This window comes from Opisthocomus hoazin, chromosome 8 (genome assembly GCF_030867145.1).
Source record: "Opisthocomus hoazin isolate bOpiHoa1 chromosome 8, bOpiHoa1.hap1, whole genome shotgun sequence".
Taxonomy (NCBI): domain Eukaryota; kingdom Metazoa; phylum Chordata; class Aves; order Opisthocomiformes; family Opisthocomidae; genus Opisthocomus; species Opisthocomus hoazin.
The window spans coordinates 7,235,906-7,375,787 of NC_134421.1; positions in this window are offsets into that span (position 1 = coordinate 7,235,906).

A 139,882-nucleotide genomic window follows, 5' to 3' on the forward strand; every position below is an offset into this window, starting at 1 on the left:
TTGCCAGCTTGTCTTGCCACCTCAAACGTGTATTTGGGCTTCGGTGCCGGGCGCCTCCGGCATCCCTGCTCCCAAAGTGTGAACGTCTGCAGATAGCTCGCAGCCAGAAAGAGCTAGCCTGCAAAGCTGTTGCTCAGCCTCATCTGCCCATGGCAGGGCTCGCACAGAGGCACAGAGACTGGGGCTGCTTGCTTGTCTTGCCACCTCAAACGTTTATTTGGTGTATCGGTGCCGTGGGCCTGCGGCAGCCCTGCTCCCATAATGGGAACGTCTGCAGATAGATATCAACCAGAAAGAGCTAGCCTGCAAAGCTGTTGCTCAGCCTCATCTGCCCATGGCAGGGCTCGCACAGAGTCACAGAGACTGGGTCTGCTTGCTTGTCTTGCCACCACAAACTTCAAAAGTACATTTGGACTACTGTGTCAGGCGCCTCCAGCAGCCCTGCTTCCGAAATGCGAACGTCTGCAGATAGCTCGTAGCCAGATATAGTTAGCCTGGAAAGCTGTTGCTCAGCCTCATCTGCCCATGGCAGGGCTCGCACAGAGGCACAGAGACTGGGTCTGCCTGCTTGTCTTGCCACCTCAATATTCAAGCGTGTATTTGGGCTTTGGTGCCGGGCGCCTCCGGCGTCCCTGCTCCCAAAATGCGGATGTCTGCAGATAGATCGCAGCCAGAAAGAGCTAGCGTGGAAAGCTGTTTGTCAGCCTGATCTGCCCATGGCAGTGCTCGCGCAGAGGCACAGAGACTGGGGCTGCTTGCTTTTCTTGCCACCACAAACTTCAAACGTACATATGGGCGTCGGTGCCGGGCGCCTCTGGCAGCCCTGCTTCCGAAATGCGAAAGTCTGCAGATAACTCGTAGCCAGATAGACCTAGCCTGGAAAGCTGTTGCTCAGCCTCATGTGCCCATGGCACTGCTCGCACAGAGGCACAGAGACTGGGGCTGCTTTCTTGTGTTGCCACCTCAAACTGCAAACATTGCAGTAAGTGTCCGTGCTGGGCGCCTCTGGTAGCCCTGCTTCCGAAAGGCGCACATCTGCAGATAGCTCGCAGGCAGAAAGATGTAACCTGGAAAGCTGTTGCTCAGCCTCATCTGGCCGTGGCACTGCTCACACAGAGGCACAGAGACTGGGTCTGCTTGCTTGCCTTGCCACCTCAAACTTCAAACGTAGCTTTGGGGGACCGTGTCGGGCGCCTGCGGCATGCCTGCTCCCAAAATGCGAACGTCTGGAGATAGCTCTCAACCAAAAGAGCTAGCCTGCAAATCTGTTGCTCAGCCTCATCTGCCCATGGCAGGGCTCGCACAGAGGCACAGAGACTGGGGCTGCTTGCTTGTCTTGCCACCTCAGACTTCAAACGTAGCTTTGCGGGTTCGTGCCGGGCGCCTGCGGCAGCACTGCTACTAAAATGCAAACGTCTGCAGATAGCTCGCAGGCAGAAATAGCTAGCCTGGAAAGTTGTTGCTCAGCCTCATCTGCCCATGGCACTGCTAGCACAGAGGCACAGAGACTGGGGCTGCTTGCTTGTCTTGCCACCTGAACCTTCAAACGTATCTTTTTGGGTCTGTGCTGGGTGCCTGCGTCAGCCCTGCTCCCATAATGGGAACGTCTGCAGATAGGTGTCAAACAGAAAGAGCTAGCCTGCAAAGCTGTTGCTCAGCCTCATCTGCCCATGGCACTGCTCGCACAGAGGCACAGACACTGGGACTGCCTGATTGTCTTGCCACCTCAAACTTCCAACGTAGCTTTGGGTGTCCGTACCGGGCGCCTCTGCGGCAGCCCTGCTACCGAAATGCGCACATCTGCAGATAGCTCGTAGCCAGATAGAGCTAGCCTGGAAAGCTGTTGCTCAGCCTCATCTGCCCATGGCAGGGCTCGCACAGAGGCACAGAGACTGGGGCTGCTTGCTTGTCTTGCCACCACAAACTTCAAACGTACATGTGGGCGTCGGTGCCGGGCGCCTCTGGCAGACCTGCTTCTGAAATGCGAAAGTCTGCAGATAGTTCGTAGCCAGAAAGAGCTAGCCTGGAAAGCTGTTGCTCAACCTCATCTGCCCATGGCACTGCTCGCACAGAGGCACAGAGCCTGGGGCTGCTTGCTTGTCTTGCCACCACAAACTTCAAATGTACATTTGGGCTACTGTGTCAGGCGCCTCCGGCAGCCCTGCTTCCGAAATGCGAACGTCTGCAGATAGCTCTTAGCCAGATATAGCTAGCCTGGAAAGCTGTTGCTCAGCCTCATCTGCCCATGGCACTGCTCGCACAGAGTCACAGAGACTGGGGCTGCTTGCTTGTCTTGCCGCCTCAAAATTCAAACATAGCATTAAGGGTCCGTACTGGGCGCCTCCGGCATGCCTGCTCCCAAAATGCGAACGTCTGCAGATAGCTCTCAACCAGAAAGTGCGAGCCTGTAAATCTGTTGCTGAGCCTCATCTGGCAGTGGCACTGCTCGCACAGAGGCACAGAGACTGGGGCTGCCTGCTTGTCTTCCCACCTCAAAATTTAAACTTGTATTTGGGCTTCGGTGCCGGGCGCCTCCGGCATCCCTGCTCCCAAAATGTGAATGTCTGCAGATAGCTCGCAGCCAGAAAGAGCTAGCCTGGAAAGCTGTTGCTCAGCCTCATCTGCCCATGGCAGGGCTCGCGCAAAGGCACAGAGCCTGGGGCTGCTTGCTTGTCTTGCCACCTGAAACTTCAAACGTATATTTGGGCTTCGGTGTGAGGCGCCTCCGGTAGCTTTGCTTCCGAAATGCGAACGTCTGCAGACAACTCGTAGCCAGAAAGAGCTAGTCTGCAAAGCTGCTGCTCAGCCTCATCTGCCCATGGCAATGCTCGCACAGAGGCACAGAGACTGGGGCTGCTTTCTTGTCTTGCCACCTCAAGCTGCAAACATTGCAGTAAGTGTCCGTGCTGGGCGCCTCTGGTAGCCCTGCTCCAGAAAGGCGCACATCTGCAGATAGCTCGCAGGCAGAAAGATGTAACCTGGAAAGCTGTTGCTCAGCCTCATCTGGCCGTGGCACTGCTCGCACAGAGGCACAGAGACTGGGGCTGCTTGCTTGTCATGCCGCCTCAAAATTCAAACATAGCATTAAGGTTCCTTGCTGGGCGCCTCCGGCATCCCTGCTCCCAAAATGCGAATGTCTGCAGATAGCTCTCAGCCAGAAAGATCTAGCATGGAAAGCTGTTGTCAGCCTCATCTGCCCATGGCAGGGCTCGCACAGAGGCACAGAGACTGGGGCTGCCTGCTTGTCTTGCCTCCTCAAACTTCAAACGTGTATTTGGGCTTCGGTGCCGGGCGCCTCCGGCATCCCTGCTCCCAAAATGCGAATGTCTGCAGATAGCTCTCAGCCAGAAAGAGCGAGCATGGAAAGCTGTTGTCAGCCTCATCTGCCCATGGCAGGGCTCGCGCAGAGGCACAGAGACTGGGGCTGCTTGCTTGTCTTGCCACCTGAAAATTGAAACGTAGATTTAGGGTCTGTGCCGTGCGCCTCTGTTAGCGCTGCTCCCAAAATGTGAATGTCTGGACATAGCTCGCAGCCCGAAAGAGCTAACCTGGAAAGCTGTTCCTCAGCCTCATCTGCCCATGGCACTGCACGCACAGAGGCACAGAGACTGGGACTGCCTGATTGTCTTGCCACCTCAAACTTCCAACGTAGCTTTGGGTGTCCGTACCGGGCTCCTCTGTGGCAGCCCTGCTCCCGAAAGGCGCACGTCTACAGATAGCTCGTAGCCAGATAGAGCTAGCCTGGAAAGCTGTTGCTCAGCCTCATGTGCCCATGGCAGGGCTCGCACAGAGGCACAGAGACTGGGGCTGCTTGCTTGTCTTGCCACCTCAAACTTTAAATGTAGCTTTGGGGGCCCGTGCCGGGCGCCTCCGGCTTGCCTGCTACTGAAATGCGCACGTCTGCAGATAGATCTTAACCAGAAAGAGCTAGCCCGGAAAGCTGTTGCTCAGCCTCATCTGCCCATGGCACTGCTCGCACAGAGGCACAGAGACTGGGGCTGCTTTCTTGTCTTGCCACCTCAAACTGCAAACATTGCACTAAGTGTCCGTGCTGGGCGCCTCAGGTAGCCCTGTTTCCGAAAGGCGCACATCTGCAGATAGCTCGCAGGCAGAAAGATGTAACCTGGTAAGCTGTTGCTCAGCCTCATCTGGCCGTGGCACTGCTCGCACAGAGGCACAGAGACTGGGTCTGCTTGCTTGTCTTGCCACCTCAAACTTTAAACGTAGCTTTGGGGGACCGTGTCGGGCGCCTCCGGCATGCCTGCTCGCAAAATGCGAACGTCTGCAGATAGCTGTCAACCAGAAAGAGGTAGCCTGCAAATCTGTTGCTCAGCCTCATCTGCCCAGGGCAGGGCTCGCATAGAGGCACAGAGACTGAGGCTGCCTGCTTGTCTTGCCACCTCAAACGTGTATTTGGGCTTCGGTGCCGGGCGCCACCGGTATCCCTGCTCCCAAAATGCGAACGTCTGCAGATAGCTCGCTGGCATAAAGAGCTATCCTGCAAAGCTGTTGCTCAGCCTCATCTGCCCATGGCAGGGCTCGCACAGAGGCACAGAGACTGGGGCTGCTTGCTTGTCTTGCCACCTCAAACTTCCAACGTAGCTTTGCGGGTCCGTGCCGGGTGCCTGCGGCAGCGCTGCTCCTAAAATGCGAATGTCTGGAGATAGCTCGCAGCCAGAAAGAGCTAACCTGGAAAGCTGTTGCTCAGCCTTGTCTGCCCATGGCACTGCTCGCACAGAGGCACAGAGACTGGGGCTGCTTGCTTGTCTTGCTACCTGAACCTTCAAATGTATCTTTTGGGGTCTGTGCCGGATGCCAGCGGCATGCCTGCTCCCATAATGGGAACGTCTGCAGATAGGTGTCAACCAGAAAGAGCTAGCCTGCAAAGCTATTGCTCAGCCTCATCTGCCCATGGCAGGGCTCGCACAGAGGCACAGATGCTGGGGCTGCTTGCTTGTCTTGCCAGCTGAAAATTCAAACGTACATTTAGGGTCTGTGCCATGCGCCTCTGTTAGCCCTGCTCCCAAAATGCGAATGTCTGGAGATAGCTCGCAGGCAGAAAGAGGTAACCTGGAAAGCTGTTGCTCAGCCTCATCTGCCCATGGCACTGCTCGCACAGAGGCACAGAGACTGGGGCTGCTTTCTTGTCTTGCCACCTCAAACTGCAAACATTGCAGTAAGTGTCCGTGCTGGGCGCCTCTGGTAGCCCTGTTTCCGAAGTGCGCACATCTGGAGATAACTCGCAGGCAGAAAGATGTAACCTGGAAAGCTGTTGCTCAGCCTCATCTGGCCGTGGCACTGCTCGCACAGAGGCACAGAGACTGGGGCTGCTTGCTTGTCTTGCCTCCTCAAACTTCAAACGTAGCTTTGGGGGACCGTGTTGGGCGCCTCCGGCATGCCTGCTACTGAAATGCGAATGTCTGCAGATAGCTCTCAACCAGAAAGAGCTTGCCTGCAAATCTGTTGCTCAGCCTCATGTGCCCATGGCAGGGCTCGTGCAGAGGCACAGAGACTGGGGCTGTCTGCTTGTCTTGACACCTGAAAATTCAAACGTAGATTTAGGGTCTGTGCCGTGCGCCTCTGTTAGCCATGCTCCCAAAATGCGAACGTCTGGAGATAGCTCGCAGCCAGAAAGAGCTAACCTGGAAAGCTGTTGCTCAGCCTCATCTGCCCATGGCACTGCTCGCACAGAGGCACAGAGACTGGGACTGCCTGATTTTCTTGCCACCTCAAACTTCCAACGTAGCTTTGGGTGTCCGTACCGTGCGCCTCTGCGGCAGCCCAGCTCCCGAAAGGCGCACGTCTACGGATAGCTCGTAGCCAGATAGAGCTAGCATGGAAAGCTGTTGCTCAGCCTCATGTGCCCATGGCAGGGCTCGCACAGAGGCACAGAGACTGGGGCTGCTTGCTTGTCTTGCCACCTCAAAATTCAAATGTAGCTTTGGGGGCCCGTGCCGGGCGCCTCCGGCATGCCTGCTACTGAAATGCGCACGTCTGCAGATAGATCTCAACCAGAAAGAGCTAGCCTGGAAAGCTGTTGCTCAGCCTCATCTGCCCATGGCACTGCTCGCACAGAGGCACAGAGACTGGGGCTGCTTGCTTGTCTTGCCACCTGAAACTTCAAACATATATTTGGGCTTCGGTGTGAGGCGCCTCCGGCAGCTTTGCTTCCGAAATGCGAACGTCTGCAGACAACTCGCAGCCAGAAAGAGCTAGTCTGCAAAGCTGCTGCTCAGCCTCATCTGCCCATGGCACTGCTCGCACAGAGGCACAGAGACTGGGGCTGCTTTCTTGTCTTGCCACCTCAAGCTGCAAACATTGCAGTAAGTATCCGTGCTGGGCGCCTCTGGTAGCCCTGCTCCCGAAAGGCGCACATCTGCAGATAGCTCGCAGCCAGAAAGATGTAACCTGGAAAGCTGTTGCTCAGCCTCATCTGGCCGTGGCACTGCTCGCACAGAGGCACAGAGACTGGGGTTGCCAGCTTGTCTTGCCACCTCAAACGTGTATTTGGGCTTCGGTGCCGGGCGCCTCCGGCATCCCTGCTCCCAAAGTGTGAACGTCTGCAGATAGCTCGCAGCCAGAAAGAGCTAGCCTGCAAAGCTGTTGCTCAGCCTCATCTGCCCATGGCAGGGCTCGCACAGAGGCACAGAGACTGGGGCTGCTTGCTTGTCTTGCCACCTCAAACGTTTATTTGGTGTATCGGTGCCGTGGGCCTGCGGCAGCCCTGCTCCCATAATGGGAACGTCTGCAGATAGATATCAACCAGAAAGAGCTAGCCTGCAAAGCTGTTGCTCAGCCTCATCTGCCCATGGCAGGGCTCGCACAGAGTCACAGAGACTGGGTCTGCTTGCTTGTCTTGCCACCACAAACTTCAAAAGTACATTTGGACTACTGTGTCAGGCGCCTCCAGCAGCCCTGCTTCCGAAATGCGAACGTCTGCAGATAGCTCGTAGCCAGATATAGTTAGCCTGGAAAGCTGTTGCTCAGCCTCATCTGCCCATGGCAGGGCTCGCACAGAGGCACAGAGACTGGGTCTGCCTGCTTGTCTTGCCACCTCAATATTCAAGCGTGTATTTGGGCTTTGGTGCCGGGCGCCTCCGGCGTCCCTGCTCCCAAAATGCGGATGTCTGCAGATAGCTCGCAGCCAGAAAGAGCTAGCGTGGAAAGCTGTTTGTCAGCCTCATCTGCCCATGGCAGTGCTCGCGCAGAGGCACAGAGACTGGGGCTGCTTGCTTTTCTTGCCACCACAAACTTCAAACGTACATATGGGCGTCGGTGCCGGGCGCCTCTGGCAGCCCTGCTTCCGAAATGCGAAAGTCTGCAGATAACTCGTAGCCAGATAGACCTAGCCTGGAAAGCTGTTGCTCAGCCTCATGTGCCCATGGCACTGCTCGCACAGAGGCACAGAGACTGGGGCTGCTTTCTTGTGTTGCCACCTCAAACTGCAAACATTGCAGTAAGGGTCCGTGCTGGGCGCCTCTGGTAGCCCTGCTTCCGAAAGGCGCACATCTGCAGATAGCTCGCAGGCAGAAAGATGTAACCTGGAAAGCTGTTGCTCAGCCTCATCTGGCCGTGGCACTGCTCACACAGAGGCACAGAGACTGGGTCTGCTTGCTTGCCTTGCCACCTCAAACTTCAAACGTAGCTTTGGGGGACCGTGTCGGGCGCCTGCGGCATGCCTGCTCCCAAAATGCGAACGTCTGGAGATAGCTCTCAACCAAAAGAGCTAGCCTGCAAATCTGTTGCTCAGCCTCATCTGCCCATGGCAGGGCTCGCACAGAGGCACAGAGACTGGGGCTGCTTGCTTGTCTTGCCACCTCAGACTTCAAACGTAGCTTTGCGGGTTCGTGCCGGGCGCCTGCGGCAGCACTGCTCCTAAAATGCAAACGTCTGCAGATAGCTCGCAGGCAGAAATAGCTAGCCTGGAAAGTTGTTGCTCAGCCTCATCTGCCCATGGCACTGCTAGCACAGAGGCACAGAGACTGGGGCTGCTTGCTTGTCTTGCCACCTGAACCTTCAAACGTATCTTTTTGGGTCTGTGCCGGGTGCCTGCGGCAGCCCTGCTCCCATAATGGGAACGTCTGCAGATAGGTGTCAAACAGAAAGAGCTAGCCTGCAAAGCTGTTGCTCAGCCTCATCTGCCCATGGCACTGCTCGCACAGAGGCACAGACACTGGGACTGCCTGATTGTCTTGCCACCTCAAACTTCCAACGTAGCTTTGGGTGTCCGTACCGGGCGCCTCTGCGGCAGCCCTGCTACCGAAATGCGCACATCTGCAGATAGCTCGTAGCCAGATAGAGCTAGCCTGGAAAGCTGTTGCTCAGCCTCATCTGCCCATGGCAGGGCTCGCACAGAGGCACAGAGACTGGGGCTGCTTGCTTGTCTTGCCACCACAAACTTCAAACGTACATGTGGGCGTCGGTGCCGGGCGCCTCTGGCAGACCTGCTTCTGAAATGCGAAAGTCTGCAGATAGTTCGTAGCCAGAAAGAGCTAGCCTGGAAAGCTGTTGCTCAACCTCATCTGCCCATGGCACTGCTCGCACAGAGGCACAGAGCCTGGGGCTGCTTGCTTGTCTTGCCACCACAAACTTCAAATGTACATTTGGGCTACTGTGTCAGGCGCCTCCGGCAGCCCTGCTTCCGAAATGCGAACGTCTGCAGATAGCTCTCAACCAGAAAGTGCGAGCCTGTAAATCTGTTGCTGAGCCTCATCTGGCAGTGGCACTGCTCGCACAGAGGCACAGAGACTGGGGCTGCCTGCTTGTCTTCCCACCTCAAAATTTAAACTTGTATTTGGGCTTCGGTGCCGGGCGCCTCCGGCATCCCTGCTCCCAAAATGTGAATGTCTGCAGATAGCTCGCAGCCAGAAAGAGCTAGCCTGGAAAGCTGTTGCTCAGCCTCATCTGCCCATGGCAGGGCTCGCGCAAAGGCACAGAGCCTGGGGCTGCTTGCTTGTCTTGCCACCTGAAACTTCAAACGTATATTTGGGCTTCGGTGTGAGGCGCCTCCGGTAGCTTTGCTTCCGAAATGTGAACGTCTGCAGACAACTCGTAGCCAGAAAGAGCTAGTCTGCAAAGCTGCTGCTCAGCCTCATCTGCCCATGGCAATGCTCGCACAGAGGCACAGAGACTGGGGCTGCTTTCTTGTCTTGCCACCTCAAGCTGCAAACATTGCAGTAAGTGTCCGTGCTGGGCGCCTCTGGTAGCCCTGCTCCAGAAAGGCGCACATCTGCAGATAGCTCGCAGGCAGAAAGATGTAACCTGGAAAGCTGTTGCTCAGCCTCATCTGGCCGTGGCACTGCTCGCACAGAGGCACAGAGACTGGGGCTGCTTGCTTGTCATGCCGCCTCAAAATTCAAACATAGCATTAAGGTTCCTTGCTGGGCGCCTCCGGCATCCCTGCTCCCAAAATGCGAATGTCTGCAGATAGCTCTCAGCCAGAAAGATCTAGCATGGAAAGCTGTTGTCAGCCTCATCTGCCCATGGCAGGGCTCGCACAGAGGCACAGAGACTGGGGCTGCCTGCTTGTCTTGCCTCCTCAAACTTCAAACGTGTATTTGGGCTTCGGTGCCGGGCGCCTCCGGCATCCCTGCTCCCAAAATGCGAATGTCTGCAGATAGCTCTCAGCCAGAAAGAGCGAGCATGGAAAGCTGTTGTCAGCCTCATCTGCCCATGGCAGGGCTCGCGCAGAGGCACAGAGACTGGGGCTGCTTGCTTGTCTTGCCACCTGAAAATTGAAACGTAGATTTAGGGTCTGTGCCGTGCGCCTCTGTTAGCGCTGCTCCCAAAATGTGAATGTCTGGACATAGCTCGCAGCCCGAAAGAGCTAACCTGGAAAGCTGTTCCTCAGCCTCATCTGCCCATGGCACTGCACGCACAGAGGCACAGAGACTGGGACTGCCTGATTGTCTTGCCACCTCAAACTTCCAACGTAGCTTTGGGTGTCCGTACCGGGCTCTTCTGTGGCAGCCCTGCTCCCGAAAGGCGCACGTCTACAGATAGCTCGTAGCCAGATAGAGCTAGCCTGGAAAGCTGTTGCTCAGCCTCATGTGCCCATGGCAGGGCTCGCACAGAGGCACAGAGACTGGGGCTGCTTGCTTGTCTTGCCACCTCAAACTTCAAATGTAGCTTTGGGGGCCCCATGCCGGGCGCCTCCGTCTTGCCTGCTACTGAAATGCGCACGTCTGCAGATAGATCTTAACCAGAAAGAGCTAGCCCGGAAAGCTGTTGCTCAGCCTCATCTGCCCATGGCACTGCTCGCACAGAGGCACAGAGACTGGGGCTGCTTTCTTGTCTTGCCACCTCAAACTGCAAACATTGCACTAAGTGTCCGTGCTGGGCGCCTCAGGTAGCCCTGTTTCCGAAAGGCGCACATCTGCAGATAGCTCGCAGGCAGAAAGATGTAACCTGGTAAGCTGTTGCTCAGCCTCATCTGGCCGTGGCATTGCTCACACAGAGGCACAGAGACTGGGGCTGCTTGCTTGTCTTGCCACCTCAAACTTTAAACGTAGCTTTGGGGGACCGTGTCGGGCGCCTCCGGCATGCCTGCTCGCAAAATGCGAACGTCTGCAGATAGCTGTCAACCAGAAAGAGGTAGCCTGCAAATCTGTTGCTCAGCCTCATCTGCCCAGGGCAGGGCTCGCATAGAGGCACAGAGACTGAGGCTGCCTGCTTGTCTTGCCACCTCAAACGTGTATTTGGGCTTCGGTGCCGGGCGCCACCGGTATCCCTGCTCCCAAAATGCGAACGTCTGCAGATAGCTCGCTGGCATAAAGAGCTATCCTGCAAAGCTGTTGCTCAGCCTCATCTGCCCATGGCAGGGCTCGCACAGAGGCACAGAGACTGGGGCTGCTTGCTTGTCTTGCCACCTCAAACTTCCAACGTAGCTTTGCGGGTCCGTGCCGGGTGCCTGCGGCAGCGCTGCTCCTAAAATGCGAATGTCTGGAGATAGCTCGCAGCCAGAAAGAGCTAACCTGGAAAGCTGTTGCTCAGCCTCATCTGCCCATGGCACTGCTCGCACAGAGGCACAGAGACTGGGGCTGCTTGCTTGTCTTGCTACCTGAACCTTCAAATGTATCTTTTGGGGTCTGTGCCGGATGCCAGCGGCATGCCTGCTCCCATAATGGGAACGTCTGCAGATAGGTGTCAACCAGAAAGAGCTAGCCTGCAAAGCTGTTGCTCAGCCTCATCTGCCCATGGCAGGGCTCGCACAGAGGCACAGATGCTGGGGCTGCTTGCTTGTCTTGCCACCTGAAAATTCAAACGTACATTTAGGGTCTGTGCCGTGCGCCTCTGTTAGCCCTGCTCCCAAAATGCGAATGTCTGGAGATAGCTCGCAGGCAGAAAGAGGTAACCTGGAAAGCTGTTGCTCAGCCTCATCTGCCCATGGCACTGCTCGCACAGAGGCACAGAGACTGGGGCTGCTTTCTTGTCTTGCCACCTCAAACTGCAAACATTGCAGTAAGTGTCCGTGCTGGGCGCCTCTGGTAGCCCTGTTTCCGAAGTGCGCACATCTGGAGATAACTCGCAGGCAGAAAGATGTAACCTGGAAAGCTGTTGCTCAGCCTCATCTGGCCGTGGCACTGCTCGTACAGAGGCACAGAGACTGGGGCTGCTTGCTTGTCTTGCCTCCTCAAACTTCAAACGTAGCTTTGGGGGACCGTGTTGGGCGCCTCCGGCATGCCTGCTCCCAAAATGCGAATGTCTGCAGATAGCTCTCAACCACAAAGAGCTTGCCTGCAAATCTGTTGCTCAGCCTCATGTGCCCATGGCAGGGCTCGTGCAGAGGCACAGAGACTGGGGCTGTCTGCTTGTCTTGACACCTGAAAATTCAAACGTAGATTTAGGGTCTGTGCCGTGCGCCTCTGTTAGCCATGCTCCCAAAATGCGAACGTCTGGAGATAGAGCGCAGCCAGAAAGAGCTAGCCTGGAAAGCTGTTGCTCAGCCTCATCTGCCCATGGCACTGCTCGCACAGAGTCACAGAGACTGGGACTGCCTGATTGTCTTGCCACCTCAAACTTCCAACGTAGCTTTGGGTGTCCGTACCGTGCGCCTCTGCGGCAGCCCAGCTCCCGAAAGGCGCACGTCTACAGATAGCTCGTAGCCAGATAGAGCTAGCATGGAAAGCTGTTGCTCAGCCTCATGTGCCCATGGCAGGGCTCGCACAGAGGCACAGAGACTGGGGCTGCTTGCTTGTCTTGCCACCTCAAAATTCAAATGTAGCTTTGGGGGCCCGTGCCGGGCGCCTCCGGCATCCCTGCTCCCAAAATGCGAACGTCTGCAGATAGCTCTCAACCAGAAAGAGCTAGCCTGCAAATCTGTTGCTCAGCCTCATCTGCCCATGGCAGGGCTCGCATAGAGGCACAGAGACTGGGGCTGCCTGCTTGTCTTGCCACCTCAAACGTGTATTTGGGCTTCGGTGCCGGGCGCCACCGGCATCCCTGCTCCCAAAATGCGAATGTCTGCAGATAGCTCGCAGCCAGAAAGAGCTAGCCTGAAAAGCTGTTGCTCAGCCTCATCTGCCCCTGGCAGGGCTCGCACAGAGGCACAGAGACTGGGGCTTCTTGCTTGTCTAGCCACCACAAACTTCAAACGTACCTTTGGCCTACTGTGTCAGGCGCCTCCGGCAGCCCTGTTTCCGAAAAGCGAACGTCTGCAGATAGCTCGTAGCCAGATAGAGCTAGCCTGGAAAGCTGTTGCTCAGCCTCGTCTGCCCATGGCAGGGCTTGCACAGAGGCACAGAGACTGGGGCTGTTTTCTTGTCTTACCACCAAAAACATCAAACGAAGTTTGGTGTGTCGGTGCCGTGGGCCTGTGGCAGCCCTGCTCCCATAATGGGAACGTCTGCAGATAGCTGTCAACCATAAAGAGCTAGGTTGCAAAGCTATTGCTCAGCCTCATTTGCCCATGGCACTGCTCGCACAGAGGCACACAGACTTGGGCTGCTTGCTTGTCTTGCCACCTCAAACTTCAAACATTGCATTAAGGGACCGTGCTGGGCGCCTCTGGTAGCCCTGCTCTCCAAAGGCGCAAGTCTGCAGATAGATCGCAGGCAGAAAGAGGTAACCTGGAAAGCTGTTGCTTAGCCTCATCTGCCCATGGCACTGCTCGCACAGAGGCACAGAGACTGGGGGTGCTTTCTTGTCTTGCCACCTCAAACTGCAAACATTTCAGTAAGGGTTCGTGCTGGGCGCCTCTGGTAGCTCTGCTCCCGAAAGGCGCACATCTGCAGATAGCTCTCAACCAGAAAGATGTAACCTGGAAAGCTGTTGCTCAACCTCATCTGCCCATGGCACTGCTCGCACAGAGGCACAGAGACTGGGTCTGCTTGCTTGTCTTGCTGCCTCAAAATTCAAACATAGCATTAAGGGTCCGTGCTGGGCGCCTCCGGCATGCCTGCTCCCAAAATGCGAACGTCTGCAGATAGCTCTCAACCAGAAAGAGCTAGCCTGCAATTCTGTTGCTCAGCCTCATCTGCCCAGGGCAGGGCTCGCATAGAGGCACAGAGACTGTTGCTGCCTGCTTGTCTTGCCACCTCAAACGTGTATTTGGGCTTCGGTGCCGGGCGCCACCGGCATCCCTGCTCCCAAAATGCGAACGTCTGCAGATAGCTCGCAGCCAGAAAGAGCTAGCCTGCAAAGCTGTTGCTCAGCCTCATCTGTCCATGGCAGGGCTCGCACAGAGGCACAGAGACTGGGGCTGCTTGCTTGTCTTGCCACCTCAAACTTCCAACGTAGCTTTGCGGGTCCGTGCCGGGGGCCTCCGGCAGCTTTGCTTCCAAAATGCGAACGTCTGCAGACAACTCGCAGCCAGAAAGAGCTAGTCTGCAAAGCTGTTGTTAGCCTCATCTGCCCATGGCACTGCTCGCACAGAGGCACAGAGACTGGGGCTGCTTGCTTGTCTTGCCACCTCAAACTTCAAACGTATCTTTGCGGGACCGTGTTGTGCCCCTCCGGCATGCCTGCTCCCAAAATGCGAATGTCTGCAGATAGCTCGCAGCCAGAAAGAGCTAGCCTAGAAAGCTGTTGCTCAGCCTCATCTGCCCATGGCAGGGCTCGCACAGAGGCACAGAGACTGGGGCCGCTTGCTTGTCTTGCCACCTCAAATTTCAAAAGTAGCTTTGCGGGTCCGTGCCAGGCGCCTGCGGTAGCTCTGCTCCTAAAATGCCAACGTCTGCAGATAGCTCGCAGGCAGAAAGAGCTTGTCTGCAAATCTGTTGCTCAGCCTCATCTGCCCATGGCAGGGTTTGCACAGAGGCACAGAGACTGGGTCTGCTTTCTTGTCTTACCACCAAAAACATCAAACGTAGTTTGGTGTGTCGGTGCCGAGCGCCTGCGGCAGCCGTGCTCCCATAATGGGAACGTCTGCAGATAGATCTCAACCAGAAAGAGCTAGCCTGCAAAGCTGTTGCTCAGCCTCATCTGCCCATGGCAGGGCTCGCACAGAGGCATAGACACTGGGTCTGCTTGCTTGTCTTGCCACCTCAAACTTCAAATGTACATTTGGGCTACTGTGTCATGCGCCTCCGGCAGCCCTGCTTCCGAAATGTAAACGTTTTCAGATAGCTCATAGCCAGATATAGCTAGCCTGGAAAGCTGTTGCTCAGCCTCATCTGCCCATGGCACTGCTCGCACAGAGGCACAGAGACTGGGGCTGCTTTCTTGTCTTGCCACCTCAAACTGCAAACATTTCAGTAAGGGTTCGTGCTGGGCGCCTCTGGTAGCCCTGCTCCCGAAAGGCGCACATCTGCAGATAGCTCGCAGCCAGAAAGAGCTAGCCTGCAAATCTGTTGCTCTACCTCATGTGCCCATGGCAGGGCTCACACAGAGGCACAGAGACTGGGACTGCCTGATTGTCTTGCCACCTCAAACTTCCAACGTAGCTTTGGGGGTCCTTGCCGGGCGCCTCCGGCATGCCTGCTTCCGAAATGCGCATATCTGCAGATAGCTCTCAACCAGAAAGTGCTAGCCCGGAAAGCTGTTGCTCAACCTCATGTGCCCATGGCACTGCTCGCACAGAGGCACAGAGCCTGGGGCTGCCTGCTTGTCTTGCCACCTGAAACTGCAAACATTGCAGTAAGGGTCCGTGCTGGGCGCCTCTGGTAGCCCTGCTCCCCAAAGGCGCAAGTCTGCCGATAGCTCGCAGCCAGAAAGAGGTAACATGGAAAGCTGTTGCTCAGCCTCATCTGCCCATGGCACTGCTCGCACAGAGGCACAGAGACTGGGGCTGCTTGCTTGTCTTGCCACCTCAAACTTCAAACGTAGTTTTGGGGGACCGTGTTGGGCGCCTCCGGCATGCCTGCTCCCAAATTGCGAATGTCTGCAGATAGCTCGCAGCCAGAAAGAGCTAGCCTGCAAATCTGTTGCTCAGCCTCATCTGCCCATGGCAGGGCTCGCGCAGAGGCACAGAGACTGGGGCTGCTTGCTTGTCTTGCCACCTGAAAATTCAAACGTACATTTAGGGTCTGTGCCGTGCGCCTCTGTTAGACCTGCTCCCAAAATGCGAATGTCTGGAGATAGCTCTCAACCAGAAAGAGCTTGCCTGCAAATCTGTTGCTCAGCCTCATGTGCCCATGGCAGGCCTTGCGCAGAGGCACAGAGACTGGGGCTGCTTGCTTGTCTTGACACCTGAAAATTCAAACGTAGATTTAGGGTCTGTGCCGTGCGCCTCTGTTAGCCCTGCTCCCAAAATGCGAACGTCTGGAGATAGCGCGCAGCCAGAAAGAGCTAGCCTGGAAAGCTGTTGCTCAGCCTCATCTGCCCATGGCAGGGCTCACACAGAGGCACAGAGACTGGGCCTTCTTGCTTATCTTGCCACCTGAATCTTCAAATGCAGATTTCTGGGGTCCGTGCTGGGCGGCTCGGCAGCCCTGCTCCCAAAATGCGAACGTCTGGAGATAGCTCGCAGACAGAAAGAGCTAGCCTGGAAAGCTGTTGTCAGACTCATCTGCCCATGGAAGGGCTCGCGCAGAGGCACATAGACTGGGGCTGCCTGCTTGTCTTGCCACCTCAAACTTCCAACGTAGTTTTGGGGGTCCGTGCCGGGCGCCTCTGCGGCAGCCCTGCTCCCGAAAGGCTCTCGTCTGCAGATAGCTCGCAGGCAGAAATAGCTAGCCTGCAAAGCTGTTGCTCAGCCTCATGTGCCCATGGCAGGGCTCGCACAGAGGCACAGAGACTGGGGCTGCTTGCTTGTCTTGCCACCACAAAATTCAAACGTACATTTGGGCTACTGTGTCAGGCGCCTCCGGCAGCCCTGCTTCCGAAATGAGAACGTCTGCAGATAGATCGTAGCCAGATAGAGCTAGCCTGGAAAGCTGTTGCTCAGCCTCATCTGCCCATGGCACTGCTCGCACAGAGGCACAGAGACTGGGGCTGCTTTCTTGTCTTGCCACCTCAAACTGCAAACATTGCAGTAAGTGTTCGTGCTGGGCGCCTCTGGTAGCCCTGCTCCCGAAAGGTGCACATCTGCAGATAGCTCGCAGGCAGAAAGATGTAACCTGGAAAGCTGTTGCTCAGCCTCCTCTGCCCATGGCACTGCTCGCACGGAGGCACAGAGACTGGGGCTGCTTGCTTGTCTTGCCACCTCAAACTTCAAACGTAGCTTTGGGGGACCGTGTTGGGCGCCTCCGGCATGCCTGCTCCCAAAATGTGAACGTCTGCAGATAGCTCTCAACCAGAAAGAGCTTGCCTGCAAATCTGTTGCTCAGCCTCATGTGCCCATGGCAGGGCTCGCGCAGAGGCACAGAGACTGGGGCTGCTTGCTTGTCTTGACACCTGAAAATTCAAACGTAGATTTAGGGTCTGTGCCGTGCGCCTCTGTTAGCCCTGCTCCCAAAATGCGAACGTCCGGAGATAGCGTGCAGCCAGAAAGAGCTAGCCTGGAAAGCTGTTGCTCAGCCTCATCTGCCCATGGCAGGGCTCACACAGAGGCACAGAGACTGGGGCTTCTTGCTTATCTTGCCACCTGAAACTTCAAACTTAGCTTTCTGGGGTCCGTGCTGGGCGGCTCGGCAGCCCTGCTCCCAAAATGCGAACGTCTGGAGATAGCTCGCAGCCAGAAAGAGCTAGCCTGGAAAGCTGTTGTCAGACTCATCTGCCCATGGAAGGGCTCGCGCAGAGGCACATAGACTGGGGCTGCCTGCTTGTCTTGCCACTTAAAACTTCCAACGTAGATTTGGGTGTCCGTGCCGGGCGCCTCTGCGGCAGCCCTGCTCCCGAAAGGCGCTCGTCTGCAGATAGCTCGCAGACAGAAAAAGCTAGCCTGCAAATCTGTTGCTCAGCCTCATCTGCCCATGGCAGGGCTCGCACAGAGGCACAGAGACTGGGGCTGCTTGCTTGTCTTGCCACCTCAAACTGCAAACATTGCAGTAAGTGTCCGTGCTGGGCACCTCTGGTAGCCCTGCTCCCGAAAGGCGCACATCTGCAGATAGCTCGCAGGCAGAAAGATGTAACCTGGAAAGCTGTTGCTCAGCCTCATCTGCCCATGGCACTGCTCGCACAGAGGCACAGAGACTGGGGCTGCTTGCTTGTCTTGCCACCTCAAACTTCAAACGTAACTTTGGGGGACCGTGTTGGGCGCCTCCGGCATGCCTGCTCCCAAAATGCGAACGTCTGCAGATAGATCTCAACCAGAAAGAGCTTGCCTGCAAATCTGTTGCTCAGCCTCATGTGCCCATGGCAGGGCTCGCGCAGAGGCACAGAGACTGGGGCTGCTTGCTTGTCTTGACACCTGAAAATTCAAACGTAGATTTAGGGTCTGTGCCGTGCGCCTCTGTTAGCCCTGCTCCCAAAATGCGAACGTCTGGAGATAGCGCGCAGCCAGAAAGAGCTAGCCTGGAAAGCTGTTGCTCAGCCTCATCTGCCCATGCCAGGGCTCACACAGAGGCACAGAGACTGGGGCTTCTTGCTTATCTTGCCACCTCAAACTTCAAACTTAGGTTTCTGGGGTCCGTGCTGGGCGGCTCGGCAGCCCTGCTCCCAAAATGCGAACGTCTGGAGATAGCTCGCAGCCAGAAAGAGCTAGCCTGGAAAGCTGTTGTCAGACTCATCTACCCATGGAAGGGCTCGCGCAGAGGCACATAGACTGGGGCTGCCTGCTTGTCTTGCCTCTTCAAACTTCCAACGTAGATTTGGGGGTCCGTGCAGGGCGCCTCTGCGGCAGCCCTGCTCCCGAAAGGCGCTCGTCTGCAGATAGCTCGCAGGCAGAAAAAGCTAGCCTGCAAATCTGTTGCTCAGCCTCATCTACCCATGGCAGGGCTCGCACAGAGGCACAGAGACTGGGGCTGCTTGCTTGTCTTGCCACCACAAACTTCAAACGTACGTTCGGGCTACTGTGTCAGGCGCCTCCGGCAGCCCTGCTTCCGAAATGAGAACGTCTGCAGATAGCTCGTAGCCAGAGAGAGCTAGCCTGGAAAGCTGTTGCTCAGCCTCATCTGCCCATGGCACTGCTCGCACAGAGGCACAGAGACTGGGGCTGCTTTCTTGTCTTGCCACCTGAAACTGCAAACATTGCAGTAAGGGTCCGTGCTGGGCGCCTCTGGTAGCCCTGCTCCCGAAAGGCGCACATCTGCAGATAGCTCGCAGGCAGAAAGATGTAACCTGGAAAGCTGTTCCTCAGCCTCATCTGGCCGTGGCACTGCTCGCACAGAGGCACAGAGACTGGGGCTGCTTGCTTGTCTTGCCACCTCAAACTTCAACGTAGCTTTGGGGGACCGTGTCGGGCGCCTCTGGTAGCCCTGCTCCCGAAAGGCGCACATCTGCAGATAGCTCGCAGCCAGAAAGAGCTAGCCTGCAAATCTGTTGCTTAGCCTAATGTGCCCTTGGCAGGGCTCGCACAGAGGCACAGAGACTGGGGCTGCTTGCTTGTCTTGCCACCTCAAACGTGTATTTGGGCTTCGGTGCCCGGCGCCTCCGGCATTCCTGCTCCCAAAATGCGAACGTCTGCAGTTAGCTCGCAGCCAGAAAGAGCTAGCCTGCAAAGCTGTTGCTCAGCCTCATCTGCCCATGGCAGGGCTCACACAGAGGCACAGAGACTGGGGCTGCTTGCTTGTCTTGCCACCTGAACCTTCAAACGTATCTTTTGGAGTCTGTGCCGGGTGCCTGCGGCAGCCGTGCTCCCAAAATGGGAACGTCTGCAGATAGCTGTCAACCACAAAAAAGCTAGCCTGCAAAGCTGTTGCTCAGCCTCATCTGCCCATGGCAGGGCTCGCACAGAGGCACAGATGCTGGGGCTCCTTGCTTGTCTTGCCACCACAAACTTCAAACGTAGCTTTGCGGGTCCGTTTCGGGCGCCTGCGGCAGCTCTGCTCCTAAAATGCGAACGTCTGCAGATAGCTCGCAGGCAGAAAGAGCTAGCCTGCAAAGCTGTTGCTCAGCCTCATGTGCCCATGGCAGGGCTTGCACAGAGGCACAGAGACTGGGTCTGCTTTCTTGTCTTACCTCCAAACACATCAAACGTAGCTTTGGTGTATCGGTGCCGTGGGCCTGCGGCAGCCCTGCTCCCATAATGGGAACGTCTGAAGATAGCTGTCAACCAGAAAGAGCTAGCCTGCAAAGCTGTTGCTCAGCCTCATCTGCCCATGGCACTCCTCGCACAGAGGCACAGAGACTGGGGCGGCTTGCTTGTCTTGCCACCTCAAACATTGCATTAAGGGTCCGTGTTGGGCGCCTCTGGTAGCCCTGCTGTCCAAAGGCGCAAGTCTGCAGATAGCTCGCAGCCAGAAAGAGGTAACCTGGAAAGCTGTTGCTCAGCCTCATCTGCCCATGGCACTGCTCGCACAGAGGCACAGAGACTGGGGCTGCTTTCTTGTCTTGCCACCTCAAACTGCAAACATTGCAGTAAGTGTCAGTGCTGGGCGCCTCTGGTAGCCCTGCTCCCGAAAGGCGCACATCTGCAGATAGCTCGCAGACAGAAAGATGTAACCTGGAAAGCTGTTGCTCAGCCTCATGTGGCCGTGGCACTGCTCGCACAGAAGCACAGAGACTGGGGCTGCTTGCTTGTCTTGCCACCTCAAACTTCCAACGTAGCTTTGGGGGACCGTGTCGGGCGCCTCCGGCATGCCTGCTTCCAAAATGCGAACGTCTGCAGATAGCTCTCAACCAGAAAGAGCTTGCCTGCAAATCTGTTGCTCAGCCTCATCTGCCCAGGGCAGGGCTCGCACCGAGGCACAGAGACTGGGGCTGCCTGCTTGTGTTGCCACCTCAAACGTGTATTTGGGCTTCGGTGCCGGGCGCCTCTGGCATCCCTGCACCCAAAATGCGAACGTCTGCAGATAGCTCGCAGCCAGAAAAAGCTAGCCTGCAAAGCTGTTGCTCAGCCTCATCTGCCCATGGCAGGGCTCGCACAGAGGCACAGAGACTGGGGCTGCCTGCTTGTCTTGCCACCTCAAACGTGTATTTGGGCTTCGGTGCCCGGCGCCTCCGGCATCCCTGCTCCCAAAATGCGAACGTCTGCAGATAGCTCGCAGACAGAAAGAGGTAGCCTGCAAAGCTGTTGCTCAGCCTCATCTGCCCATGGCAGGGCTCGCACAGAGGCACAGAGACTGGGGCTGCTTGCTTGTCTTGCCACCACAAACTTCAAACGTAGCTTTGTGGGTCCGTGCCGGGCGCCTGCGGCAGCTCTGCTCCTAAAATGCGAACGTCTGCAGATAGCTCTCAGGCAGAAAGAGCTAACCTGGAAAGCTGTTGCTCAGCCTCATCTGCCCATGGCAGGGCTTGCACAGAGGCACAGAGACTGGGTCTGCTTTCTTGTCTTACCACCAATAACATCAAACGTAGTTTGGTGTGTCGGTGCCATGGGCCTGTGGCAGCCCTGCTCCCATAATGGGAACGTCTGAAGATAGCTGTCAACCAGAAAGAGCTAGCCTGCAAAGCTGTTGCTCAGCCTCATCTGCCCATGGCAGGGCTCGCACAGAGGCACAGAGACTGGGGCTGCTTGCTTGTCTTGCCACCTCAAACTTCAAACGTATTTTTTGGGGTCTGTGCCGGGTGCCTGCGGCAGCCGTGCTCCCATAATGGGAACGTCTGCACATAGCTGTCAACCAGAAAGGGCTAGCCTGCAAAGTTGTTGCTCAGCCTCATCTGCCCATGGCAGGGCTCGCACACAGGCACAGATGCTGGGGCTGCTTGCTTGTCTTGCCACCACAAACTTCAAATGTAGATTTGGACTTCGGTGCCGTGCGCCTCTGTTAGCCCTGCTCCCAAAATGCGAACGTCTGCAGACAACTCGCAGCCAGAAAGAGCTAGTCTGCAAAGCTGTTGCTCAGCCTCATCTGCCCATGGCACTGCTCGCACAGAGGCACAGAGACTGGGGCTGCTTGCTTGTCTTGCCACCACAAACTTCAAACGTACGTTCGGGCTACTGTGTCAGGCGCCTCCGGCAGCCCTGCTTCCGAAATGAGAACGTCTGCAGATAGCTCGTAGCCAGAGAGAGCTAGCCTGGAAAGCTGTTGCTCAGCCTCATCTGCCCATGGCACTGCTCGCACAGAGGCACAGAGACTGGGGCTGCTTTCTTGTCTTGCCACCTGAAACTGCAAACATTGCAGTAAGGGTCCGTGCTGGGCGCCTCTGGTAGCCCTGCTCCCGAAAGGCGCACATCTGCAGATAGCTCGCAGGCAGAAAGATGTAACCTGGAAAGCTGTTCCTCAGCCTCATCTGGCCGTGGCACTGCTCGCACAGAGGCACAGAGACTGGGGCTGCTTGCTTGTCTTGCCACCTCAAACTTCAACGTAGCTTTGGGGGACCGTGTCGGGCGCCTCTGGTAGCCCTGCTCCCGAAAGGCGCACATCTGCAGATAGCTCGCAGCCAGAAAGAGCTAGCCTGCAAATCTGTTGCTTAGCCTAATGAGCCCTTGGCAGGGCTCGCACAGAGGCACAGAGACTGGGGCTGCTTGCTTGTCTTGCCACCTCAAACGTGTATTTGGGCTTCGGTGCCCGGCGCCTCCGGCATTCCTGCTCCCAAAATGCGAACGTCTGCAGATAGCTCGCAGCCAGAAAGAGCTAGCCTGCAAAGCTGTTGCTCAGCCTCATCTGCCCATGGCAGGGCTCACACAGAGGCACAGAGACTGGGGCTGCTTGCTTGTCTTGCCACCTGAACCTTCAAACGTGTCTTTTGGAGTCTGTGCCGGGTGCCTGCGGCAGCCGTGCTCCCAAAATGGGAACGTCTGCAGATAGCTGTCAACCACAAAAAAGCTAGCCTGCAAAGCTGTTGCTCAGCCTCATCTGCCCATGGCAGGGCTCGCACAGAGGCACAGATGCTGGGGCTCCTTGCTTGTCTTGCCACCACAAACTTCAAACGTAGCTTTGCGGGTCCGTTTCGGGCGCCTGCGGCAGCTCTGCTCCTAAAATGCGAACGTCTGCAGATAGCTCGCAGGCAGAAAGAGCTAGCCTGCAAAGCTGTTGCTCAGCCTCATGTGCCCATGGCAGGGCTTGCACAGAGGCACAGAGACTGGGTCTGCTTTCTTGTCTTACCTCCAAACACATCAAACGTAGCTTTGGTGTATCGGTGCCGTGGGCCTGCGGCAGCCCTGCTCCCATAATGGGAACGTCTGCAGATAGCTGTCAACCAGAAAGAGCTAGCCTGCAAAGCTGTTGCTCAGCCTCATCTGCCCATGGCACTCCTCGCACAGAGGCACAGAGACTGGGGCGGCTTGCTTGTCTTGCCACCTCAAACATTGCATTAAGGGTCCGTGTTGGGCGCCTCTGGTAGCCCTGCTGTCCAAAGGCGCAAGTCTGCAGATAGCTCGCAGCCAGAAAGAGGTAACCTGGAAAGCTGTTGCTCAGCCTCATCTGCCCATGGCACTGCTCGCACAGAGGCACAGAGACTGGGGCTGCTTTCTTGTCTTGCCACCTCAAACTGCAAACATTGCAGTAAGTGTCAGTGCTGGGCGCCTCTGGTAGCCCTGCTCCCGAAAGGCGCACATCTGCAGATAGCTCGCAGACAGAAAGATGTAACCTGGAAAGCTGTTGCTCAGCCTCATCTGGCCGTGGCACTGCTCGCACAGAAGCACAGAGACTGGGGCTGCTTGCTTGTCTTGCCACCTCAAACTTCCAACGTAGCTTTGGGGGACCGTGTCGGGCGCCTCCGGCATGCCTGCTTCCAAAATGCGAACGTCTGCAGATAGCTCTCAACCAGAAAGAGCTTGCCTGCAAATCTGTTGCTCAGCCTCATCTGCCCAGGGCAGGGCTCGCACCGAGGCACAGAGACTGGGGCTGCCTGCTTGTGTTGCCACCTCAAACGTGTATTTGGGCTTCGGTGCCGGGCGCCTCTGGCATCCCTGCACCCAAAATGCGAACGTCTGCAGATAGCTCGCAGCCAGAAAGAGCTAGCCTGCAAAGCTGTTGCTCAGCCTCATCTGCCCATGGCAGGGCTCGCACAGAGGCACAGAGACTGGGGCTGCCTGCTTGTCTTGCCACCTCAAACGTGTATTTGGGCTTCGGTGCCCGGCGCCTCCGGCATCCCTTCTCCCAAAATGCGAACGTCTGCAGATAGCTCGCAGACAGAAAGAGGTAGCCTGCAAAGCTGTTGCTCAGCCTCATCTGCCCATGGCAGGGCTCGCACAGAGGCACAGAGACTGGGGCTGCTTGCTTGTCTTGCCACCACAAACTTCAAACGTAGCTTTGTGGGTCCGTGCCGGGCGCCTGCGGCAGCTCTGCTCCTAAAATGCGAACGTCTGCAGATAGCTCTCAGGCAGAAAGAGCTAACCTGGAAAGCTGTTGCTCAGCCTCATCTGCCCATGGCAGGGCTTGCACAGAGGCACAGAGACTGGGTCTGCTTTCTTGTCTTACCACCAATAACATCAAACGTAGTTTGGTGTGTCGGTGCCATGGGCCTGTGGCAGCCCTGCTCCCATAATGGGAACGTCTGAAGATAGCTGTCAACCAGAAAGAGCTAGCCTGCAAAGCTGTTGCTCAGCCTCATCTGCCCATGGCAGGGCTCGCACAGAGGCACAGAGACTGGGGCTGCTTGCTTGTCTTGCCACCTCAAACTTCAAACGTATTTTTTGGGGTCTGTGCCGGGTGCCTGCGGCAGCCGTGCTCCCATAATGGGAACGTCTGCACATAGCTGTCAACCAGAAAGGGCTAGCCTGCAAAGTTGTTGCTCAGCCTCATCTGCCCATGGCAGGGCTCGCACACAGGCACAGATGCTGGGGCTGCTTGCTTGTCTTGCCACCACAAACTTCAAATGTAGATTTGGACTTCGGTGCCGTGCGCCTCTGTTAGCCCTGCTCCCAAAATGCGAACGTCTGCAGACAACTCGCAGCCAGAAAGAGCTAGTCTGCAAAGCTGTTGCTCAGCCTCATCTGCCCATGGCACTGCTCGCACAGAGGCACAGAGACTGGGTCTGCTTGCTTGTCTTGCCACCTCAAACTTCAAACATTGCATTAAGGGTCCGTGCTGGGCGCCTCTGGTAGCCCTGCTCTCCAAAGGCGCAAGTCTGCAGATAGCTCGCAGGCAGAAAGAGATAACCTGGAAAGCTGTTGCTCTGCCTCATCTGCCCATGGCACTGCTCACTCAGAGGCACAGAGACTGGGGCTGCTTTCTTGTCTTGCCACCTCAAACTGCAAACATTGCACTAAGTGTTCGTGCTGGGCGTCTCTGGTAGCCCTGCTCCCGAAAGGCGCACATCTGCAGATAGCTCGCAGGCAGAAAGATGTAACCTGGAAAGCTGTTGCTCAGCCTCATCTGGCCGTGGCACTGCTCGCACAGAGGCACAGAGACTGGGGCTGCTTGCTTGTCTTGACACCTCAAACTTCAAACGTAGCTTTGGGGGACCGTGTCGGGCGCCTCCGGCATGCCTGCTCCCGAAAGGCGCACATCTGCAGATAGATCGCAGCCAGAAAGAGCTAGCCTGCAAATCTGTTGCTCAGCCTCATGAGTCCATGGCAGGGCTCGCACAGAGGCACAGAGACTGGGGCTGCCTGCTTGTCTTGCCACCTCAAACGTGTATTTGGGCTTCGGTGCCCGGCGACTCCGGCATCCCTGCTCCCAAAATGCGAACGTCTGCATATAGTTCGCAGCCAGAAAGAGCTAGCCTGCAAAGCTGTTGCTCAGCCTCATCTGCCCATGGCAGGGCTCGCACAGAGGCACAGAGACTGGGGCTGCTTGCTTGTCTTGCCACCTGAACCTTCAAACGTATCTTTTGGGGTCTGTGCCGGGTGCCTGCGGCAGCCATGCTCCCAAAATGGGAACGTCTGCAGATAGCTGTCAACCAGAAAGAGCTAGCCTGCAAAGCTGTTGCTCAGCCTCATCTGCCCATGGCAGGGCTCGCACAGAGGCACAGATGCTGGGGCTGCTTGCTTGTCTTGCCACCACAAACTTCAAACGTAGCTTTGCGGGTCCGTGCCGGGCGCCTGCGGCAGCTCTGCTCCTAAAATGCGAACGTCTGCAGATAGCTCTCAACCAGAAAGAGCTAGCCTGCAAAGCTGTTGCTCAGCCTCATCTGCCCATGGCAGGGCTTGCACAGAGGCACAGAGACTGGGTCTGCTTTCTTGTCTTGCCACCAAACACATCAAACGTAGCTTTGGTGTGTCGGTGCCGTGGGCCTGCGGCATGCCTGCTCCCATAATGGGAACGTCTGCAGATAGCTGTCAACCAGAAAGAGATAGCCTGCAAAGCTGTTGCTCAGCCTCATCTGCCCATGGCACTCCTCGCACAGAGGCACAGAGACTGGGTCTGCTTGCTTGTCTTGCCACCTCAAACTTCAAACATTGCATTAAGGGTCCGTGCTGGGCGTCTCTGGTAGCCCTGCTCCCCAAAGGCGCAAGTCTGCAGATAGCTCGCAGCCAGAAAAAGGTAACCTGGAAAGCTGTTGCTCAGCCTCATCTGCCCATGGCAGTGCTCGCACAGAGGCACAGAGACTGGGGCTGCTTGCTTGTCTTGCCACCACAAACTTCAAACGTACATTTGGGCTACTGTGTCAGGCGCCTCCGGCAGCCCTGCTTCCGAAATGCGAACGTCTGCAGATAGCTCGTAGCCAGATGGAGGTAGCCTGTAAAGCTGTTGCTCAGCCTCATCTGCCCATGGCACTGCTCGCACAGAGGCACAGAGACTGGGGCTGCTTTCTTGTCTTGCCACCTCAAACTGCAAACATTGCAGTAAGTGTCCGTGCTGGGCGCCTGTGGTAGCCCTGCTCCCGAAAGGCGCACATCTGCAGATAGCTCGCAGGCAGAAAGATGTAACCTGGAAAGCTATTGCTCAGCCTCATCTGGCCGTGGCACTGCTCGCACAGAGGCACAGAGACTGGGGCTGCTTTCTTGTCTTGCCACCTCAAACTGCAAACATTGCAGTAAGTGTCCGTGCTGGGCGCCTCTGGTAGCCCTGCTCCCAAAAGGCGCACATCTGCAGATAGTTCGCAGCCAGAAAATGCTAGCCTGCAAATCTGTTGCTCAGCCTCATGAGCCCACGGCAGGGCTCCCACAGAGGCACAGAGACTGGGGCTGCCTGCTTGTCTTGCCACCTCAGACGTGTATTTGGGCTTCGGTGCCCGGCGCCTTCGGCATCCCTGCTCCCAAAATGCGAACGTCTGCAGATAGCTGTCAACCAGAAAGAGCTAGCCTGCAAAGCTGTTGCTCAGCCTCATCTGCCCATGGCACTCCTCGCACAGAGGCACAGAGACTGGGGCTGCTTGCTTGTCTTGCCACCTCAAACTTCAAACATTGCATTAAGGGTCCGTGCTGGGCGCCTCTTGTAGCCCTGCTACCCAAAGGCGCAAGTCTGCAGATAGCTCGCAGCCAGAAAGAGCTAGTCTGCAAAGCTGTTGCTCAGCCTCATCTGCCCATGGCACTGCTCGCACAGAGGCACAGAGACTGGGTCTGCTTGCTTGTCTTGCCACCTCAAACTACAAACATTGCATTAAGGGTCCGTGTTGGGCGCCTCTGGTAGCCCTGCTCCCGAAAGGCGCACATCTGCAGATAGCTCGCAGACAGAAAGATGTAACCTGGAAAGCTGTTGCTCAGCCTCATCTGGCCGTGGCACTGCTCGCACAGAAGCACAGAGACTGGGGCTGCTTGCTTGTCTTGCCACCTCAAACTTCCAACGTAGCTTTGGGGGACCGTGTCCGGCGCCTCCGGCATGCCTGCTTCCAAAATGCGAACGTCTGCAGATAGCTCTCAACCAGAAAGAGCTAGCCTGCAAATCTGTTGCTCAGCCTCATCTGCCCAGGGCAGGGCTCGCACCGAGGCACAGAGACTGGGGCTGCCTGCTTGTCTTGCCACCTCAAACGTGTATTTGGGCTTCGGTGCCGGGCGCCTCTGGCATCCCTGCTCCCAAAATGCGAACGTCTGCAGATAGCTCGCAGCCAGAAAGAGCTAGCCTGCAAAGCTGTTGCTCAGCCTCATCTGCCCATGGCAGGGCTCGCACAGAGACACAGAGACTGGGGCTGCCTGCTTGTCTTGCCACCTCAAACGTGTATTTGGGCTTCGGTGCCCGGCGCCTCCGGCATCCCTGCTCCCAAAATGCGAACGTCTGCAGATAGCTCGCAGACAGAAAGAGGTAGCCTGCAAAGCTGTTGCTCAGCCTCATCTGCCCATTGCAGGGCTCGCACAGAGGCACAGAGACTGGGGCTGCTTGCTTGTCTTGCCACCACAAACTTCAAACGTAGCTTTGTGGGTCCGTGCCGGGCGCCTGCGGCAGCTCTGCTCCTAAAATGCGAACGTCTGCAGATAGCTCTCAGGCAGAAAGAGCTAACCTGGAAAGCTGTTGCTCAGCCTCATCTGCCCATGGCAGGGCTTGCACAGAGGCACAGAGACTGGGTCTGCTTTCTTGTCTTACCACCAAAAACATCAAACGTAGTTTGGTGTGTCGGTGCCATGGGCCTGTGGCAGCCCTGCTCCCATAATGGGAACGTCTGAAGATAGCTGTCAACCAGAAAGAGCTAGCCTGCAAAGCTGTTGCTCAGCCTCATCTGCCCATGGCAGGGCTCGCACAGAGGCACAGAGACTGGGGCTGCTTGCTTGTCTTGCCACCTCAAACTTCAAACGTATCTTTTGGGGTCTGTGCCGGGTGCCTGCGGCAGCCGTGCTCCCATAATGGGAACGTCTGCACATAGCTGTCAACCAGAAAGGGCTAGCCTGCAAAGCTGTTGCTCAGCCTCATCTGCCCATGGCAGGGCTCGCACAGAGGCACAGATGCTGGGGCTGCTTGCTTGTCTTGCCACCACAAACTTCAAATGTAGATTTGGACTTCGGTGCCGTGCGCCTCTGTTAGCCCTGCTCCCAAAATGCGAACGTCTGCAGACAACTCGCAGCCAGAAAGAGCTAGTCTGCAAAGCTGTTGCTCAGCCTCATCTGCCCATGGCACTGCTCGCACAGAGGCACAGAGACTGGGTCTGCTTGCTTGTCTTGCCACCTCAAACTTCGAACATTGCATTAAGGGTCCGTGCTGGGCGCCTCTGGTAGCCCTGCTCCCCAAAGGCGCAAGTCTGCAGATAGCTCGCAGGCAGAAAGAGGTAACCTGGAAAGCTGTTGCTCTGCCTCATCTGCCCATGGCACTGCTCACTCAGAGGCACAGAGACTGGGGCTGCTTTCTTGTCTTGCCACCTCAAACTGCAAACATTGCACTAAGTGTTCGTGCTGGGCGTCTCTGGTAGCCCTGCTCCCGAAAGGCGCACATCTGCAGATAGCTCGCAGGCAGAAAGATGTAACCTGGAAAGCTGTTGCTCAGCCTCATCTGCCCATGGCAGTGCTCGCACAGAGGCACAGAGACTGGGGCTGCTTGCTTGTCTTGCCACCACAAACTTCAAACGTACATTTGGGCTACTGTGTCAGGCGCCTCCGGCAGCCCTGCTTCCGAAATGCGAACGTCTGCAGATAGCTCGTAGCCAGATGGAGGTAGCCTGTAAAGCTGTTGCTCAGCCTCATCTGCCCATGGCACTGCTCGCACAGAGGCACAGAGACTGGGGCTGCTTTCTTGTCTTGCCACCTCAAACTGCAAACATTGCAGTAAGTGTCCGTGCTGGGCGCCTCTGGTAGCCCTGCTCCCGAAAGGCGCACATCTGCAGATAGCTCGCAGGCAGAAAGAGGTAACCTGGAAAGCTATTGTTCAGCCTCATCTGGCCGTGGCACTGCTCGCACAGAGGCACAGAGACTGGGGCTGCTTTCTTGTCTTGCCACCTCAAACTGCAAACATTGCAGTAAGTGTCCGTGCTGGGCGCCTCTGGTAGCCCTGCTCCCAAAAGGCGCACATCTGCAGATAGTTCGCAGCCAGAAAATGCTAGCCTGCAAATCTGTTGCTCAGCCTCATGAGCCCACGGCAGGGCTCGCACAGAGGCACAGAGACTGGGGCTGCCTGCTTGTCTTGCCACCTCAGACGTGTATTTGGGCTTCGGTGCCCGGCGCCTTCGGCATCCCTGCTCCCAAAATGCGAACGTCTGCAGATAGCTGTCAACCAGAAAGAGCTAGCCTGCAAAGCTGTTGCTCAGCCTCATCTGCCCATGGCACTCCTCGCACAGAGGCACAGAGACTGGGGCTGCTTGCTTGTCTTGCCACCTCAAACTTCAAACATTGCATTAAGGGTCCGTGCTGGGCGCCTCTTGTAGCCCTGCTCCCGAAAGGTGCACATCTGCAGATAGCTCGCAGGCAGAAAGAGGTAACCTGGAAAGCTGTTGCTCAGCCTCATCTGGCCGTGGCACTGCTCGCACAGAGGCACAGAGACTGGGGCTGCTTGATTGTCTTGCCACCTCAAACTTCAAACGTAGCTTTGGGGGACCGTGTTGGGCGCCTCTGGCATGCCTGCTCCCAAAATGAGAACGTCTGCAGATAGCTGTTTCGGTTTCGGCTGCCGCCGGCAACAAAAGCGCCACGCGGCCGCCCCTCCCCCCGCCGGCGTGCGGAGGAGAATGGAAAGAAACAGGCAGAAAACTGGTGGGTCGGGATAAGGGCAGTTTAACAGAACAGCAAACAGAGGGAAAACAGGAACAACAACGATACAGATAAGGAGAAAACACAACCACGAACCGTACACAGCCGCTCTCCCGAAACCGGACCGGCGCTGCGCCCGCCCAAGCCGCGAGTGCCTTCCCGCCACACCGCCCCCCCCCCACCGGAACCCAGCGTGACGTCACATGGTATGGAATACCGGGCTCTGTTTGGCCAGGTGGGGTCAGCCCCCACCCCCCGGCTGTGCCCCTTCCTGGAGTCCGGTGAAAATTAACCCTGTTCTGGCCAAACCCAGGACATTATCCACCCCTTATTCCATACCATCTACGTCATGCCCAGGTCCCCCACTGTCCGGTTGATCACCACCACTTCTCCTGTCTCCAGATATCATTCCTTTAGTCTATGGATCATCACTCTAAAGTGTCCATTGAGTTCATTTAATCCATGACTGCAGGCTCCATCTGTCATAATGGTCTTCTGTGGCAGGGGAGGTGATGTGTGGTGATGGGTGGTCACTTGCTGCATCCGGAGCTCACGGCTGATGTATCTGGTGCGGCCCGTGCCCACAGTCTGCAGGAGATGTTGATCTTGATGAAGTTGCTGGATGCCAGTTGTTGAAAACCACGTCCAGTTCCATCATCGCTGTGCTCTGCTAGGTTTTCATCGAAAAAGTCCATCCTTCTTTAATCTGGACGATTCTTACTATGCTACTACTGGTACAAAATATAACAATTATAACAGTGATAACAGACAGTGACAGGGTTATTTAACAACTAACTTTATACAATTTATTTATGGACTATTCTCGCCCAAAATTAAATCTCCATGAGGTACACATCGGACTTCCCCATCCTTCCGCATTACCCACCAGGTACACCCAGGTCCTTGAGCAAAAGCAATCCCCCGGACGGGCTTGCCTTTGCCCGAGGCAGGACTAACCCAAACTGTCTTCCCTAACATGTTCCGCATGTGCACTACAGGGACTTTATCCCCTTCTACTGGGCGCTGAGGTTTTGACTGGGCAGGACCAGCCCGGTTGGTGGACCCTCTGGTGTTAACCAACCAGGTGGCCTTTGCTAAATGGGTATCCCAATTTTTGAAAGTCCCACCCCCCATTGCCCTCAAAGTGGTTTTTAGCAGCCCATTGTAACGTTCGATCTTTCCAGAGGCTGGTGCATGGTAGGGGATGTGATACACCCACTCAATACCGTGTTCTTTGGCCCAGGTGTCTATGAGGCTGTTGCGAAAGTGAGTCCCGTTGTCCGACTCGATTCTTTCGGGAGTGCCATGTCGCCACAGGACTTGTTTTTCCAGGCCCAGGATGGTATTCCGGGCGGTGGCATGGGGCACAGGGTAGGTTTCCAGCCATCCGGTGGTGGCCTCCACCATTGTGAGCACATAGCGCTTGCCTTGGCGGGTTTGTGGCAGTGTGATGTAGTCAATCTGCCAAGCCTCCCCATATTTATATTTTAGCCATCGTCCTCCATACCACTGAGGCTTTACCCGCTTGGCTTGCTTGATTGCAGCGCATGTCTCACATTCATGGATAACCTGTGCAATAGTGTCCATGGTCAAGTCCACCCCTCGGTCACGAGCCCATCGGTATGTCGCGTCTCTTCCTTGGTGGCCCGAGGTGTCATGGGCCCACCGAGCTATAAGCAGTTCACCCTTATGTTGCCAGTCCAGATCCACCTGAGCCACTTCAATCTTAGCAGCCTGATCTACCTGGTGGTTGTTTTGATGTTCTTCAGTGGCCCGACTCTTAGGGACGTGGGCGTCCACGTGACGGACTTTTACAGCCAACTGCTCTAGCCGGGCAGCAATATCTTGCCACAATGGGGCAGCCCAGATAGGTTTGCCTCTGCGCTGCCAGTTGTTCTTCTTCCATTGCTGCAGCCACCCCCACAAGGCATTGGCCACCATCCAAGAGTCGGTGTAAAGATAGAGCACTGGCCACTTCTCTCGACTGGCAATGTCTAAAGCCAGCTGGATGGCTTTCACCTCTGCAAACTGGCTGGACTCACCTTCTCCCTCAGCAGTTTCCGCGACTTGTCGTGTAGGGCTCCATACAGCAGCCTTCCACCTCCGCTGCTTCCCCACAATGCGACAGGACCCATCCATGAACAGGGCATACTGTTTCTTATCTTCTGGCAGCTGGTTATACAGTGGGGCCTCTTCAGCACGTGTCACCTCCTCCTCTGGCGATGCTCCAAAATCTTTGCCTTCTGGCCAGTCCATGATTACCTCCAGAATTCCTGGGCGACTGGGGTTTCCCATTCGAGCACGCTGGGTGATCAGAGCGACCCACTTACTCCACGTAGCATCGGTGGCATGATGCGTAGAGGGGACTCTTTCTTTGAACATCCAGCCCAGGACCGGCAATCGTGGAGCTAGGAGGAGCTGTGCTTCAGTGCCGACCGCTTCTGAAGCAGCTCGAACGCCTTCATATGCTGCCAGAATCTCTTTTTCAGTGGGAGTATAGCGGGCCTCGGATCCTTTGTATCCCCGGCTCCAGAACCCCAGGGGTCGACCTCGAGTCTCCCCTGGTGCTTTCTGCCAGAGACTCCAGGTTGGGCCATTCTCCCCGGCTGCGGTGTAGAGCACGTTTTTAACATCTTGCCCTGACCGGACTGGACCAAGGGCTACGGCATGAACTATCTCCCGTTTAATCTGTTCAAATGCCTGTCGTTGCTCAGGGCCCCATTCAAAATCATTCTTCTTCCGGGTCACGTGGTACAGAGGACTTATAATCTGGCTATAATTTGGGATGTGCATCCTCCAAAAACCCACAACACCCAGGAAGGCCTGTGCTTCCTTTTTGCTGGTTGGTGGAGACATAGCTGCTATTTTGTTGATGACATCCATTGGGATTTGACGGCGCCCATCCTGCCATTTTATTCCCAAAAACTGGATCTCTTGCGCAGGTCCCTTGACTTTACTTCGCTTAATGGCGAAACCGGCTTTCAGAAGGATCTGAACTATTTTCTCCCCTTTCTCGAAAACCTCCTCCGCTGTGTCGCCCCATATAATGATGTCATCGATGTACTGCAGATGTTCTGGGGCTTCACCCTTTTCCAGTGCAGTCTGGATTAGTCCATGGCAAATGGTGGGACTGTGTTTCCACCCCTGGGGCAGTCGATTCCAGGTGTACTGGATGCCCCTCCAGGTGAAAGCAAACTGTGGCCTGCACTCTGCTGCCAAAGGGATGGAGAAGAATGCATTAGCGATGTCAATTGTAGCGTACCACTTGGCTGCCTTTGACTCCAGCTGATATTGAAGTTCTAGCATGTCTGGCACGGCAGCACTCAGTGGTGGTGTGACTTCATTCAGGCCATGGTAGTCTATTGTCAGTCTCCACTCTCCAGTAGATTTTCTCACTGGCCATATGGGACTATTAAAGGGTGAGCGAGTTTTGCTGATCACTCCTTGACTCTCCAGCTGGCGGATCAGCTGATGAATGGGGAGAAGGGAGTCTCGGTTGGTACGATACTGTCGCCGGTGCACCGTTGTGGTCGCGATGGGTACCTGTTGTTCTTCAACCCTCAGCAACCCCACAACGGAAGGATCCTCCGAGAGACCAGGCAAAATGGACAGCTGTTTAATTTCTTCCGTCTCCACAGCAGCTATGCCAAAAGCCCACCGATACCCCTTTGGGTCCTTGAAATAGCCTCTCCTAAGATAGTCTATCCCAAGGATGCACGGAGCCTCGGGGCCAGTTACAATGGGGTGCTTCTGCCAGTCCTGCCCAGTGAGGCTCACTTCAGCCTCCAGTAGACTCAGCTCTTGGGACCCCCCTGTCACTCCAGAAATGCAAATGGACTCTGACCCTTTGAACTCTGATGGCATTAAAGTACACTGTGCACCAGTGTCCACTAGAGCTTTATACTCTTGTGGATCTGACGTGCCAGGCCACCGAATCCACACCGTCCAATAAACACGGTTGTCCCTTTCCTCCACCTGGCTGGAGGCAGGGCCCCTCTAATCCTCGTCAGAGAAATTGCTGCTCACCTGCTGTAAAAATGACTTGGAGGTCCCCTCCAGAGGATCGGAATCAAGGTCAAACTGTCTACCTGGTCTGGAGAGCTGGCTTTTGGAAACTGGAGCGGCATTTTTCCTAACAGAGTCCCCTTTTGTGATTGTTTTACCTCGCAACTCACGTACTCGGGCCTCTAGACTTGAGGTGGGTTTTCCATCCCACTTCCTCATGTCCTCTCCGTGGTCACGCAGGTAAAACCACAGGGTGCCCCGTGGTGTGTAGCCTCTGTATTCCCTCTCCTGAGCAGGGAAACGCTTGCCCCTAATAGCTGAGATGATGGCCCGTACAGGTGGGGAGTAGGACCTACTCTCTTTCATTTGTCGGACCTCCCGGGCCAGTTTCTCCACAGCTGAGACAAGGGAGGAAGAGAGACTTTCCTCATATTGGCGGAGTCTGACAGCCACCTCGTCCACTGTTGGTGCGTCTTTACCTTTCCAGTTTACAACTGCCAGTGAGTTGGCATGCGAGGAGGGTGCGCTCCGCACAAACTTCCTCCACATGGATTGTGAGCACTGGAGTTCATCTGGGTCTGTGGGTACCTGCTCATCGTCTGTGTCACAGTAAACCAGCTCCCGCACAGCTAATTCCCTCAAGTACTGAATACCCCTTTCCATATTGGTCCACTTGCCAGGATAGCATACAAAATCGTCACTGAAGGGGTATCTCTCCCTCACGCCTGACAGAAGTCTCCTCCAGAGGCTGAGGACTTGTTCCTTTTTCCCAATGGCCTTGTCAATGCCCCCATCCCTGGCCAGGGATCCCAGCTGCTTGGCTTCCTTGCCCTCTAATTCCAAGCTGCTAGCCCCATTATCCCAGCACCGCAGCAGCCAGGTGGCAATGTGCTCGCCTGGGTGGCGGCTGAAGTCTTTCCGCATGTCTCGCAGCTCGCCCAGGGACAGGGACCGGGTGATGATCTCTGTCTCTATCTCCCGTGATGACCCTGGCTCATCGTCATCCCTCCCGGAGCGATCTGCTCTCTTTGCATCTTTCTTTAGTTTTACGGGGGCGACTGCTACCTGCACAGGTTGGTCATTGGGCTCAGTCACTGTGCCTGTGGCTGGAGCTGGGGCTGGAGCAGCTGCTGTGTCCGCTGGGGAAACCGAGGCAGACCCTGCAGCTGTGGCTGCAGCAGCGGTGGTGCCTGTCGGGGGGGCTGGGACTGCCTGCTGGGCTGGAGGGGCTGCAGGGCCGGCTGGGGGGCAGCGCCAGTTGCAGCGCCTGCCGCTTCGCTTCCCCCCCTTTCCCCTTTAAGGCACTGAACAGTGTTGAACAGGGCTCGGTAGGCATGGGCCAGACCCCAGCACATTGTGGTGATCTGTGTCTCTCTGGAATTCCCAGGGTGGCAGCACACTTTTTTCAGATATTTTACCAGATTGTCCGGATTCTGTATTTGTTCAGGGGTGAGTTTAAAACACACCGCAGGTGCCCACTGCTCTAGACATCTGCCCATGCTGTCCCACACACCCAGCCACTCACAGCTATCCAGCCCCGGGGCAGGTCTCTGCACGATGTTCTTAACGACTTGCTTAACCCTAAACAAAACCTGCAACCCATTCAGGAGGCATAACAAAAGGAGAGTGCTGCCCTGAGCATCCCACAGGTACTCGAAATTCTCAAAAGCAGTTAGGACCAGCCTGAGGGAGAGAGGGGGGGGGGGCGAAAGAGTGGGGGAAGGTATCCCCTTCGGTTTTCCCCACAGACTGGGTTTGATTATTAACAAAATCTAAGACATAGGATCCGAGGTACGGAAATGACCGCAGTGCCGCATGCAAATAAAAGACTAATTTCATGCACAGTGATGTTATCATATCATAAGTCGATATCGTACAGTACAGCAAAATCATCATCCTGATCTTCTTTCCCGAGGTAACAAACAGCACGGCGGCAAACACATACAGCAAGTAAGGATTTACGTAGCAGAGATATTTGATCAAAGTCAGAAACATTTTTACCGGCGACTATTTTAACACAGAAAAATGCGTATAACAAAATTTAACAAAATGTAAGAAAGCAGTTTTAACACCCGCTGCTCAGCCCTGCCGTTATCCCCGCCCCACGTCTGGGCGCCAATTTAATGTTTCGGTTTCGGCTGCCGCCGGCAACAAAAGCGCCACGCGGCCGCCCCTCCCCCCGCCGGCGTGCGGAGGAGAATGGAAAGAAACAGGCAGAAAACTGGTGGGTCGGGATAAGGGCAGTTTAACAGAACAGCAAACAGAGGGAAAACAGGAACAACAACGATACAGATAAGGAGAAAACACAACCACGAACCGTACACAGCCGCTCTCCCGAAACCGGACCGGCGCTGCGCCCGCCCAAGCCGCGAGTGCCTTCCCGCCACACCGCCCCCCCCCCACCGGAACCCAGCGTGACGTCACATGGTATGGAATACCGAGCTCTGTTTGGCCAGGTGGGGTCAGCCCCCACCCCCCGGCTGTGCCCCTTCCTGGAGTCCGGTGAAAATTAACCCTGTTCTGGCCAAACCCAGGACAATAGCTCTCAACCAGAAAGAGCTAGCCTGCATATATGTTGCTCAGCCTCATCTGCCCATGGCACTGCTCGCACAGAGGCACAGAGACTGGGGCTGCTTTCTTGTCTTGGCACCTCAAACTGCAAACATTGCAGTAAGGGTTCGTGCTGGGCGCCCCGGCAGCCCTGCTCCCAAAATGCGAACGTCTGCAGATAGCTCGTAGCCAGATAGAGCTAGCCTGGAAAGCTGTTGCTCAGCCTCATCTGCCCATGACAGGGCTCGCACAGAGGCACAGAGACTGGGGCTGCTTGCTTGTCTTGCCACCTCAAACTTCAAACGTAGCTTTGGGGGTCCGTGCCGGGCGCCTCCGGCATGCCTGCTACCGAAATGCGCACATCTGCAGATAGCTCTCAACCAGAAAGAGCTAGCCCGGAAAGCTGTTGCTCAGCCTCATCTGCCCATGGCACTGCTCGCACAGAGGCACAGAGCCTGGGGCTGCTTGCTTGTCTTGCCACCTCAAACTTCAAACGTATATTTGGGCTTCGGAGTCAGGCGCCTCCGGCAGCTTTGCTTCCGAAATGCGAACGTCTGCAGACAACTCGCAGCCAGAAAGAACTAGTCTGCAAAGCTGTTGCTCAGCCTCATCTGCCCATGGCACTCCTCGCACAGAGGCACAGAGACTGGGTCTGCTTGCTTGTCTTGCCACCTCAAACTTCAAACATTGCATTAAGGGTCCGTGTTGGGCGCCTCTGGTAGCCCTGCTCCCCAAAGGCGCAAGTCTGCAGATAGCTCGCAGGCAGAAAGAGGTAACCTGGAAAGCTGTTGCTCAGCCTCATCTGCCCATGGCACTGCTCGCACAGAGGCACAGAGACTGGGGCTGCTTGCTTGTCTTGCCACCTGAAACTTCAAACGTGTATTTGAGCTTCGGTTCCGGGCGCCTCCGGCATCCCTGCTCCCAAAATGCGAACGTCTGCAGATAGCTCGCAGCCAGAAAGAGCTAGCCTGGAAAGCTGTTGTCAGCCTCATCTGCCCATGGCAGGGCTCGCACACAGGCACAGAGACTGGGGCTGCTTGCTTGTCTTGCCACCTGAAAATTCAAACGTAGATTTAGGGTCTGTGCCATGCGCCTCTGTTAGCCCTGCTTCCAAAATGCGAACGTCTGGAGATAGCGCGCAGCCAGAAAGAGCTAGCCTGGAAAGCTGTTGCTCAGCCTCATCTGCCCATGGCAGGGCTCACACAGAGGCACAGAGACTGGGGCTGCTTGCTTATCTTGCCACCTCAAACATCAAACTTAGCTTTCTGGGGTCCGTGCTGAGCGGCTCGGCAGCCTTACTCCCAAAATGCGAACGTCTGCAGATAGCTCGCAGCCAGAAAGAACTAGCCTGGAAAGCTGTTGCTCAGCCTCTTCTGCCCATGGCACTGCTCGCACAGACGCACAGAGACTGGGGCTGCCTGCTTGTCTTGCCACCTCAAACTTCAAACGTGTATTTGGGCTTCGGTGCCGGGCGCCCCGGCAGCCCTGCTCCCAAAATGCGAACGTCTGCAGATAGCTCGTAGCCAGATAGAGCTAGCCTGGAAAGCTGTTGTCAGCCTCATCTGCCCATGACAGGGCTCGCACAGAGGCACAGAGACTGGGGATGCTTGCTTGTCTTGCCACCTCAAACTTCAAACGTAGCTTTGGGGGTCCGTGCCGGGCGCCTCCGGCATGCCTGCTACCGAAATGCGCACATCTGCAGATAGCTCTCAACCAGAAAGATCTAGCCCGGAAAGCTGTTGCTCAGCCTCATCTGCCCATGGCACTGCTCTCACAGAGGCACAGAGCCTGGGGCTGCTTGCTTGTCTTGCCACCTGAAACTTCAAACGTATATTTGGGCTTCGGAGTCAGGCGCCTCCGGCAGCTTTGCTTCCGAAATGCGAACGTCTGCAGACAACTCGCAGCCAGAAAGAGCTAGTCTGCAAAGCTGTTGCTCAGCCTCATCTGCCCATGGCACTCCTCACACAGAGGCACAGAGACTGGGTCTGCTTGCTTGTCTTGCCACCTCAAACTTCAAACATTGCATTAAGGGTCCGTGTTGGGCGCCTCTGGTAGCCCTGCTCCCCAAAGGCGCAAGTCTGCAGATAGCTCGCAGGCAGAAAGAGGTAACCTGGAAAGCTGTTGCTCAGCCTCATCTGCCCATGGCACTGCTCGCACAGAGGCACAGAGACTGGGGCTGCTTTCTTGTCTTGCCACCTCAAACTGCAAACATTGCAGTAAGTGTCCGTGCTGGGCGCCTCTGGTAGCCCTGTTTCCGAAAGGCGCACATCTGCAGATAGTTCGCAGGCAGAAAGATGTAACCTGGAAAGCTGTTGCTCAGCCTCATCTGGCCGTGGCACTGCTCGCACAGAGGCACAGAGACTGGGGCTGATTGCTTATCTTGCCACCTCAAACATCAAACTTAGCTTTCTGGGGCCCGTGCTGAGCGGCTCGGCAGACTTGCTCCCAAAATGCGAACGTCTGCAGATAGCTCGCAGCCAGAAAGAACTAGCCTGGAAAGCTGTTGCTCAGCCTCTTCTGCCCATGGCACTGCTCGCACAGACGCACAGAGACTGGGGCTGCCTGCTTGTCTTGCCACCTCAAACTTCAAACGTGTATTTGGGCTTCGGTGCCGGGCGCCCCGGCAGCCCTGCTCCCAAAATGCGAACGTCTGCAGATAGCTCGTAGCCAGATAGAGCTAGCCTGGAAAGCTGTTGCTCAGCCTCATCTGCCCATGTCAGGGCTCGCACAGAGGCACAGAGACTGGGGCTGCTTGCTTGTCTTGCCACCTCAAACTTCAAACGTAGCTTTGGGGGTCCGTGCCGGGCGCCTCCGTCATGCCTGCTACCGAAATGCGCACATCTGCAGATAGCTATCAACCAGAAAGAGCTAGCCCGGAAAGCTGTTGCTCAGCCTCATCTGCCCATGGCACTGCTCGCACAGAGGCACAGAGCCTGGGTCTGCTTGCTTGTCTTGCCACCTCAAACTTCAAAAGTATATTTGGGCTTCGGTGTCAGGCGCCTCCGGCAGTTTTGCTTCCGAAATGCGAACGTCTGCAGACAACTCGCAGCCAGAAAGAGCTAGTCTGCAAAGCTGTTGCTCAGCCTCATCTGCCCATGGCACTCCTCGCACAGAGGCACAGAGACAGGGGCTGCTTGCTTGTCTTGCCACCTCAAACTTCAAACATTGCATTAAGGGTCCGTGTTGGGCGCGTCTGGTAGCCCTGCTCCCCAAAGGCGCAAGTCTGCAGATAGCTCGCAGCCAGAAAGAGGTAACCTGGAAAGCTGTTGCTCAGCCTCATCTGGCCGTGGCACTGCTCGCACAGAGGCACAGAGACTGGGGCTGCTTGCTTGTCTTGCCACCTCAAACTTCAAACGTAGCTTTGGGGGACCGTGTTGGGCGCCTCCGGCATGCCTGCTCCCAAAATGCGAACGTCTGCAGATAGCTCTCAACCAGAAAGAGCTAGCCTGCAAATCTGTTGCTCAGCCTCATCTGCCCAGGGCAGGGCTCGCACAGAGGCACAGAGACTGGGGCTGCTTGCTTGTCTTGCCACCTGAACCTTCAAACGTATCTTTTGGGGTCTGTGCCGGGTGCCTGCGACAGCCCTGCTCCCATAATGTGAACGTCTGCAGAGAGCTGTCAATAAGAAAGAGCTAGCCTGCAAAGCTGTTGCTCAGCCTCATCTGCCCATGGCAGGGCTCGCACAGAGGCACAGATGATGGGGCTGCTTGCTTGTCTTGCTACCACAAACTTCAAACGTAGCTTTGCGGGTCCGTGCCGGGCGCCTGCGGCAGCTTTGCTCCTAAAATGCGAACGTCTGCAGATAGCTCACAGGCAGAAAGAGCTAGTCTGCAAAGCTGTTGCTCAGCCTCATCTGCCCATGGCAGGGCTTGCACAGAGGCACAGAGACTGGGTCTGCTTTCTTGTCTTACCACCAAAAAACATCAAACGTAGTTTGGTGTTTCGGTGCCGTGGTCCTGCGGTAGCCCTGCTCCCGAAATGGGAACGTCTGCAGATAGCTGTCAACCAGAAAGAGCTAGCCTGCAAAGCTGTTGCTCAGCCTCATCTGCCCATGGCAGAGCTCACACAGAGGCACAGAGACTGGGGCTGCTTGCTTGTCTTGCCACCTCAAACTTCAAACTTGTATTTGGCCTTAGGTGCCGGGCACCTCCCGCATCCCTGCTCCCAAAATGCGAACGTCTGCATATAGCTCGCAGCCAGAAAGAGCTAGCCCGGAAAGCTATTGTCAGCTTCATCTGCCCATGGCAGGGCTCGCGCAGAGGCACAGAGACTGGGGCTGCTTGCTTGTCTTGACACCTGAAAATTCAAACGTAGATTTAGGGTCTGTGCCGTGCGCCTCTGTTAGCCCTGCTTCCGAAATGCGAACGTCTGGAGATAGCTCGCAGGCATAAAGAGCTAGAATGGAAAGCTGTTGCTCAGCCTCATCTGCCCATGGCACTGCTCGCACAGAGGCACAGAGACCGGGGCTGCTTTCTTCTCTTGGCACCTCAAACTGCAAACATTGCAGTAATTGTCCGTGCTGGGCGCCTCTGGTAGCCCTGTTTCCGAAAGGCGCACATCTGCAGATAGGTCGCAGGCAGAAAGATGTAACCTGAAAAGCTGTTGCTCAGCCTCATCTACCCATGGCACTGCTCGCACAGAGGCACAGAGACTGGGGCTGCTTGCTTGTCTTGCCACCTCAAACTTCAAACGTAGCTTTGGGGGACCGTGTTGGGCGCCTGCGGCATGCCTGCTCCCAAAATGCGAACGTCTGCAGATAGCTCTTAACCAGAAAGAGCTAGCCTGCAAATCTGTTGCTCAGACTCATGTGCCCATGGCAGGGCTCGCACAGAGGCAGAGATGCTGGGGCTGCTTGCTTGTCTTGCCACCAAAAACATCAAACGTAGTTTGGTGTGTCGGTGCCGTGGTCCTGCGGCAGCCCTGCTCCCAAAATGGGAACGTCTGCAGATAGCTGTCAACCAGAAAGAGCTAGCCTGCAAAGCTGTTGCTCAGCCTCATCTGCCCATGGCAGAGCTCACACAGAGGCACAGAGAATGGGGCTGCCCGATTGTCTTGCCACCTCAAACTTTAAATGTAGATTTGGACTTCGGTGCCGTGCGCCTCTGTTAGCCCTGCTCCCAAAATGCGAACGTCTCCAGACAACTCGCAGCCAGAAAGAGGTAGTCTGCAAAGCTGTTGCTCAGCCTCATCTGCCCATGGCAGGGCTCGCACAGATGCACAGAGACCAAGGCGGCTTGCTTGTCTTGCCACCTTTAACTGCAAACATTGCACTAAGTGTCCGTGCTGGGCGCCTCTGGTAGCCCTGTTTCCGAGAGGCGCACATCTGCAGATAGCTCGCAGCCAGAAAGATGTAAACTGGAAAGCTGTTGCTCAGCCTCATCTGGCCGTGGCACTGCTCGCACAGAGGCACAGAGACTGGGGCTGCCTGCTTGTCTTGCCACGTCAAACTTCAAACTTGTATTTGGGCTTCGGTGCCCGGCGCTTCCGGCATCCCAGCTCCCAAAATGCGAACGTCTGCAGATAGCTCACAGCCAGAAAGAGCTAGCCTGCAAAGCTGTTGCTCAGCCTCATCTGCCCATGGCAGGGCTCGCACAGAGGCACAGAGACTGGGGCTGCTTGATTGTCTTGCCACCTGAACCTTCAAACGTATCTTTTGGGGTCTGTGCCCGGTGCCTGCGGCAGCCCTGCTCCTATAATGGGAACGTCTGCAGATAGGTGTCAACCAGAAAGAGCTAGCCTGGAAAGTAGTTGCTCAGCCTCATCTGCCCATGGCAGGGCTCGCACAGAGGCACAGAGACTGGGGCTGCTTGCTTGTCTTGCCACCACAAACTTCAAACGTAGCTTTGCGGGTCCGTGCAGGGCGCCTGCGGCAGATCTGCTCCTAAAATGCGAACGTCTGCAGATAGATCGCAGGCAGAAAGAGCTAGCCTGCAAAGCTGTTGCTCAGACTCATCTGCCCATGGCAGGGCTTGCACAGAGGCACAGAGACTGGGGCTGCTTTCTTGTCTTGCCATCTCAAACTGCAAACATTGTATTAAGGGTCCGTGCTGGGCGCCTCTGGTAGCCCTGTTCCCGAAAGGCGCACATCTGCAGATAGCTCGCAGGCAGAAAGATGTAACCTGGAAAGCTGTTGCACAGCCTCATATGGCCGTGGCACTGCTCGCACAGAGGCACAGAGACTAGGGCTGCTTGCTTGTCTTGCCACCTCAAACTTCAAACGTAGCTTTGGGGGACCGTGTTGGGCGCCTCCGTCATGCCTGCTCTCAAAATGCGAACGTCTGCAAATAGCTCGCAGGCAGAAAGAGCTAGCCTGCAAAGCTGTTGCTCAGACTCATCTGCCCATGGCACTGCTCGCACAGAGGCACAGAGACTGGGGCTGCTTGCTTGTCTTGCCACCTGAACCTTCAAACGTATCTTTTGGGGTCTGTGCCGGGTGCCTGCGGCAGCCCTGCTCCCGTAATGGGAACGCCTGCAGATAGCTGTCAACCAGAAAGAGCTAGCCTGCAAAGCTGTTGCTCAGCCTCATCTGCCCATGGCAGGGCTCGCACAGAGGCACAGGTGCTGTGTCTGCTTGCTTGTCTTGCCACCACAAACTTCAAACGTAGCTTTGCGGGTCCGTGCAGGGCGCCTGCGGCAGATCTGCTCCTAAAATGCGAACGTCTGCAGATAGATCGCAGGCAGAAAGAGCTAGCCTGCAAAGCTGTTGCTCAGCCTCATCTGCCCATGGCAGGGCTTGCACAGAGGCACAGAGACTGGGGCTGCTTTCTTGTCTTGCCATCTCAAACTGCAAACATTGTATTAAGGGTCCGTGCTGGGCGCCTCTGGTAGCCCTGTTCCCGAAAGGCGCACATCTGCAGATAGCTCGCAGGCAGAAAGATGTAACCTGGAAAGCTGTTGCACAGCCTCATATGGCCGTGGCACTGCTCGCACAGAGGCACAGAGACTAGGGCTGCTTGCTTGTCTTGCCACCTCAAACTTCAAACGTAGCTTTGGGGGACCGTGTTGGGCGCCTCCGTCATGCCTGCTCTCAAAATGCGAACGTCTGCAAATAGCTCGCAGGCAGAAAGAGCTAGCCTGCAAAGCTGTTGCTCAGACTCATCTGCCCATGGCACTGCTCGCACAGAGGCACAGAGACTGGGGCTGCTTGCTTGTCTTGCCACCTGAACCTTCAAACGTATCTTTTGGGGTCTGTGCCGGGTGCCTGCGGCAGCCCTGCTCCCGTAATGGGAACGCCTGCAGATAGCTGTCAACCAGAAAGAGCTAGCCTGCAAAGCTGTTGCTCAGCCTCATCTGCCCATGGCAGGGCTCGCACAGAGGCACAGGTGCTGTGTCTGCTTGCTTGTCTTGCCACCACAAACTTCAAACGTAGCTTTGCGGGTCCGTGCCGGGCGCCTGCGGCAGCTCTGCTCCTAAAATGCGAACGTCTGCAGATAGCTCGCAGGCAGAAAGAGCTAGCCTGCAAAGCTGTTGCTCAGCCTCATCTGCCCATGGCAGGGCTTGCACAGAGGCACAGAGACTGTGGCTGCTTGCTTGTCTTGCCACCTCAAACGTGTATTTGATCTTCGGTGCCGGGCGCCTCCTGCATCCCTGCTCCCATAATGGGAACGTCTGCAGATAGCTCGCAGCCAGAAAGAGCTAGCCTGCAAAGCTGTTGCTCAGCCTCATCTGCCCATGGCAGGGCTCGCACAGAGGCACAGAGACTGGGGCTGCTTTCTTGTCTTGCCATCTCAAACTGCAAACATTGTATTAAGGGTCCGTGCTGGGCGCCTCAGGTAGCCCTGTTCCCGAAAGGCGCACATCTGCAGATAGCTCGCAGGCAGAAAGATGTAACCTGGAAAGCTGTTGCACAGCCTCATATGGCCGTGGCACTGCTCGCACAGAGGCACAGAGACTAGGGCTGCTTGCTTGTCTTGCCACCTCAAACTTCAAACGTAGCTTTGGGGGACCGTGTTGGGCGCCTCCGTCATGCCTGCTCTCAAAATGCGAACGTCTGCAAATAGCTCGCAGGCAGAAAGAGCTAGCCTGCAAAGCTGTTGCTCAGACTCATCTGCCCATGGCACTGCTCGCACAGAGGCACAGAGACTGGGGCTGCTTGCTTGTCTTGCCACCTGAACCTTCAAACGTATCTTTTGGGGTCTATGCCGGGTGCCTGCGGCAGCCCTGCTCCCGTAATGGGAACGCCTGCAGATAGCTGTCAACCAGAAAGAGCTAGCCTGCAAAGCTGTTGCTCAGCCTCATCTGCCCATGGCAGGGCTCGCACAGAGGCACAGGTGCTGTGTCTGCTTGCTTGTCTTGCCACCACAAACTTCAAACGTAGCTTTGCGGGTCCGTGCAGGGCGCCTGCGGCAGATCTGCTCCTAAAATGCGAACGTCTGCAGATAGATCGCAGGCAGAAAGAGCTAGCCTGCAAAGCTGTTGCTCAGACTCATCTGCCCATGGCAGGGCTTGCACAGAGGCACAGAGACTGGGGCTGCTTTCTTGTCTTGCCATCTCAAACTGCAAACATTGTATTAAGGGTCCGTGCTGGGCGCCTCTGGTAGCCCTGTTCCCGAAAGGCGCACATCTGCAGATAGCTCGCAGGCAGAAAGATGTAACCTGGAAAGCTGTTGCACAGCCTCATATGGCCGTGGCACTGCTCGCACAGAGGCACAGAGACTAGGGCTGCTTGCTTGTCTTGCCACCTCAAACTTCAAACGTAGCTTTGGGGGACCGTGTTGGGCGCCTCCGTCATGCCTGCTCTCAAAATGCGAACGTCTGCAAATAGCTCGCAGGCAGAAAGAGCTAGCCTGCAAAGCTGTTGCTCAGACTCATCTGCCCATGGCACTGCTCGCACAGAGGCACAGAGACTGGGGCTGCTTGCTTGTCTTGCCACCTGAACCTTCAAACGTATCTTTTGGGGTCTGTGCCGGGTGCCTGCGGCAGCCCTGCTCCCGTAATGGGAACGCCTGCAGATAGCTGTCAACCAGAAAGAGCTAGCCTGCAAAGCTGTTGCTCAGCCTCATCTGCCCATGGCAGGGCTCGCACAGAGGCACAGGTGCTGTGTCTGCTTGCTTGTCTTGCCACCACAAACTTCAAACGTAGCTTTGCGGGTCCGTGCCGGGCGCCTGCGGCAGCTCTGCTCCTAAAATGCGAACGTCTGCAGATAGCTCGCAGGCAGAAAGAGCTCGCCTGCAAAGCTGTTGCTCAGCCTCATCTGCCCATGGCAGGGCTCGCACAGAGGCACAGAGACTGGGGCTGCTTGCTTGTCTTGCCACCTCAAACTTCAAACGTAGCTTTGGGGGTCCGTGCCGGGCGCCTCCGTCATGCCTGCTACCGAAATGCGCACATCTGCAGATAGCTATCAACCAGAAAGAGCTAGCCCGGAAAGCTGTTGCTCAGCCTCATCTGCCCATGGCACTGCTCGCACAGAGGCACAGAGCCTGGGTCTGCTTGCTTGTCTTGCCACCTCAAACTTCAAAAGTATATTTGGGCTTCGGTGTCAGGCGCCTCCGGCAGTTTTGCTTCCGAAATGCGAACGTCTGCAGACAACTCGCAGCCAGAAAGAGCTAGTCTGCAAAGCTGTTGCTCAGCCTCATCTGCCCATGGCACTCCTCGCACAGAGGCACAGAGACAGGGGCTGCTTGCTTGTCTTGCCACCTCAAACTTCAAACATTGCATTAAGGGTCCGTGTTGGGCGCGTCTGGTAGCCCTGCTCCCCAAAGGCGCAAGTCTGCAGATAGCTCGCAGCCAGAAAGAGGTAACCTGGAAAGCTGTTGCTCAGCCTCATCTGGCCGTGGCACTGCTCGCACAGAGGCACAGAGACTGGGGCTGCTTGCTTGTCTTGCCACCTCAAACTTCAAACGTAGCTTTGGGGGACCGTGTTGGGCGCCTCCGGCATGCCTGCTCCCAAAATGCGAACGTCTGCAGATAGCTCTCAACCAGAAAGAGCTAGCCTGCAAATCTGTTGCTCAGCCTCATCTGCCCAGGGCAGGGCTCGCACAGAGGCACAGAGACTGGGGCTGCTTGCTTGTCTTGCCACCTGAACCTTCAAACGTATCTTTTGGGGTCTGTGCCGGGTGCCTGCGACAGCCCTGCTCCCATAATGTGAACGTCTGCAGAGAGCTGTCAATAAGAAAGAGCTAGCCTGCAAAGCTGTTGCTCAGCCTCATCTGCCCATGGCAGGGCTCGCACAGAGGCACAGATGATGGGGCTGCTTGCTTGTCTTGCTACCACAAACTTCAAACGTAGCTTTGCGGGTCCGTGCCGGGCGCCTGCGGCAGCTTTGCTCCTAAAATGCGAACGTCTGCAGATAGCTCACAGGCAGAAAGAGCTAGTCTGCAAAGCTGTTGCTCAGCCTCATCTGCCCATGGCAGGGCTTGCACAGAGGCACAGAGACTGGGTCTGCTTTCTTGTCTTACCACCAAAAAACATCAAACGTAGTTTGGTGTTTCGGTGCCGTGGTCCTGCGGTAGCCCTGCTCCCGAAATGGGAACGTCTGCAGATAGCTGTCAACCAGAAAGAGCTAGCCTGCAAAGCTGTTGCTCAGCCTCATCTGCCCATGGCAGAGCTCACACAGAGGCACAGAGACTGGGGCTGCTTGCTTGTCTTGCCACCTCAAACTTCAAACTTGTATTTGGGCTTAGGTGCCGGGCACCTCCCGCATCCCTGCTCCCAAAATGCGAACGTCTGCATATAGCTCGCAGCCAGAAAGAGCTAGCCCGGAAAGCTATTGTCAGCTTCATCTGCCCATGGCAGGGCTCGCGCAGAGGCACAGAGACTGGGGCTGCTTGCTTGTCTTGACACCTGAAAATTCAAACGTAGATTTAGGGTCTGTGCCGTGCGCCTCTGTTAGCCCTGCTTCCGAAATGCGAACGTCTGGAGATAGCTCGCAGGCATAAAGAGCTAGAATGGAAAGCTGTTGCTCAGCCTCATCTGCCCATGGCACTGCTCGCACAGAGGCACAGAGACCGGGGCTGCTTTCTTCTCTTGGCACCTCAAACTGCAAACATTGCAGTAATTGTCCGTGCTGGGCGCCTCTGGTAGCCCTGTTTCCGAAAGGCGCACATCTGCAGATAGGTCGCAGGCAGAAAGATGTAACCTGAAAAGCTGTTGCTCAGCCTCATCTACCCATGGCACTGCTCGCACAGAGGCACAGAGACTGGGGCTGCTTGCTTGTCTTGCCACCTCAAACTTCAAACGTAGCTTTGGGGGACCGTGTTGGGCGCCTGCGGCATGCCTGCTCCCAAAATGCGAACGTCTGCAGATAGCTCTTAACCAGAAAGAGCTAGCCTGCAAATCTGTTGCTCAGACTCATGTGCCCATGGCAGGGCTCGCACAGAGGCAGAGATGCTGGGGCTGCTTGCTTGTCTTGCCACCAAAAACATCAAACGTAGTTTGGTGTGTCGGTGCCGTGGTCCTGCGGCAGCCCTGCTCCCAAAATGGGAACGTCTGCAGATAGATGTCAACCAGAAAGAGCTAGCCTGCAAAGCTGTTGCTCAGCCTCATCTGCCCATGGCACTGCTTCCACAGACGCACAGAGAATGGGGCTGCCCGATTGTCTTGCCACCTCAAACTTTAAATGTAGATTTGGACTTCGGTGCCGTGCGCCTCTGTTAGCCCTGCTCCCAAAATGCGAACGTCTCCAGACAACTCGCAGCCAGAAAGAGGTAGTCTGCAAAGCTGTTGCTCAGCCTCATCTGCCCATGGCAGGGCTCGCACAGATGCACAGAGACCAAGGCGGCTTGCTTGTCTTGCCACCTCTAACTGCAAACATTGCACTAAGTGTCCGTGCTGGGCGCCTCTGGTAGCCCTGTTTCCGAGAGGCGCACATCTGCAGATAGCTCGCAGCCAGAAAGATGTAAACTGGAAAGCTGTTGCTCAGCCTCATCTGGCCGTGGCACTGCTCGCACAGAGGCACAGAGACTGGGGCTGCCTGCTTGTCTTGCCACGTCAAACTTCAAACTTGTATTTGGGCTTCGGTGCCCGGCGCTTCCGGCATCCCAGCTCCCAAAATGCGAACGTCTGCAGATAGCTCACAGCCAGAAAGAGCTAGCCTGCAAAGCTGTTGCTCAGCCTCATCTGCCCATGGCAGGGCTCGCACAGAGGCACAGAGACTGGGGCTGCTTGATTGTCTTGCCACCTGAACCTTCAAACGTATCTTTTGGGGTCTGTGCCCGGTGCCTGCGGCAGCCCTGCTCCTATAATGGGAACGTCTGCAGATAGGTGTCAACCAGAAAGAGCTAGCCTGCAAAGCTGTTGCTCAGCCTCATCTGCCCATGGCAGGGCTCGCACAGAGGCACAGAGACTGGGGCTGCTTGCTTGTCTTGCCACCACAAACTTCAAACGTAGCTTTGCGGGTCCGTGCAGGGCGCCTGCGGCAGATCTGCTCCTAAAATGCGAACGTCTGCAGATAGATCGCAGGCAGAAAGAGCTAGCCTGCAAAGCTGTTGCTCAGACTCATCTGCCCATGGCAGGGCTTGCACAGAGGCACAGAGACTGGGGCTGCTTTCTTGTCTTGCCATCTCAAACTGCAAACATTGTATTAAGGGTCCGTGCTGGGCGCCTCTGGTAGCCCTGTTCCCGAAAGGCGCACATCTGCAGATAGCTCGCAGGCAGAAAGATGTAACCTGGAAAGCTGTTGCACAGCCTCATATGGCCGTGGCACTGCTCGCACAGAGGCACAGAGACTAGGGCTGCTTGCTTGTCTTGCCACCTCAAACTTCAAACGTAGCTTTGGGGGACCGTGTTGGGCGCCTCCGTCATGCCTGCTCTCAAAATGCGAACGTCTGCAAATAGCTCGCAGGCAGAAAGAGCTAGCCTGCAAAGCTGTTGCTCAGACTCATCTGCCCATGGCACTGCTCGCACAGAGGCACAGAGACTGGGGCTGCTTGCTTGTCTTGCCACCTGAACCTTCAAACGTATCTTTTGGGGTCTGTGCCGGGTGCCTGCGGCAGCCCTGCTCCCGTAATGGGAACGCCTGCAGATAGCTGTCAACCAGAAAGAGCTAGCCTGCAAAGCTGTTGCTCAGCCTCATCTGCCCATGGCAGGGCTCGCACAGAGGCACAGGTGCTGTGTCTGCTTGCTTGTCTTGCCACCACAAACTTCAAACGTAGCTTTGCGGGTCCGTGCAGGGCGCCTGCGGCAGATCTGCTCCTAAAATGCGAACGTCTGCAGATAGATCGCAGGCAGAAAGAGCTAGCCTGCAAAGCTGTTGCTCAGACTCATCTGCCCATGGCAGGGCTTGCACAGAGGCACAGAGACTGGGGCTGCTTTCTTGTCTTGCCATCTCAAACTGCAAACATTGTATTAAGGGTCCGTGCTGGGCGCCTCTGGTAGCCCTGTTCCCGAAAGGCGCACATCTGCAGATAGCTCGCAGGCAGAAAGATGTAACCTGGAAAGCTGTTGCACAGCCTCATATGGCCGTGGCACTGCTCGCACAGAGGCACAGAGACTAGGGCTGCTTGCTTGTCTTGCCACCTCAAACTTCAAACGTAGCTTTGGGGGACCGTGTTGGGCGCCTCCGTCATGCCTGCTCTCAAAATGCGAACGTCTGCAAATAGCTCGCAGGCAGAAAGAGCTAGCCTGCAAAGCTGTTGCTCAGACTCATCTGCCCATGGCACTGCTCGCACAGAGGCACAGAGACTGGGGCTGCTTGCTTGTCTTGCCACCTGAACCTTCAAACGTATCTTTTGGGGTCTGTGCCGGGTGCCTGCGGCAGCCCTGCTCCCGTAATGGGAACGCCTGCAGATAGCTGTCAACCAGAAAGAGCTAGCCTGCAAAGCTGTTGCTCAGCCTCATCTGCCCATGGCAGGGCTCGCACAGAGGCACAGGTGCTGTGTCTGCTTGCTTGTCTTGCCACCACAAACTTCAAACGTAGCTTTGCGGGTCCGTGCAGGGCGCCTGCGGCAGATCTGCTCCTAAAATGCGAACGTCTGCAGATAGATCGCAGGCAGAAAGAGCTAGCCTGCAAAGCTGTTGCTCAGCCTCATCTGCCCATGGCACTGCTCGCACAGAGGCACAGAGACTGGGGCTGCTTGCTTGTCTTGCCACCTCAAACTTCAAACGTAGCTTTGGGGGACCGTGTTGGGCGCCTCCGGCATGCCTGCTCCCAAAATGCGAACGTCTGCAGATAGCTCTCAACCAGAAAGAGCTTGCCTGCAAATCTGTTGACCAGCCTTCATGTGCCCATGGCAGGGCTCGCACAGAGGCACAGAGATTGGGGCTGCCTGCTTGTCTTGCCACCTCAAACTTCAAACTTGTATTTGGGTTTCGGTGCCGGGCGCCTCCGGCATCCCTGCTCCCAAAATGCGAGCGTCTGCAGATAGCTCGCAGCCAGAAAGAGCTAGCCTGGAAAGCTGTTGTCAGCCTCATCTGCCCATGGCAGGGCTCGCGCAGAGGCACAGAGACTGGGGCTGCTTGCTTGTCTTGACACCTGAAAATTCAAACGTAGATTTAGGGTCTGTGCCGTGCGCCTCTGTTAGCCCTGCTCCCAAAATGCGAACGTCTGGAGATAGCGCGCAGCCAGAAAGAGCTAGCCTGGAAAGCTGTTGCTCAGCCTCATCTGCCCATGGCAGGGCTCACACAGAGGCACAGAGACTGGGGCTGCTTGCTTATCTTGCCACCTCAAACATCAAACTTAGCTTTCTGGGGTCCGTGCTGGGCGGCTTGGCAGCCCTGCTCCCAAAATGCGAACGTCTGGAGATAGCTCTCAACCAGAAAGAGCTAGCCTGGAAAGCTGTTGCTCAGCCTCTTCTACCCATGGCACTGCTCGCACAGACGCACAGAGACTGGGGCTGCCTGCTTGTCTTGCCACCTCAAACTTCAAACGTGTATTTGAACTTCGGCCCCGGGCGACCCGGCAGCCCTGCTCCCAAAATGCGAACTTCTGCAGATAGCTCGCAGCCAGAAAGAGCTAGCCTGGAAAGGTGTTTCTCAGCCTCATCTGCCCATGGCAGGGCTCACACAGAGGCACAGAGACTGGGTCTGCTTGCTTATCTTGCCACCTCAAACATCAAACTTAGCTTTCTGGTGTCCGTGCTGGGCGGCTCGGCAGCCCTGCTCCCAAAATACGAACGTCTGCAGATAGCTCGCTGGCAGAAATAACTAGCCTACAAAGCTGTTGCTCAACCTCTTCTGCCCATGGCACTGCTCGCACAGACGCACAGAGACTGGGGCTGCTTGCTTGTCTTGCCACCTCAAACTTCAAACGTGTATTTGGGCTTCGGTGCTGGGCGCCCCGGGATACCTGCTCCCAAAATGCGAACGTCTGCAGATAGCTCGCAGCCAGAAAGAGATAGCCTGGAAAGCTGTTGTCAGCCTCATCTGCCCATGGCAGGGCTCGCGCAGAGGCACAGAGACTGGGGCTGCTTGCTTGTCTTGATACCTGAAAATTCAAACGTAGATTTAGGGTCTGTGCCGTGCGCCTCTGTTAGCCCTGCTCCCAAAATGCGAACGTCTGAAGATAGCGCGCAGCGAGAAAGAGCTAGCCTGGAAAGCTGTTGCTCAGCCTCATCTGCCCATGGCAGGGCTCGCACAGAGGCACAGAGACTGGGGCTGCTTGCTTGTCTTGCCACCTCAAACTTCAAACGTAGCTTTCTGGGGTCCGTGCCGGGCGCCTCCGTCATGCCTGCTACCGAAATGCGCACATCTGCAAGTAGCTCTCAACCAGAAAGAGCTAGCCCGGAAAGCTGTTGCTCAGCCTCATCTGCCCATGGCACTGCTTACACAGAGGCACAGAGACTGGGTCTGCTTGCTTGTCTTGCCACCTCAAACTTCAAACATTGCATTAAGGGTCCGTGCTGAGCGCCTCTGGTAGCCCTGCTCCCCAAAGGCACAAGTCTGCAGATAGCTCGCAGGCAGAAAGAGGTAACCTGGAAAGCTGTTGCTCAGCCTCATCTGCCCATGGCACTGCTCGCACAGAGGCACAGAGACTGGGGCTGCTTGCTTGTCTTGCCACCTCAAACTTCAAACGTAGCTTTGGGGGACCGTGTTGGGCGCCTCCGGCATGCCTGCTCCCAAAATGCGAACGTCTGCAGATAGCTCTCAACCAGAAAGAGCTTGCCTGCAAATCTGTTGACCAGCCTTCATGTGCCCATGGCAGGGCTCGCACAGAGGCACAGAGATTGGGGCTGCCTGCTTGTCTTGCCACCTCAAACTTCAAACTTGTATTTGGGTTTCGGTGCCGGGCGCCTCCGGCATCCCTGCTCCCAAAATGCGAGCGTCTGCAGATAGCTCGCAGCCAGAAAGAGCTAGCCTGGAAAGCTGTTGTCAGCCTCATCTGCCCATGGCAGGGCTCGCGCAGAGGCACAGAGACTGGGGCTGCTTGCTTGTCTTGACACCTGAAAATTCAAACGTAGATTTAGGGTCTGTGCCGTGCGCCTCTGTTAGCCCTGCTCCCAAAATGCGAACGTCTGGAGATAGCGCGCAGCCAGAAAGAGCTAGCCTGGAAAGCTGTTGCTCAGCCTCATCTGCCCATGGCAGGGCTCACACAGAGGCACAGAGACTGGGGCTGCTTGCTTATCTTGCCACCTCAAACATCAAACTTAGCTTTCTGGGGTCCGTGCTGGGCGGCTTGGCAGCCCTGCTCCCAAAATGCGAACGTCTGGAGATAGCTCTCAACCAGAAAGAGCTAGCCTGGAAAGCTGTTGCTCAGCCTCTTCTACCCATGGCACTGCTCGCACAGACGCACAGAGACTGGGGCTGCCTGCTTGTCTTGCCACCTCAAACTTCAAACGTGTATTTGAACTTCGGCCCCGGGCGACCCGGCAGCCCTGCTCCCAAAATGCGAACTTCTGCAGATAGCTCGCAGCCAGAAAGAGCTAGCCTGGAAAGGTGTTTCTCAGCCTCATCTGCCCATGGCAGGGCTCACACAGAGGCACAGAGACTGGGTCTGCTTGCTTATCTTGCCAACTCAAACATCAAACTTAAATTTCTGGGGTCCGTGCTGGGCGGCTTGGCAGCCTTACTCCCAAAATGCGAACATCTGGAGATAGCTCTCAACCAGAAAGAGCTAGCCTGGAAAGCTGTTGCTCAGCCTCTTCTACCCATGGCACTGCTCGCTCAGACGCACAGAGACTGGGGCTGCCTGCTTGTCTTGCCACCTCAAACTTCAAACGTGTATTTGAACTTCGGCGCCGGGTGCCTATGGCAGCCCTGCTTCCGAAATGCGAAAGTCTGCAGATAGCTCGTAGCCAGATAGACCTAGCCTGGAAAGCTGTTGCTCAGCCTCATCTGCCCATTGCAGGGCTCGCGCAGAGGCACAGAGACTGGGGCTGCCTGCTTGTCTTGCCACCTCAAACTTCCAACGTACCTTTGCGGGTCCATGCCGGGCGCCTGCGGCAGCACTGCTCCTAAAATGCGGACTTCTGCAGATAGCTCGCAGGCAGAAAGAGCTAGCCTGGAAAGGTGTTTCTCAGCCTCATCTGCCCATGGCAGGGCTCACACAGAGGCACAGAGACTGGGGCTGCTTGCTTGTCTTGCCACCTGAAAATTCAAACGTAGATTTAGGGTCTGTGCCGTGCGCCTCTGTTAGCCCTGCTCCCAAAATGCGAACGTCTGCAGATAGCTCTCAACCAGAAAGAGCTAGCCTGCAAAGCTGTTGCTCAGCCTCATCTGCCCATGGCAGGGCTCGCACAGAGGCACAGAGACTGGGTCTGCTTGCTTGTCTTGCCACCTCAAACTTCAAACTTGTATTTGGGCTTCGGTGTCGGGCGCCTCCGGCATCCCTGCTCCCAAAATGCGAGCGTCTGCAGATAGCTCGCAGGCAGAAAGAGCTAGCCTGGACAGCTGTTGTCAGCCTCATCTGCCCATGGCAGGGCTCGCGCAGAGGCACAGAGACTGGGGCTGCTTGCTTGTCTTGATACCTGAAAATACAGACGTAGATTTAGGGTCTGTGCCGTGCGCCTCTGTTAGCCCTGCTCCCAAAATGCGAACGTCTGGAGATAGCGCGCAGCCAGAAAGAGCTAGCCTGGAAAGCTGTTGCTCAGCCTCATCTGCCCATGGAAGGGCTCACACAGAGGCACAGAGACTGGGGCTGCTTGCTTGTCTTGCCACCTCAAACTTCAAACGTAGCTTTCTGGGGTCCGTGCCGGGCGCCTCCGGCATGCCTGCTACCGAAATGCGCACATCTGCAGATAGCTCTCAACCAGAAAGAGCTAGCCCGGAAAGCTGTTGCTCAGCCTCATCTGCCCATGGCACTGCTCGCACAGAGGCACAGAGACTGGGGCTGCTTGCTTGTCTTGCCACCTGAAACTTCAAACGTATTTTTGAGCTTCGCTGTCAGGCGCCTATGGCAGCTTTGCTTCCGAAATGTGAACGTCTGCAGACAACTCGCAGCCAGAAAGAGCTAGTCTGCAAAGCTGTTGCTCAGCCTCATCTGCCCATGGCACTGCTCGCACAGAGGCACAGAGACTGGGGCTGCTTGCTTGTCTTGCCACCTCAAACTTCAAACTTGTATTTGGGCTTCGGTGCCGGGCGCCTCCGGCATCCCTGCTCCCAAAATGCGAGCGTCTGCAGATAGCTCGCAGCCAGAAAGTGCTAGCCTGGAAAGCTGTTGTCAGCCTCATCTGCCCATGGCAGGGCTCGCGCAGAGGCACAGAGACTGGGGCTGCTTGCTTGTCTTGATACCTGAAAATTCAAACGTAGATTTAGGGTCTGTGTCGTGCGCCTCTGTTAGCCCTGCTCCCAAAATGCAAACGTCTGGAGATAGCGCGCAGCCAGAAAGAGCTAGCCTGGAAAGCTGTTGCTCAGCCTCATCTGCCCATGGCAGGGCTCACACAGAGGCACAGAGACTGGGGCTGCTTGCTTGTCTTGCCACCTCAAACTTCAAACGTAGCTTTGGGTGTCCGTGCCGGGCTCCTCCGGCATGCCTGCTACCGAAATGCGCACATCTGCAGAGAGCTCTCAACCAGAAAGAGCTAGCCTGGAAAGCTGTTGCTCAGCCTCATCTGCCCATGGCACTGCTCGCACAGAGGCACAGAGACTGGGGCTGCTTGCTTGTCTTGCCACCTGAAACTTCAAACGTATATTTGAGCTTCGGTGTCAGGCGCCTCCGGCAGCTTTGGTTCCGAAATGTGAACGTCTGCAGACAACTCGCAGCCAGAAAGAGCTAGTCTGCAAAGCTGTTGCTCAGCCTCATCTGCCCATGGCACTGCTCGCACAGAGGCACAGAGACTGGGTCTGCTTGCTTGTCTTGCCACCTCAAACTTCAAACATAGCTTTGGGGGACCGTGTTGGGCGCCTCTGGTAGCCCTGCTCCCCAAAGGCGCAAGTCTGCAGATAGCTCGTAGCCAGAAAGAGGTAACCTGGAAAGCTGTTGCTCAGCCTCATCTGCCCATGGCACTGCTCGCACAGAGGCACAGAGACTGGGTCTGCTTGCTTGTCTTGCCACCTCAAACTTCAAACATAGCTTTGGGGGACCGTGTTGGGCGCCTCCGGCATGCCTGCTCCCAAAATGCGAACGTCTGCAGATAGCTCTCAACCAGAAAGACCTAGCCTGCAAATCTGTTGACCAGCCTTCATGTGCCCATGGCAGGGCTCGCACAGAGGCACAGAGATTGGGGCTGCCTGCTTGTCTTGCCACCTCAAACGTCAAACTTGTATTTGGGCTTCGGTGCCGGGCGCCTCCGGCATCCCTGCTCCCAAAATGCGAGCGTCTGCAGATAGCTCGCAGCCAGAAAGAGCTAGCCTGGAAAGCTGTTGTCAGCCTCATCTGCCCATGGCAGGGCTCGCGCAGAGGCACAGAGTCTGGGGCTGCTTTCTTGTGTTGACACCTGAAAATTCAAACGTAGATTTAGGGTCTGTGCCGTGCGCGTCTGTTAGCCCTGCTCCCAAAATGCGAACGTCTGGAGATAGCGCGCAGCCAGAAAGAGCTAGCCTGGAAAGCTGTTGCTCAGCCTCATCTGCCCATGGCAGGCCTCGCACAGAGGCACAGAGACTGGGGCTGCTTGCTTATCTTGCCACCTCAAACATCAAACTTAGCTTTCTGGTGTCCGTGCTGGGTGGCTCGGCAGCCCTGCTCCCAAAATGCGAACGTCTGCAGATAGCTCGTAGCCAGATAGACCTAGCCTGGAAAGCTGTTGCTCAGTCTCTTCTGCCCATGACAGGGCTCGCACAGACGCACAGAGACTGGGGCTGCCTGCTTGTCTTGCCACCTCAAACTTCAAACGTGTATTTGGGCTTCGGTGCCGGGCGCCTCCGTCATGCCTGCTACTGAAATGCGCACGTCTGCAGAGAGCTCTCAACCAGAAAGAGGTAGCCTGGAAAGCTGTTGCTCAGCCTCATCTGCCCATGGCACTGCTCGCACAGAGGCACAGAGACTGGGGCTGCTTGCTTGTCTTGCCACCTGAAACTTCAAACGTATATTTGGGCTTCGGTGTCAGGCGCCTCCGGCAGCTTTGCTTCCGAAATGCGAACGTCTGCAGACAACTCGCAGCCAGAAAGAGCTAGTCTGCAAAGCTGTTGCTCAGCCTCATCTGCCCATGGCAATGCTCGCACAGAGGCACAGAGACTGGGTCTGCTTGCTTGTCTTGCCACCACAAACTTCAAACGTACATATGGGCGTCGGTGCCGGGCGCCTATGGCAGCCCTGCTTCCGAAATGCGAAAGTCTGCAGATAGCTCGTAGCCAGATAGACCTATCCTGGAAAGCTGTTGCTCAGCCTCATCTGCCCATGGCAGGGCTCGCGCAGAGGCACAGAGACTGGGGCTGCCTGCTTGTCTTGCCACCTCAAACTTCCAACGTAGCTTTGCGGGTCCGTGCCGGGCGCCTGCGGCAGCACTGCTCCTAAAATGCGGACTTCTGCAGATAGCTCGCAGGCAGAAAGAGCTAGCCTGCAAAGTTGTTGCTCAGCCTCATCTGCCCATGGCACTGCTCGCACAGAGGCACAGAGACTGGGGCTGCTTGCTTGTCTTGCCACCTGAACCTTCAAACGTATCTTTTGGGGTCTGTGCCGTGTGCCTGAGGAAGTCCTGCTCCCAAAATGCGAACGTCTGCAGATAGCTCTCAACCAGAAAGAGCTAGCCTGCAAAGCTGTTGCTCAGCCTCATCTGCCCATGGCAGGGCTCGCACAGAGGCACAGAGACTGGGTCTGCTTGCTTGTCTTGCCATCTGAAACTTCAAACGTATATTTGAGCTTCGGTGTCAGGCGCCTATGGCAGCTTTGCTTCCGAAATGTGAACGTGTGCAGACAACTCGCAGCCAGAAAGAGCTAGTCTGCAAAGCTGTTGCTCAGCCTCATCTGCCCATGGCAGGGCTCGCACAGAGGCACAGAGACTGGGTCTGCTTGCTTGTCTTGCCACCTCAAACTTCAAACTTGTATTTGGGCTTCGGTGCCGGGCGCCTCCGGCATCCCTGCTCCCAAAATGCGAGCGTCTGCAGATAGCTCGCAGCCAGAAAGTGCTAGCCTGGAAAGCTGTTGTCAGCCTCATCTGCCCATGGCAGGGCTCGCGCAGAGGCACAGAGACTGGGGCTGCTTGCTTGTCTTGATACCTGAAAATTCAAACGTAGATTTAGGGTCTGTGCCGTGCGCCTCTGTTAGCCCTGCTCCCAAAATGCGAACGTCTGCAGATAGCTCGCAGCCAGAAAGAGCTAGCCTGCAAATCTGTTGCTCAGCCTCATCTGCCCATGGCAGGGCTCGCACAGAGTCACAGAGACTGGGACTGCCTGCTTGTCTTGCCACCTCAAACGTGTATTTGGGCTTCGGTGCCTTGCGCCTCCGGCATCCCTGCTCCCAAAATGCGAACGTCTGCAGATAGCTCGCTGGCAGAAAGAGCTAGCCTGCAAATCTGTTACTCAGCCTCATCTGCCCATGGCAGGGCTTGCACAGAGGCACAGAGACTGGGTCTGCTTGCTTGTCTTACCACCAGAAATATCAAACGTAGTTTGGTGTGTCGGTGCCGTGGGCCTGCGGCAGCCCTGCTCCCATAATGGGAACGCTGGCAGATAGCTGTCAACCAGAAAGAGCTAGCCTGCAAAGCTGTTGCTCAGCCTCATCTGCCCATGGCAGGGCTCGCACAGAGGCACAGACACTGGGGCTGCTTGCTTGTCTTGCCACCACAAACTTCAAACGTACATATGGGCGTCGGTGCCGGGCGCCTATGGCAGCCCTGCTTCCGAAATGCGAAAGTCTGCAGATAGCTCGTAGCCAGATAGACCTAGCCTGGAAAGCTGTTGCTCAGCCTCATCTGCCCATGGCAGGGCTCGCGCAGAGGCACAGAGACTGGGGATGCCTGCTTGTCTTGCCACCTCAAACTTCCAACGTATCTTTGCGGGTCCGTGCCGGGCGCCTGCGGCAGCACTGCTCCTAAAATGCGGACTTCTGCAGATAGCTCGCAGGCAGAAAGAGCTAGCCTGCAAAGTTGTTGCTCAGCCTCATCTGCCCATGGCACTACTCGCACAGAGGCACAGAGACTGGGGCTGCTTGCTTGTCTTGCCACCTGAACCTTCAAACGTATCTTTTGGGGTCTGTGCCGGGTGCCTGCGGAAGCCCTGCTCCCAAAATGCGAACGTCTGCAGATAGCTCTCAACCAGAAAGAGCTAGCCTGCAAAGCTGTTGCTCAGCCTCATCTGCCCATGGCAGGGCTCGCACAGAGGCACAGAGACTGGGTCTGCTTGCTTGTCTTGCCACCTCAAACTTCAAACGTGTATTTGGGCTTCGGTGCTGGGCGCCCCGGGATACCTGCTCCCAAAATGCGAACGTCTGCAGATAGCTCGCAGCCAGAAAGAGATAGCCTGGAAAGCTGTTGTCAGCCTCATCTGCCCATGGCAGGGCTCGCGCAGAGGCACAGAGACTGGGGCTGCTTGCTTGTCTTGATACCTGAAAATTCAAACGTAGATTTAGGGTCTGTGCCGTGCGCCTCTGTTAGCCCTGCTCCCAAAATGCGAACGTCTGAAGATAGCGCGCAGCGAGAAAGAGCTAGCCTGGAAAGCTGTTGCTCAGCCTCATCTGCCCATGGCAGGGCTCGCACAGAGGCACAGAGACTGGGGCTGCTTGCTTGTCTTGCCACCTCAAACTTCAAACGTAGCTTTCTGGGGTCCGTGCCGGGCGCCTCCGTCATGCCTGCTACCGAAATGCGCACATCTGCAAGTAGCTCTCAACCAGAAAGTGCTAGCCCGGAAAGCTGTTGCTCAGCCTCATCTGCCCATGGCACTGCTTACACAGAGGCACAGAGACTGGGGCTGCTTGCTTGTCTTGCCACCTCAAACTTCAAACATTGCATTAAGGGTCCGTGCTGAGCGCCTCTGGTAGCCCTGCTCCCCAAAGGCACAAGTCTGCAGATAGCTCGCAGGCAGAAAGAGGTAACCTGGAAAGCTGTTGCTCAGCCTCATCTGCCCATGGCACTGCTCGCACAGAGGCACAGAGACTGGGGCTGCTTGCTTGTCTTGCCACCTCAAACTTCAAACGTAGCTTTGGGGGACCGTGTTGGGCGCCTCCGGCATGCCTGCTCCCAAAATGCGAACGTCTGCAGATAGCTCTCAACCAGAAAGAGCTTGCCTGCAAATCTGTTGACCAGCCTTCATGTGCCCATGGCAGGGCTCGCACAGAGGCACAGAGATTGGGGCTGCCTGCTTGTCTTGCCACCTCAAACTTCAAACTTGTATTTGGGTTTCGGTGCCGGGCGCCTCCGGCATCCCTGCTCCCAAAATGCGAGCGTCTGCAGATAGCTCGCAGCCAGAAAGAGCTAGCCTGGAAAGCTGTTGTCAGCCTCATCTGCCCATGGCAGGGCTCGCGCAGAGGCACAGAGACTGGGGCTGCTTGCTTGTCTTGACACCTGAAAATTCAAACGTAGATTTAGGGTCTGTGCCGTGCGCCTCTGTTAGCCCTGCTCCCAAAATGCGAACGTCTGGAGATAGCGCGCAGCCAGAAAGAGCTAGCCTGGAAAGCTGTTGCTCAGCCTCATCTGCCCATGGCAGGGCTCACACAGAGGCACAGAGACTGGGGCTGCTTGCTTATCTTGCCACCTCAAACATCAAACTTAGCTTTCTGGGGTCCGTGCTGGGCGGCTTGGCAGCCCTGCTCCCAAAATGCGAACGTCTGGAGATAGCTCTCAACCAGAAAGAGCTAGCCTGGAAAGCTGTTGCTCAGCCTCTTCTACCCATGGCACTGCTCGCACAGACGCACAGAGACTGGGGCTGCCTGCTTGTCTTGCCACCTCAAACTTCAAACGTGTATTTGAACTTCGGCCCCGGGCGACCCGGCAGCCCTGCTCCCAAAATGCGAACGTCTGCAGATAGCTCGCAGCCAGAAAGAGCTAGCCTGGAAAGGTGTTTCTCAGCCTCATCTGCCCATGGCAGGGCTCACACAGAGGCACAGAGACTGGGTCTGCTTGCTTATCTTGCCAACTCAAACATCAAACTTAAATTTCTGGGGTCCGTGCTGGGCGGCTTGGCAGCCTTACTCCCAAAATGCGAACATCTGGAGATAGCTCTCAACCAGAAAGAGCTAGCCTGGAAAGCTGTTGCTCAGCCTCTTCTACCCATGGCACTGCTCGCTCAGACGCACAGAGACTGGGGCTGCCTGCTTGTCTTGCCACCTCAAACTTCAAACGTGTATTTGAACTTCGGCGCCGGGCGCCTATGGCAGCCCTGCTTCCGAAATGCGAAAGTCTGCAGATAGCTCGTAGCCAGATAGACCTAGCCTGGAAAGCTGTTGCTCAGCCTCATCTGCCCATTGCAGGGCTCGCGCAGAGGCACAGAGACTGGGGCTGCCTGCTTGTCTTGCCACCTCAAACTTCCAACGTACCTTTGCGGGTCCATGCCGGGCGCCTGCGGCAGCACTGCTCCTAAAATGCGGACTTCTGCAGATAGCTCGCAGGCAGAAAGAGCTAGCCTGGAAAGGTGTTTCTCAGCCTCATCTGCCCATGGCAGGGCTCACACAGAGGCACAGAGACTGGGGCTGCTTGCTTGTCTTGCCACCTGAAAATTCAAACGTAGATTTAGGGTCTGTGCCGTGCGCCTCTGTTAGCCCTGCTCCCAAAATGCGAACGTCTGCAGATAGCTCTCAACCAGAAAGAGCTAGCCTGCAAAGCTGTTGCTCAGCCTCATCTGCCCATGGCAGGGCTCGCACAGAGGCACAGAGACTGGGTCTGCTTGCTTGTCTTGCCACCTCAAACTTCAAACTTGTATTTGGGCTTCGGTGTCGGGCGCCTCCGGCATCCCTGCTCCCAAAATGCGAGCGTCTGCAGATAGCTCGCAGGCAGAAAGAGCTAGCCTGGACAGCTGTTGTCAGCCTCATCTGCCCATGGCAGGGCTCGCGCAGAGGCACAGAGACTGGGGCTGCTTGCTTGTCTTGATACCTGAAAATACAGACGTAGATTTAGGGTCTGTGCCGTGCGCCTCTGTTAGCCCTGCTCCCAAAATGCGAACGTCTGGAGATAGCGCGCAGCCAGAAAGAGCTAGCCTGGAAAGCTGTTGCTCAGCCTCATCTGCCCATGGAAGGGCTCACACAGAGGCACAGAGACTGGGGCTGCTTGCTTGTCTTGCCACCTCAAACTTCAAACGTAGCTTTCTGGGGTCCGTGCCGGGCGCCTCCGGCATGCCTGCTACCGAAATGCGCACATCTGCAGATAGCTCTCAACCAGAAAGAGCTAGCCCGGAAAGCTGTTGCTCAGCCTCATCTGCCCATGGCACTGCTCGCACAGAGGCACAGAGACTGGGGCTGCTTGCTTGTCTTGCCACCTGAAACTTCAAACGTATTTTTGAGCTTCGCTGTCAGGCGCCTATGGCAGCTTTGCTTCCGAAATGTGAACGTCTGCAGACAACTCGCAGCCAGAAAGAGCTAGTCTGCAAAGCTGTTGCTCAGCCTCATCTGCCCATGGCACTGCTCGCACAGAGGCACAGAGACTGGGTCTGCTTGCTTGTCTTGCCACCTCAAACTTCAAACTTGTATTTGGGCTTCGGTGCCGGGCGCCTCCGGCATCCCTGCTCCCAAAATGCGAGCGTCTGCAGATAGCTCGCAGCCAGAAAGTGCTAGCCTGGAAAGCTGTTGTCAGCCTCATCTGCCCATGGCAGGGCTCGCGCAGAGGCACAGAGACTGGGGCTGCTTGCTTGTCTTGATACCTGAAAATTCAAACGTAGATTTAGGGTCTGTGTCGTGCGCCTCTGTTAGCCCTGCTCCCAAAATGCAAACGTCTGGAGATAGCGCGCAGCCAGAAAGAGCTAGCCTGGAAAGCTGTTGCTCAGCCTCATCTGCCCATGGCAGGGCTCACACAGAGGCACAGAGACTGGGGCTGCTTGCTTGTCTTGCCACCTCAAACTTCAAACGTAGCTTTGGGTGTCCGTGCCGGGCTCCTCCGGCATGCCTGCTACCGAAATGCGCACATCTGCAGAGAGCTCTCAACCAGAAAGAGCTAGCCTGGAAAGCTGTTGCTCAGCCTCATCTGCCCATGGCACTGCTCGCACAGAGGCACAGAGACTGGGGCTGCTTGCTTGTCTTGCCACCTGAAACTTCAAACGTATATTTGAGCTTCGGTGTCAGGCGCCTCCGGCAGCTTTGGTTCCGAAATGTGAACGTCTGCAGACAACTCGCAGCCAGAAAGAGCTAGTCTGCAAAGCTGTTGCTCAGCCTCATCTGCCCATGGCACTGCTCGCACAGAGGCACAGAGACTGGGTCTGCTTGCTTGTCTTGCCACCTCAAACTTCAAACATAGCTTTGGGGGACCGTGTTGGGCGCCTCTGGTAGCCCTGCTCCCCAAAGGCGCAAGTCTGCAGATAGCTCGTAGCCAGAAAGAGGTAACCTGGAAAGCTGTTGCTCAGCCTCATCTGCCCATGGCACTGCTCGCACAGAGGCACAGAGACTGGGTCTGCTTGCTTGTCTTGCCACCTCAAACTTCAAACATAGCTTTGGGGGACCGTGTTGGGCGCCTCCGGCATGCCTGCTCCCAAAATGCGAACGTCTGCAGATAGCTCTCAACCAGAAAGACCTAGCCTGCAAATCTGTTGACCAGCCTTCATGTGCCCATGGCAGGGCTCGCACAGAGGCACAGAGATTGGGGCTGCCTGCTTGTCTTGCCACCTCAAACGTCAAACTTGTATTTGGGCTTCGGTGCCGGGCGCCTCCGGCATCCCTGCTCCCAAAATGCGAGCGTCTGCAGATAGCTCGCAGCCAGAAAGAGCTAGCCTGGAAAGCTGTTGTCAGCCTCATCTGCCCATGGCAGGGCTCGCGCAGAGGCACAGAGTCTGGGGCTGCTTTCTTGTGTTGACACCTGAAAATTCAAACGTAGATTTAGGGTCTGTGCCGTGCGCGTCTGTTAGCCCTGCTCCCAAAATGCGAACGTCTGGAGATAGCGCGCAGCCAGAAAGAGCTAGCCTGGAAAGCTGTTGCTCAGCCTCATCTGCCCATGGCAGGCCTCGCACAGAGGCACAGAGACTGGGGCTGCTTGCTTATCTTGCCACCTCAAACATCAAACTTAGCTTTCTGGTGTCCGTGCTGGGTGGCTCGGCAGCCCTGCTCCCAAAATGCGAACGTCTGCAGATAGCTCGTAGCCAGATAGACCTAGCCTGGAAAGCTGTTGCTCAGTCTCTTCTGCCCATGACAGGGCTCGCACAGACGCACAGAGACTGGGGCTGCCTGCTTGTCTTGCCACCTCAAACTTCAAACGTGTATTTGGGCTTCGGTGCCGGGCGCCTCCGTCATGCCTGCTACTGAAATGCGCACGTCTGCAGAGAGCTCTCAACCAGAAAGAGGTAGCCTGGAAAGCTGTTGCTCAGCCTCATCTGCCCATGGCACTGCTCGCACAGAGGCACAGAGACTGGGGCTGCTTGCTTGTCTTGCCACCTGAAACTTCAAACGTATATTTGGGCTTCGGTGTCAGGCGCCTCCGGCAGCTTTGCTTCCGAAATGCGAACGTCTGCAGACAACTCGCAGCCAGAAAGAGCTAGTCTGCAAAGCTGTTGCTCAGCCTCATCTGCCCATGGCAATGCTCGCACAGAGGCACAGAGACTGGGTCTGCTTGCTTGTCTTGCCACCACAAACTTCAAACGTACATATGGGCGTCGGTGCCGGGCGCCTATGGCAGCCCTGCTTCCGAAATGCGAAAGTCTGCAGATAGCTCGTAGCCAGATAGACCTATCCTGGAAAGCTGTTGCTCAGCCTCATCTGCCCATGGCAGGGCTCGCGCAGAGGCACAGAGACTGGGGCTGCCTGCTTGTCTTGCCACCTCAAACTTCCAACGTAGCTTTGCGGGTCCGTGCCGGGCGCCTGCGGCAGCACTGCTCCTAAAATGCGGACTTCTGCAGATAGCTCGCAGGCAGAAAGAGCTAGCCTGCAAAGTTGTTGCTCAGCCTCATCTGCCCATGGCACTGCTCGCACAGAGGCACAGAGACTGGGGCTGCTTGCTTGTCTTGCCACCTGAACCTTCAAACGTATCTTTTGGGGTCTGTGCCGTGTGCCTGAGGAAGTCCTGCTCCCAAAATGCGAACGTCTGCAGATAGCTCTCAACCAGAAAGAGCTAGCCTGCAAAGCTGTTTCTCAGCCTCATCTGCCCATGGCAGGGCTCGCACAGAGGCACAGAGACTGGGTCTGCTTGCTTGTCTTGCCATCTGAAACTTCAAACGTATATTTGAGCTTCGGTGTCAGGCGCCTATGGCAGCTTTGCTTCCGAAATGTGAACGTGTGCAGACAACTCGCAGCCAGAAAGAGCTAGTCTGCAAAGCTGTTGCTCAGCCTCATCTGCCCATGGCAGGGCTCGCACAGAGGCACAGAGACTGGGTCTGCTTGCTTGTCTTGCCACCTCAAACTTCAAACTTGTATTTGGGCTTCGGTGCCGGGCGCCTCCGGCATCCCTGCTCCCAAAATGCGAGCGTCTGCAGATAGCTCGCAGCCAGAAAGTGCTAGCCTGGAAAGCTGTTGTCAGCCTCATCTGCCCATGGCAGGGCTCGCGCAGAGGCACAGAGACTGGGGCTGCTTGCTTGTCTTGATACCTGAAAATTCAAACGTAGATTTAGGGTCTGTGCCGTGCGCCTCTGTTAGCCCTGCTCCCAAAATGCGAACGTCTGCAGATAGCTCGCAGCCAGAAAGAGCTAGCCTGCAAATCTGTTGCTCAGCCTCATCTGCCCATGGCAGGGCTCGCACAGAGTCACAGAGACTGGGACTGCCTGCTTGTCTTGCCACCTCAAACGTGTATTTGGGCTTCGGTGCCTTGCGCCTCCGGCATCCCTGCTCCCAAAATGCGAACGTCTGCAGATAGCTCGCTGGCAGAAAGAGCTAGCCTGCAAATCTGTTACTCAGCCTCATCTGCCCATGGCAGGGCTTGCACAGAGGCACAGAGACTGGGTCTGCTTGCTTGTCTTACCACCAGAAATATCAAACGTAGTTTGGTGTGTCGGTGCCGTGGGCCTGCGGCAGCCCTGCTCCCATAATGGGAACGCTGGCAGATAGCTGTCAACCAGAAAGAGCTAGCCTGCAAAGCTGTTGCTCAGCCTCATCTGCCCATGGCAGGGCTCGCACAGAGGCACAGACACTGGGGCTGCTTGCTTGTCTTGCCACCACAAACTTCAAACGTACATATGGGCGTCGGTGCCGGGCGCCTATGGCAGCCCTGCTTCCGAAATGCGAAAGTCTGCAGATAGCTCGTAGCCAGATAGACCTAGCCTGGAAAGCTGTTGCTCAGCCTCATCTGCCCATGGCAGGGCTCGCGCAGAGGCACAGAGACTGGGGATGCCTGCTTGTCTTGCCACCTCAAACTTCCAACGTATCTTTGCGGGTCCGTGCCGGGCGCCTGCGGCAGCACTGCTCCTAAAATGCGGACTTCTGCAGATAGCTCGCAGGCAGAAAGAGCTAGCCTGCAAAGTTGTTGCTCAGCCTCATCTGCCCATGGCACTACTCGCACAGAGGCACAGAGACTGGGGCTGCTTGCTTGTCTTGCCACCTGAACCTTCAAACGTATCTTTTGGGGTCTGTGCCGGGTGCCTGCGGAAGCCCTGCTCCCAAAATGCGAACGTCTGCAGATAGCTCTCAACCAGAAAGAGCTAGCCTGCAAAGCTGTTGCTCAGCCTCATCTGCCCATGGCAGGGCTCGCACAGAGGCACAGAGACTGGGTCTGCTTGCTTGTCTTGCCACCTCAAACTTCAAACTTGTATTTGGGCTTCAGTGCCGGGCGCCTCCGGCATCCTTGCTCCCAAAATGCGAGCGTCTGCAGATAGCTCGCAGGCAGAAAGAGCTAGCCTGGACAGCTGTTGTCAGCCTCATCTGCCCGTGGCAGGGCTCGCGCAGAGGCACAGAGACTGGGGCTGCTTGCTTATCTTGATACCTGAAAATACAGACGTAGATTTAGGGTCTGTGCCGTGCGCCTCTGTTAGCCCTGCTCCAAAAATGCGAACGTCTGGAGATAGCGCGCAGCCAGAAAGAGCTAGCCTGGAAAGCTGTTGCTCAACCTCATCTGCCCATGGCAGGGCTCACAGAGAGGCACAGAGACTCGGGCTGCCTGCTTGTCTTGCCACCTCAAACTTCCAACGTAGCTTTCTGGGGTCCGTGCCGGGCGCCTCCGTCATGCCTGCTACCGAAATGCGCACATCTGCAGAGAGCTCTCAACCAGAAAGAGCTAGCCTGGAAAGCTGTTGCTCACCCTCATCTGCCCATGGCACTGCTCGCACAGAGGCACAGAGCCTGGGGCTGCTTGCTTGTCTTGCCACCTGAAACTTCAAACGTATATTTGGGCTTCGGTGTCAGGCGCCTCCGGCAGCTTTGCTTCCGAAATGCGAACGTCTGCAGACAACTCGCAGCCAGAAAGAGCTAGTCTGCAAAGCTGTTGCTCAGCCTCATCTGGCCGTGGCACTGCTCGCACAGAGGCACAGAGACTGGGGCTGCTTGCTTGTCTTGCCACCTCAAACTTCAAACGTAGCTTTGGGGGACCGTGTTGGGCGCCTCCGGCATGCCTGCTCCCAAAATGCTAACGTCTGCAGATAGCTCTCAACCAGAAAGAGCTAGCCTGGAAAGCTGTTGCTCAGCCTCATCTGCCCATGGCACTGCTCGCACAGAGGCACAGAGACTGGGGCTGCTTGCTTGTCTTGCCACCTGAAACTTCAAACGTATATTTGAGCTTCGGTGTCAGGCGCCTATGGCAGCTTTGCTTCCGAAATGTGAACGTCTGCAGACAACTCGCAGCCAGAAAGAGCTAGTCTGCAGAGCTGTTGCTCAGCCTCATCTGCCCATGGCAGGGCTCGCACAGAGGCACAGAGACTGGGTCTGCTTGCTTGTCTTGCCACCTCAAACTTCAAACTTGTATTTGGGCTTCGGTGCCGGGCGCCTCCGGCATCCCTGCTCCCAAAATGCGAGCGTCTGCAGATAGCTCGCAGCCAGAAAGTGCTAGCCTGGAAAGCTGTTGTCAGCCTCATCTGCCCATGGCAGGGCTCGCGCAGAGGCACAGAGACTGGGGCTGCTTGCTTGTCTTGATACCTGAAAATTCAAACGTAGATTTAGGGTCTGTGCCGTGCGCCTCTGTTAGCCCTGCTCCCAAAATGCGAACGTCTGCAGATAGCTCGCAGCCAGAAAGAGCTAGCCTGCAAATCTGTTGCTCAGCCTCATCTGCCCAGGGCAGGGCTCGCACAGAGGCACAGAGACTGGGGCTGCCTGCTTGTCTTGCCACCTCAAACGTGTATTTGGGCTTCGGTGCCTTGCGCCTCCGGCATCCCTGCTCCCAAAATGCGAACGTCTGCAGATAGCTCGCTGGCAGAAAGAGCTAGCCTGCAAATCTGTTACTCAGCCTCATCTGCCCATGGCAGGGCTTGCACAGAGGCACAGAGACTGGGTCTGCTTGCTTGTCTTACCACCAGAAATATCAAACGTAGTTTGGTGTGTCGGTGCCGTGGGCCTGCGGCAGCCCTGCTCCCATAATGGGAACGCTGGCAGATAGCTGTCAACCAGAAAGAGCTAGCCTGCAAAGCTGTTGCTCAGCCTCATCTGCCCATGGCAGGGCTCGCACAGAGGCACAGACACTGGGGCTGATTGCTTGTCTTGCCACCACAAACTTCAAACGTACATATGGGCGTCGGTGCCGGGCGCCTATGGCAGCCCTGCTTCCGAAATGCGAAAGTCTGCGGATAGCTCGTAGCCAGATAGACCTAGCCTGGAAAGCTGTTGCTCAGCCTCATCTGCCCATGGCAGGGCTCGCGCAGAGGCACAGAGACTGGGGATGCCTGCTTGTCTTGCCACCTCAAACTTCCAACGTATCTTTGCGGGTCCGTGCCGGGCGCCTGCGGCAGCACTGCTCCTAAAATGCGGACTTCTGCAGATAGCTCGCAGGCAGAAAGAGCTAGCCTGCAAAGTTGTTGCTCAGCCTCATCTGCCCATGGCACTACTCGCACAGAGGCACAGAGACTGGGGCTGCTTGCTTGTCTTGCCACCTGAACCTTCAAACGTATCTTTTGGGGTCTGTGCCGGGTGCCTGCGGAAGCCCTGCTCCCAAAATGCGAACGTCTGCAGATAGCTCTCAACCAGAAAGAGCTAGCCTGCAAAGCTGTTGCTCAGCCTCATCTGCCCATGGCAGGGCTCGCACAGAGGCACAGAGACTGGGTCTGCTTGCTTGTCTTGCCACCTCAAACTTCAAACTTGTATTTGGGCTTCGGTGCCGGGCGCCTCCGGCATCCTTGCTCCCAAAATGCGAGCGTCTGCAGATAGCTCGCAGGCAGAAAGAGCTAGCCTGGACAGCTGTTGTCAGCCTCATCTGCCCGTGGCAGGGCTCGCGCAGAGGCACAGAGACTGGGGCTGCTTGCTTATCTTGATACCTGAAAATACAGACGTAGATTTAGGGTCTGTGCCGTGCGCCTCTGTTAGCCCTGCTCCAAAAATGCGAACGTCTGGAGATAGCGCGCAGCCAGAAAGAGCTAGCCTGGAAAGCTGTTGCTCAACCTCATCTGCCCATGGCAGGGCTCACAGAGAGGCACAGAGACTCGGGCTGCCTGCTTGTCTTGCCACCTCAAACTTCAAACGTAGCTTTCTGGGGTCCGTGCCGGGCGCCTCCGTCATGCCTGCTACCGAAATGCTCACATCTGCAGAGAGCTCTCAACCAGAAAGAGCTAGCCTGGAAAGCTGTTGCTCAGCCTCATCTGCCCATGGCACTGCTCGCACAGAGGCACAGAGCCTGGGGCTGCTTGCTTGTCTTGCCACCTGAAACTTCAAACGTATATTTGGGCTTCGGTGTCAGGCGCCTCCGGCAGCTTTGCTTCCGAAATGCGAACGTCTGCAGACAACTCGCAGCCAGAAAGAGCTAGTCTGCAAAGCTGTTGCTCAGCCTCATCTGGCCGTGGCACTGCTCGCACAGAGGCACAGAGACTGGGGCTGCTTGCTTGTCTTGCCACCTCAAACTTCAAACGTAGCTTTGGGGGACCGTGTTGGGCGCCTCCGGCATGCCTGCTCCCAAAATGCTAACGTCTGCAGATAGCTCTCAACCAGAAAGAGCTAGCCTGGAAAGCTGTTACTCAGCCTCATCTGCCCATGGCACTGCTCGCACAGACGCACAGAGACTGGGGCTGCCTGATTGTCTTGCCACCTCAAACTTCAAATGTAGATTTGGACTTCGGTGCCGTGCCCCTCAGTTAGCCCTGCTCCCAAAATGCGAACGTCTGCAGATAGCTCGCAGCCAGAAAGAGCTAGCCTGCAAAGCTGTTGCTCAGCCTCATTTGTTCAGGGCAGGGCTCGCACAGAGGCACAGAGACTGGGTCTGCTTGCTTGTCTTACCACCAAAAATATCAAACGTAGTTTGGTGTGTTGGTGCCGTGGGCCTGCGGCAGCCCTGCTCCCATAATGGGAACGTCTGCAGATAGCTGTCAACCAGAAAGAGCTAGCCTGCAAAGCTGTTGCTCAGCCTCATCTGCCCATGGCAGGGCTCACACAGAGGCACAGAGACTGGGGCTGCCTGCTTGTCTTGCCACCTCAAACTTCCAACGTAGCTTTGCGGGTCCGTGCCGGGCGCCTGCGGCAGCACTGCTCCTAAAATGCGGACTTCTGCAGATAGCTCGCAGGCAGAAAGAGCTAGCCTGCAAAGTTGTTGCTCAGCCTCATCTGCCCATGGCACTGCTCGCACAGAGGCACAGAGACTGGGGCTGCTTGCTTGTCTTGCCACCTGAACCTTCAAACGTATCTTTTGGGGTCTGTGCCGTGTGCCTGCAGAAGCCCTGCTCCCAAAATGCGAACGTCTGCAGATAGCTCTCAACCAGAAAGAGCTAGCCTGCAAAGCTGTTGCTCAGCCTCATCTGCCCATGGCAGGGCTCGCACAGAGGCACAGAGACTGGGGCTACTTGCTTGTCTTAATACCTGAAAATACAGACGTAGATTTAGGGTCTGTGCCGTGCGCCTCTGTTAGCCCTGCTCCCAAAATGCGAACGTCTGGAGATAGCGCGCAGCCAGAAAGAGCTAGCCTGGAAAGCTGTTGCTCAGCCTCATCTGCCCATGGAAGGGCTCACACAGAGCCACAGAGACTGGGGCTGCTTGCTTGTCTTGCCACCTCAAACTTCAAACGTAGCTTTCTGGGGTCCATGCCGGGCGCCTCCGGCATGCCTGCTACCGAAATGCGCACATCTGCAGATAGCTCTCAACCAGAAAGAGCTAGCCCGGAAAGCTGTTGCTCAGCCTCATCTGCCCATGGCACTGCTTGCACAGAGGCACAGAGACTGGGGCTGCTTGCTTGTCTTGCCATCTGAAACTTCAAACGTATATTTGAGCTTCGGTGTCAGGCGCCTATGGCAGCTTTGCTTCCGAAATGTGAACGTCTGCAGACAACTCGCAGCCAGAAAGAGCTAGTCTGCAGAGCTGTTGCTCAGCCTCATCTGCCCATGGCAGGGCTCGCACAGAGGCACAGAGACTGGGTCTGCTTGCTTGTCTTGCCACCTCAAACTTCAAACTTGTATTTGGGCTTCGGTGCCGGGCGCCTCCGGCATCCCTGCTCCCAAAATGCGAGCGTCTGCAGATAGCTCGCAGCCAGAAAGTGCTAGCCTGGAAAGCTGTTGTCAGCCTCATCTGCCCATGGCAGGGCTCGCGCAGAGGCACAGAGACTGGGGCTGCTTGCTTGTCTTGATACCTGAAAATTCAAACGTAGATTTAGGGTCTGTGCCGTGCGCCTCTGTTAGCCCTGCTCCCAAAATGCGAACGTCTGCAGATAGCTCGCAGCCAGAAAGAGCTAGCCTGCAAATCTGTTGCTCAGCCTCATCTGCCCAGGGCAGGGCTCGCACAGAGGCACAGAGACTGGGGCTGCCTGCTTGTCTTGCCACCTCAAACGTGTATTTGGGCTTCGGTGCCTTGCGCCTCCGGCATCCCTGCTCCCAAAATGCGAACGTCTGCAGATAGCTCGCTGGCAGAAAGAGCTAGCCTGCAAATCTGTTACTCAGCCTCATCTGCCCATGGCAGGGCTTGCACAGAGGCACAGAGACTGGGTCTGCTTGCTTGTCTTACCACCAGAAATATCAAACGTAGTTTGGTGTGTCGGTGCCTTGGGCCTGCGGCAGCCCTGCTCCCATAATGGGAACGCTGGCAGATAGCTGTCAACCAGAAAGAGCTAGCCTGCAAAGCTGTTGCTCAGCCTCATCTGCCCATGGCAGGGCTCGCACAGAGGCAGAGAGACTGGGGCTGCTTGCTTGTCTTGCCACCACAAACTTCAAACGTACATATGGGCGTCGGTGCCGGGCGCCTATGGCAGCCCTGCTTCCGAAATGCGAAAGTCTGCAGATAGCTCGTAGCCAGATCGACCTCACCTGGAAAGCTGTTGCTCAGCCTCATCTGCTCATGGCGCTGCTCGCACAGAGGCACAGAGACTGGGGCTGCCTGATTGTCTTGCCACCTCAAACTTCAAATGTAGATTTGGACTTCGGTGCCGTGCGCCTCTGTTAGCCCTGCTCCCAAAATGCGAATGTCTGCAGATAGCTCGCTGGCAGAAAGAGCTAGCCTGCAAATCTGTTGCTCAGCCTCATCTGCCCAGGGCAGGGCTCGCACAGAGTCACAGAGACTGGGGCTGCCTGCTTGTCTTGCCACCTCAAACGTGTATTTGGGCTTCGGTGCCGGGCGCCTCCGGCATCCCTGCTCCCAAAATGCGAACGTCTGCAGATAGCTCGCAGCCAGAAAGAGCTAGCCTGCAAAGCTTTTGCTCAGCCTCATCTGCCCATGGCAGGTCTCGCACAGAGGCACAGAGATTGGGGCTGCCTGCTTGTCTTGCCACCTCAAACTTCAAACTTGTATTTGGGCTTCGGTGCCGGGCGCCTCCGGCATCCCTGCTCCCAAAATGCGAGCGTCTGCAGATAGCTCGCAGCCAGAAAGAGCTAGCCTGGAAAGCTGTTGTCAGCCTCATCTGCCCATGGCAGGGCTCGTGCAGAGGCACAGAGACTGGGGCTGCTTGCTTGTCTTGACACCTAAAAATTCAAATGTAGATTTTGGGTCTGTGCCGTGCGCCTCTGTTAGCCCTGCTCCCAAAATGCGAATGTCTGCAGATAGCTCGCTGGCAGAAAGAGCTAGCCTGCAAATCTGTTGCTCAGCCTCATCTGCCCAGGGCAGGGCTCGCACAGAGTCACAGAGACTGGGGCTGCCTGCTTGTCTTGCCACCTCAAACGTGTATTTGGGCTTCGGTGCCGGGCGCCTCCGGCATCCCTGCTCCCAAAATGCGAACGTCTGCAGATAGCTCGCAGCCAGAAAGAGCTAGCCTGGAAAGCTGTTGCTCAGCCTCTTCTGCCCATGACAGGGCTCGCACAGACGCACAGAGACTGGGGCTGCCTGCTTCTCTTGCCACCTCAAACTTCAAACGTGTATTTGGTCTTCGGTGCCGGGCGCCCCGGCAGCCCTGCTCCCAAAATGCGAACGTCTGCAGATAGCTCGCAGCCAGAAAGAGCTAGCCTGCAAAGCTGTTGCTCAGCCTCATCTGCCCATGGCAGGGCTCGCGCAGAGGCACAGAGACTGGGTCTGCTTGCTTGTCTTGCCACCTGAAACTTCAAACGTATATTTGGGCTTCGGTGTCAGGCGCCTCCGGCAGCTTTGCTTCCGAACTGCGAACGTCTGCAGACAACTCGCAGCCAGAAAGAGCTAGTCTGCAAAGCTGTTGCTCAGCCTCATCTGCCCATGGCACTGCTCGCACAGAGGCACAGAGACTGGGTCTGCTTGCTTGTCTTGCCACCTCTAACTTCAACCGTGGCTTTTGTGGTCTGTGCCGGGCGCCTGCGGCAGCCCTGCTTCCCAAAGGCGAAAGTCTGCAGATAGCTTGCAGGCAGAAAGAGGTAACCTGGAAAGCTGTTGCTCAGCCTCATCTGGCCGTGGCACTGCTCGCACAGAGGCACAGAGACTGGGGCTGCTTGCTTGTCTTACCACCTGAAACTTCAAACGTAGCTTTGGGGGACCGTGTCGGGCGCCTCCGGCATGCCTGCTCCCAAAATGCGAACGTCTGCAGATAGCTCTCAACCAGAAAGAGGCAGCCTGCAAATCTGTTGCTCAGCCTCATCTGCCCATGGCACTGCTCGCACAGAGGCACAGAGACTGGGGCTGCCTGATTGTCTTGCCACCTCAAACTTCAAATGTAGATTTGGACTTCAGTGCCGTGCGCCTCTGTTAGTCCTGCTCCCAAAATGCGAACGTCTGCAGATAGCTCGCTGGCAGAAAGAGCTCGCCTGCAAATCTGTTGCTCAGCCTCATCTGCCCATGGCAGGGCTCGCACAGAGGCACAGAGACTGGGGCTGCCTGCTTGTCTTGCCACCTCAAACGTGTATTTGGGCTTCGGTGCCGGGCGCCTCCGTCATCCCTGCTCCCAAAATGCGAGCGTCTGCAGATAGCTCGCAGCCAGAAAGAGCTAGCCTGGAAAGCTGTTGCTCAGCCTCTTCTGCCCATGACAGGGCTCGCACAGACGCACAGAGACTGGGGCTGCTTACTTGTCTTGCCACCTCAAACTTCAAACGTGTATTTGGGCTTCGGTGCCGGGCGCCTCCGGCATGCCTGCTACTGAAATGCGCACGGCTGCAGAGAGCTCTCAACCAGAAAGAGCTAGCCTGGAAAGCTGTTGCTCAGCCTCATCTGCCCATGGCACTGCTCGCACAGAGGCACAGAGACTGGGTCTGCTTGCTTGTCTTGCCACCTCAAACTTCAAACATAGCTTTGGGGGACCGTGTTGGGCGCCTGTGGTAGCCCTGCTCCCCAAAGGCGCAAGTCTGCAGATAGTTCGCAGGCAAAAAGAGGTAACCTGGAAAGCTGTTGCTCAGCCTCATCTGCCCATGGCGCTGCTCGCACAGAGGCACAGAGACTGGGGCTGCTTTCTTGTCTTGCCACCTCAAACTGCAAACATTGCAGTAAGTGTCCGTGCTGGGCGTCTCTGGTAGCCCTGCTCCCGAAAGGCGCACATCTGCAGATAGCTCGCAGGCAGAAAGATGTAACCTGGAAAGCTGTTGCTCAGCCTCATCTGGCCGTGGCACTGCTCGCACAGAGGCACAGAGACTGGGGCTGCTTGCTTGTCTTGAAACCTCAAACTTCAAACGTAGCTTTGGGGGACCGTGTCGGGCGCCTCCGGCATGCCTGCTCCCAAAATGCGAACGTCTGCAGATAGCTCTCAACCAGAAAGAGGTAGCCTGCAAATCTGTTGCTCAGCCTCATCTGCCCATGGCACTGCTCGCACAGACGCACAGAGACTGGGGCTGTCTGCTTGTCTTGCCACCTCAAACTTCAAATGTAGATTTGGACTTCGGTGCCGTGCGCCTCTGTTAGCCCTGCTCCCAAAATGCGAACGTCTGCAGATAGCTCGCTGGCAGAAAGAGCTCGCCTGCAAATCTGTTGCTCAGCCTCATCTGCCCAGGGCAGGGCTCGCACAGAGGCACAGAGACTGGGGCTGTCTGCTTGTCTTGCCACCTCAAACGTGTATTTGGGCTACGGTGCCGGGCGCCTCCGGCATCCCTGCTCCCAAAATGCGAACGTCTGCAGATAGCTCGCAGCCAGAAAGAGCTAGCCTGCAAAGCTGTTGCTCAGCCTCATCTGCCCATGGCAGGGCTCGCACAGAGGCACAGACACTGGGGCTGCTTGCTTGTCTTGCCACCTGAACCTTCAAACGTATCTTTTGGGGTCTGTGCCGGGTGCCTGCGGCAGCCCTGCTCCCATAATGGGAACGTCTGCAGATAGCTGTCAACCAGAAAGAGCTAGTCTGCAAAGCTGTTGCTCAGCCTCATCTGCCCATGGCACTGCTCGCACAGAGGCACAGAGACTGGGTCTGCTTGCTTGTCTTGCCACCTCAAACTGCAAACATTGCAGTAAGTGTCCGTGCTGGGGGCCTCTGGTAGCCCTGCTCCCCAAAGGCGCAAGTCTGCAGATAGCTCGCAGGCAGAAAGAGGTAACCTGGAAAGCTGTTGCTCAGCCTCATCTGGCCGTGGCACTGCTCGCACAGAGGCACAGAGACTGGGGCTGCTTGCTTGTCTTGCCACCTCAAACTTCAAACGTAGTTTGGGGGTCCGTGCCGGGCGCCTCCGGCATGCCTGCTCCCAAAATGCGAACGTCTGCAGATAGCTCTCAACCAGAAAGAGGTAGCCTGGAAAGCTGTTGCTCAGCCTCATCTGCCCATGGCACTGCTCGCACAGACGCAGAGAGACTGGGGCTGCCTGATTGTCTTGCCACCTCAAACTTCAAATGTAGATTTGGACTTCGGTGCCGTGCGCCTCTGTTAGCCCTGCCCCCAAAATGCGAACGTCTGCAGATAGCTCGCTGGCAGAAAGAGCTAGTCTGCAAAGCTGTTGCTCAGCCTCATCTGCCCATGGCACTGCTCGCACAGAGGCACAGAGACTGGGGCTGCTTGCTTGCCTTGCCACCTCAAACTTCAAACATTGCAGTAAGGGTCCGTGTTGGGCGCCTCTGGTAGCCCTGCTCCCCAAAGGCGCAAGTCTGCAGATAGCTCGCAGGCAGAAAGAGGTAACCTGGAAAGCTGTTGCTCAGCCTCATCTGCCCATGGCACTGCTCGCACGAGGCACAGAGACTGGGGCTGCTTTCTTGTCTTGCCACCTCAAACTGCAAACATTGCAGTAAGTGTCCGTGCTGGGCGTCTCTGGTAGCCCTGCTCCCGAAAGGCGCACATCTGCAGATAGCTCGCAGGCAGAAAGATGTAACCTGGAAAGCTGTTGCTCAGCCTCATCTGCCCATGGCACTGCTCGCACAGACGCACAGAGACTGGGGCTGCCTGCTTGTCTTGCCACCTCAAACGTGTATTTGGGCTTCGGTGCCGGGCGCCTCCAGCATCCCTGCTCCCAAAATGCGAACGTCTGCAGATAGCTCGCAGCCAGAAAGAGCTAGCCTGCAAAGCAGTTGCTCAGCCTCATCTGCCCATGGCAGGGCTCGCACAGAGGCACAGAGACTGGGTCTGCTTGCTTGTCTTGCCACCTGAACCTTCAAACATTGCATTAAGGGTCCCTGTTGGGCGCCTCTGGTAGCCTTGCTCCCCAAAGGCGCAAGTCTGCAGATAGCTCGCAGGCAGAAAGAGGTAACCTGGAAAGCTGTTGCTCAGCCTCATCTGCCCATGGCACTGCTCGCACAGAGGCACAGAGACTGGGGCTGCTTTCTTGTCTTGCCACCTCAAACTGCAAACATTGCAGTAAGTGTCCGTGCTGGGCGTCTCTGGTAGCCCTGCTCCCGAAAGGTGCGCATCTGCAGATAGCTCGCAGGCAGAAAGATGTAACCTGGAAAGCTGTTGCTCAGCCTCATCTGGCCGTGGCACTGCTCGCACAGAGGCACAGAGACTGGGGCTGCTTGCTTGTCTTGAAACCTCAAACTTCAAACGTAGCTTTGGGGGACCGTGTCGGGCGCCTCCGGCATGCCTGCTCCCAAAATGCGAACGTCTGCAGATAGCTCTCAACCAGAAAGAGGTAGCCTGCAAATTTGTTGCTCAGCCTCATCTGCCCATGGCACTGCTCGCACAGACGCACAGAGACTGGGGCTGCCTGATTGTCTTGCCACCTCAAACTTCAAATGTAGATTTGGACTTCGGTGCCGTGCGCCTCTGTTAGCCCTGCTCCCAAAATGCGAACGTCTGCAGATAGCTCGCTGGCAGAAAGAGCTCGCCTGCAAATCTGTTGCTCAGCCTCGTCTGCCCAGGGCAGGGCTCGCACAGAGGCACAGAGACTGGGGCTGCCTGCTTGTCTTGCCACCTCAAACGTGTATTTGGGCTTCGGTGCCGGGCGCCTCCGGCATCCCTGCTCCCAAAATGCGAGCGTCTGCAGATAGCTCGCAGCCAGAAAGAGATAGCCTGGAAAGGTGTTGCTCAGCCTCTTCTGCCCATGGCAGGGCTCGCACAGAGGCACAGAGACTGGGGCTGCCTGCTTGTCTTGCCACCTACAACTTCAAACGTGTATTTGGGCTTCGGTGCCGTGCGCCCCGGCAGCCCTGCTCCCAAAATGCGAACTTCTGCAGATAGCTCGCAGCCAGAAAGAGCTAGAATGGAAAGCTGTTGCTCAGCCTCATCTGCCCATGGCAGGGCTCGCACAGAGGCACAGAGACTGGGGCTGCCTGCTTGTCTTGCCACCTCAAACGTATATTTGGTCTTCGGTGCCGGGCGCCTGCGGCATCCCTGCTCCCAAAATGCGAACGTCTGCAGATAGCTCGCAGCCAGAAAGAGCTAGCCTGCAAAGCTGTTGCTTAGCCTCATCTGCCCATGGCAGGGCTCGCACAGAGGCACAGAGCCTGGGGCTGCTTGCTTGTCTTGCCACCTGAAACTTCAAACGTATATTTGGGCTTCGGTGTCAGGCGCCTGCGGTAGCTTTGCTTCCGAAATGCGAACGTCTGCAGACAACTCGCAGCCAGAAAGAGCTAGTCTGCAAAGCTGTTGCTCAGCCTCATCTGCCCATGGCACTGCTCGCACAGACGCACAGAGACTGGGGCTGCTTGCTTGTCTTGACACCTGAAACTTCAAACATTGCATTAAGTGTCCGTGTTGGGCGCCTCCGGCATCCCTGCTCCCAAAATGCGAACGTCTGCAGATAGCTCGCAGCCAGAAAGAGCTAGCCTGCAAAGCTGTTGCTCAGACTCATCTGCCCATGGCAGGGCTCGCACAGAGGCACAGAGACTGGGGCTGCTTTCTTGTCTTGCCACCTCAAACTGCAAACATTGCAGTAAGTGTCCGTGCTGGGCGTCTCTGGTAGCCCTGCTCCCGAAAGGCGCACATCTGCAGATAGCTCGCAGGCAGAAAGATGTAACCTGGAAAGCTGTTGCTCAGCCTCATCTGGCCGTGGCACTGCTCGCACAGAGGCACAGAGACTGGGGCTGCTTGCTTGTCTTGAAACCTCAAACTTCAAACGTAGCTTTGGGGGACCGTGTCGGGCGCCTCCGGCATGCCTGCTCCCAAAATGCGAACGTCTGCAGATAGCTCTCAACCAGAAAGAGGTAGCCTGCAAATCTGTTGCTCAGCCTGATCTGCCCATGGCACTGCTCGCACAGACGCACAGAGACTGGGGCTGCCTGCTTGTCTTGCCACCTCAAACGTGTATTTGGGCTTCGGTGCCGGGCGCCTCCGTCATCCCTGCTCCCAAAATGCGAGCGTCTGCAGATAGCTCGCAGCCAGAAAGAGCTAGCCTGGAAAGCTGTTGCTCAGCCTCTTCTGCCCATGACAGGGCTCGCACAGACGCACAGAGACTGGGGCTGCTTACTTGTCTTGCCACCTCAAACTTCAAACGTGTATTTGGGCTTCGGTGCCGGGCGCCTCCGGCATGCCTGCTACTGAAATGCGCACGGCTGCAGAGAGCTCTCAACCAGAAAGAGCTAGCCTGGAAAGCTGTTGCTCAGCCTCATCTGCCCATGGCACTGCTCGCACAGAGGCACAGAGACTGGGTCTGCTTGCTTGTCTTGCCACCTCAAACTTCAAACATAGCTTTGGGGGACCGTGTTGGGCGCCTCTGGTAGCCCTGCTCCCCAAAGGCGCAAATCTGCAGATAGCTCGCAGGCAAAAAGAGGTAACCTGGAAAGCTGTTGCTCAGCCTCATCTGCCCATGGCGCTGCTCGCACAGAGGCACAGAGACTGGGGCTGCTTTCTTGTCTTGCCACCTCAAACTGCAAACATTGCAGTAAGTGTCCGTGCTGGGCGTCTCTGGTAGCCCTGCTCCCGAAAGGCGCACATCTGCAGATAGCTCGCAGGCAGAAAGATGTAACCTGGAAAGCTGTTGCTCAGCCTCATCTGGCCGTGGCACTGCTCGCACAGAGGCACAGAGACTGGGGCTGCTTGCTTGTCTTGAAACCTCAAACTTCAAACGTAGCTTTGGGGGACCGTGTCGGGCGCCTCCGGCATGCCTGCTCCCAAAATGCGAACGTCTGCAGATAGCTCTCAACCAGAAAGAGGTAGCCTCCAAATCTGTTGCTCAGCCTCATCTGCCCATGGCACTGCTCGCACAGACGCACAGAGACTGGGGCTGCCTGATTGTCTTGCCACCTCAAACTTCAAATGTAGATTTGGACTTCGGTGCCGTGCACCTCTGTTAGCCCTGCTCCCAAAATGCGAACGTCTGCAGATAGCTCGCTGGCAGAAAGAGCTAGCCTGCAAATCTGTTGCTCAGCCTCATCTGCCCATGGCAGGGCTCGCACAGAGGCACAGAGACTGAGGCTACTTGCTTGTCTTGCCACCTGAACCTTCAAACGTAGATTTAGGGTCTGTGCCGTGCGCCTCTGTTAGCCCTGCTCCCAAAATGCGAACGTCTGGAGATAGCTCTCAACCAGAAAGAGCTAGCCTGGAAAGCTGTTGCTCAGCCTCATCTGCCCATGGCAGGGCTCACACAGAGACACAGAGACTGGGGCTGCTTGCTAATCTTGCCACCTCAAACATCAATCTTAGATTTCTGGGGTTTGTGCTGGGCGGCTCTGCAGCACTGCTCCCAAAATGCGAACGTCTGCAGAGAGCTCGCCGCCAGAAAGAGCTAGCCTGGAAAGCTGTTGCTCAGTCTCTTCTGCCCATGGCACTGCTCGCACAGACGCACAGAAACTGGGGCTGCCTGCTTGTCTTGCCACCTCAAACTTCAAACGTGTTTTTGGGCTTCGGTGCCCGGCGCCCCGGCAGCCCTGCTCCCAAAATGCGAACGTCTGCAGATAGCTCGCAGCCAGAAAGAGCTAGCCTGCAAAGCTGTTGCTCAGCCTCATCTGCCCATGGCAGGGCTCGCGCAGAGGCACAGAGACTGGGGCTGCTTGCTTGTCTTGCCACCTGAAACTTCCAACGTATCTTTGGGGGCCCGTGCCGGGCGCCTCCGGCATGCCTGCTACTGAAATGCGCACGTCTGCAGATAGCTCTCAACCAGAAACAGCTAGCCTGGAAAGCTGTTGCTCAGCCTCATCTGCCCATGCCACTGCTCGCACAGAGGCACAGAGACTGGGGCTGCTTGCTTGTCTTGCCACCTGAAACTTCAAACGTGTATTTGGGCTTCGGTGTCAGGCGCCTCCGGCAGCTTTGCTTCCGAAATGCGAACGTCTGCAGACAACTCGCAGCCAGAAAGAGCTAGTCTGCAAAGCTGTTGCTCAGCCTCATCTGCCCATGGCACTGCTCGCACAGAGGCACAGAGACTGGGTCTGCTTGCTTGTCTTGCCACCTCAAACTTCAAACATTGCATTAAGGGTTCGTGTTGGGCGCCTCTGGTAGCCCTGCTCCCCAAAGGCGCAAGTCTGCAGATAGCTCGCAGGCAGAAAGAGGTAACCTGGAAAGCTGTTGCTCAGCCTCATCTGGCCGTGGCACTGCTCGCACAGAGGCACAGAGACTGGGGCTGCTTGCTTGTCTTGCCACCTCAAACTGCAAACATTGCAGTAAGTGTCCGTGCTGGGCGTCTCTGGTAGCCCTGCTCCCGAAAGGTGCACATCTGCAGATAGCTCGCAGGCAGAAAGATGTAACCTGGAAAGCTGTTGCTCAGCCTCATCTGGCCGTGGCACTGCTCGCACAGAGGCACAGAGACTGGGGCTGCTTGCTTGTCTTGCCACCTCAAACTTCAAACGTAGCTTTGGGGGACCGTGCCGGGCGCCTCCGGCATGCCTGCTCCCAAAATGCGAACGTCTGCAGATAGCTCTCAACCAGAAAGAGGTAGCCTGCAAATCTGTTGCTCAGCCTCATCTGCCCATGGCACTGCTCGCACAGACGCACAGAGACTGGGGATGCCTGATTGTCTTGCCACCTCAAACTTCAAATGTAGATTTGGACTTCGGTGCCGTGCGCCTCTGTTAGCCCTGCTCCCAAAATGCGAACGTCTGCAGATAGCTCGCTGGCAGAAAGAGCTCGCCTGCAAATCTGTTGCTCAGCCTCATCTGCCCAGGGCAGGGCTCGCACAGAGGCACAGAGACTGGGGCTGTCTGCTTGTCTTGCCACCTCAAACGTGTATTTGGGCTACGGTGCCGGGCGCCTCCGGCATCCCTGCTCCCAAAATGCGAACGTCTGCAGATAGCTCGCAGCCAGAAAGAGCTAGCCTGCAAAGCTGTTGCTCAGCCTCATCTGCCCATGGCAGGGCTCGCACAGAGGCACAGAGACTGGGGCTGCTTGCTTGTCTTGCCACCTGAACCTTCAAACGTATCTTTTGGGGTCTGTGCCGGGTGCCTGCGGCAGCCCTGCTCCCATAATGGGAACGTCTGCAGATAGCTGTCAACCAGAAAGAGCTAGCCTGCAAAGCTGTTGCTCAGCCTCATCTGCCCATGGCACTCCTCGCACAGAGGCACAGAGACAGGGGCTGCTTGCTTGTCTTGCCACCTGAAACTTCAAACATTGCATTAAGGGTCCGTGTTGGGCGCCTCTGGTAGCCCTGCTCCCCAAAGGCGCAAGTCTGCAGATAGCTCGCAGGCAGAAAGAGGTAACCTGGAAAGCTGTTGCTCAGCCTCATCTGCCCATGGCACTGCTCGCACAGAGGCACAGAGACTGGGGCTCCTTTCTTGTCTTGCCACTTCAAACTGCAAACATTGCAGTAAGTGTCCGTGCTGGGCGTCTCTGGTAGCCCTGCTCCCGAAAGGCGCACCTCTGCAGATAGCTCGCAGGCAGAAAGATGTAACCTGGAAAGCTGTTGCTCAGCCTCATCTGGCCGTGGCACTGCTCGCACAGAGGCACAGAGACTGGGGCTGCTTGCTTGTCTTGAAACCTCAAACTTCAAACGTAGCTTTGGGGGACCGTTTTGGGCGCCTCCGTCATGCCTGCTCCCAAAATGCGAACGTCTGCAGATAGCTCTCAACCAGAAAGAGGTAGCCTGGAAAGCTGTTGCTCAGCCTCATCTGCCCATGGCACTGCTCGCACAGACGCACAGAGACTGGGGCTGTCTGCTTGTCTTGCCACCTCAAACTTCAAATGTAGATTTGGACTTCGGTGCCGTGCGCCTCTGTTAGCCCTGCTCCCAAAATGCGAACATCTGCAGATAGCTCGCTGGCAGAAAGAGCTCGCCTGCAAATCTGTTGCTCAGCCTCATCTGCCCAGGGCAGGGCTCGCACAGAGGCACAGAGACTGGGGCTGTCTGCTTGTCTTGCCACCTCAAACGTGTATTTGGGCTACGGTGCCGGGCGCCTCCGGCATCCCTGCTCCCAAAATGCGAACGTCTGCAGATAGCTCGCAGCCAGAAAGAGCTAGCCTGCAAAGCTGTTGCTCAGCCTCATCTGCCCATGGCAGGGCTCGCACAGAGGCACAGAGACTGGGGCTGCTTGCTTGTCTTGCCACCTGAACCTTCAAACGTATCTTTTGGGGTCTGTGCCGGGTGCCTGCGGCAGCCCTGCTCCCATAATGGGAACGTCTGCAGATAGCTGTCAACCAGAAAGAGCTAGCCTGCAAAGCTGTTGCTCAGCCTCATCTGCCCATGGCACTGCTCGCACAGAGGCACAGAGACTGGGTCTGCTTGCTTGTCTTGCCACCTCAAACTGCAAACATTGCAGTAAGTGTCCGTGCTGGGGGCCTCTGGTAGCCCTGCTCCCCAAAGGCGCAAGTCTGCAGATAGCTCGCAGGCAGAAAGAGGTAACCTGGAAAGCTGTTGCTCAGCCTCATCTGGCCGTGGCACTGCTCGCACAGAGGCACAGAGACTGGGGCTGCTTGCTTGTCTTGCCACCTCAAACTTCAAACGTAGTTTGGGGGTCCGTGCCGGGCGCCTCCGGCATGCCTGCTCCCAAAATGCGAACGTCTGCAGATAGCTCTCAACCAGAAAGAGGTAGCCTGCAAATCTGTTGCTCAGCCTCATCTGCCCATGGCACTGCTCGCACAGACGCAGAGAGACTGGGGCTGCCTGATTGTCTTGCCACCTCAAACTTCAAATGTAGATTTGGACTTCGGTGCCGTGCGCCTCTGTTAGCCCTGCCCCCAAAATGCGAACGTCTGCAGATAGCTCGCTGGCAGAAAGAGCTAGTCTGCAAAGCTGTTGCTCAGCCTCATCTGCCCATGGCACTGCTCGCACAGAGGCACAGAGACTGGGGCTGCTTGCTTGCCTTGCCACCTCAAACTTCAAACATTGCAGTAAGGGTCCGTGTTGGGCGCCTCTGGTAGCCCTGCTCCCCAAAGGCGCAAGTCTGCAGATAGCTCGCAGGCAGAAAGAGGTAACCTGGAAAGCTGTTGCTCAGCCTCATCTGCCCATGGCACTGCTCGCACGAGGCACAGAGACTGGGGCTGCTTTCTTGTCTTGCCACCTCAAACTGCAAACATTGCAGTAAGTTTCCGTGCTGGGCGTCTCTGGTAGCCCTGCTCCCGAAAGGCGCACATCTGCAGATAGCTCGCAGGCAGAAAGATGTAACCTGGAAAGCTGTTGCTCAGCCTCATCTGCCCATGGCAGGGCTCGCACAGAGGCACAGAGACTGGGGCTGCCTGCTTGTCTTGCCACCTCAAACGTGTATTTGGGCTTCGGTGCCGGGCGCCTCCAGCATCCCTGCTCCCAAAATGCGAACGTCTGCAGATAGCTCGCAGCCAGAAAGAGCTAGCCTGCAAAGCAGTTGCTCAGCCTCATCTGCCCATGGCAGGGCTCGCACAGAGGCACAGAGACTGGGTCTGCTTGCTTGTCTTGCCACCTGAACCTTCAAACATTGCATTAAGGGTCCCTGTTGGGCGCCTCTGGTAGCCCTGCTCCCCAAAGGCGCAAGTCTGCAGATAGCTCGCAGGCAGAAAGAGGTAACCTGGAAAGCTGTTGCTCAGCCTCATCTGCCCATGGCACTGCTCGCACAGAGGCACAGAGACTGGGGCTGCTTTCTTGTCTTGCCACCTCAAACTGCAAACATTGCAGTAAGTGTCCGTGCTGGGCGTCTCTGGTAGCCCTGCTCCCGAAAGGTGCGCATCTGCAGATAGCTCGCAGGCAGAAAGATGTAACCTGGAAAGCTGTTGCTCAGCCTCATCTGGCCGTGGCACTGCTCGCACAGAGGCACAGAGACTGGGGCTGCTTGCTTGTCTTGAAACCTCAAACTTCAAACGTAGCTTTGGGGGACCGTGTCGGGCGCCTCCGGCATGCCTGCTCCCAAAATGCGAACGTCTGCAGATAGCTCTCAACCAGAAAGAGGTAGCCTGCAAATTTGTTGCTCAGCCTCATCTGCCCATGGCACTGCTCGCACAGACGCACAGAGACTGGGGCTGCCTGATTGTCTTGCCACCTCAAACTTCAAATGTAGATTTGGACTTCGGTGCCGTGCGCCTCTGTTAGCCCTGCTCCCAAAATGCGAACGTCTGCAGATAGCTCGCTGGCAGAAAGAGCTCGCCTGCAAATCTGTTGCTCAGCCTCGTCTGCCCAGGGCAGGGCTCGCACAGAGGCACAGAGACTGGGGCTGCCTGCTTGTCTTGCCACCTCAAACGTGTATTTGGGCTTCGGTGCCGGGCGCCTCCGGCATCCCTGCTCCCAAAATGCGAGCGTCTGCAGATAGCTCGCAGCCAGAAAGAGATAGCCTGGAAAGGTGTTGCTCAGCCTCTTCTGCCCATGGCAGGGCTCGCACAGAGGCACAGAGACTGGGGCTGCCTGCTTGTCTTGCCACCTACAACTTCAAACGTGTATTTGGGCTTCGGTGCCGTGCGCCCCGGCAGCCCTGCTCCCAAAATGCGAACTTCTGCAGATAGCTCGCAGCCAGAAAGAGCTAGAATGGAAAGCTGTTGCTCAGCCTCATCTGCCCATGGCAGGGCTCGCACAGAGGCACAGAGACTGGGGCTGCCTGCTTGTCTTGCCACCTCAAACGTATATTTGGTCTTCGGTGCCGGGCGCCTGCGGCATCCCTGCTCCCAAAATGCGAACGTCTGCAGATAGCTCGCAGCCAGAAAGAGCTAGCCTGCAAAGCTGTTGCTCAGCCTCATCTGCCCATGGCAGGGCTCGCACAGAGGCACAGAGCCTGGGGCTGCTTGCTTGTCTTGCCACCTGAAACTTCAAACGTATATTTGGGCTTCGGTGTCAGGCGCCTGCGGTAGCTTTGCTTCCGAAATGCGAACGTCTGCAGACAACTCGCAGCCAGAAAGAGCTAGTCTGCAAAGCTGTTGCTCAGCCTCATCTGCCCATGGCACTGCTCGCACAGACGCACAGAGACTGGGGCTGCTTGCTTGTCTTGACACCTGAAACTTCAAACATTGCATTAAGTGTCCGTGTTGGGCGCCTCCGGCATCCCTGCTCCCAAAATGCGAACGTCTGCAGATAGCTCGCAGCCAGAAAGAGCTAGCCTGCAAAGCTGTTGCTCAGACTCATCTGCCCATGGCAGGGCTCGCACAGAGGCACAGAGACTGGGGCTGCTTGCTTGTCTTGCCACCTGAACCTTCAAACATATCTTTTGGGGTCTGTGCCGGGTGCCTGCGGCAGCCCTGCTCCCATAATGGGAACGTCTGCAGATAGCTGTCAAACAGAAAGAGCTAGCCTGCAAAGCTGTTGCTCAGCCTCATCTGCCCATGGCAGGGCTCGCACAGAGGCACAGAGACTGGGGCTGCCTGCTTGTCTTGCCACCTCAAACGTGTATTTGGGCTTCGGTGTCGGGCGCCTCCGGCATCCCTGCTCCCAAAATGCGAACGTCTGCAGATAGCTCGCAGCGAGAAAGAGCTAGCCTGCAAAGCTGTTGCTCAGCCTCATCTGCCCATGGCAGGGCTCGCACAGAGGTACAGAGACTGGGGCTGCCTGATTGTCTTGCCACCTCAAACTTCAAATGTAGATTTGGACTTCGGTGCCGTGCGCCTCTGTTAGCCCTGCTCCCAAAATGCGAACGTCTGCAGATAGCTCGCTGGCAGAAAGAGCTCGCCTGCAAATCTGTTGCTCAGCCTCGTCTGCCCAGGGCAGGGCTCGCACAGAGGCACAGAGACTGGGGCTGCCTGCTTGTCTTGCCACCTCAAACGTGTATTTGGGCTTCGGTGCCGGGCGCCTCCGGCATCCCTGCTCCCAAAATGCGAACGTCTGCAGATAGCTCGCAGCCAGAAAGAGATAGCCTGGAAAGGTGTTGCTCAGCCTCTTCTGCCCATGGCAGGGCTCGCACAGAGGCACAGAGACTGGGGCTGCCTGCTTGTCTTGCCACCTAAAACTTCAAACGTGTATTTGGGCTTCGGTGCCGTGCGCCCCGGCAGCCCTGCTCCCAAAATGCGAACTTCTGCAGATAGCTCGCAGCCAGAAAGAGCTAGAATGGAAAGCTGTTGCTCAGCCTCATCTGCCCATGGCAGGGCTCGCACAGAGGCACAGAGACTGGGGCTGCCTGCTTGTCTTGCCACCTCAAACGTATATTTGGTCTTCGGTGCCGGGCGCCTGCGGCATCCCTGCTCCCAAAATGCGAACGTCTGCAGATAGCTCGCAGCCAGAAAGAGCTAGCCTGCAAAGCTGTTGCTCAGCCTCATCTGCCCATGGCAGGGCTCGCACAGAGGCAAAGAGCCTGGGGCTGCTTGCTTGTCTTGCCACCTGAAACTTCAAACGTATATTTGGGCTTCGGTGTCAGGCGCCTGCGGTAGCTTTGCTTCCGAAATGCGAACGTCTGCAGACAACTCGCAGCCAGAAAGAGCTAGTCTGCAAAGCTGTTGCTCAGCCTCATCTGCCCATGGCACTGCTCGCACAGACGCACAGAGACTGGGGCTGCTTGCTTGTCTTGACACCTGAAACTTCAAACATTGCATTAAGTGTCCGTGTTGGGCGCCTCCGGCATCCCTGCTCCCAAAATGCGAACGTCTGCAGATAGCTCGCAGCCAGAAAGAGCTAGCCTGCAAAGCTGTTGCTCAGACTCATCTGCCCATGGCAGGGCTCGCACAGAGGCACAGAGACTGGGGCTGCTTGCTTGTCTTGCCACCTGAACCTTCAAACATATCTTTTGGGGTCTGTGCCGGGTGCCTGCGGCAGCCCTGCTCCCATAATGGGAACGTCTGCAGATAGCTGTCAAACAGAAAGAGCTAGCCTGCAAAGCTGTTGCTCAGCCTCATCTGCCCATGGCAGGGCTCGCACAGAGGCACAGAGACTGGGGCTGCCTGCTTGTCTTGCCACCTCAAACGTGTATTTGGGCTTCGGTGCCGGGCGCCTCCGGCATCCCTGCTCCCAAAATGCGAACGTCTGCAGATAGCTCGCAGCGAGAAAGAGCTAGCCTGCAAAGCTGTTGCTCAGCCTCATCTGCCCATGGCAGGGCTCGCACAGAGGTACAGAGACTGGGGCTGCCTGATTGTCTTGCCACCTCAAACTTCAAATGTAGATTTGGACTTCGGTGCCGTGCGCCTCTGTTAGCCCTGCTCCCAAAATGCGAACGTCTGCAGATAGCTCGCTGGCAGAAAGAGCTCGCCTGCAAATCTGTTGCTCAGCCTCGTCTGCCCAGGGCAGGGCTCGCACAGAGGCACAGAGACTGGGGCTGCCTGCTTGTCTTGCCACCTCAAACGTGTATTTGGGCTTCGGTGCCGGGCGCCTCCGGCATCCCTGCTCCCAAAATGCGAACGTCTGCAGATAGCTCGCAGCCAGAAAGAGATAGCCTGGAAAGGTGTTGCTCAGCCTCTTCTGCCCATGGCAGGGCTCGCACAGAGGCACAGAGACTGGGGCTGCCTGCTTGTCTTGCCACCTAAAACTTCAAACGTGTATTTGGGCTTCGGTGCCGTGCGCCCCGGCAGCCCTGCTCCCAAAATGCGAACTTCTGCAGATAGCTCGCAGCCAGAAAGAGCTAGAATGGAAAGCTGTTGCTCAGCCTCATCTGCCCATGGCAGGGCTCGCACAGAGGCACAGAGACTGGGGCTGCCTGCTTGTCTTGCCACCTCAAACGTATATTTGGTCTTCGGTGCCGGGCGCCTGCGGCATCCCTGCTCCCAAAATGCGAACGTCTGCAGATAGCTCGCAGCCAGAAAGAGCTAGCCTGCAAAGCTGTTGCTCAGCCTCATCTGCCCATGGCAGGGCTCGCACAGAGGCAAAGAGCCTGGGGCTGCTTGCTTGTCTTGCCACCTGAAACTTCAAACGTATATTTGGGCTTCGGTGTCAGGCGCCTGCGGTAGCTTTGCTTCCGAAATGCGAACGTCTGCAGACAACTCGCAGCCAGAAAGAGCTAGTCTGCAAAGCTGTTGCTCAGCCTCATCTGCCCATGGCACTGCTCGCACAGACGCACAGAGACTGGGGCTGCTTGCTTGTCTTGACACCTGAAACTTCAAACATTGCATTAAGGGTCCGTGTTGGGCGCCTCCGGCATCCCTGCTCCCAAAATGCGAACGTCTGCAGATAGCTCGCAGCCAGAAAGAGCTAGCCTGCAAAGCTGTTGCTCAGACTCATCTGCCCATGGCAGGGCTCGCACAGAGGCACAGAGACTGGGGCTGCTTGCTTGTCTTGCCACCTCAAACTTCCAACGTAGCTTTGGGGGCACGTGCCGGGCGCCTCCGTCATGCCTGCTCCCAAAATGCGAGCGTCTGCAGATAGCTCTCAACCAGAAAGAGCTAGCCTGGAAAGCTGTTGCTCAGCCTCATCTGCCCATGGCACTGCTCGCACAGACGCACAGAGCCTGGGGCTGCTTGCTTGTCTTGCCACCTGAAACTTCAAACGTGTATTTGGGCTTCGGTGTCAGGCGCCTCCGGCAGCTTTGCTCCCGAAAGGCGCACATCTGCAGATAGCTCGCAGGCAGAAAGATGTAACCTGGAAAGCTGTTGCTCAGCCTCATCTGGCCGTGGCAATGCTCGCACAGAGGCACAGAGACTGGGGCTGCCTGCTTGTCTTGCCACCTCAAACTTCAAACATGTATTTGGGCTTCGGTGCCGGGCGCCTGCGGCATCCAACTCCCAAAATGAGAACGTCTGCAGATAGCTCTCAACCAGAAAGAGCTTGCCTGGAAAGCTGTTGCTCAGCCTCATCTGCCCATGGCACTGCTCGCACAGAGGCACAGAGCCTGGGGCTGCTTGCTTGTCTTGCCACCTGAAACTTCAAACGTATATTTGGGCTTCGGTGTCAGGCGCCTCCGGCAGCTTTGCTTCCGAAATGCGAACGTCTGCAGACAACTCGCAGCCAGAAAGAGCTAGTCTGCAAAGCTGTTGCTCAGCCTCATCTGCCCATGGCACTGCTCGCACAGACGCACAGAGACTGGGGCTGCCTGCTTGTCTTGCCACCTCAAACTGCAAACATTGCAGTAAGTGTCCGTGCTGGGCGTCTCTGGTAGCCCTGCTCCCGAAAGGCGCACATCTGCAGATAGCTCGCAGGCAGAAAGATGTAACCTGGAAAGCTGTTGCTCAGCCTCATCTGCCCATGGCAGGGCTCACACAGAGGCACAGAGACTGGGGCTGCTTGCTTGTCTTGCCACCTCAAACTTCAAACGTAGCTTTGGGGGACCATGTTGGGCGCCTCCGGCATGCCTGCTCCCAAAATGCGAACGTCTGCAGATAGCTCTCAACCAGAAAGAGCTTGCCTGGAAAGCTGTTGCTCAGCCTCATCTGCCCATGGCACTGCTCGCACAGAGGCACAGAGCCTGGGGCTGCTTGCTTGTCTTGCCACCTGAAACTTCAAACGTATATTTGGGCTTCGGTGTCAGGCGCCTCCGGCAGCTTTGCTTCCGAAATGCGAACGTCTGCAGACAACTCGCAGCCAGAAAGAGCTTGCCTGGAAAGCTGTTGCTCAGCCTCATCTGCCCATGGCACTGCTCGCACAGAGGCACAGAGACTGGGGCTCCTTTCTTGTCTTGCCACCTCAAACTGCAAACATTGCAGTAAGTGTCCGTGCTGGGCGTCTCTGGTAGCCCTGCTCCCGAAAGGCGCACATCTGCAGATAGCTCGCAGGCAGAAAGATGTAACCTGGAAAGCTGTTGCTCAGCCTCATCTGGCCGTGGCACTGCTCACACAGAGGCACAGAGACTGGGGCTGCTTGCTTGTCTTGCCACCTCAAACTTCAAACATTGCATTAAGGGTCCGTGTCGGGCGCCTCTGGTAGCCCTGCTCCCCAAAGGCGCAAGTCTGCAGATAGCTCTCAACCAGAAAGAGCTAGCCTGGAAAGCTGTTGCTCAGCCTCATCTGCCCATGGCACTGCTCGCACAGAGGCACAGAGACTGGGGCTGCTTTCTTGTCTTGCCACCTCAAACTGCAAACATTGCAGTAAGTGTCCGTGCTGGGCGTCTCTGGTAGCCCTGCTCCCGAAAGGCGCACATCTGCAGATAGCTCGCAGGCAGAAAGATGTAACCTGGAAAGCTGTTGCTCAGCCTCATCTGCCCATGGCACTGCTCGCACAGACGCACAGAGACTGGGGATGCCTGCTTGTCTTGCCACCTCAAACGTGTATTTGGGCTTCGGTGCCGGGCGCCTCCGGCATCCCTGCTCCCAAAATGCGAACGTCTGCAGATAGCTCGCAGCCAGAAAGAGCTCGCCTGCAAATCTGTTGCTCAGCCTCATCTGCCCAGGGCAGGGCTCGCACAGAGGCACAGAGACTGGGGCTGCCTGCTTGTCTTGCCACCTCAAACGTGTATTTGGGCTTCGGTGCCGGGCGCCTCCGGCATCCCTGCTCCCAAAATGCGAACGTCTGCAGATAGCTCTCAACCAGAAAGAGCTAGCCTGCAAAGCTGTTGCTCAGCCTCATCTGCCCATGGCAGGGCTCGCACAGAGGCACAGAGCCTGGGGCTTCTTGCTTGTCTTGCCACCTGAAACTTCAAACGTATATTTGAGCTTCGGTGTCAGGCGCCTCCGGCAGCTTTGCTTCCGAAATGCGAACGTGTGCAGACAACTCGCAGCTAGAAAGAGCTAGTCTGCAAAGCTGTTGCTCAGCCTCATCTGCCCATGGCACTGCTCGCACAGAGGCACAGAGACTGGGTCTGCTTGCTTGTCTTGCCACCTCAAACTTCAAACATTGCATTAAGGGTCCGTGTCGGGCGCCTCTGGTAGCCCTGCTCCCCAAAGGCGCAAGTCTGCAGATAGCTCGCAGCCAGAAAGAGGTAACCTGGAAAGCTGTTGCTCAGCCTCATCTGCCCATGGCAGGGCTCGCACAGAGGCACAGAGACTGGGGCTTCTTGCTTGTCTTGCCACCTCAAACTTCAAACGTAGCTTTGGGGGTCCGTGCCGGGCGCCTCCGGCATGCCTGCTCCCAAAATGCGAACGTCTGCAGATAGCTCTCAACCAGAAAGAGCTAGCCTGCAAATCTGTTGCTCAGCCTCATCTGCCCATGGCACTGCTCGCACAGACGCACAGAGACTGGGGCTGCCTGATTGTCTTGCCACCTCAAACTTCAAATGTAGATTTGGACTTCGGTGCCGTGCGCCTCTGTTAGCCCTGCTCCCAAAATGCGAACGTCTGTAGATAGCTCGCTGGCAGAAAGAGCTAGCCTGCAAATCTGTTGCTCAGCCTCATCTGCGCAGGGAAGGGCTCGCACAGAGGCACAGAGACTGGGGCTGCCTGCTTGTCTTGCCACCTCAAACGTGTATTTGGGCTTCGGTGCCGGGCGCCTCCGGCATCCCTGCTCCCAAAATGCGAACGTCTGCAGATAGCTCGCAGGCAGAAAGAGCTAGCCTGCAAAGCTGTTGCTCAGCCTCATCTGCCCATGGCAGGGCTTGCACAGAGGCACAGAGACTGGGGCTGCTTTCTTGTCTTACCACCAAAAACATCAAACGTATCTTTTGGTGTGTCGGTGCCGTGGGCCTGCGGCAGCCCTGCTCCCATAATGGGAACGTCTGCAGATAGCTGTCAACCAGAAAGAGCTAGCCTGCAAAGCTGTTGCTCAGCCTCATCTGCCCATGGCAGGGCTCGCACAAAGGCACAGACACTGGGGCTGTTGCTTGTCTTGCCACCACAAACTTCAAACGTATATATGGGCTTCGGTGCCGGGCGCCTATGGCAGCCCTGCTTCCGAAATGCGAAAGTCTGCAGATAGCTCGTAGGCAGATAGACGTAGCCTGGAAAGCTCTTGCTCAGCCTCATCTGCCCATGGCAGGGCTCGCGCAGAGGCACAGACACTGGGGCTGCCGGCTTGTCTTGCCACCTCAAACTTCAAACGTGTATTTGGGCTTCGGTGCCGGGCGCCTCCGGCATCCGTGCTCCCAAAATGCGAGCGTCTGCAGATAGTTCGCAGCCAGAAAGAGATAGACTGGAAAGCTGTTGCTCAGCCTCTTCTGCCGATGGCAGGGCTTGCACAGACGCACAGAGACTGGGGCTGCCTGCTTGTCTTGCCACCTCAAACTTCAAACGTGTATTTGGGCTTCGGTGCCGTGCGCCTCCGGCAGCCCTGCTCCCAAAATGCGAACTTCAGCAGATAGCTCTCAACCAGAAAGAGCTAGCCTGGAAAGCTGTTGCTCAGCCTCATCTGCACATGGCAATGCTCTCACAGAGGTACAGAGACTGGGGCTGCCTGCTTGTCTTGCCACCTCAAACTTCAAACATGTATTTGGGCTTCGGTGCCGGGCGCCTGCGGCATCCAACTCCCAAAATGCGAACGTCTGCAGATAGCTCTCAACCAGAAAGAGCTTGCCTGGAAAGCTGTTGCTCAGCCTCATCTGCGCATGGCACTGCTCGCACAGAGGCACAGAGCCTGGGGCTGCTTGCTTGTCTTGCCACCTGAAACTTCAAACGTATATTTGGGCTTCGGTGTCAGGCGCCTCCGGCAGCTTTGCTTCCGAAATGCGAACGTCTGCAGACAACTCGCAGCCAGAAAGAGCTAGTCTGCAAAGCTGTTGCTCAGCCTCATCTGCCCATGGCACTGCTCGCACAGACGCACAGAGACTGGGGCTGCCTGCTTGTCTTGCCACCTCAAACTGCAAACATTGCAGTAAGTGTCCGTGCTGGGCGTCTCTGGTAGCCCTGCTCCCGAAAGGCGCACATCTGCAGATAGCTCGCATGCAGAAAGATGTAACCTGGAAAGCTGTTGCTCAGCCTCATCTGCCCATGGCAGGGCTCACACAGAGGCACAGAGACTGGGGCTGCTTGCTTGTCTTGCCACCTCAAACTTCAAACGTAGCTTTGGGGGACCGTGTAGGGCGCCTCCGGCATGCCTGCTCCCAAAATGCGAACGTCTGCAGATAGCTCTCAACCAGAAAGAGCTTGCCTGGAAAGCTGTTGCTCAGCCTCATCTGCCCATGGCACTGCTCGCACAGAGGCACAGAGCCTGGGGCTGCTTGCTTGTCTTGCCACCTCAAACTTCAAACGTCTATTTGGGCTTCGGTGTCAGGCGCCTCCGGCAGCTTTGCTTCCGAAATGCGAATGTCTGCAGACAACTCGCAGCCAGAAAGAGCTTGCCTGGAAAGCTGTTGCTCAGCCTCATCTGCCCATGGCACTGCTCGCACAGAGGCATAGAGACTGGGGCTCCTTTCTTGTCTTGCCACCTCAAACTGCAAACATTGCAGTAAGTGTCCGTGCTGGGCGTCTCTGGTAGCCCTGCTCCCGAAAGGCGCACATCTGCAGATAGCTCGCAGGCAGAAAGATGTAACCTGGAAAGCTGTTGCTCAGCCTCATCTGGCCGTGGCACTGCTCGCACAGAGGCACAGAGACTGGGGCTGCTTGCTTGTCTTGCCACCTCAAACTTCCAACGTAGCTTTGGTGGCCCGTGCCGGGCGCCTCCGGCATGCCTGCTACCGAAATGCGCACATCTGCAGATAGCTCTCATCCAGAAAGAGCTAGCCCGGAAACCTGTTGCTCAGCCTCATCTGCCCATGGCACTGCTTGCAGAGAGGCACAGAGCCTGGGGCTGCTTGCTTGTCTTGCCACCTGAAACTTCAAACGTATATTTGAGCTTCGGTGTCAGGCGCCTCCGGCAGCTTTGCTTCCGAAATGTGAAAGTCTGCATACAACTCGCAGCCAGAAAGAGCTAGTCTGCAAAGCTGTTGCTCAGCGTCATCTGCCCATGGCAGGGCTCGCACAGAGGCACAGAGACTGGGGCTGCCTGCTTGTCTTGCCACCTCAAACGTGTATTTGGGCTTTGGTGCCGGGGGCCTCCGGCATCCATGCTCTTAAATTGCGAACGTCTGCAGATAGCTCGCAGCCAGAAAGAGCTAGCCTGTAAAGCTGTTGCTCAGCCTCATCTGCCCATGGCAGGGCTCGCACAGAGGCACAGAGACTGGGTCTGGTTTCTTGTCTTACCACCAAAAACATCAAACGTAGTTTGGTGTGTCGGTGCGGTGGGCCTGCGGCAGCCCTGCTCCCATAATGGGAACGTCTGCAGATAGCTGTCAACCAGAAAGAGCTAGCCTGCAAAGCTGTTGCTCAGCCTCATCTGCCCATGGCAGGGCTCGCACAGAGGCACAGACACTGGGGCTGCTTGCTTGTCTTGCCACCACAAACTTCAAACGTACATATGGGAGTCGCTGCCGGGCGCCTATGGCAGCCCTGCTTCCGAAATGCGAAAGTCTGCAGATAGCTCGTAGCCAGATAGACCTAGCCTGGAAAGCTGTTGCTCAGCCTCATCTGCCCATGGCAGGGCTCGCACAGAGGCACAGAGACTGGGGCTGCTTGCTTGTCTTGCCACCTCAAACTTCAAACGTGTATTTGGGCTTCAGTGCCGGGCGCCCCGGCAGCCCTGCTCCCAAAATGCGAATTTCTGCAGATAGCTCGCAGCCAGAAAGAGCTAGAATGGAAAGCTGTTGCTCAGCCTCATCTGCCCATGGCAGGGCTCGCGCAGAGGCACAGAGACTGGGGCGGCTTGCTTGTCTTGCCACCTCAAACTTCCAACGTATCTTTGGGTGCCCGTGCCGGGCGCCTCCGGCATGCCTGCTACTGAAATGCGCACGTCTGCAGATAGATCTGAACCAGAAAGAGCTAGCCTGGAAAGCTGTTGCTCAGCCTCATCTGCGCATGGCACTGCTCGCACAGAGGCACAGAGCCTGGGGCTGCTTGCTTGTCTTGCCACCTGAAACTTCAAACGTATATTTGGGCTTCGGTGTCAGGCGCCTCCGGCAGCTTTGCTTCCGAAATGCGAACGTCTGCAGACAACTCGCAGCCAGAAAGAGCTAGTCTGCAAAGCTGTTGCTCAGCCTCATCTGCCCATGGCACTGCTCGCACAGAGGCACAGAGACTGGGTCTGCTTGCTTGTCTTGCCACCTCAAACTTCAAACATTGCAGTAAGTGTCCGTGCTGTGCGCCTCTGGTAGCCCTGCTCCCCAAAGGCGCAAGTCTGCAGATAGCTCGCAGGCAGAAAGATGTAACCTGGAAAGCTGTTGCTCAGCCTCATCTGGCCGTGGCACTGCTCGCACAGAGGCACAGAGACTGGGGCTGCTTGCTTGTCTTGCCACCTCAAACTTCAAACTTGTATTTGGGCTTCGGTGCCGGGCGCCTCCGGCATCCCTGCTCCCAGAATGCGAGCGTCTGGAGATAGCTCGCAGCCAGAAAGAGGTAGCCTGGAAAGCTATTGTCAGCCTCATCTGCCCATGGCAGGGCTCGCGCAGAGGCACAGAGACTGGGGCTGCTTTCTTGTCTTGATACCTGAAAATTCAAACGTAGATTTAGTGTCTGTGCCGTGCGCCTCTGTTAGCCCTGCTCCCAAAATGCGAACGTCTGGAGATAGCGCGCAGCCAGAAAGAGCTAGCCTGGAAAGCTGTTGCTCAGCCTCATCTGCCCATGGCAGAGCTCACACAGAGGCACAGAGACTGGGGCTGCTTGCTTGTCTTGCCACCTCAAACTGCAAACATTGCATTAAGTGTCCGTGCTAGGCGTCTCTGGTAGCCCTGCTCCCGAAAGGAGCACATCTGCAGATAGCTCGCAGGCAGAAAGATGTAACCTGGAAAGCTGTTGCTCAGCCTCATCTGGCCGTGGCACTGCTCGCACAGAGGCACAGAGACTGGGGCTGCTTGCTTGTCTTGCCACCTCAAACTTCAAACGTAGCTTTGGGGGTCCGTGCCGGGCGCCTCCGGCATGCCTGCTCCCAAAATGCGAACGTCTGGAGATAGCTCTCAACCAGAAAGAGGTAGCCTGGAAAGCTGTTGCTCAGCCTCATCTGCCCATGGCAGGGCTCACACAGAGGCACAGAGACTGGGGCTGCCTGCTTGTCTTGCCACCTCAAACTTCAAATGTAGATTTGGGCTTCGGTGCCGTGCGCCTCTGTTAGCCCTGCTCCCAAAATGCGAACGTCTGCAGATAGCTCGCAGCCAGAAAGAGCTAGTCTGCAAAGCTGTTGCTCAGCCTCATCTGCCCATGGCAGGGCTCACACAGAGGCACAGAGACTGGGGCTGCCTGCTTGTCTTGCCACCTCAAACGTGTATTTGGTCTTCGGTGCCGGGCGCCCCGGCAGCCCTGCTCCCAAAATGCGAACTTCTGCAGATAGCTCGCAGCCAGAAAGACCTAGAATGAAAAGCTGTTGCTCAGCCTCATCTGCCCATGGCAGGGCTCGCGCAGAGGCACAGAGACTGGGGCGGCTTGCTTGTCTTGCCACCTCAAACTTCCAACGTAGCTTTGGGGGCCCGTGCCGGGCGCCTCCGGCATGCCTGGTACTGAAATGCGCACGTCTGCAGATAGCTCTCAACCAGAAAGAGGTAGCCTGGAAAGCTGTTGCTCAGCCTCATCTGCCCATGGCACTGCTCGCACAGAGGCACAGAGCCTGGGGCTGCTTGCTTGTCTTGCCACCTCAAACTTCAAACGTATATTTGGGCTTCGGTGTCAGGCGCCTCCGTCAGCTTTGCTTCCGAAATGCGAACGTCTGCAGACAACTCGCAGCCAGAAAGAGCTAGTCTGCAAAGCTGTTGCTCAGCCTCATCTGCCCATGGCACTGCTCGCACAGAGGCACAGAGACTGGGTCTGCTTACTTGTCTTGTCACCTCAAACTTCAAACATTGCAGTAAGTGTCCGTGCTGGGCGCCTCTGGTAGCCCTGCTCCCCAAAGGCAAAAGTCTGCAGATAGCTCGCAGGCAGAAAGATGTAACCTGGAAAGCTGTTGCTCAGCCTCATCTGGCCGTGGCACTGTTCGCACAGAGGCACAGAGACTGGGGCTGCTTGCTTGTCTTGCCACCTCAAACTTCAAACTTGTATTTGGGCTTCGGTGCCGGGCGCCTCCGGCATGCCTGCTCCCAAAATCCGAGCGTCTGCCGATAGCTCGTAGCCAGAAAGAGGTAGCCTGGAAAGCTGTTGTCAGCCTCATCTGCCCATGGCAGGGCTCGCACAGAGGCCCAGAGACTGGGGCTGCTTGCTTGTCTTGACACCTGAAAATTCAAACGTAGATTTAGGGTCTGTGCCGTGCGCCTCTGTTAGCCCTGTTCCCAAAATGCGAACGTCTGGAGATAGCGCACAGCCAGAAAGAGCTAGCCTGGAAAGCTGTTGCTCAGCCTCATCTGCCCATGGCAGGGCTCACACAGAGGCACAGAGACTGGGGCTGCTTGCTTGTCTTGCCACCTCAAACTGCAAACATTGCAGTAAGTGTCCGTGCTGGGCGTCTCTGGTAGCCCTGCTCCCGAAAGGAGCACATCTGCAGATAGCTCGCAGGCAGAAATTTGTAACCTGGAGAGCTGTTGCTCAGCCTCATCTGGCCGTGGCACTGCTCGCACAGAGGCACAGAGACTGGGGCTGCTTGCTTGTCTTGCCACCTCAAACTTCAAACGTAGCTTTGGGGGTCCGTGCCAGGAGCCTCCGGCATGCCTGCTCCCAAAATGCGAACGTCTGCAGATAGCTCTCAACCAGAAAGAGGTAGCCTGGAAAGCTGTTGCTCAGCCTCATCTGCCCATGGCACTGCTCGCACAGACGCAGAGAGACTGGGGCTGCCTGATTGTCTTGCCACCTCAAACTTCAAATGTAGATTTGGACTTCGGTGCCGTGCGCCTCTGTTAGCCCTGCTCCCAAAATGCGAAAGTCTGCAGATAGCTCGCAGCCAGAAAGAGCTAGCCTGCAAAGCTGTTGCTCAACCTCATCTGCCCATGGCAGGGCTCGCACAGAGGCACAGAGACTGGGGCTGCTTGCTTGTCTTGCCACCTGAACCTTCAAACGTATCTTTTGGGGTCTGTGCCGGGTGCCTGCGGCAGCCCTGCTCTCATAATGGGAACGTCTGCAGATAGCTGCCAACCAGAAACGGCTAGCCTGCAAAGCTGTTGCTCAGCCTCATCTGCCCATGGCAGGGCTCGCACAGAGACACAGAGACTGGGTCTGCTTGCTTGTCTTGCCACCTCAAACTTCAAACGTGTATTTGGGCTTCGGTGCCGGGCGCCTCCGGCATCCCTACTCCCAAAATGCGAGCGTCTGCAGATAGATCGCAGCCAGAAAGAGCTAGCCTGGAAAGCTGTTGCTCAGCCTCTTCTGCCCATGGCACTGCTCGCACAGACGCACAGAGACTGGGGCTGCCTGCTTGTCTTGCCACCTCAAACTTCAAACTTGTATTTGGGCTTCGGTGCCGGGCGCCCCGGCAGCCCTGCTCCCAAAATGCGAACTTCTGCAGATAGCTCGCAGCCAGAAAGAGCTAGAATGGAAAGCTGTTGCTCAGCCTCATCTGCCCATGGCAGGGCTCGTGCAGAGGCACAGAGACTGGGGCGGCTTGCTTGTCTTGCCACCTCAAACTTCAAACATTGCAGTAAGTGTCCGTGCTGGGCGCCTCTGGTAGCCCTGCTCCCCAAAGGCGCAAGTCTGCAGATAGCTCGCAGGCAGAAAGATGTAACCTGGAAAGCTGTTGCTCAGCCTCATCTGGCCGTGGCACTGCTCGCACAGAGGCACAGAGACTGGGGCTGCCTGATTGTCTTGCCACCTCAAACTTCAAATGTAATTTTGGACTTCGGTGCCGTGCGCCTCTGTTAGCCCTGCTCCCAAAATGCGAACGTCTCCAGATAGCTCGCTGGCAGAAAGAGCTAGCCTGCAAATCTGTTGCTCAGCCTCATCTGCCCAGGGCAGGGCTCGCACAGAGGCACAGAGACTGGGGCTGCCTGCTTGTCTTGCCACCTCAAACTTCAAACGTAGCTTTGCGGGTCCGTGCAGGGCGCCTGCGGCAGATATGCTCCTAAAATGCGAACGTCTGGAGATAGCTCGCAGCCAGAAAGAGGTAGCCTGGAAAGCTGTTGCTCAGCCTCATCTGCCCATGGCAGGGCTTGCACAGAGGCACAGAGACTGGGGCTGCTTTCTTGTCTTACCACCAAAAACATCAAACGTAGTTTGGTGTGTCGGTGCGGTGGGCCTGCGGCAGCCCTGCTCCCATAATGGGAACGTCTGCAGATAGCTGTCAACCAGAAAGAGCTAGCCTGCAAAGCTGTTGCTCAGCCTCATCTGCCCATGGCAGGGCTCGCACAGAGGCACAGACACTGGGGCTGCTTGCTTGTCTTGCCATCACAAACTTCAAACGTACATATGGCGTCGGTGCCGGGCGCCTATGGCAGCCCTGCTTCTGAAACGCGAAAGTCTGCAGATAGCTCGTAGCCAGATAGACCTAGCCTGGAAAGCTGTTGTCAGCCTCATCTGCCCATGGCAGGGCTCGCACAGAGGCACAGAGACTGGGGCTGCTTGCTTGTCTTGCCACCTGAAAATTCAAACGTAGATTTAGGGTCTGTGCCGTGCGCCTCTGTTAGCCCTGCTCCCAAAATGCGAACGTCTGGAGATAGCGCGCAGCCAGAAAGAGCTAGCCTGGAAAGCTGTTGCTCAGCCTCATCTGCCCATGGCAGGGCTCACACAGAGGCACAGAGACTGGGGCTGCTTGCTTGTCTTGCCACCTCAAACTTCAAACGTAGCTTTGGGGGTCCGTGCCGGGCGCCTCCGGCATGCCTGCTACCGAAATGCGCACATCTGCGGATAGCTCTCAACCAGAAAGAGCTAGCCCGGAAAGCTGTTGCTCAGCCTCATTTGCCCATGGCACTGCTCGCAGAGAGCCACAGAGCCTGGGGCTGCTTGCTTGTCTTGCCACCTGAAACTTCAAACGTATATTTGAGCTTCGGTGTCAGGCGCCTCCGGCAGCTTTGCTTCTGAAATGTGAACGTCTGCAGACAACTCGCAGCCAGAAAGAGCTAGTCTGCAAAGCTGTTGCTCAGCCTCATCTGCCAATGGCACTGCTCACACAGAGGCACAGAGACTGGGGCTGCTTGCTTGTCTTGACACCTGAAAATTCAAACGTAGATTTAGGGTCTGTGCCGTGCGCCTCTGTTAGCCCTGCTCCCAAAATGCGAACGTCTGGAGATAGCGCGCAGCCAGAAAGAGCTAGCCTGGAAAGCTGTTGCTCAGCCTCATCTGCCCATGGCAGGGCTCACACAGAGGCACAGAGACTGGGGCTGCCTGCTTGTCTTGCCACCTCAAACTTCTAACTTGTATTTGGGCTTCGGTGCCGGGCGCCCCGGCAGCCCTGCTCCCAAAATGCGAACTTCTGCAGATAGCTCGCAGCCAGAAAGAGCTAGAATGGAAAGCTGTTGCTCAGCCTCATCTGCACATGGCAATGCTCTCACAGAGGTACAGAGACTGGGGCTGCCTGCTTGTCTTGCCACCTCAAACTTCAAACATGTATTTGGGCTTCGGTGCCGGGCGCCTGCGGCATCCAACTCCCAAAATGCGAACGTCTGCAGATAGCTCTCAACCAGAAAGAGCTTGCCTGGAAAGCTGTTGCTCAGCCTCATCTGCCCATGGCACTGCTCGCACAGAGGCACAGAGCCTGGGGCTGCTTGCTTGTCTTGCCACCTGAAACTTCAAACGTATATTTGGGCTTCGGTGTCAGGCGCCTCCGGCAGCTTTGCTTCCGAAATGCGAACGTCTGCAGACAACTCGCAGCCAGAAAGAGCTAGTCTGCAAAGCTGTTGCTCAGCCTCATCTGCCCATGGCACTGCTCGCACAGACGCACAGAGACTGGGGCTGCCTGCTTGTCTTGCCACCTCAAACTGCAAACATTGCAGTAAGTGTCCGTGCTGGGCGTCTCTGGTAGCCCTGCTCCCGAAAGGCGCACATCTGCAGATAGCTCGCATGCAGAAAGATGTAACCTGGAAAGCTGTTGCTCAGCCTCATCTGCCCATGGCAGGGCTCACACAGAGGCACAGAGACTGGGGCTGCTTGCTTGTCTTGCCACCTCAAACTTCAAACGTAGCTTTGGGGGACCGTGTAGGGCGCCTCCGGCATGCCTGCTCCCAAAATGCGAACGTCTGCAGATAGCTCTCAACCAGAAAGAGCTTGCCTGGAAAGCTGTTGCTCAGCCTCATCTGCCCATGGCACTGCTCGCACAGAGGCACAGAGCCTGGGGCTGCTTGCTTGTCTTGCCACCTCAAACTTCAAACGTCTATTTGGGCTTCGGTGTCAGGCGCCTCCGGCAGCTTTGCTTCCGAAATGCGAATGTCTGCAGACAACTCGCAGCCAGAAAGAGCTTGCCTGGAAAGCTGTTGCTCAGCCTCATCTGCCCATGGCACTGCTCGCACAGAGGCATAGAGACTGGGGCTCCTTTCTTGTCTTGCCACCTCAAACTGCAAACATTGCAGTAAGTGTCCGTGCTGGGCGTCTCTGGTAGCCCTGCTCCCGAAAGGCGCACATCTGCAGATAGCTCGCAGGCAGAAAGATGTAACCTGGAAAGCTGTTGCTCAGCCTCATCTGGCCGTGGCACTGCTCGCACAGAGGCACAGAGACTGGGGCTGCTTGCTTGTCTTGCCACCTCAAACTTCCAAAGTAGCTTTGGTGGCCCGTGCCGGGCGCCTCCGGCATGCCTGCTACCGAAATGCGCACATCTGCAGATAGCTCTCATCCAGAAAGAGCTAGCCCGGAAACCTGTTGCTCAGTCTCATCTGCCCATGGCACTGCTTGCAGAGAGGCACAGAGCCTGGGGCTGCTTGCTTGTCTTGCCACCTGAAACTTCAAACGTATATTTGAGCTTCGGTGTCAGGCGCCTCCGGCAGCTTTGCTTCCGAAATGTGAAAGTCTGCATACAACTCGCAGCCAGAAAGAGCTAGTCTGCAAAGCTGTTGCTCAGCCTCATCTGCCCATGGCACTGCTCGCACAGAGGCACAGACACTGGGGCTGCCTGCTTGTCTTGCCACCTCAAACGTGTATTTGGGCTTTGGTGCCGGGGGCCTCCGGCATCCATGCTCTTAAATTGCGAACGTCTGCAGATAGCTCGCAGCCAGAAAGAGCTAGCCTGTAAAGCTGTTGCTCAGCCTCATCTGCCCATGGCAGGGCTCGCACAGAGGCACAGAGACTGGGTCTGGTTTCTTGTCTTACCACCAAAAACATCAAACGTAGTTTGGTGTGTCGGTGCGGTGGGCCTGGGGCAGCCCTGCTCCCATAATGGGAACGTCTGCAGATAGCTGTCAACCAGAAAGAGCTAGCCTGCAAAGCTGTTGCTCAGCCTCATCTGCCCATGGCAGGGCTCGCACAGAGGCACAGACACTGGGGCTGCTTGCTTGTCTTGCCACCACAAACTTCAAACGTACATATGGGAGTCGCTGCCGGGCGCCTATGGCAGCCCTGCTTCCGAAATGCGAAAGTCTGCAGATAGCTCGTAGCCAGATAGACCTAGCCTGGAAAGCTGTTGCTCAGCCTCATCTGCCCATGGCAGGGCTCGCACAGAGGCACAGAGACTGGGGCTGCTTGCTTGTCTTGCCACCTCAAACTTCAAACGTGTATTTGGGCTTCAGTGCCGGGCGCCCCGGCAGCCCTGCTCCCAAAATGCGAATTTCTGCAGATAGCTCGCAGCCAGAAAGAGCTAGAATGGAAAGCTGTTGCTCAGCCTCATCTGCCCATGGCAGGGCTCGCGCAGAGGCACAGAGACTGGGGCGGCTTGCTTGTCTTGCCACCTCAAACTTCCAACGTATCTTTGGGTGCCCGTGCCGGGCGCCTCCGGCATGCCTGCTACTGAAATGCGCACGTCTGCAGATAGCTCTGAACCAGAAAGAGCTAGCCTGGAAAGCTGTTGCTCAGCCTCATCTGCGCATGGCACTGCTCGCACAGAGGCACAGAGCCTGGGGCTGCTTGCTTGTCTTGCCACCTGAAACTTCAAACGTATATTTGGGCTTCGGTGTCAGGCGCCTCCGGCAGCTTTGCTTCCGAAATGCGAACGTCTGCAGACAACTCGCAGCCAGAAAGAGCTAGTCTGCAAAGCTGTTGCTCAGCCTCATCTGCCCATGGCACTGCTCGCACAGAGGCACAGAGACTGGGTCTGCTTGCTTGTCTTGCCACCTCAAACTTCAAACATTGCAGTAAGTGTCCGTGCTGTGCGCCTCTGGTAGCCCTGCTCCCCAAAGGCGCAAGTCTGCAGATAGCTCGCAGGCAGAAAGATGTAACCTGGAAAGCTGTTGCTCAGCCTCATCTGGCCGTGGCACTGCTCGCACAGAGGCACAGAGACTGGGGCTGCTTGCTTGTCTTGCCACCTCAAACTTCAAACTTGTATTTGGGCTTCGGTGCCGGGCGCCTCCGGCATCCCTGCTCCCAGAATGCGAGCGTCTGGAGATAGCTCGCAGCCAGAAAGAGGTAGCCTGGAAAGCTATTGTCAGCCTCATCTGCCCATGGCAGGGCTCGCGCAGAGGCACAGAGACTGGGGCTGCTTTCTTGTCTTGATACCTGAAAATTCAAACGTAGATTTAGTGTCTGTGCCGTGCGCCTCTGTTAGCCCTGCTCCCAAAATGCGAACGTCTGGAGATAGCGCGCAGCCAGAAAGAGCTAGCCTGGAAAGCTGTTGCTCAGCCTCATCTGCCCATGGCAGAGCTCACACAGAGGCACAGAGACTGGGGCTGCTTGCTTGTCTTGCCACCTCAAACTGCAAACATTGCATTAAGTGTCCGTGCTAGGCGTCTCTGGTAGCCCTGCTCCCGAAAGGAGCACATCTGCAGATAGCTCGCAGGCAGAAAGATGTAACCTGGAAAGCTGTTGCTCAGCCTCATCTGGCCGTGGCACTGCTCGCACAGAGGCACAGAGACTGGGGCTGCTTGCTTGTCTTGCCACCTCAAACTTCAAACGTAGCTTTGGGGGTCCGTGCCGGGCGCCTCCGGCATGCCTGCTCCCAAAATGCGAACGTCTGGAGATAGCTCTCAACCAGAAAGAGGTAGCCTGGAAAGCTGTTGCTCAGCCTCATCTGCCCATGGCAGGGCTCACACAGAGGCACAGAGACTGGGGCTGCCTGCTTGTCTTGCCACCTCAAACTTCAAATGTAGATTTGGGCTTCGGTGCCGTGCGCCTCTGTTAGCCCTGCTCCCAAAATGCGAACGTCTGCAGATAGCTCGCAGCCAGAAAGAGCTAGTCTGCAAAGCTGTTGCTCAGCCTCATCTGCCCATGGCAGGGCTCACACAGAGGCACAGAGACTGGGGCTGCCTGCTTGTCTTGCCACCTCAAACGTGTATTTGGTCTTCGGTGCCGGGCGCCCCGGCAGCCCTGCTCCCAAAATGCGAACTTCTGCAGATAGCTCGCAGCCAGAAAGACCTAGAATGAAAAGCTGTTGCTCAGCCTCATCTGCCCATGGCAGGGCTCGCGCAGAGGCACAGAGACTGGGGCGGCTTGCTTGTCTTGCCACCTCAAACTTCCAACGTAGCTTTGGGGGCCCGTGCCGGGCGCCTCCGGCATGCCTGGTACTGAAATGCGCACGTCTGCAGATAGCTCTCAACCAGAAAGAGGTAGCCTGGAAAGCTGTTGCTCAGCCTCATCTGCCCATGGCACTGCTCGCACAGAGGCACAGAGCCTGGGGCTGCTTGCTTGTCTTGCCACCTCAAACTTCAAACGTATATTTGGGCTTCGGTGTCAGGCGCCTCCGTCAGCTTTGCTTCCGAAATGCGAACGTCTGCAGACAACTCGCAGCCAGAAAGAGCTAGTCTGCAAAGCTGTTGCTCAGCCTCATCTGCCCATGGCACTGCTCGCACAGAGGCACAGAGACTGGGTCTGCTTACTTGTCTTGTCACCTCAAACTTCAAACATTGCAGTAAGTGTCCGTGCTGGGCGCCTCTGGTAGCCCTGCTCCCCAAAGGCAAAAGTCTGCAGATAGCTCGCAGGCAGAAAGATGTAACCTGGAAAGCTGTTGCTCAGCCTCATCTGGCCGTGGCACTGTTCGCACAGAGGCACAGAGACTGGGGCTGCTTGCTTGTCTTGCCACCTCAAACTTCAAACTTGTATTTGGGCTTCGGTGCCGGGCGCCTCCGGCATGCCTGCTCCCAAAATCCGAGCGTCTGCCGATAGCTCGTAGCCAGAAAGAGGTAGCCTGGAAAGCTGTTGTCAGCCTCATCTGCCCATGGCAGGGCTCGCACAGAGGCCCAGAGACTGGGGCTGCTTGCTTGTCTTGACACCTGAAAATTCAAACGTAGATTTAGGGTCTGTGCCGTGCGCCTCTGTTAGCCCTGTTCCCAAAATGCGAACGTCTGGAGATAGCGCACAGCCAGAAAGAGCTAGCCTGGAAAGCTGTTGCTCAGCCTCATCTGCCCATGGCAGGGCTCACACAGAGGCACAGAGACTGGGGCTGCTTGCTTGTCTTGCCACCTCAAACTGCAAACATTGCAGTAAGTGTCCGTGCTGGGCGTCTCTGGTAGCCCTGCTCCCGAAAGGAGCACATCTGCAGATAGCTCGCAGGCAGAAATTTGTAACCTGGAGAGCTGTTGCTCAGCCTCATCTGGCCGTGGCACTGCTCGCACAGAGGCACAGAGACTGGGGCTGCTTGCTTGTCTTGCCACCTCAAACTTCAAACGTAGCTTTGGGGGTCCGTGCCAGGAGCCTCCGGCATGCCTGCTCCCAAAATGCGAACGTCTGCAGATAGCTCTCAACCAGAAAGAGGTAGCCTGGAAAGCTGTTGCTCAGCCTCATCTGCCCATGGCACTGCTCGCACAGACGCAGAGAGACTGGGGCTGCCTGATTGTCTTGCCACCTCAAACTTCAAATGTAGATTTGGACTTCGGTGCCGTGCGCCTCTGTTAGCCCTGCTCCCAAAATGCGAAAGTCTGCAGATAGCTCGCAGCCAGAAAGAGCTAGCCTGCAAAGCTGTTGCTCAACCTCATCTGCCCATGGCAGGGCTCGCACAGAGGCACAGAGACTGGGGCTGCTTGCTTGTCTTGCCACCTGAACCTTCAAACGTATCTTTTGGGGTCTGTGCCGGGTGCCTGCGGCAGCCCTGCTCTCATAATGGGAACGTCTGCAAATAGCTGCCAACCAGAAACGGCTAGCCTGCAAAGCTGTTGCTCAGCCTCATCTGCCCATGGCAGGGCTCGCACAGAGACACAGAGACTGGGTCTGCTTGCTTGTCTTGCCACCTCAAACTTCAAACGTGTATTTGGGCTTCGGTGCCGGGCGCCTCCGGCATCCCTACTCCCAAAATGCGAGCGTCTGCAGATAGATCGCAGCCAGAAAGAGCTAGCCTGGAAAGCTGTTGCTCAGCCTCTTCTGCCCATGGCACTGCTCGCACAGACGCACAGAGACTGGGGCTGCCTGCTTGTCTTGCCACCTCAAACTTCAAACTTGTATTTGGGCTTCGGTGCCGGGCGCCCCGGCAGCCCTGCTCCCAAAATGCGAACTTCTGCAGATAGCTCGCAGCCAGAAAGAGCTAGAATGGAAAGCTGTTGCTCAGCCTCATCTGCCCATGGCAGGGCTCGTGCAGAGGCACAGAGACTGGGGCGGCTTGCTTGTCTTGCCACCTCAAACTTCAAACATTGCAGTAAGTGTCCGTGCTGGGCGCCTCTGGTAGCCCTGCTCCCCAAAGGCGCAAGTCTGCAGATAGCTCGCAGGCAGAAAGATGTAACCTGGAAAGCTGTTGCTCAGCCTCATCTGGCCGTGGCACTGCTCGCACAGAGGCACAGAGACTGGGGCTGCCTGATTGTCTTGCCACCTCAAACTTCAAATGTAATTTTGGACTTCGGTGCCGTGCGCCTCTGTTAGCCCTGCTCCCAAAATGCGAACGTCTCCAGATAGCTCGCTGGCAGAAAGAGCTAGCCTGCAAATCTGTTGCTCAGCCTCATCTGCCCAGGGCAGGGCTCGCACAGAGGCACAGAGACTGGGGCTGCCTGCTTGTCTTGCCACCTCAAACTTCAAACGTAGCTTTGCGGGTCCGTGCAGGGCGCCTGCGGCAGCTATGCTCCTAAAATGCGAACGTCTGGAGATAGCTCGCAGCCAGAAAGAGGTAGCCTGGAAAGCTGTTGCTCAGCCTCATCTGCCCATGGCAGGGCTTGCACAGAGGCACAGAGACTGGGGCTGCTTTCTTGTCTTACCACCAAAAACATCAAACGTAGTTTGGTGTGTCGGTGCGGTGGGCCTGCGGCAGCCCTGCTCCCATAATGGGAACGTCTGCAGATAGCTGTCAACCAGAAAGAGCTAGCCTGCAAAGCTGTTGCTCAGCCTCATCTGCCCATGGCAGGGCTCGCACAGAGGCACAGACACTGGGGCTGCTTGCTTGTCTTGCCATCACAAACTTCAAACGTACATATGGCGTCGGTGCCGGGCGCCTATGGCAGCCCTGCTTCTGAAACGCGAAAGTCTGCAGATAGCTCGTAGCCAGATAGACCTAGCCTGGAAAGCTGTTGCTCAGCCTCATCTGCCCATGGCAGGGCTCGCACAGAGGCACAGAGACTGGGGCTGCTTGCTTGTCTTGCCACCTGAAAATTCAAACGTAGATTTAGGGTCTGTGCCGTGCGCCTCTGTTAGCCCTGCTCCCAAAATGCGAACGTCTGGAGATAGCGCGCAGCCAGAAAGAGCTAGCCTGGAAAGCTGTTGCTCAGCCTCATCTGCCCATGGCAGGGCTCACACAGAGGCACAGAGACTGGGGCTGCTTGCTTGTCTTGCCACCTCAAACTTCAAACGTAGCTTTGGGGGTCCGTGCCGGGCGCCTCCGGCATGCCTGCTACCGAAATGCGCACATCTGCGGATAGCTCTCAACCAGAAAGAGCTAGCCCGGAAAGCTGTTGCTCAGCCTCATTTGCCCATGGCACTGCTCGCAGAGAGCCACAGAGCCTGGGGCTGCTTGCTTGTCTTGCCACCTGAAACTTCAAACGTATATTTGAGCTTCGGTGTCAGGCGCCTCCGGCAGCTTTGCTTCTGAAATGTGAACGTCTGCAGACAACTCGCAGCCAGAAAGAGCTAGTCTGCAAAGCTGTTGCTCAGCCTCATCTGCCAATGGCACTGCTCACACAGAGGCACAGAGACTGGGGCTGCTTGCTTGTCTTGACACCTGAAAATTCAAACGTAGATTTAGGGTCTGTGCCGTGCGCCTCTGTTAGCCCTGCTCCCAAAATGCGAACGTCTGGAGATAGCGCGCAGCCAGAAAGAGCTAGCCTGGAAAGCTGTTGCTCAGCCTCATCTGCCCATGGCAGGGCTCACAGAGAGGCACAGAGACTGGGGCTGCCTGCTTGTCTTGCCACCTCAAACTTCTAACTTGTATTTGGGCTTCGGTGCCGGGCGCCCCGGCAGCCCTGCTCCCAAAATGCGAACTTCTGCAGATAGCTCGCAGCCAGAAAGAGCTAGAATGGAAAGCTGTTGCTCAGCCTCATCTGCCCATGGCAGGGCTCGTGCCGAGGCACAGAGACTGGGGCGGCTTGCTTGTCTTGCCACCTCAAACTTCAAACATTGCAGTAAGTGTCCGTGCTGGGCGCCTCTGGTAGCCCTGCTCCCCAAAGGCGCAAGTCTGCAGATAGCTCGCAGGCAGAAAGATGTAACCTGGAAAGCTGTTGCTCAGCCTCATCTGGCCGTGGCACTGCTCGCAGAGAGGCACAGAGACTGGGGCTGCCTGCTTGTCTTGCCACCTCAAACTTCAAACGTAGCTTTGGGGGTCCGTGCCGGGCGCCTCCGGCATGCCTGCTCCCAAAATGCGAACGTCTGCAGATAGCTCTCAACCAGAAAGAGCTAGCCTGCAAATCTGTTGCTCAGCCTCATCTGCCCAGGGCAGGGCTTGCACAGAGGCACAGAGACTGGGGCTGCTTGCTTGTCTTGCCACCTCAAACTTAAAACGTAGCTTTGCGGGTCCGTGCAGGGCGCCTGCGGCAGCTCTGCTCCTAAAATGCGAACGTCTGGAGATAGCTCGCAGCCAGAAAGAGCTAGCCTGGAAAGCTGTTGCTCAGCCTCATCTGCCCATGGCAGGGCTTGCACAGAGGCACAGAGACTGGGGCTGCTTTCTTGTCTTACCACCAAAAACATCAAACGTAGTTTGGTGTGTCGGTGTGGTGGGCCTGCGGCAGCCCTGCTCCCATAATGGGAACGTCTGCAGATAGCTGTCAACCAGAAAGAGCTAGCCTGCAAAGCTGTTGCTCGGCCTCATCTGCCCATGGCAGGGCTCGCACAGAGGCACAGACACTGGGGCTGCTTGCTTGTCTTGCCATCACAAACTTCAAACGTACATATGGCGTCGGTGCCGGGCGCCTATGGCAGCCCTGCTTCCGAAATGCGAAAGTCTGCAGATAGCTCGTAGCCAGATAGACCTAGCCTGGAAAGCTGTTGCTCAGCCTCATCTGCCCATGGCAGGGCTCGCACAGAGGCACAGAGACTGGGGCTGCTTGCTTGTCTTGCCACCTCAAACTTCAAACGTATCTTTGGGGGTCCGTGCCGGGCGCCTCCGGCATGCCTGCTACCGAAATGCGCACATCTGCGGATAGCTCTCAACCAGAAAGAGCTAGCCCGGAAAGCTGTTGCTCAGCCTCATTTGCCCATGGCACTGCTCGCAGAGAGGCACAGAGCCTGGGGCTGCTTGCTTGTCTTGCCACCTGAAACTTCAAACGTATATTTGAGCTTCGGTGTCACGCGCCTCCGGCAGCTTTGCTTCTGAAATGTGAACGTCTGCAGACAACTCGCAGCCAGAAAGAGCTAGCCTGCAAAACTGTTGCTCAGCCTCATCTGCCCATGGCAGGGCTCGCACAGAGGCACAGAGACTGGGGCTGCTTGCTTGTCTTGCCACCTCAAACTTCCAACGTAGCTTTGCGGGTCCGTACCGGGCGCCTGCGGCAGCACTGCTCCTAAAATGCGAACGTCTGCAGATAGCTCGCAGGCAGAAAGAGCTAGCCTGCAAAGCTGTTGCTCAGCCTCTTCTGCCCATGGCACTGCTCGCACAGAGGCACAGAGACTGGGGCTGCTTGCTTGTCTTGCCACCTGAACCTTCAAACGTATCTTTTGGGGTCTGTGCCGGGTGCCTGCGGCAGCCCTGCTCTCATAATGGGAACATCTGCAGATAGCTGTCAACCAGAAAGAGCTAGCCTGCAAAGCTGTTGCTCAGCCTCATCTGCCCATGGCAGGGCTCACACAGAGGCACAGAGACTGGGTCTGCTTGCTTGTCTTGCCACCTCAAACTTCAAAATTGTATATGGGCTTCGGTGCCGTGCGCCTCCGGCATCCCTGCTCCCAAAATGCGAGCGTCTGCAGATAGCTCGCAGCCAGAAAGAGTTAGCCTGGAAAGCTGTTGCTCAGCCTCTTCTGCCCATGGCACTGCTCACACAGAGGCACAGAGACTGGGGCTGCCTGCTTGTCTTGCCACCTCAAACTTCTAACTTGTATTTGGGCTTCGGTGCCGGGCGCCCCGGCAGCCCTGCTCCCAAAATGCGAACTTCTGCAGATAGCTCGCAGCCAGAAAGAGCTAGAATGGAAAGCTGTTGCTCAGCCTCATCTGCCCATGGCAGGGCTCGTGCAGAGGCACAGCGACTGGGGCGGCTTGCTTGTCTTGCCACCTCAAACTTCAAACATTGCAGTAAGTGTCCGTGCTGGGCGCCTCTGGTAGCCCTGCTCCCCAAAGGCGCAAGTCTGCAGATAGCTCGCAGGCAGAAAGATGTAACCTGGAAAGCTGTTGCTCAGCCTCATCTGGCCGTGGCACTGCTCGCACAGAGGCACAGAGACTGGGGCTGCCTGATTGTCTTGCCACCTCAAACTTCAAATGTAATTTTGGACTTCGGTGCCGTGCGCCTCTGTTAGCCCTGCTCCCAAAATGCGAACGTCTGCAGATAGCTCGCTGGCAGAAAGAGCTAGCCTGCAAATCTGTTGCTCAGCCTCATCTGCCCAGGGCAGGGCTCGCACAGAGGCACAGAGACTGGGGCTGCTTGCTTGTCTTGCCACCTCAAACTTAAAACGTAGCTTTGCGGGTCCGTGCAGGGCGCCTGCGGCAGCTCTGCTCCTAAAATGCGAACGTCTGGAGATAGCTCGCAGCCAGAAAGAGCTAGCCTGGAAAGCTGTTGCTCAGCCTCATCTGCCCATGGCAGGGCTTGCACAGAGGCACAGAGACTGGGGCTGCTTTCTTGTCTTACCACCAAAAACATCAAACGTAGTTTGGTGTGTCGGTGTGGTGGGCCTGCGGCAGCCCTGCTCCCATAATGGGAACGTCTGCAGATAGCTGTCAACCAGAAAGAGCTAGCCTGCAAAGCTGTTGCTCGGCCTCATCTGCCCATGGCAGGGCTCGCACAGAGGCACAGACACTGGGGCTGCTTGCTTGTCTTGCCATCACAAACTTCAAACGTACATATGGCGTCGGTGCCGGGCGCCTATGGCAGCCCTGCTTCCGAAATGCGAAAGTCTGCAGATAGCTCGTAGCCAGATAGACCTAGCCTGGAAAGCTGTTGCTCAGCCTCATCTGCCCATGGCAGGGCTCGCACAGAGGCACAGAGACTGGGGCTGCTTGCTTGTCTTGCCACCTCAAACTTCAAACGTATCTTTGGGGGTCCGTGCCGGGCGCCTCCGGCATGCCTGCTACCGAAATGCGCACATCTGCGGATAGCTCTCAACCAGAAAGAGCTAGCCCGGAAAGCTGTTGCTCAGCCTCATTTGCCCATGGCACTGCTCGCAGAGAGGCACAGAGCCTGGGGCTGCTTGCTTGTCTTGCCACCTGAAACTTCAAACGTATATTTGAGCTTCGGTGTCACGCGCCTCCGGCAGCTTTGCTTCTGAAATGTGAACGTCTGCAGACAACTCGCAGCCAGAAAGAGCTAGTCTGCAAAGCTGTTGCTCAGCCTCATCTGCCAATGGCACAGCTCACACAGAGGCACAGAGACTGGGGCTGCTTGCTTGTCTTGCCACCTGAAAATTCAAACGTAGATTTAGGGTCTGTGCCGTGCGCCTCTGTTAGCCCTGCTCCCAAAATGCGAACGTCTGGAGATAGCGCGCAGCCAGAAAGAGCTAGCCTGGAAAGCTGTTGCTCAGCCTCATCTGCCCATGGCAGGGCTCACACAGAGGCACAGAGACTGGGGCTGCTTGCTTGTCTTGCCACCTCAAACTTCAAACGTATCTTTGGGGGTCCGTGCCGGGCGCCTCCGGCATGCCTGCTACCGAAATGCGCACATCTGCGGATAGCTCTCAACCAGAAAGAGCTAGCCCGGAAAGCTGTTGCTCAGCCTCATTTGCCCATGGCACTGCTCGCACAGAGGCACAGAGCCTGGGGCTGCTTGCTTGTCTTGCCACCTGAAACTTCAAACGTATATTTGAGCTTCGGTGTCAGGCGCCTCCGGCAGCTTTGCTTCTGAAATGTGAACGTCTGCAGACAACTCGCAGCCAGAAAGAGCTAGTCTGCAAAGCTGTTGCTCAGCCTCATCTGCCAATGGCACTGCTCACACAGAGGCACAGAGACTGGGGCTGCTTGCTTGTCTTGACACCTGAAAATTCAAACGTAGATTTAGGGTCTGTGCCGTGCGCCTCTCTTAGCCCTGCTCCCAAAATGCGAACGTCTGGAGATAGCGCGCAGCCAGAAAGAGCTAGCCTGGAAAGCTGTTGCTCAGCCTCATCTGCCCATGGCAGGGCTCACACAGAGGCACAGAGACTGGGGCTGCTTGCTTGTCTTGCCACCTCAAACTTCAAACGTAGCTTTGGGGGTCCGTGCCGGGCGCCTCCGGCACGCCTGCTACCGAAATGCGCACATCTGCGGATAGCTCTCAACCAGAAAGATCTAGCCCGGAAAGCTGTTGCTCAGCCTCATCTGCCCATGGCACTGCTCGCAGAGAGGCACAGAGCCTGGGGCTGCTTGCTTGTCTTGCCACCTGAAACTTCAAACGTATATTTGAGCTTCGGTGTCAGGCGCCTCCGGCAGCTTTGCTTCCGAAATGTGAACGTCTGCAGACAACTCGCAGCCAGAAAGAGCTAGCCTGCAAAACTGTTGCTCAGCCTCATCTGCCCATGGCAGGGCTCGCACAGAGGCACAGAGACTGGGGCTGCTTGCTTGTCTTGCCACCTCAAACTTCCAACGTAGCTTTGCGGGTCCGTACCGGGCGCCTGCGGCAGCACTGCTCCTAAAATGCGAACGTCTGCAGATAGCTCGCAGGCAGAAAGAGCTAGCCTGCAAAGCTGTTGCTCAGCCTCATCTGCCCATGGCACTGCTCGCACAGAGGCACAGAGACTGGGGCTGCTTGCTTGTCTTGCCACCTGAACCTTCAAACGTATCTTTTGGGGTCTGTGCCGGGTGCCTGCGGCAGCCCTGCTCTCATAATGGGAACGTCTGCAGATAGGTGTCAACCAGAAAGGGCTAGCCTGCAAAGCTGTTGCTCAGCCTCATCTGCCCATGGCAGGGCTCGCACAGAGGCACAGAGACTGGGTCTGCTTGCTTGTCTTGCCACCTCAAACTTCAAAATTGTATATGGGCTTCGGTGTCGGGCGCCTCCGGCATCCCTGCTCCCAAAATGCGAGCGTCTGCAGATAGCTTGCAGCCAGAAAGAGCTAGCCTGGAAAGCTGTTGCTCAGCCTCTTCTGCCCATGGCACTGCTCACACAGAGGCACAGAGACTGGGGCTGCCTGCTTGTCTTGCCACCTCAAACTTCTAACTTGTATTTGGGCTTCGGTGCCGGGCGCCCCGGCAGCCCTGCTCCCAAAATGCGAACTTCTGCAGATAGCTCGCAGCCAGAAAGAGCTAGAATGGAAAGCTGTTGCTCAGCCTCATCTGCCCATGGCAGGGCTCGTGCAGAGGCACAGAGACTGGGGCGGCTTGCTTGTCTTGCCACCTCAAACTTCAAACATTGCAGTAAGTGTCCGTGCTGGGCGCCTCTGGTAGCCCTGCTCCCCAAAGGCGCAAGTCTGCAGATAGCTCGCAGGCAGAAAGATGTAACCTGGAAAGCTGTTGCTCAGCCTCATCTGGCCGTGGCACTGCTCGCACAGAGGCACAGAGACTGGGGCTGCCTGATTGTCTTGCCACCTCAAACTTCAAATGTAATTTTGGACTTCGGTGCCGTGCGCCTCTGTTAGCCCTGCTCCCAAAATGCGAACGTCTCCAGATAGCTCGCTGGCAGAAAGAGCTAGCCTGCAAATCTGTTGCTCAGCCTCATCTGCCCAGGGCAGGGCTCGCACAGAGACTGGGGCTGCTTGCTTGTCTTGCCACCTCAAACTTAAAACGTAGCTTTGCGGGTCCGTGCAGGGCGCCTGCGGCAGCTCTGCTCCTAAAATGCGAACGTCTGGAGATAGCTCGCAGCCAGAAAGAGCTAGCCTGGAAAGCTGTTGCTCAGCCTCATCTGCCCATGGCAGGGCTTGCACAGAGGCACAGAGACTGGGGCTGCTTTCTTGTCTTACCACCAAAAACATCAAACGTAGTTTGGTGTGTCGGTGCGGTGGGCCTGCGGCAGCCCTGCTCCCATAATGGGAACGTCTGCAGATAGCTGTCAACCAGAAAGAGCTAGCCTGCAAAGCTGTTGCTCAGCCTCATCTGCCCATGGCAGGGCTCGCACAGAGGCACAGACACTGGGGCTGCTTGCTTGTCTTGCCATCACAAACTTCAAACGTACATATGGCGTCGGTGCCGGGCGCCTATGGCAGCCCTGCTTCCGAAATGCGAAAGTCTGCAGATAGCTCGTAGCCAGATAGACCTAGCCTGGAAAGCTGTTGCTCAGCCTCATCTGCCCATGGCAGGGCTCGCACAGAGGCACAGAGACTGGGGCTGCTTGCTTGTCTTGCCACCTGAAAATTCAAACGTAGATTTAGGGTCTGTGCCGTGCGCCTCTGTTAGCCCTGCTCCCAAAATGCGAACGTCTGGAGATAGCGCGCAGCCAGAAAGAGCTAGCCTGGAAAGCTGTTGCTCAGCCTCATCTGCCCATGGCAGGGCTCACACAGAGGCACAGAGACTGGGGCTGCTTGCTTGTCTTGCCACCTCAAACTTCAAACGTAGCTTTGGGGGTCCGTGCCGGGCGCCTCCGGCACGCCTGCTACCGAAATGCGCACATCTGCGGATACCTCTCAACCAGAAAGTGCTAGCCCGGAAAGCTGTTGCTCAGCCTCATTTGCCCATGGCACTGCTCGCAGAGAGGCACAGAGCCTGGGGCTGCTTGCTTGTCTTGCCACCTGAAACTTCAAACGTATATTTGAGCTTCGGTGTCAGGCGCCTCCGGCAGCTTTGCTTCTGAAATGTGAACGTCTGCAGACAACTCGCAGCCAGAAAGAGCTAGTCTGCAAAGCTGTTGCTCAGCCTCATCTGCCAATGGCACTGCTCACACAGAGGCACAGAGACTGGGGCTGCTTGCTTGTCTTGCCACCTCAAACTTCGAACATTGCATTAAGGGTCCGTGCTGGGCGCCTCTGGTAGCCCTGCTCCCCAAAGGCGCAAGTCTGCAGATAGCTCGCAGGCAGAAAGAGGTAACCTGGAAAGCTGTTGCTCAGCCTCATCTGCCCATGGCACTGCTCGCACAGAGGCACAGAGACTGGGGCTGCTTTCTTGTCTTGCCACCTCAAACTGCAAACATTGCAGTGAGTGTCCGTGCTGGGAGCCTCTGGTAGCCCTGCTCCCGAAAGGCGCACATCTGCAGATAGCTCGCAGGCAGAAAGATGTAACCTGGAAAGCTGTTGCTCAGCCTCATCTGGCCGTGGCACTGCTCGCAGAGAGGCACAGAGCCTGGGGCTGCTTGCTTGTCTTGCCACCTGAAACTTCAAACGTATATTTGAGCTTCGGTGTCAGGCGCCTCCGGCAGCTTTGCTTCTGAAATGTGAACGTCTGCAGACAACTCGCAGCCAGAAAGAGCTAGTCTGCAAAGCTGTTGCTCAGCCTCATCTGCCAATGGCACTGCTCACACAGAGGCACAGAGACTGGGGCTGCTTGCTTGTCTTGACACCTGAAAATTCAAACGTAGATTTAGGGTCTGTGCCGTGCGCCTCTCTTAGCCCTGCTCCCAAAATGCGAACGTCTGGAGATAGCGCGCAGCCAGAAAGAGCTAGCCTGGAAAGCTGTTGCTCAGCCTCATCTGCCCATGGCAGGGCTCGCACAGAGGCACAGAGACTGGGGCTGCTTGCTTGTCTTGCCACCTCAAACTTAAAACGTAGCTTTGTGGGTCCGTGCAGGGCGCCTGCGGCAGCTCTGCTCCTAAAATGTGAACGTCTGGAGATAGCTCGCAGCCAGAAAGGGCTAGCCTGGAAAGCTGTTGCTCAGCCTCATCTGCCCATGGCAGGGCTCGCGCAGAGGCACACGGACTGGGGCTGCTTGCTTGTCTTGACACCTGAAAATTCAAACGTAGCTCTAGGGTCTGTGCCGTTCGCCTCTGTTAGCCCTGCTCCCAACATGCGAACGTCTGGAGATAGCTTGCTGGCAGAAAGAGCTAGCCTGGAAAACTGTTGCTCAGCCTCATCTGCCCATGGCAGGGCTCACACAGAGGCACAGAGACTGTGGCTGCTTGCTTGTCTTGCCACCTCAAACTTCAAACGTAGCTTTGGGGGTCCGTGCCGGGCGCCTCCGGCACGCCTGCTACCGAAATGCGCACATCTGCGGATAGCTCTCAACCAGAAAGAGCTAGCCCGGAAAGCTGTTGCTCAGCCTCATCTGCCCATGGCACTGCTCGCAGAGAGGCACAGAGCCTGGGGCTGCTTGCTTGTCTTGCCACCTGAAACTTCAAACGTATATTTGAGCTTCGGTGTCAGGCGCCTCCGGCAGCTTTGCTTCCGAAATGTGAACGTCTGCAGACAACTCGCAGCCAGAAAGAGCTAGCCTGCAAAACTGTTGCTCAGCCTCATCTGCCCATGGCAGGGCTCGCACAGAGGCACAGAGACTGGGGCTGCTTGCTTGTCTTGCCACCTCAAACTTCCAACGTAGCTTTGCGGGTCCGTACCGGGCGCCTGCGGCAGCACTGCTCCTAAAATGCGAACGTCTGCAGATAGCTCGCAGGCAGAAAGAGCTAGCCTGCAAAGCTGTTGCTCAGCCTCATGTGCCCATGGCACTGCTCGCACAGAGGCACAGAGACTGGGGCTGCTTGCTTGTCTTGCCACCTGAACCTTCAAACGTATCTATTGGGGTCTGTGCCGGGTGCCTGCGGCAGCCCTGCTCTCATAATGGGAACGTCTGCAGATAGGTGTCAACCAGAAAGGGCTAGCCTGCAAAGCTGTTGCTCAGCCTCATCTGCCCATGGCAGGGCTCGCACAGAGGCACAGAGACTGGGGCTGCCTGCTTGTCTTGCCACCTCAAACTTCTAACTTGTATTTGGGCTTCGGTGCCGGGCGCCCCCGGCAGCCCTGCTCCCAAAATGCGAACTTCTGCAGATAGCTCGCAGCCAGAAAGAGCTAGCCTGCAAAACTGTTGCTCAGCCTCATCTGCCCATGGCAGGGCTCGCACAGAGGCACAGAGACTGGGGCTGCTTGCTTGTCTTGCCACCTCAAACTTCCAACGTAGCTTTGCGGGTCCGTACCGGGCGCCTGCGGCAGCACTGCTCCTAAAATGCGAACGTCTGCAGATAGCTCGCAGGCAGAAAGAGCTAGCCTGCAAAGCTGTTGCTCAGCCTCATCTGCCCATGGCACTGCTCGCACAGAGGCACAGAGACTGGGGCTGCTTGCTTGTCTTGCCACCTGAACCTTCAAACGTATCTTTTGGGGTCTGTGCCGGGTGCCTGCGGCAGCCCTGCTCTCATAATGGGAACGTCTGCAGATAGGTGTCAACCAGAAAGGGCTAGCCTGCAAAGCTGTTGCTCAGCCTCATCTGCCCATGGCAGGGCTCGCACAGAGGCACAGAGACTGGGTCTGCTTGCTTGTCTTGCCACCTCAAACTTCAAAATTGTATATGGGCTTCGGTGTCGGGCGCCTCCGGCATCCCTGCTCCCAAAATGCGAGCGTCTGCAGATAGCTTGCAGCCAGAAAGAGCTAGCCTGGAAAGCTGTTGCTCAGCCTCTTCTTCCCATGGCACTGCTCACACAGAGGCACAGAGACTGGGGCTGCCTGCTTGTCTTGCCACCTCAAACTTCTAACTTGTATTTGGGCTTCGGTGCCGGGCGCCCCGGCAGCCCTGCTCCCAAAATGCGAACTTCTGCAGATAGCTCGCAGCCAGAAAGAGCTAGAATGGAAAGCTGTTGCTCAGCCTCATCTGCCCATGGCAGGGCTCGTGCAGAGGCACAGAGACTGGGGCGGCTTGCTTGTCTTGCCACCTCAAACTTCAAACATTGCAGTAAGTGTCCGTGCTGGGCGCCTCTGGTAGCCCTGCTCCCCAAAGGCGCAAGTCTGCAGATAGCTCGCAGGCAGAAAGATGTAACCTGGAAAGCTGTTGCTCAGCCTCATCTGGCCGTGGCACTGCTCGCACAGAGGCACAGAGACTGGGGCTGCCTGATTGTCTTGCCACCTCAAACTTCAAATGTAATTTTGGACTTCGGTGCCGTGCGCCTCTGTTAGCCCTGCTCCCAAAATGCGAACGTCTCCAGATAGCTCGCTGGCAGAAAGAGCTAGCCTGCAAATCTGTTGCTCAGCCTCATCTGCCCAGGGCAGGGCTCGCACAGAGACTGGGGCTGCTTGCTTGTCTTGCCACCTCAAACTTAAAACGTAGCTTTGCGGGTCCGTGCAGGGCGCCTGCGGCAGCTCTGCTCCTAAAATGCGAACGTCTGGAGATAGCTCGCAGCCAGAAAGAGCTAGCCTGGAAAGCTGTTGCTCAGCCTCATCTGCCCATGGCAGGGCTTGCACAGAGGCACAGAGACTGGGGCTGCTTTCTTGTCTTACCACCAAAAACATCAAACGTAGTTTGGTGTGTCGGTGCGGTGGGCCTGCGGCAGCCCTGCTCCCATAATGGGAACGTCTGCAGATAGCTGTCAACCAGAAAGAGCTAGCCTGCAAAGCTGTTGCTCAGCCTCATCTGCCCATGGCAGGGCTCGCACAGAGGCACAGACACTGGGGCTGCTTGCTTGTCTTGCCATCACAAACTTCAAACGTACATATGGCGTCGGTGCCGGGCGCCTATGGCAGCCCTGCTTCCGAAATGCGAAAGTCTGCAGATAGCTCGTAGCCAGATAGACCTAGCCTGGAAAGCTGTTGCTCAGCCTCATCTGCCCATGGCAGGGCTCGCACAGAGGCACAGAGACTGGGGCTGCTTGCTTGTCTTGCCACCTGAAAATTCAAACGTAGATTTAGGGTCTGTGCCGTGCGCCTCTGTTAGCCCTGCTCCCAAAATGCGAACGTCTGGAGATAGCGCGCAGCCAGAAAGAGCTAGCCTGGAAAGCTGTTGCTCAGCCTCATCTGCCCATGGCAGGGCTCACACAGAGGCACAGAGACTGGGGCTGCTTGCTTGTCTTGCCACCTCAAACTTCAAACGTAGCTTTGGGGGTCCGTGCCGGGCGCCTCCGGCACGCCTGCTACCGAAATGCGCACATCTTCGGATACCTCTCAACCAGAAAGTGCTAGCCCGGAAAGCTGTTGCTCAGCCTCATTTGCCCATGGCACTGCTCGCAGAGAGGCACAGAGCCTGGGGCTGCTTGCTTGTCTTGCCACCTGAAACTTCAAACGTATATTTGAGCTTCGGTGTCAGGCGCCTCCGGCAGCTTTGCTTCTGAAATGTGAACGTCTGCAGAGAACTCGCAGCCAGAAAGAGCTAGTCTGCAAAGCTGTTGCTCAGCCTCATCTGCCAATGGCACTGCTCACACAGAGGCACAGAGACTGGGGCTGCTTGCTTGTCTTGACACGTGAAAATTCAAACGTAGATTTAGGGTCTGTGCCGTGCGCCTCTCTTAGCCCTGCTCCCAAAATGCGAACGTCTGGAGATAGCGCGCAGCCAGAAAGAGCTAGCCTGGAAAGCTGTTGCTCAGCCTCATCTGCCCATGGCAGGGCTCACACAGAGGCACAGAGACTGGGGCTGCCTGCTTGTCTTGCCACCTCAAACTTCTAACTTGTATTTGGGCTTCGGTGCCGGGCGCCCCGGCAGCCCTGCTCCCAAAATGCGAACTTCTGCAGATAGCTCGCAGCCAGAAAGAGCTAGAATGGAAAGCTGTTGCTCAGCCTCATCTGCCCATGGCAGGGCTCGGGCAGAGGCAAAGAGACTGGGGCGGCTTGCTTGTCTTGCCACCTCAAACTTCAAACATTGCAGTAAGGGTCCGTGCTGGGCGCCTCTGGTAGCCCTGCTCCCCAAAGGCGCAAGTCTGCAGATAGCTCGCAGCCAGAAAGATGTAACCTGGAAAGCTGTTGCTCAGCCTCATCTGGCCGTGGCACTGCTCGCACAGAGGCACAGAGACTGGAGCTGCCTGCTTGTCTTGTCACCTCAAACTTCAAACGTAGTTTTGGGGGTCCGTGCCGGGCGCCTCCGGCATGCCTGCTCCCAAAATGCGAACGTCTGCAGATAGCTCTCAACCAGAAAGAGCTAGCCTGCAAATCTGTTGCTCAGCCTCATCTGCCCAGGGCAGGGCTCGCACAGAGGCACAGAGACTGGGGCTGCTTGCTTGTCTTGCCACCTCAAACTTAAAACGTAGCTTTGCGGGTCCGTGCAGGGCGCCTCTGCGGCAGCCCTGCTCCCAACATGCGAACGTCTGGAGATAGCTTGCTGGCAGAAAGAGCTAGCCTGGAAAGCTGTTGTCAGCCTCATCTGCCCATGGCAGGGCTCACACAGAGGCACAGAGACTGTGGCTGCTTGCTTGTCTTGCCACCTCAAACTTCAAACGTAGCTTTGGGGGTCCGTGCCGGGCGCCTCCGGCATGCCTGCTACCGAAATGCGCACATCTGCGGATAGCTCTCAACCAGAAAGAGCTAGCCCGGAAAGCTGTTGCTCAGCCTCATCTGCCCATGGCACTGCTCGCAGAGAGGCACAGAGCCTGGGGCTGCTTGCTTGTCTTGCCACCTGAAACTTCAAACGTATATTTGAGCTTCGGTGTCAGGCGCCTCCGGCAGCTTTGCTTCCAAAATGTGAACGTCTGCAGACAACTCGCAGCCAGAAAGAGCTAGCCTGCAAAACTGTTGCTCAGCCTCATCTGCCCATGGCAGGGCTCGCACAGAGGCACAGAGACTGGGGCTGCTTGCTTGTCTTGCCACCTCAAACTTCCAACGTAGCTTTGCGGGTCCGTACCGGGCGCCTGCGGCAGCACTGCTCCTAAAATGCGAACGTCTGCAGATAGCTCGCAGGCAGAAAGAGCTAGCCTGCAAAGCTGTTGCTCAGCCTCATGTGCCCATGGCACTGCTCGCACAGAGGCACAGAGACTGGGGCTGCTTGCTTGTCTTGCCACCTGAACCTTCAAACGTATCTTTTGGGGTCTGTGCCGGGTGCCTGCGGCAGCCCTGCTCTCATAATGGGAACGTCTGCAGATAGGTGTCAACCAGAAAGGGCTAGCCTGCAAAGCTGTTGCTCAGCCTCTTCTGCCCATGGCACTGCTCACACAGAGGCACAGAGACTGGGGCTGCCTGCTTGTCTTGCCACCTCAAACTTCTAACTTGTATTTGGGCTTCGGTGCCGGGCGCCCCCGGCAGCCCTGCTCCCAAAATGCGAACTTCTGCAGATAGCTCGCAGCCAGAAAGAGCTAGAATGGAAAGCTGTTGCTCAGCCTCATCTGCCCATGGCAGGGCTCGTGCAGAGGCACAGAGACTGGGGCGGCTTGCTTGTCTTGCCACCTCAAACTTCAAACATTGCAGTAAGAGTCCGTGCTGGGCGCCTCTGGTAGCCCTGCTCCCCAAAGGCGCAAGTCTGCAGATAGCTCGCAGGCAGAAAGATGTAACCTGGAAAGCTGTTGCTCAGCCTTATCTGGCCGTGGCACTGCTCGCACAGAGGCACAGAGACTGGGGCTGCCTGATTGTCTTGCCACCTCAAACTTCAAATGTAATTTTGGACTTCGGTGCCGTGCGCCTCTGTTAGCCCTGCTCCCAAAATGCGAACGTCTGCAGATAGCTCGCTGGCAGAAAGATCTAGCCTGCAAATCTGTTGCTCAGCCTCATCTGCCCAGGGCAGGGCTCGCACAGAGGCACAGAGACTGGGGCTGCTTGCTTGTCTTGCCACCTCAAACTTAAAACGTAGCTTTGCGGGTCCGTGCAGGGCGCCTGCGGCAGCTCTGCTCCTAAAATGCGAACGTCTGGAGATAGCTCGCAGCCAGAAAGAGCTAGCCTGGAAAGCTGTTGCTCAGCCTCATCTGCCCATGGCAGGGCTTGCACAGAGGCACAGAGACTGGGGCTGCTTTCTTGTCTTACCACCAAAAACATCAAACGTAGTTTGGTGTGTCGGTGCGGTGGGCCTGCGGCAGCCCTGCTCCCATAATGGGAACGTCTGCAGATAGCTGTCAACCAGAAAGAGCTAGCCTGCAAAGCTGTTGCTCAGCCTCATCTGCCCATGGCAGGGCTCGCACAGAGGCACAGACACTGGGGCTGCTTGCTTGTCTTGCCATCACAAACTTCAAACGTACATATGGCGTCGGTGCCGGGCGCCTATGGCAGCCCTGCTTCCGAAATGCGAAAGTCTGCAGATAGCTCGTAGCCAGATAGACCTAGCCTGGAAAGCTGTTGCTCAGCCTCATCTGCCGATGGCAGGGCTCGCACAGAGGCAGAGAGACTGGGGCTGCTTGCTTGTCTTGCCACCTGAAAATTCAAACGTAGATTTAGGGTCTGTGCCGTGCGCCTCTGTTAGCCCTGCTCCCAAAATGCGAACGTCTGGAGATAGCGCGCAGCCAGAAAGAGCTAGCCTGGAAAGCTGTTGCTCAGCCTCATCTGCCCATGGCGGGGCTCACACAGAGGCACAGAGACTGGGGCTGCTTGCTTGTCTTGCCACCTCAAACTTCAAACGTATATTTGAGCTTCGGTGTCAGGCGCCTCCGGCAGCTTTGCTTCTGAAATGTGAACGTCTGCAGACAACTCGCAGCCAGAAAGAGCTAGTCTGCAAAGCTGTTGCTCAGCCTCATCTGCCAATGGCACTGCTCACACAGAGGCACAGAGACTGGGGCTGCTTGCTTGTCTTGCCACCTCAAACTTCAAACATTACATTAAGGGTCCGTGCTGGGCGCCTCTGGTAGCCCTGCTCCCCAAAGGCGCAAGTCTGCAGATAGCTCGCAGGCAGAAAGATGTAACCTGGAAAGCTGTTGCTCAGCCTCATCTGCCCATGGCACTGCTCGCACAGAGGCACAGAGACTGGGGCTGCTTTCTTGTCTTGCCACCTCAAACTGCAAACATTGCAGTGAGTGTCCGTGCTGGGCGCCTCTGGTAGCCCTGCTCCCGAAAGGCGCACATCTGCAGATAGCTCGCAGGCAGAAATATGTAACCTGGAAAGCTGTTGCTCAGCCTCATCTGGCCGTGGCACTGCTCGCACAGAGCACAGAGACTGGGGCTGCTTGCTTGTCTTGCCACCTCAAACTTCAAACGTAGCTTTGGGGGACCGTGTAGGGCGCCTCCGGCATGCCTGCTCCCAAAATGCGAACATCTGCAGATAGCTCTCAACCAGAAAGAGCTAGCCTGGAAAGCTGTTGTCAGCCTCATCTGCCCATGGCAGGGCTCGCGCAGAGGCACAGAGACTGGAGCTGCTTGCTTGTCTTGACACCTGAAAATTCAAACGTAGATTTAGGGTCTGTGCCGTGCGCCTCTGTTAGCCCTGCTCCCAAAATGCGAACGTCTGGAGATAGAGCGCAGCCAGAAAGAGCTAGCCTGGAAAGCTGTTGCTCAGCCTCATCTGCCCATGGCAGGTCTCACACAGAGGCACAGAGACTGGGGCTGCTTACTTATCTTGCCACCTCAAACATCAAACTTAGCTTTCTGGGGTCCGTGCTGGGCGGCTCGGCAGCCCTGCTCCCAAAATGCGCACATCTGCAGATAGCTCGCAGCCAGAAAGAGCTAGCCTGGAAAGCTGTTGCTCAGCCTCTTCTGCCCATGGCACTGCTCGCACAGACGCACAGAGACTGGGGCTGCCTGCTTGTCTTGCCACCTCAAACTTCAAAAGTGTATTTGGGCTTCGGTGCCGGGCGCCCCGGCAGCCCTGCTCCCAAAATGCGAACGTCTGCAGATAGCTCGCAGCCAGAAAGAACTAGCCTGGAAAGCTGTTGCTCAGCCTCATCTGCCCATGGCAGGGCTCGCACAGAGGCACAGAGACTGGGGCTGCTTGCTTGTCTTGCCACCTCAAACTTCCAACGTAGCTTTGCGGGTCCGTACCGGGCGCCTGCGGCAGCACTGCTCCTAAAATGCGAACGTCTGCAGATAGCTCGCAGGCAGAAAGAGCTAGCCTGCAAAGCTGTTGCTCAGCCTCATGTGCCCATGGCACTGCTCGCACAGAGGCACAGAGACTGGGGCTGCTTGCTTGTCTTGCCACCTGAACCTTCAAACGTATCTTTTGGGGTCTGTGCCGGGTGCCTGCGGCAGCCCTGCTCTCATAATGGGAACGTCTGCAGATAGGTGTCAACCAGAAAGGGCTAGCCTGCAAAGCTGTTGCTCAGCCTCTTCTGCCCATGGCACTGCTCACACAGAGGCACAGAGACTGGGGCTGCCTGCTTGTCTTGCCACCTCAAACTTCTAACTTGTATTTGGGCTTCGGTGCCGGGCGCCCCCGGCAGCCCTGCTCCCAAAATGCGAACTTCTGCAGATAGCTCGCAGCCAGAAAGAGCTAGAATGGAAAGCTGTTGCTCAGCCTCATCTGCCCATGGCAGGGCTCGTGCAGAGGCACAGAGACTGGGGCGGCTTGCTTGTCTTGCCACCTCAAACTTCAAACATTGCAGTAAGAGTCCGTGCTGGGCGCCTCTGGTAGCCCTGCTCCCCAAAGGCGCAAGTCTGCAGATAGCTCGCAGGCAGAAAGATGTAACCTGGAAAGCTGTTGCTCAGCCTTATCTGGCCGTGGCACTGCTCGCACAGAGGCACAGAGACTGGGGCTGCCTGATTGTCTTGCCACCTCAAACTTCAAATGTAATTTTGGACTTCGGTGCCGTGCGCCTCTGTTAGCCCTGCTCCCAAAATGCGAACGTCTGCAGATAGCTCGCTGGCAGAAAGATCTAGCCTGCAAATCTGTTGCTCAGCCTCATCTGCCCAGGGCAGGGCTCGCACAGAGGCACAGAGACTGGGGCTGCTTGCTTGTCTTGCCACCTCAAACTTAAAACGTAGCTTTGCGGGTCCGTGCAGGGCGCCTGCGGCAGCTCTGCTCCTAAAATGCGAACGTCTGGAGATAGCTCGCAGCCAGAAAGAGCTAGCCTGGAAAGCTGTTGCTCAGCCTCATCTGCCCATGGCAGGGCTTGCACAGAGGCACAGAGACTGGGGCTGCTTTCTTGTCTTACCACCAAAAACATCAAACGTAGTTTGGTGTGTCGGTGCGGTGGGCCTGCGGCAGCCCTGCTCCCATAATGGGAACGTCTGCAGATAGCTGTCAACCAGAAAGAGCTAGCCTGCAAAGCTGTTGCTCAGCCTCATCTGCCCATGGCAGGGCTCGCACAGAGGCACAGACACTGGGGCTGCTTGCTTGTCTTGCCATCACAAACTTCAAACGTACATATGGCGTCGGTGCCGGGCGCCTATGGCAGCCCTGCTTCCGAAATGCGAAAGTCTGCAGATAGATCGTAGCCAGATAGACCTAGCCTGGAAAGCTGTTGCTCAGCCTCATCTGCCGATGGCAGGGCTCGCACAGAGGCAGAGAGACTGGGGCTGCTTGCTTGTCTTGCCACCTGAAAATTCAAACGTAGATTTAGGGTCTGTGCCGTGCGCCTCTGTTAGCCCTGCTCCCAAAATGCGAACGTCTGGAGATAGCGCGCAGCCAGAAAGAGCTAGCCTGGAAAGCTGTTGCTCAGCCTCATCTGCCCATGGCGGGGCTCACACAGAGGCACAGAGACTGGGGCTGCTTGCTTGTCTTGCCACCTCAAAATTCAAACGTAGCTTTGGGGGTCCGTGCCGGGCGCCTCCGGCATGCCTGCTACCGAAATGCGCACATCTGCGGATACCTCTCAACCAGAAAGTGCTAGCCCGGAAAGCTGTTGCTCAGCCTCATTTGCCCATGGCACTGCTCGCAGAGAGGCACAGAGCCTGGGGCTGCTTGCTTGTCTTGCCACCTGAAACTTCAAACGTATATTTGAGCTTCGGTGTCAGGCGCCTCCGGCAGCTTTGCTTCTGAAATGTGAACGTCTGCAGACAACTCGCAGCCAGAAAGAGCTAGTCTGCAAAGCTGTTGCTCAGCCTCATCTGCCAATGGCACTGCTCACACAGAGGCACAGAGACTGGGGCTGCTTGCTTGTCTTGCCACCTCAAACTTCAAACATTACATTAAGGGTCCGTGCGGGGCGCCTCTGGTAGCCCTGCTCCCCAAAGGCGCAAGTCTGCAGATAGCTCGCAGGCAGAAAGATGTAACCTGGAAAGCTGTTGCTCAGCCTCATCTGCCCATGGCACTGCTCGCACAGAGGCACAGAGACTGGGGCTGCTTTCTTGTCTTGCCACCTCAAACTGCAAACATTGCAGTGAGTGTCCGTGCTGGGCGCCTCTGGTAGCCCTGCTCCCGAAAGGCGCACATCTGCAGATAGCTCGCAGGCAGAAATATGTAACCTGGAAAGCTGTTGCTCAGCCTCATCTGGCCGTGGCACTGCTCGCACAGAGGCACAGAGACTGGGGCTGCTTGCTTGTCTTGCCACCTCAAACTTCAAACGTAGCTTTGGGGGACCGTGTAGGGCGCCTCCGGCATGCCTGCTCCCAAAATGCGAACATCTGCAGATAGCTCTCAACCAGAAAGAGCTAGCCTGGAAAGCTGTTGTCAGCCTCATCTGCCCATGGCAGGGCTCGCGCAGAGGCACAGAGACTGGAGCTGCTTGCTTGTCTTGACACCTGAAAATTCAAACGTAGATTTAGGGTCTGTGCCGTGCGCCTCTGTTAGCCCTGCTCCCAAAATGCGAACGTCTGGAGATAGAGCGCAGCCAGAAAGAGCTAGCCTGGAAAGCTGTTGCTCAGCCTCATCTGCCCATGGCAGGTCTCACACAGAGGCACAGAGACTGGGGCTGCTTGCTTATCTTGCCACCTCAAACATCAAACTTAGCTTTCTGGGGTCCGTGCTGGGCGGCTCGGCAGCCCTGCTCCCAAAATGCGCACATCTGCAGATAGCTCGCAGCCAGAAAGAGCTAGCCTGGAAAGCTGTTGCTCAGCCTCTTCTGCCCATGGCACTGCTCGCACAGACGCACAGAGACTGGGGCTGCCTGCTTGTCTTGCCACCTCAAACTTCAAAAGTGTATTTGGGCTTCGGTGCCGGGCGCCCCGGCAGCCCTGCTCCCAAAATGCGAACGTCTGCAGATAGCTCGCAGCCAGAAAGAACTAGCCTGGAAAGCTGTTGCTCAGCCTCATCTGCCCATGGCAGGGCTCGCGCAGAGGCACAGAGACTGGGGCGGCTTGCTTGTCTTGCCACCTCAAACCTCAAACGCAACTTTGGGGGCCCGTGACAGGCGCGTCCGTCATGCCTGCTACTGAAATGCGCACATCTGCAGATAGCTCTCAACCAGAAAGAGCTAGCCTGGAAAGCTGTTGCTCAGCCTCATCTGCCCATGGCACTGCTCGCACAGAGGCACAGAGCCTGGGGCTGCTTGCTTGTATTGCCACCTGAAACTTCAAACGTATATTTGGGCTTCGGTGTCAGGCGCCTCCGGCAGCTTTGCTTCCGAAATGCCAACGTCTGCAGAACAACTCGCAGCCAGAAAGAGCTAGTCTGCAAAGCTGTTGCTCAGCGTCATCTGCCCATGGCAGGGCTCGCACAGAGGCACAGAGACTGGGGCTGCCTGCTTGTCTTGCCACCTCAAACGTGCATTTCGTCTTCGGTGTCGGGCGCCTCCGGCATCCCTGCTCCCAAAATGCGAACGTCTGCAGATAGCTCGCAGCCAGAAAGAGCTAGCCTGCAAAACTGTTGCTCAGCCTCATCTGCCCATGGCAGGGCTCGCACAGAGGCACAGAGACTGGGGCTGCTTGCTTGTCTTGCCACCTCAAACTTCCAACGTAGCTTTGCGGGTCCGTACCGGGCGCCTGCGGCAGCACTGCTCCTAAAATGCGAACGTCTGCAGATAGCTCGCAGGCAGAAAGAGCTAGCCTGCAAAGCTGTTGCTCAGCCTCTTCTGCCCATGGCACTGCTCGCACAGAGGCACAGAGACTGGGGCTGCTTGCTTGTCTTGCCACCTGAACCTTCAAACGTATCTTTTGGGGTCTGTGCCGGGTGCCTGCGGCAGCCCTGCTCCCAAAATGGGAACGTCTGCAGATAGCTGTCGACCAGAAAGAGCTAGCCTGCAAAGCTGTTGCTCAGCCTCATCTGCCCATGGAAGGGCTCGCACAGAGGCACAGAGACTGGGGCTGCTTGCTTGTCTTGCCACCTGAAAATTCAAACGTAGATTTAGGGTCTGTGCCGTGCGCCTCTGTTAGCCCTGCTCCCAAAATGCGAACGTCTGGAGATAGCGCGCAGCCAGAAAGAGCTAGCCTGGAAAGCTGTTGCTCAGCCTCATCTGCCCATGGCAGGGCTCACACAGAGGCACAGAGACTGGGGCTGCTTGCTTGTCTTGCCACCTCAAACTTCAAACGTAGCTTTGGGGGTCCGTGCCGGGCGCCTCCGGCACGCCTGCTACCGAAATGCGCACATCTGCGGATACCTCTCAACCAGAAAGTGCTAGCCCGGAAAGCTGTTGCTCAGCCTCATCTGCCCATGGCACTGCTCGCAGAGAGGCACAGAGCCTGGGGCTGCTTGCTTGTCTTGCCACCTGAAACTTCAAACGTATATTTGAGCTTCGGTGTCAGGCGCCTCCGGCAGCTTTGCTTCTGAAATGTGAACGTCTGCAGACAACTCGCAGCCAGAAAGAGCTAGTCTGCAAAGCTGTTGCTCAGCCTCATCTGCCACTGGCACTGCTCACACAGAGGCACAGAGACTGGGGCTGCTTGCTTGTCTTGCCACCTCAAACTTCGAACATTGCATTAAGGGTCCGTGCTGGGCGCCTCTGGTAGCCCTGCTCCCAAAGGCTCAAGTCTGCAGATAGCTCGCAGGCAGAAAGAGGTAACCTGGAAAGCTGTTGCTCAGCCTCATCTGCCCATGGCAGGGCTCGCACAGAGGCACAGAGACTGGGGCTGCTTGCTTGTCTTGCCACCTGAAAATTCAAACGTAGATTTAGGGTCTGTGCCGTGCGCCTCTGTTAGCCCTGCTCCCAAAATGCGAACGTCTGGAGATAGCGCGCAGCCAGAAAGAGCTAGCCTGGACAGCTGTTGCTCAGCCTCATCTGCCCATGGCGGGGCTCACACAGAGGCACAGAGACTGGGGCTGCTTGCTTGTCTTGCCACCTCAAACTTCAAACGTAGCTTTGGGGGTCCGTGCCGGGCGCCTCCGGCATGCCTGCTACCGAAATGCGCACATCTGCGGATACCTCTCAACCAGAAAGTGCTAGCCCGGAAAGCTGTTGCTCAGCCTCATTTGCCCATGGCACTGCTCGCAGAGAGGCACAGAGCCTGGGGCTGCTTGCTTGTCTTGCCACCTGAAACTTCAAATGTAGATTTGAGCTTCCGTGTCAGGCGCCTCCGGCAGCTTTGCTTCTGAAATGTGAACGTCTGCAGACAACTCGCAGCCAGAAAGAGCTAGTCTGCAAAGCTGTTGCTCAGCCTCATCTGCCAATGGCACTGCTCACACAGAGGCACAGAGACTGGGGCTGCTTGCTTGTCTTGCCACCTCAAACTTCGAACATTGCATTAAGGGTCCGTGCTGGGCGCCTCTGGTAGCCCTGCTCCCCAAAGGCGCAAGTCTGCAGATAGCTCGCAGGCAGAAAGATGTAACCTGGAAAGCTGTTGCTCAGCCTCATCTGCCAATGGCACTGCTCGCACAGAGGCACAGAGACTGGGGCTGCTTTCTTGTCTTGCCACCTCAAACTGCAAACATTGCAGTGAGTGTCCGTGCTGGGCGCCTCTGGTAGCCCTGCTCCCGAAAGGCGCACATCTGCAGATAGCTCGCAGGCAGAAAGATGTAACCTGGAAAGCTGTTGCTCAGCCTCATCTGGCCGTGGCACTGCTCGCACAGAGGCACAGAGACTGGGGCTGCTTGCTTGTCTTGCCACCTCAAACTTCAAATGTAGCTTTGGGGGACCGTGTAGGGCGCCTCCGGCATGCCTGCTCCCAAAATGCGAACATCTGCAGATAGCTCTCAACCAGAAAGAGCTAGCCTGGAAAGCTGTTGTCAGCCTCATCTGCCCATGGCAGGGCTCGCGCAGAGGCACAGAGACTGGAGCTGCTTGCTTGTCTTGACACCTGAAAATTCAAACGTAGATTTAGGGTCTGTGCCGTGCGCCTCTGTTAGCCCTGCTCCCAAAATGCGAACGTCTGGAGATAGAGCGCAGCCAGAAAGAGCTAGTCTGGAAAGCTGTTGCTCAGCCTCATCTGCCCATGGCAGGTCTCACACAGAGGCACAGAGACTGGGGCTGCTTGCTTATCTTGCCACCTCAAACATCAAACTTAGCTTTCTGGGGTCCGTGCTGGGCGGCTCGGCAGCCCTGCTCCCAAAATGCGCACATCTGCAGATAGCTCGCAGCCAGAAAGAGCTAGCCTGGAAAGCTGTTGCTCAGCCTCTTCTGCCCATGGCACTGCTCGCACAGACGCACAGAGACTGGGGCTGCCTGCTTGTCTTGCCACCTCAAACTTCAAAAGTGTATTTGGGCTTCGGTGCCGGGCGCCCCGGCAGCCCTGCTCCCAAAATGCGAACGTCTGCAGATAGCTCGCAGCCAGAAAGAACTAGCCTGGAAAGCTGTTGCTCAGCCTCATCTGCCCATGGCAGGGCTCGCGCAGAGGCACAGAGACTGGGGCGGCTTGCTTGTCTTGCCACCTCAAACCTCAAACGCAACTTTGGGGGCCCGTGACAGGCGCGTCCGTCATGCCTGCTACTGAAATGCGCACATCTGCAGATAGCTCTCAACCAGAAAGAGCTAGCCTGGAAAGCTGTTGCTCAGCCTCATCTGCCCATGGCACTGCTCGCACAGAGGCACAGAGCCTGGGGCTGCTTGCTTGTATTGCCACCTGAAACTTCAAACGTATATTTGGGCTTCGGTGTCAGGCGCCTCCGGCAGCTTTGCTTCCGAAATGCCAACGTCTGCAGAACAACTCGCAGCCAGAAAGAGCTAGTCTGCAAAGCTGTTGCTCAGCGTCATCTGCCCATGGCAGGGCTCGCACAGAGGCACAGAGACTGGGGCTGCCTGCTTGTCTTGCCACCTCAAACGTGCATTTCGTCTTCGGTGTCGGGCGCCTCCGGCATCCCTGCTCCCAAAATGCGAACGTCTGCAGATAGCTCGCAGCCAGAAAGAGCTAGCCTGCAAAACTGTTGCTCAGCCTCATCTGCCCATGGCAGGGCTCGCACAGAGGCACAGAGACTGGGGCTGCTTGCTTGTCTTGCCACCTCAAACTTCCAACGTAGCTTTGCGGGTCCGTACCGGGCGCCTGCGGCAGCACTGCTCCTAAAATGCGAACGTCTGCAGATAGCTCGCAGGCAGAAAGAGCTAGCCTGCAAAGCTGTTGCTCAGCCTCTTCTGCCCATGGCACTGCTCGCACAGAGGCACAGAGACTGGGGCTGCTTGCTTGTCTTGCCACCTGAACCTTCAAACGTATCTTTTGGGGTCTGTGCCGGGTGCCTGCGGCAGCCCTGCTCCCAAAATGGGAACGTCTGCAGATAGCTGTCGACCAGAAAGAGCTAGCCTGCAAAGCTGTTGCTCAGCCTCATCTGCCCATGGAAGGGCTCGCACAGAGGCACAGAGACTGGGGCTGCTTGCTTGTCTTGCCACCTGAAAATTCAAACGTAGATTTAGGGTCTGTGCCGTGCGCCTCTGTTAGCCCTGCTCCCAAAATGCGAACGTCTGGAGATAGCGCGCAGCCAGAAAGAGCTAGCCTGGAAAGCTGTTGCTCAGCCTCATCTGCCCATGGCAGGGCTCACACAGAGGCACAGAGACTGGGGCTGCTTGCTTGTCTTGCCACCTCAAACTTCAAACGTAGCTTTGGGGGTCCGTGCCGGGCGCCTCCGGCACGCCTGCTACCGAAATGCGCACATCTGCGGATACCTCTCAACCAGAAAGTGCTAGCCCGGAAAGCTGTTGCTCAGCCTCATCTGCCCATGGCACTGCTCGCAGAGAGGCACAGAGCCTGGGGCTGCTTGCTTGTCTTGCCACCTGAAACTTCAAACGTATATTTGAGCTTCGGTGTCAGGCGCCTCCGGCAGCTTTGCTTCTGAAATGTGAACGTCTGCAGACAACTCGCAGCCAGAAAGAGCTAGTCTGCAAAGCTGTTGCTCAGCCTCATCTGCCACTGGCACTGCTCACACAGAGGCACAGAGACTGGGGCTGCTTGCTTGTCTTGCCACCTCAAACTTCGAACATTGCATTAAGGGTCCGTGCTGGGCGCCTCTGGTAGCCCTGCTCCCAAAGGCTCAAGTCTGCAGATAGCTCGCAGGCAGAAAGAGGTAACCTGGAAAGCTGTTGCTCAGCCTCATCTGCCCATGGCAGGGCTCGCACAGAGGCACAGAGACTGGGGCTGCTTGCTTGTCTTGCCACCTGAAAATTCAAACGTAGATTTAGGGTCTGTGCCGTGCGCCTCTGTTAGCCCTGCTCCCAAAATGCGAACGTCTGGAGATAGCGCGCAGCCAGAAAGAGCTAGCCTGGACAGCTGTTGCTCAGCCTCATCTGCCCATGGCGGGGCTCACACAGAGGCACAGAGACTGGGGCTGCTTGCTTGTCTTGCCACCTCAAACTTCAAACGTAGCTTTGGGGGTCCGTGCCGGGCGCCTCCGGCATGCCTGCTACCGAAATGCGCACATCTGCGGATACCTCTCAACCAGAAAGTGCTAGCCCGGAAAGCTGTTGCTCAGCCTCATTTGCCCATGGCACTGCTCGCAGAGAGGCACAGAGCCTGGGGCTGCTTGCTTGTCTTGCCACCTGAAACTTCAAATGTAGATTTGAGCTTCCGTGTCAGGCGCCTCCGGCAGCTTTGCTTCTGAAATGTGAACGTCTGCAGACAACTCGCAGCCAGAAAGAGCTAGTCTGCAAAGCTGTTGCTCAGCCTCATCTGCCAATGGCACTGCTCACACAGAGGCACAGAGACTGGGGCTGCTTGCTTGTCTTGCCACCTCAAACTTCGAACATTGCATTAAGGGTCCGTGCTGGGCGCCTCTGGTAGCCCTGCTCCCCAAAGGCGCAAGTCTGCAGATAGCTCGCAGGCAGAAAGATGTAACCTGGAAAGCTGTTGCTCAGCCTCATCTGCCAATGGCACTGCTCGCACAGAGGCACAGAGACTGGGGCTGCTTTCTTGTCTTGCCACCTCAAACTGCAAACATTGCAGTGAGTGTCCGTGCTGGGCGCCTCTGGTAGCCCTGCTCCCGAAAGGCGCACATCTGCAGATAGCTCGCAGGCAGAAAGATGTAACCTGGAAAGCTGTTGCTCAGCCTCATCTGGCCGTGGCACTGCTCGCACAGAGGCACAGAGACTGGGGCTGCTTGCTTGTCTTGCCACCTCAAACTTCAAATGTAGCTTTGGGGGACCGTGTAGGGCGCCTCCGGCATGCCTGCTCCCAAAATGCGAACATCTGCAGATAGCTCTCAACCAGAAAGAGCTAGCCTGGAAAGCTGTTGTCAGCCTCATCTGCCCATGGCAGGGCTCGCGCAGAGGCACAGAGACTGGAGCTGCTTGCTTGTCTTGACACCTGAAAATTCAAACGTAGATTTAGGGTCTGTGCCGTGCGCCTCTGTTAGCCCTGCTCCCAAAATGCGAACGTCTGGAGATAGAGCGCAGCCAGAAAGAGCTAGTCTGGAAAGCTGTTGCTCAGCCTCATCTGCCCATGGCAGGTCTCACACAGAGGCACAGAGACTGGGGCTGCTTGCTTATCTTGCCACCTCAAACATCAAACTTAGCTTTCTGGGGTCCGTGCTGGGCGGCTCGGCAGCCCTGCTCCCAAAATGCGCACATCTGCAGATAGCTCGCAGCCAGAAAGAGCTAGCCTGGAAAGCTGTTGCTCAGCCTCTTCTGCCCATGGCACTGCTCGCACAGACGCACAGAGACTGGGGCTGCCTGCTTGTCTTGCCACCTCAAACTTCAAAAGTGTATTTGGGCTTCGGTGCCGGGCGCCCCGGCAGCCCTGCTCCCAAAATGCGAACGTCTGCAGATAGCTCGCAGCCAGAAAGAACTAGCCTGGAAAGCTGTTGCTCAGCCTCATCTGCCCATGGCAGGGCTCGGGCAGAGGCACAGAGACTGGGGCGTCTTGCTTGTCTTGCCACCTCAAACCTCAAACGCAACTTTGGGGGCCCGTGACAGGCGCCTCCGTCATGCCTGCTACTGAAATGCGCACATCTGCAGATAGCTCTCAACCAGAAAGAGCTAGCCTGGAAAGCTGTTGCTCAGCCTCATCTGCCCATGGCACTGCTCGCACAGAGGCCCAGAGCCTGGGGCTGCTTGCTTGTATTGCCACCTGAAACTTCAAACGTATATTTGGGCTTCGGTGTCAGGCGCCTCCGGCAGCTTTGCTTCCGAAATGCCAACGTCTGCAGAACAACTCGCAGCCAGAAAGAGCTAGTCTGCAAAGCTGTTGCTCAGCGTCATCTGCCCATGGCAGGGCTCGCACAGAGGCACAGAGACTGGGGCTGCCTGCTTGTCTTGCCACCTCAAACGTGCATTTCGTCTTCGGTGTCGGGCGCCTCCGGCATCCCTGCTCCCAAAATGCGAACGTCTGCAGATAGCTCGCAGCCAGAAAGAGCTAGCCTGCAAAACTGTTGCTCAGCCTCATCTGCCCATGGCAGGGCTCGCACAGAGGCACAGAGACTGGGGCTGCTTGCTTGTCTTGCCACCTCAAACTTCCAACGTAGCTTTGCGGGTCCGTACCGGGCGCCTGCGGCAGCACTGCTCCTAAAATGCGAACGTCTGCAGATAGCTCGCAGGCAGAAAGAGCTAGCCTGCAAAGCTGTTGCTCAGCCTCTTCTGCCCATGGCACTGCTCGCACAGAGGCACAGAGACTGGGGCTGCTTGCTTGTCTTGCCACCTGAACCTTCAAACGTATCTTTTGGGGTCTGTGCCGGGTGCCTGCGGCAGCCCTGCTCCCAAAATGGGAACGTCTGCAGATAGCTGTCGACCAGAAAGAGCTAGCCTGCAAAGCTGTTGCTCAGCCTCATCTGCCCATGGAAGGGCTCGCACAGAGGCACAGAGACTGGGGCTGCTTGCTTGTCTTGACACCTGAAAATTCAAACGTAGATTTAGGGTCTGTGCCGTGCGCCTCTGTTAGCCCTGCTCCCAAAATGCGAACGTCTGGAGATAGCGCGCAGCCAGAAAGAGCTAGCCTGGAAAGCTGTTGCTCAGCCTCATCTGCCCATGGCAGGGCTCACACAGAGGCACAGAGACTGGGGCTGCTTGCTTGTCTTGCCACCTCAAACTTCAAACGTAGCTTTGGGGGTCTGTGCCGGGCGCCTCCGGCACGCCTGCTACCGAAATGCGCACATCTGCGGATACCTCTCAACCAGAAGGTGCTAGCCCGGAAAGCTGTTGCTCAGCCTCATTTGCCCATGGCACTGCTCGCAGAGAGGCACAGAGCCTGGGGCTGCTTGCTTGTCTTGCCACCTGAAACTTCAAACGTATATTTGAGCTTCGGTGTCAGGCGCCTCCGGCAGCTTTGCTTCTGAAATGTGAACGTCTGCAGACAACTCGCAGCCAGAAAGAGCTAGTCTGCAAAGCTGTTGCTCAGCCTCATCTGCCACTGGCACTGCTCACACAGAGGCACAGAGACTGGGGCTGCTTGCTTGTCTTGCCACCTCAAACTTCGAACATTGCATTAAGGGTCCGTGCTGGGCGCCTCTGGTAGCCCTGCTCCCCAAAGGCGCAAGTCTGCAGATAGCTCGCAGGCAGAAAGAGGTAACCTGGAAAGCTGTTGCTCAGCCTCATCTGCCCATGGCACTGCTCACACAGAGGCACAGAGACTGGGGCTGCTTTCTTGTCTTGCCACCTCAAACTGCAAACATTGCAGTGAGTGTCCGTGCTGGGCGCCTCTGGTAGCCCTGCTCCCGAAAGGCGCACATCTGCAGATAGCTCGCAGGCAGAAAGATGTAACCTGGAAAGCTGTTGCTCAGCCTCATCTGGCCGTGGCACTGCTCGCACAGAGGCACAGAGACTGGGGCTGCTTGCTTGTCTTGCCACCTCAAACTTCAAACGTAGCTTTGGGGGACCGTGTAGGGCGCCTCCGGCATGCCTGCTCCCAAAATGCGAACATCTGCAGATAGCTCTCAACCAGAAAGAGCTAGCCTGGAAAGCTGTTGTCAGCCTCATCTGCCCATGGCAGGGCTCGCGCAGAGGCACAGAGACTGGAGCTGCTTGCTTGTCTTGACACCTGAAAATTCAAACGTAGATTTAGGGTCTGTGCCGTGCGCCTCTGTTAGCCCTGCTCCCAAAATGCGAACGTCTGGAGATAGAGCGCAGCCAGAAAGAGCTAGCCTGGAAAGCTGTTGCTCAGCCTCATCTGCCCATGGCAGGTCTCACACAGAGGCACAGAGACTGGGGCTGCTTGCTTATCTTGCCACCTCAAACATCAAACTTAGCTTTCTGGGGTCCGTGCTGGGCGGCTCGGCAGCCCTGCTCCCAAAATGCGCACATCTGCAGATAGCTCGCAGCCAGAAAGAGCTAGCCTGGAAAGCTGTTGCTCAGCCTCTTCTGCCCATGGCACTGCTCGCACAGACGCACAGAGACTGGGGCTGCCTGCTTGTCTTGCCACCTCAAACTTCAAAAGTGTATTTGGGCTTCGGTGCCGGGCGCCCCGGCAGCCCTGCTCCCAAAATGCGAACGTCTGCAGATAGCTCGCAGCCAGAAAGAACTAGCCTGGAAAGCTGTTGCTCAGCCTCATCTGCCCATGGCAGGGCTCGCGCAGAGGCACAGAGACTGGGGCGGCTTGCTTGTCTTGCCACCTCAAACCTCAAACGCAACTTTGGGGGCCCGTGACAGGCGCCTCCGTCATGCCTGCTACTGAAATGCGCACATCTGCAGATAGCTCTCAACCAGAAAGAGCTAGCCTGGAAAGCTGTTGCTCAGCCTCATCTGCCCATGGCACTGCTCGCACAGAGGCACAGAGCCTGGGGCTGCTTGCTTGTATTGCCACCTGAAACTTCAAACGTATATTTGGGCTTCGGTGTCAGGCGCCTCCGGCAGCTTTGCTTCCGAAATGCCAACGTCTGCAGATAGCTCGCAGCCAGAAAGAGCTAGCCTGCAAAACTGTTGCTCAGCCTCATCTGCCCATGGCAGGGCTCGCACAGAGGCACAGAGACTGGGGCTGCTTGCTTGTCTTGCCACCTCAAACTTCCAACGTAGCTTTGCGGGTCCGTACCGGGCGCCCCGGCAGCCCTGCTCCCAAAATGCGAACGTCTGCAGATAGCTCGCAGGCAGAAAGAGCTAGAATGGAAAGCTGTTGCTCAGCCTCATCTGCCCATGGCAGGGCTCGGGCAGAGGCACGGAGACTGGGGCGGCTTGCTTGTCTTGCCACCTCAAACTTCAAACATTGCAGTAAGGGTCCGTGCTGGGCGCCTCTGGTAGCCCTGCTCCCCAAAGGCGCAAGTCTGCAGATAGCTCGCAGGCAGAAAGATGTAACCTGGAAAGCTGTTGCTCAGCCTCATCTGGCCGTGGCACTGCTCGCACAGAGGCACAGAGACTGGAGCTGCCTGCTTGTCTTGTCACCTCAAACTTCAAACGTAGCTTTGGGGGTCCGTGCCGGGCGCCTCCGGCATGCCTGCTCCCAAAATGCGAACGTCTGCAGATAGCTCTCAACCAGAAAGAGCTAGCCTGCAAATCTGTTGCTCAGCCTCATCTGCCCAGGGCAGGGCTCGCACAGAGGCACAGAGACTGGGGCTGCTTGCTTGTCTTGCCACCTCAAACTTAAAACGTAGCTTTGCAGGTCCGTGCAGGGCGCCTGCGGCAGCTCTGCTCCTAAAATGTGAACGTCTGGAGATAGCTCTCAGCCAGAAAGAGCTAGCCTGGAAAGCTGTTGCTCAGCCTCATCTGCCCATGGCAGGGCTCGCGCAGAGGCACACGGACTGGGGCTGCTTGCTTGTCTTGACACCTGAAAATTCAAACGTAGCTCTAGGGTCTGTGCCGTTCGCCTCTGTTAGCCCTGCTCCCAACATGCGAACGTCTGGAGATAGCTTGCTGGCAGAAAGAGCTAGCCTGGAAAACTGTTGCTCAGCCTCATCTGCCCATGGCAGGGCTCACACAGAGGCACAGAGACTGTGGCTGCTTGCTTGTCTTGCCACCTCAAACTTCAAACGTAGCTTTGGGGGTCCGTGCCGGGCGCCTCCGGCACGCCAGCTACCGAAATGCGCACATCTGCGGATAGCTCTCAACCAGAAAGAGCTAGCCCGGAAAGCTGTTGCTCAGCCTCATCTGCCCATGGCACTGCTCGCAGAGAGGCACAGAGCCTGGGGCTGCTTGCTTGTCTTGCCACCTGAAACTTCAAACGTATATTTGAGCTTCGGTGTCAGGCGCCTCCGGCAGCTTTGCTTCCGAAATGTGAACGTCTGCAGACAACTCGCAGCCAGAAAGAGCTAGCCTGCAAAACTGTTGCTCAGCCTCATCTGCCCATGGCAGGGCTCGCACAGAGGCACAGAGACTGGGGCTGCTTGCTTGTCTTGCCACCTCAAACTTCCAACGTAGCTTTGCGGGTCCGTACCGGGCGCCTGCGGCAGCACTGCTCCTAAAATGCGAACGTCTGCAGATAGCTCGCAGGCAGAAAGAGCTAGCCTGCAAAGCTGTTGCTCAGCCTCATGTGCCCATGGCACTGCTCGCACAGAGGCACAGAGACTGGGGCTGCTTGCTTGTCTTGCCACCTGAACCTTCAAACGTATCTTTTGGGGTCTGTGCCCGGTGCCTGCGGCAGCCCTGCTCTCATAATGGGAACGTCTGCAGATAGGTGTCAACCAGAAAGGGCTAGCCTGCAAAGCTGTTGCTCAGCCTCTTCTGCCCATGGCACTGCTCACACAGAGGCACAGAGACTGGGGCTGCCTGCTTGTCTTGCCACCTCAAACTGCAAACATTGCAGTGAGTGTCCGTGCTGGGCGCCTCTGGTAGCCCTGCTCCCGAAAGGCGCACATCTGGAGATAGCTCGCAGGCAGAAAGATGTAACCTGGAAAGCTGTTGCTCAGCCTCATCTGGCCGTGGCACTGCTCGCACAGAGGCACAGAGACTGGGGCTGCTTGCTTGTCTTGCCACCTCAAACTTCAAACGTAGCTTTGGGGGACCGTGTAGGGCGCCTCCGGCATGCCTGCTCCCAAAATGCGAACATCTGCAGATAGCTCTCAACCAGAAAGAGCTAGCCTGGAAAGCTGTTGTCAGCCTCATCTGCCCATGGCAGGGCTCGCGCAGAGGCACAGAGACTGGAGCTGCTTGCTTGTCTTGACACCTGAAAATTCAAACGTAGATTTAGGGTCTGT